Source organism: Sorex fumeus, unplaced genomic scaffold (genome assembly GCF_029834395.1).
Source record: "Sorex fumeus unplaced genomic scaffold, SorFum_2.1 ptg000015l, whole genome shotgun sequence".
Lineage (NCBI taxonomy): Eukaryota > Metazoa > Chordata > Mammalia > Eulipotyphla > Soricidae > Sorex > Sorex fumeus.
The window spans coordinates 27278627-27422805 of NW_026606072.1; the positions used below are offsets into that span (position 1 = coordinate 27278627).

Genomic DNA, 144179 nt, shown 5'->3' on the forward strand with positions numbered 1-144179 from the left:
ACTAAAGAGAGAGGATTTGGGGTAGCCCCAGTGATACTCAAGTACTCCTGTCTCTGTGCTCAAGAGTGACTCCTGGTGGTGCTCATGGGATCATATGTTGTGCTAGAGATAGAACAAGGGTCAGTCACATGGAATATTCATATATTAAGCCCTACATTATTGCTCAGTGCTGGAGCAGATATATATTTTTGAAGTGAAAAAAAGATGAGCCAGTAGGAGCCAGTGCAAAGACAGAATTAGGAAGTTTGCTGGGGATGGATCACCCAAGTGGCCAGGGACTGATTTTATACTACAAATGCAGAGATGAGCAGAGACAGAGACAGATCTCAAAGAGTGACCAATTGACTAGGTGTAGTTTTTTAAACAGAAAATATTTGCTGATACCAAATTAGCAAAAGGAAGAAAGCAAGACTGAGAAGAAGAAAGAGAGAAAGAAAGAAAAAGAAAGGGAAGAAAGAAAGAAAGAAAGGAAGGAAGGAAGGAAGGAAGGAGTAAGGAAGGAAGGAAGGAGAGAAAGAAAGAAAGAAAGAAAGAAAGAAAGAAAGAAAGAAAGAAAAAAGTAATGCAAATGTAAGGAAGAAAACAGGGATGGAATGAAGGAATGATGGAAAGTAGAAAAGAAGAAGGGAATAAATGAAGGAAGGAAGGAAGGAAGGAAGGAAGGGTGGAAGAAGGAAGGGTGGAAGGAGGGAAAGAAGGAAGGAAGGAAAAAAGGAAGGAAGGAAGGAAGGAAGGAAGGAAGGAAGGAAGGAAGGAAGGGAAGGAGGGAGAGAGGGAGGAAGGAAGAAGTTTTTGGCTGCTGGGGCTCGCTCCATTGGACCACCCCACTCCGCTCTGGGATGGCCTGAATAAAACAGGCTGGCATGGGGTCTAGGGACATGTCTATGGTCTATTGTTCAGTGCTCTCTTCTGAGAGATTCATTGTTGAGTTTCTGGATCACGGCCATTGATGAGATTATATGGCACCATAGGTGATTTTTGTGTATGACTGCCAAGCTGCTGAAAACGGGGGAAGTTGGGAAGAGGTCACCCATTCTCTGATTTCATTGAGCTTGGAGTTTTCAGTCAGAAGTTCCACATACGTGAGATTTTCTGCAGACCACTCATAGATGAGGCTAGTCCAAAATTGCCGATAGCGGCCATGATCAGGGCTTTCAAGTTTTGAAGTTTTTTGGCTACTGGGGCTAGCTCATTTGGGGCGGGGAAGGGATGGGCTCTAAATAGATTTTGAATCACGTTTTTTTTTTTATTTTCTTATCTTCTCTTTTTTTTTGAGAGTTCTCTTGATTGCATCTTTATATTTTGTAAATTTTATTTTACTGTATCTCTGTGAGATACACTTACAAGCTTTCTTGCTTGAGTTACAAACATACAATATTCAAACACCCACTCCTCCATCAGGAGACATTCCCCAACACCATTCTCCCCAGTATACCACCCCTTTCTGGCCCTCCCCCTGCCTTCATGGCAGACAACTTACCACATTGTATCTCTTTGAACTTATATCTTTGAGGCTAGAGCATTTCTAACAAAATATTCTCAACTAATGCCTCTTAATATGACTAAAACTGTGGCTTGTATACAGTGGGTACTTCATAAGCTCTTACTGTTTGCGGGGGCACGCCAAAATATTCAGAGGTGACTCCTGGCCCAATACTCAGTAATTATGCCTCAGTAATTAAGTTTATCCCCTAGGTCTCTGATTCACATGAGCTATTTTGAGGTCCTTGCCCATTATATGTTGTTGCCTGTATGCGTTATGCAGCTCATCTTGAAGCTCACTGTTTCTGTGCTCAGCGGGGCTCATTCTACTGTTGAGCGTGCACACTCTGTTTATATTTTCATCTACTGAATCCTTTTTAGTGACACTTTGTCACTTTCTTATTATTGCTTTCATTGCTTCCTGATTTTATTGGCTATCCATTGCACTGTTTCTTTCATGACTTCCTTTAAATTACTGACTTCCTGTTCCATCGTTTCTTTGAGTTCAATAAACATCCTCAACATTTCATCTCTGAAATCTTTATCGGAGAGATTGTATTTGTTGGTATTCTATATTGAGACTTCTGGGCTCTTTTCTTCATCCACTCTTCATGGTGGGAAATTGCGCCTTTTCTTCATGCTCCTTAGGTATTTTCGAGGTGGGACCGTCCGATTAACTCTCGATGTTCCCCTCTTGCTGTGAGAAAGGATTCTGGATGAGCTCTTCGATGGTGGTCACCTTCTCCTCCTTCTATAACACTAGCTTCGTCTTTGGTGCTACTCCTTTGTGACCTTTGTGAGTCCTCTACTGCCATTTCAGATATGCGTTCTTTAATGTAGACTTGTCAGTTTCTTGTTTGCTGTGATAAAAATAGGCTAGTGGACTATTGGTATAATGTGTTTGTGACAGCTAGACTGTCCTCCTCAAAATTAGGTAACTGAGATGGAAATTTGAGTCCAAAGTGTAGAGAAAGGGGAAAATTACAGCAGCCGCATGAGGTGCTGCTGCCTTGGAGGCCATGCCCACTGCCGCTGCTCTACTTTTGGGGGAATAAATCCCAATGGTGCCTGATCTGGAATAAAGTCCCACCACTGATGCAGTCCAAAATTTTGCTGGGGAACACCTCTGTCCTGAGTGCCTCTGCAGTTCCCTGTGCTGGATTTCTGGGCACAGTGCCCTGGAGTGCACACCCACCAACCACTTGCCTTCTATTTTAAATCTCAATAAATGTGGTGTGCTACATTTGATCTATCAGTTGTGTAAAGTATAAGAGGTTGGAAGAGATTCATTCATGGGTGATGATAATCTGAGCTTGTGGATAGTGGCTGTGAGAATAGAGGTGATTGAATTATAGACAATATAGCTAAAATGAGGATAGGAAACTTTCAAAATCTGATCTATTTATTTCAGTTTGGGGGCCACACTTGATTAGGTTCAGGCATTGCACCTTGCTCTGCACTCAGGAATCATTCCTGGAGAAGTCACTATAATAAAAAGTCAAAATAGTTTTAAAATTAATGTGGAGCAGGGAAACACACTGGTCATTTTAATTTAAGTCCCAGGTTCACGATATTGCTACTTGCCCAATAGCTACACATGTTCCTTAACAAGTGCTGTTTTTACTTAAGAGTGAAATAGAAAAAGATTTTTAAGTTTTATATGTACTGGTTTTAAATATTTGTTGCTGGAGCACTGTATTGTTTTACAGGCTACTGTGTTATTGATGTGCTGTTTTGTTTAGGTTTTCTGTGACTGCTATAACCAATTACATGTTAGATTAAACATCAGAAGAAAAAAATATGAACTCCCAAAAGCCAGAAATTTCATATACAGATCACTGGGAAAAAGATGTCAGCCCGAAAATGGGCCTTCTTTAGAAGGTCTTTAGCCTCTATTTTCTGTTAACTTCTGATAACTTCCAGGAGGCTAGTCTGGTATTTAATAAACTCACATCCTGGCCTCGAAGGTCACATGACCTTCTCCTCTATCTTCATCATCTACTTCCTCCACTGTGTCACAACAAGCGTTATTCCATTGACTCACCTGAAAATACACCAGATCTCTCCATTTCCAGCCATAGCATATATTCAACCAAGGTTTTCTAAACAAAGGAATATTTGCAGGGTTGATAGTTTCTTTGAATGACCATTATCCATTCTACACCATGATGTTGTTAGCATCTAAAATTACATGAATGGGACTAGATCTTTGTGTGTGTGAATACTTTGATTTTTTGTGTGTTGTATCCACACCTGATGGTGCTCAGAACTTTCTCTTGGTTTTGTATTCAGGATTCACCCCTGGCAGGGCTCAGGGGACATAAGCAGTGCCAGGAAGCCAAGGAAGCTTACTGTGTTGAAGACAAGCACCCTACCCTCTGTACTATGTGTACAACCTTAATCACTTAATCCCCGTTATTCATCGATTTATTCGAGCGGGTGCCAGTAACGTCTCCATTCATCCCGGTTGCGTGCTAGCGTAGCCCAATGGTATCTGTTCGTTTTAGGAACATGTAGAGCCTCAAACCGATCATTTAGGGTCTTGACGAAGAAGTCTGACCATCTTATAGGTGGGCGTCCACGTGATCTTTTGATGTGTACAACCACTATCAATATTTCTTTTAGTCAATTTATGAGACCTCCAGGGCTCTGTGCATTTATACTGTGTGGAACCCTCTCCAATGGGATAGACCCATACAACAGAATATCAGTCAGAGGAAGTAATGACATACTATAGCAGAGATGAACTTTGAAAGCATCGGGGTTTAAAATGGCTGCCAAAAAGGTCACATATCTTAAGATCCATATATGAGAAGGGCTTAGAGAAAGAAAATTCAGAAAGACAAAAGGGGAGTGTTGCCAGGAACCAGAGGAGAGAGAGAATTTAGAGGTCAGTGGGTAGTGAAGAGGCCGTTTTTGGAAATGATGGAACTGTTGTGGATAAAATAAGGGTCACTCTTACTGTCACTGTCCTTCTATTGTTCATTGATTTGCTCGAGCAGGCCCTGTAAATGTCTCCATAGTGACAATTGTTACTGTGCTTGGCATATCAAATAAGTCATGCGTAATGTGTCCGGCTTGGCCATGCCGGGAGATACTCTTGGTAGCGTGCCGGGCTCTCTGGGAGTAGTGGAGGAATCGAACTCAGGTTGCCCATGTTGGCCGCTTGCAAGGCAAATGCCCTTCCCACTGTGCTATAGCTCCAGCCCATGGATAAAATAATGGTAAAGGTAAAGGTAAAGGCCCTCCTGTTGATCGTCGATTTGCTCGAGCGGGCCCAGTAACATCTCCATTGGAGACTTTGTTGTTACTGTGTCTGGCATATCGAATACTCTCGGTAGCTTGCCGGGCTCAGAGAGGGGCGGAGGAATCGAACTCGGGCCGGCCATGTTGGCCACTTGTAAGGTGAACGCCCTACCAAAGGGCTGGAGCGATAGCACAGCGGGTAGGGCGTTCGCCTTACAAGCGGCCAACATGGCCGACCCGAGTTCGATTCCTCCGCCCCTCTCGGAGAGCCTGGCAAGCTACCGAGAGTATTCGATATGCCAGACACAGTAACAACAAAGTCTCCAATGGAGACGTTACTGGGCCCGCTCGAGCAAAATAATGGTAATAGTCGCAAAACTAGCAAGTAAAGCAAATGCCACTGAAAATTGTCTTAAATGATGGATCTCATAAAAATTTGCTTAAGCAGGTGTGTATTTTAAAAGGGTAAAATTTCTCTCTCCTTTACTCTTTGCCCAGAAGCACCTAGGGAAATTGGGAATAACTGTTGGGCTGTGTTAGATTTTTCTTCTTTGCAAACTCTAAATTATGTAAATGCAGTACACCTTACCTTTTTCACATTAGCAGTAGAAGGTCTTCAGACTCTCCCCTCTGGGCCTCTAATCCCTGTGGTGGCCAAGGTGGACTTACTCTTTACCTCTTAGGAAATACTTTCAACTCTTCACTTCAAAGTCTCTCCCACCAGCCCCCAAAAAGAAAAACCATTCACCATTCTCAATATTTAAAGCTTGATTTTTTTTCTTTTTTCTTTGCATGTCTAACACTTGGTGGTTGTTTTGTGGTCACAACACGTGATGCTGGGAGAGAACCAGGCTGCCCGTGTTTCATCTGTAGCTCCAGAACGAACTTCAGTTCTTTGAGTTCTCTCTGACCTTTTATATGACCTGTTATTTTTCACCTATTTTATTTTCCTTCTTTGGTGAATGGAATACAGTTTTTCATTAAAAAATATTTTAATGTATCCCATCAATTTTCCCATCATGCCCATCTGGTGTCCCAATCCCAGTCTGTCTCCGTTTCCTACCCTGTCATTCATCACCCCATATTTCTCCTAGCACCATCTCTTCCCACTATTGCCTTGCCAGCCTCAGGAAGAGCCGGTCCCAAATGCTCCGGGAGTTGTGACCTACTTTGCATATCCCAGTCAGAATTATCCCATGGCCCAGCCTCCAACGCAATTGACACCGTTGGTTTTGTGTGAGCTTCCGTTAACATCGATGTTTGGAGCAGGCTGCAGGCATCAGGCACTGCGGAAAACCCCCGAGAGGCCCATGAGTCTAATATATTTTGAGCTCCCAAGTCAGTAATGTCAGGATCCTGTAGTCTGAAAGACACATTGCCCACCTTGGGGAGTTTGCAAATCCAAAGAACTTAGTCATATACACCTCATTTTTGAACTGCGCTGGCCTAGTGCCCCGGTAATATGGCTCTGAGTATTGTTGGGAAGATGAATTGAAATCGTGCATGTAGGGTGGCTGAAACACTGGCCTGAGTACATGGCAATTTATCTTTACATGTTCCAGGAGCTGATATTTGGGCTCTTGCTACAACTGTTCTCTTTGCTTGTTCCCTATTTACAGTCACCCCTGATTAACTCTGAGGCCTGTTGACTGATCATCTGTAGGTTCTTTCCCCAGTATATATCTTAGCATTCCACAACCTGAACACTTATTGGAGATATGTCTCTAATATCTTTATTTAAAAACGGAGGCCATGAAACATAAAGACAGCCTATGTTAAATTATTTTTATTTCTCAACAGATTATCTTTTTATACTAATCCTCATTCTTCAATCTATTCCATTTTTTATATTAAACCAAACCCTCTAATTGTGCCATTTCTCCCATTCTTTTTTGGAGGAGACTGGTGATGGAAACATACTTGCCTGTACTCAGGGCTTCCTCCTGCCTCTGTGCTCAAGGATATCATCTAGTGAAATTCCTGGGACCACATAGGATTCCAGGGATGAATTTTGGGTCAGCCTCCTGCAGTGCCCTATCAAGTATACTATTTCTCTGCCCCATCCCCCCAACTCTTCATCAGACCTATAAAATTTCTCCTTTTAAGGCCTTCCAACCCTGAGCCAAGTTTCTCTTTCATAGATTCTTGTCTGTTTTCCCTTTTATCCCCCTTCTAACTTCTATTTCTTTCTCATGAATTCTTCAATCCTCGCCCCCTCCAAATGATGACCACAATGGAGAGCCACTCAACATTCAGAAATTTTGTTACTAATCTATTAACTTACATGGATCTATTTATTTTTCGAAAAATGTATCAGAATAAATGAAATGTGTATGGCATTTCAGGTGTTTGTCTAAGGCAACCATCTGGTACTTAAAGTGGCACCAACCAATCCAGCTACTTATAGCCGTAGAATCGAGAGATGTCCATATCTTTTTCTCTCTCGATAAAAAACTGCACATTCCCCAAAGAGATGCATTTGGCAGCATTCTCACGCTCCTGCTGAGCCTTCCTCCTCATAGCCTCACGCTCTGGTCTCTGCTCTTTTGTGATGGACTTTGACATGACAGGCTCGGGAACATTGGGTTTTCTCCATGGAATTGGTTGAAAATGGAAGTCTTGGAGTAGAAACTGACACTGCCGTTTGGGTGGAGCCTGGCTCTCAGTCCCAGACACAGGAAGAGGGCCCCGCTGAAGAGAAGTGCTAGCTGTTGTCTTGGAGGGAGCAGGTCTAGAAGTTGCAGGCTGAGAAATAGGCCGGCTAGTAGAGCTCAGCAAAGCTGGTTGAGATGGGTTGGTCAAAATAGCCTGAGGTGGTCTGGCAGGATGTGACAAAGATGCAGCCCCTGACCAGGATGAACTGGTGGCAGTTGTCCGAACTGAGTTGGTCGAGCCAGGCCTGGCAGGGTAAGGTGCAACAGGACGATGTGAAGCCAGAGGCTGTGGTTTTCGAGGAACAAGTCGAGCTTGCAGCTTCTCTATGATAAGAAAAGGCGAAGGGACCAATTTGACCTTCCCAGGAGGTGGCAGCTCAGAGAGGGATGGAGACCAGCATTCTGTAGCACTGCTGTTTGGTTTCTGAGCTTTGACCTGATATTTCTCAAGACCTTTTCCAACCCTTATAGCACCTGCCAGTGGTTTCACAGCTGAGGAGGGCTGGAAATCTTTGGACTTCTTTGAACTAATGTGCACACAGAAATAAAATTTGTCTGTTTCACGTGACTAACGTGTTGGAAGAATAGAGACCAAGAAAAAATTATAAAAAATATGTATCACAGAACTGAAAAAGAAGTATGTAGATATTAATGAAACCTAGGCTATTTGGCAAGCAGCATAGTACAGTAATTCATTGACAGCAGCCCCAAGAGTTAGCCCTGACCAACAGTGAATATCGTATCCCAAACACAACAAAGAAAACAGTACAATAAGTTTATTAAGAAATTGTGTCATGTATGCGATATGAAGATGAAATTCTGTTTTAGCAAAATCTACTAGCCAAAAAAGGCAATAGAAGGTGATATTTGAGTGTATAACTTACCAGTACATAAAACAGAAGATTTACCAGTAACTTACATAACAAGCAGAAAATATAATAAATGTTCACATTTAGTAGCGAGTATATGTTTTAAAGGAGTCTAAAGCAGAAATAAAAATAATAATTACAAGGAAATGACATTATTATTCACATTCATACCACTGAATTTTAGCCATCAAACAAAAGGTATTAAATAGAGCATACCAGTTCAGTAAATCACACAAGAAGTAGAAAAGACCATTTAAAAATGGTCACAAAATTTCAGATTTATTTTTAAAACCTAGATTACAAGTATTTTTATAAGCCAGAAAAATCTCATTCCCAATGTTTCAGAAATAATCACTGAAATCCAGTTGAAATACTTTTAATGTAGGAAAACTCAGACTCCACAAACCTGAAATCAATGTGCACTTAGACATCTGAGACTTTTCTATTTCTTGCTAGGATCTAAAAGCAGATGTCGATTGCTATCAAAATGCTGCAATGTTAGGAAGAAAATACTTTTTTTTCTTTTATGGTCACCTGTGGCATTACACAGGAGTTCCTCCTGGCACATGTACTCAGGAATTACAACTGGTGGTGTTCAGGGAACCATACGGGATGCTGAGTATCGAACCCCGGTCAGCCACGTGCAAGGCAAATGACATGTCCCCGTGCAAGGCAAATGACCTACCTATCGCTCCAGTCCAGAAAGAAACTCTTTATGAAGATTACACATTGGCTTAACCTGGACCCTACTTCCCACACAGAAGAATCAATTCTCCTGATTCAATTTAGTAGATATCACTTCTATATTTTAGCAGGCAGACCATACATGTACCTTACAAACTAAAATATGATAAAAACATTGAAGATGAAGTATCTTCCATCCCCCTAGGTAACCACTCTTAGTTATTTATAGGAACTATAATTTCTAAACCGTGTTTACACTCAAAATTGTCAAGTGCCAACTGTGTTCTAGAGAAAATAAGAAAAGAAACCACAACCATGGTTTTTGGATAGGCTGTTTTTTCCTCTAGTAGAATTAGGCACTTTCCTAGAGACATAGTATGTTTTCTAGTCCTAGAACTGATTACAGTCAACTGCTTTGACTTGCTCGCACCATATTTAACTATATTCTTTCTGTTTTGATTTGAACTATTTGGTTCTCTCCAACATTCTATCTCAAACTGTATCTCCTTCCTTGATAATTTCCCTCCATAATCTTTCTTTCCTATTTCATTATCCCTCATCTCATCTTCTACTTCTTGGCTTCTGTTGGTCAAAGCTTGTTGAAAATAACCCTAAACATCCTTACCTTTGAGGACTTTCCCCCCTACCACTCAGCACTCCACACCTTCCCCATAATCCAGTTTTTCTTATCATCGAGTTTGGGTAGAAAACTCAAAAGACACATGATAATGACTTTTGAATAGCACTAAATTTAAAATACTAAATTATAGATACAAGTGGAGAGACCGCTACAGATAAAACATCCTGGTATATATTAGGTTATCTGCCAAAACTGCGTTTTCTGTTTCTGTCAAAATATTCTTTCTGATTTACTTTATTTCATGTATATCATGTCAAAGTACTATTAAAAGCAAAAGAAAACACAGAGAGTGAACACTAATATATAAACATTTACTTGAGGTCGTAAATATCTATCAAATATAATCTAATAAATGAAGAAATACCCTTTATATTTGAGAGAAAGAAAGGTAGTGTCTAAAATCACACAGCAAATGTGAACGTCAAGCTAAAATAAGGCTTACCATATTCTAGTTGATTACTTTCCTCTATTTTTACAAGCTGCTTTTCCTTAAGTACTAAGTTTAGGCATAAGAAATCTCATAAAAAGCTTTGATAATTATTATTGCTTACCTGACATGATCAGAAAAGAGGAAATATCAAGGAAAGTTAAATGAGAAGAGGAGACGATGTGAGAGTATGTCTGAACACTGAAGCAGCTGTCCACAAGTGTCCAGTACCGATGACTGATCACTGGTGATGGGTCATTGGTCACTGGTCACTTGTGATGATCCAGACTTGTTTAGAAACAACTGCATGGCAACCCCAAGATTCTACCAGGTGCTGGTAGTTTTGGTGGGAGAATGATGTCATAAACAGGCTGTTTAAAAGTAGGGGCTAGCCAATAGGAACGTCAGATTCCCAAGAAGAAGACTTGATTGGATAGACTGAGATGTAGATTAAGCAGGCTAGAGAGATGGAATCTTTACAAGACAGTTATAACAGTTTCATTTTCCTTAGACTCTTAGGTTAGGGAAATACTCCTATATACTGATGAGCTTACATATGTCATTAAAAAATCAATAGGTACTAGGTAATAATTTGTATTGCCTCGTTAACCAATAACATTAAGATACTGTTAGTGTATTTTATGTAATGTTTAATAATATTAAGTGAGATGTTAATGATTTATGATATACATTATTACTTACTTTAGGGGTAGGAAATGATGGATTATTATGAGAAATCTTCCCCTAACAAAAAATCCTAAGTTTAGGGTATTCTATCAAACATGCACCCAGAAAAGAATAGTAGGCAAGGATAGAATAGATGACACAGTATCTGCCAGCTGTAAACTTGTGTCAAGCAAACATAGACTAATACTTTCTAGGGTCTTTTAGATTTAGGGGACAATATAGCCAAAGCTAGAATAAACAACTTTAACAATCTTTATTTATTTTGATTTTGGGTCCTAAACTAGTCATGCTCAGGGCTTTCTCCTGGCTCCACACTCAGGAATCACTCCTGGAGGAGCTGAGTAGACTGGGTGCAAGAGAGGTACCCTGCCCACTGAATTTTCTGTCCTGCGCAAACAACTTTAAATTTTACTCATGCCTACTGATGCTCTGTGAACTACACTTGCCTATGCTCTCCAGGTCCGTTCGACATGTTTATATGCTTCGAACTGTCCTTGATGTCACTGTCAACTCCAACATTGGCTCATCTGTTGGGATCTGCTGGGTTTGGGTGAGAAATATAGCATTTTACTGACCTGCCATGAGACTACTGATAGCTGCACAAGTGACCCTAAAGCTAGGTCAATCTGTGTGTTTGTCTACTTATGTGTTTGTCTCATTCTCTGTGAGTGACCGCTGCTGAATGGAGGTTCAAAGTGATAACTGAATTTGGCAGATGAGAAACAATTTACACATATTATAACCAATTATGGTAATCAACAAATTATACCATCTATTAGAAAATCCCAAGTAGTGTGGGATATTTGGGAACCTATAAAATGTATCAGGAAGAACACAAGAAATACTTTAAGTCAGTTGTAATTGAACATAGTGTCGTCATCTGGATCAAAGTGATAATCCAGTGGGAAACGCACTTGCCTTGCACATGGTCGATCTGGATTCAATCCCTGCAATCCCAATTCGTATGTTCCCTTGAACCCTTGAGAATTGTCTTCATACATGGCAAGCACCCTACACACTGTACCATCAATCCAGCCCAGGAAGTGTGTATTTGTGCATTTGTGTGTTATGTATGTGTGTTTTTGTGTGTGTGTAGAGAGAGAGGATTTGGGGTAGCGCCAGTGATACTCAAGTACTCCTGACTCTGTACTCAGGAGTGACTACTGGTGGTGCTCATTGGACCATATGTTGTGCTGGAGATAGAACCAGGTCAGTCACATGGAATATTAATATATTAAGCCCTACATTATTTCTCAGTGCTGGAGCAGAGATATATTTTAGAAATGAAAAGAAGATGAGCCAGTAGGAGTCAGTGGAAAGACAGAATCAGTAAATTTGCTGGGGAAGGATCACCCAAGTGGCCAGGGAAGGATTTCATACTACAACTGCAGAGATGAGCAGAGACTGAGACAGATCCTCAAATAGTAACCAATTGACTATGTGTAGATTTTTAAATAGAAAATATTTGCTGATCCCTAATTAGCAAAGGAAGGAAGAAAAGAAGACTGAGAAGAAGAAAAAAAAGATAAAGAGAGAAAGAAGGAGAAAGAGAAGGAAGAAAGAAAGGAATGAATCAGGAAGGAAGGAAGGAAGGAAGGAAGGAAAGAAGGGAAAAAAGGAGGAAAGAAGTCATTTTTGGCTGCTGGGCCTGGCTTCATTGGATCTCATCCACCCCCCCCCCCCCCCCGGGATACCCTGAATAAAACAGGCTGGCATGGGATCTAGGGGCATGTCGATTGTGTATTGTTCTGTGCTCTATTCTGAGAGATTTATTGTTGAGTCTCTGGATCAAGGCCATTGATGAGAATATATGGCTCCAGAGGTGGTTTGTGGGTGTGACTGCCAAGTTGCTGGAAACGGGGGAGTTTGGGAGAGGTCACCCATTCTCTGATTTCTTTGAGCCTTGATTTTTCAATCAGAAGTCTCACATACCTGAGTTTTTCTGCACATTCACACATAGATGAGGCTTCTCCGCACATGAGGATAGCGGCCATGATCATGGCTTTCAAGTTCTGGAGGTTGTTAGCTGCTGGGGCCAGCCTCATTGGGGCGGGGAAGGGATGGGACTCCAAATAGATTTTGAATCACATTTTTTAATTTTTTTATCTTTTTTTGAGAGTTCTCTTGATTGAATCTTTTTATTTTTTAAAATTTATTTCATGAATCACCGTGAGAGAGCTACAAGCTTTCATGTTTGAGTTACAAACATATAATGTTCAAAGACCCATCCCTCCACCAGTGCACATTTTGTAGGATAACACTGTTCTGTCCTTTCTGCAAAACCTCAGGAATAATTGATAGTTTCTTGATATTTTATTGGACTGAAGAAAAGAGAAAAACACCTTAGGAGATATTTTGCCCTTGGGCAGTGAGGAAGGGCTTTAGAATTACCTTTTAGGTGGGCCGTCAGGAAGGGCTTTCTTCTGTTGATTTGGCTACCTGACTGGCTAGAGTGTCAGCCCAGACCGCCAGGGATTTGGAGAGACAAGGTAGCTGGAGAGAGAGAGAGAGAGAGAGAGAGAGAGAGAGAGAGAGAGAGAGGCTGCAAGATGGACCATGGAGAGACTAGCAAGGAGAACATGTGCTTGAGAGAACCTAGGCCCTCCACAACATAAATTTCTTCTATGGGATAAACTTCCTGGTAATAAACTGCTAAAAAGATCAACCGGTCTGGCCCTGGTCTCTTCCTTTGTCTGCCCTTGGCCAACAGCCTTCCAGATCCAGGTCACACACAGTAGTTCTAGGGCACCTAACTTGGGCAGTGAGAAAGAGCCATCCAGAGAGTCAGGGAACACACAACCCTCACCGTGTCTCCCCAGAAACCTCCCCATTTCTCACCCTCCCACTGCCTTCATGGTAGAAAATTTCCCACATATTATCTCTTTGATCTTATATCTTTGATGCTAGAGCATTTCTAACAAAATATTATCAACTTAATTCCTACTAATATGCTTAAAACAATGGCTTGTATACAGTGGGTACTTCATAAGTTCTTACTATTTGCAGGGGCACCCAAAAATTCTCAGAGGTGACTCCTGGCTGGAAACTCAGTAATTATGCCTTGCAGTGCTTGTCGAAAAATATGGGATATCTTAGATTGAACCTGGATAGGCCCTCACCAAGCCAAATACCTCTCTGCTTTACTATTGCTCTGGCTGAGGTATTACTATATTGAAATATAGTAAATATATTTATTCAGCCTGGTCGAGCTCAGTTTGATGCCTCTGCACTCAGAGAGCCCGGCAAGCTACCGAGATTATCTCACCTGTACAGCAAAGCAAGGCAAGCTACCGTGCCGTATTCAATGGCTTTCAAGTTCAGGAGGTTTTGGCTGCTTGGACTAGCTCCATTGGGGAGGGGAGGGGATGGGACTCTAAATAGATTTTGAATCACTTTTTCTTTATTTTCTTATCTTTTCATTTCTTTTGAGAGTTCTCTTGATTGAAGCATTGTATTTTGTATTTTTTTTACTGTATTACTGTGAGATACAGTTACAAGCTTTCATGTTTGAGTTGCAAACATACAATGTTCAATCACCCATCTCTCCACCAGGCTTCATTCCCCACCACCAATCTTCCCAGTATACTGCCCCTTTCTGGTCCTCCCCCTGCCTTCATGGCAGACAACTTCCTACATACTCTTTGATGTTATATCTTTGATGCTAGAGCATTTCTAACAAAATATTATCAACTAATGCATCTTAATATGCTTAAAACTATTGCTCTGGCTGAGGTATTACTATATTTAAATTTAGTAAATATATTAACTCAGCCTGGATGAGCTGATTTCGATTACTCTGCCCCTCTCAGAGAGCCCGGCAAGCTACCGAGAGTATCTCGCCCACACAGCAAAGCAAGGCAAGCTACCGTGCCATATTCAATATGCCAAACACAGTAACAACAAGTTTCACAAGGGAGACCTTACTGGGCTCACTTGAGCAAATCGATGAACAATGGGAGGACAGTGCTAAAATGCTATTTGCAAGATGAAATTCCTAGTAGTTTATAGACTGCTGTGTGAGAACTGTGAATAGCAGAATATAGCACTATTTGATTCTCAATATTATAAGTCCACACTGATTCAACCTTGATCTTAAGTGGTCTTGCTCTATGCACTTTCATTTTTTGACCACCAACAGTTTTCTAATGATCACAGTCCTAAGCCACTGCCTTAGTGATGGACTCACATGATCCTTCTCTCCACATGGCACCTTTGGGGCTTTTAACATTCAGTTTTCAGCATGAGCCTTGCGGACCATGCTGAATTCTATTTCTGAACACCTGATAACTGAATATAGAAACTTCTGAGATATTCTTGACTTTGTTTTTCTCTTCATTGTTTTCCACACTCAGAATTGTTGCTTTGGTTTCTTAAAAAGATTTTTTAATTTAATTTTATTTTTAAAAGTTGTTCACAATATTTGGGTGCATTTAATATTCAAACACCAATACACCACCATTACAACTTCTCATCACTATATTTCAAATGTTTCCATCCCAAACCTAAAACCCTGCTCTAATGCATAGCCAAAATGATTAATTTTGCACTTCTTGTTATGAGTAATTTGCTAAAAATGATCCAAAAATTATTTCTCAGAGGAAATTATGTCCAGACGGTTGTATTTCACCCAGGAGCCATTAAGCACTTCTATAAGAGATTAGTAACATATTATTCAATTTTAGCCTTGTGTGCATATCTATCTATCTGTTGGTCTGTGTGTCTGTGTGTCTGTCTGTCTATCTATCTATCTATCTATCTATCTATCTATCTGTATTAATATATTTCCTTTAAGTTTGGTTCCCTTATATTCTATTTATTTTTATTTTTTTATTTTTTTAATGAATCACCATGAGGTTCAGTTACAGATTTGCAAACTGATTACATTTTGGTCATAAAATGATTGAGTACCCATCTCTCTACCAGTGCCCATTCTCCACCAACAATGTTCCCAGTATCCCTCCCGCTACTCCCACACAATCTCTCGCACCTGCCTCTGTGGCAAACACATTCCCTTTTACTCTCTCTCTCCTTTTGGGTGTTATGATTTGCAATGCATGTAGTTAGTGACCATCATGGTTGGTAGTCTATTTTCAGCCGGCATAACCATCCCAAGTGAACCCTCCAAGAATCATTTAAATAGTGATCCCTTCTCTATTCCATCTGCCTTTTCCCCCAGCATGTGAGACCAGCTTCCAAGCCTTGGAGCGATCGCTTGAACTTTATCTCTATTATCTTTGGGTGTTAGTCTCCCATTCTGTTACTTAATATTCCACAAATGAGTGCAGTCATTCTATGTCTGTCCCTCTCTCTCTCTGACTGATTTCACTTTGCATGATACTCTCCATATCGATCCACATATATGCAAATTTCAGAATTTCTCCTTTTTAACAGATGCATAGTATTCCATTGTGTAGATGTACCAAAGTTTTTTTTAACCTGTCATCTGTTCTCAGGCACTTGGATTTTTTTTCCAGATTCTTGCTATTGCACAGAGTTCTGCAATGAATGTACAAGTGCAAATGTCATTTCTACTGTAATTCATTGCATCTCTAGAATATATTCCCAGAAGTGGTATTGCAGGGTCAAATGGGAGCTCAATTTATAGTTTTTTTGAGAAATGTCCATATTGTTTTCCACAAAGGCTACACCAGTCAGCATTCCGACCAGCAGAGAAAGAGAGTGCCCTTTGACCCACATCCATGCCAACACTGGTTCCTTTTTTCCTGTAAGATATGTGCCAGTTTCTGTGGTGTGACATGATATCTTTTTTTTTTTTTCATCTGCATGTCCCTGATGATTTGTGACGAAGAGCATTTTTTATGTGCCTTTTGGGCCTTCAGATTTCTCCTCTGACAAAGTTTCTGTTCATTTCATTGCCCCACATTCTGATGGGATGGATGTTTTCTTACTGTAGAGTTTAACCACGGCCTTGTATAGCCTTATCAGATGGGTATTGGGTGAATATCCTTTCCCATTCTGTAAACTGTCTTTGTATTCTGCTCACTGAATCTTTTGAGATAAAGAGGCTACTTAGTTTAAGACAGTCCCATTAGAGTATCTCTGTTTCCACTTGCTTGTTCAGTGGCATGTCACCTTTGAAGAAAATTTTATTTTCAATGACTGGAGGATTTTGCTGACCTTCACTTCAATGTACCTTACGAATTCAGATCTGCTGCTGAGGTCTTTAATGCATTTTGGTCTGACTTCTGTGCATTGTCGTAGATAGTGGTCTGAGCCCGGTTTTTTTTTGTTTTGTTCTGTTTTTGTATGTCTCTATCCCGTTTTAATGGGTTCCAAGCCATGGAGCAGACCTAGGGGTCTTATCTCAACTATTCTTGGGTATTAGTCTCCCATTCTGTTCTTTTATATTCCCCAGATGAGTGCAGCCTTTCTATGTCTGTCCCTGTCTTTCTGGCTCATTTCACGTAGCATGATACTTAATATGTTGAACTACTTGTGTGTAAATTTCATGACTTCATCCTTTCTAACAGCTGCAGTGTATTACATTGAAGGATAGAGTATTCTTGGTGAAGCATTCGTTTCGATGAGTGTTTCACTATATCCTCCCATTGTCTTTGGGCTAGAACGGTTTCTTTTGATGAGTCTGCTGCAAACCTAAGGGATGCTCCTTTGTATGTGATTTCTTTCTTTGACTTTTCTGCTTGCAGTATTATGTCTCTATCTGTGGTATCCATCATTCTGAAAATGAAATGTCTTAGAGTCTCTTTATTAGGGTCTCTTTAAGCTGGTACCTTTCAAGGTCCTTGGATCCAGATGTCTGCATTCTCCAGATTTGGGAAATTCTCAGCAAAGATATTCTTAACCGTTGCTACTTCATTGGCATTGCCTACCCTTTCTTCTGGATTTTTGATTATTCGTATGTTGTTCCTCTAAAGTTCATCCCCTAGGTCTCTGATTCACATGAGCTATTTTGAGGTCCTTTCCCATTATATGCCTGTAAGCATTATGCAGCTCATCTTGAAGCTCACTGATTCTGTCTTCAGCAATGGTCATTCTACTGTTGAGTGCGCGCACTCTGTTTTTAATTTCATCCCCTGAATCCTTTATTAGTGACATATTCTTGTTGCTTTCTTATTTCTTCTTTCATTGCTTCCTGATTTTTTTGGCTGTCCACTCCACTGTTTCTTTCATGGCTTCCTTTAAATTACTGGCTGCCTGTTCCAATGTTTCTTTGAGTTCAATAAACATCCTCAACATTTCATCTCTGAATTTTTTATTGGAGAGTTTGTATTTGTTGGTATTTCCTACTGAGGCTTCTCAACTCTTTTTTCATCCACTCCTCGTGGTGGGGATTTTCGCCTTTTCTTCATGCTGTTTTGGTGTTTTTGAGCTGGGTCCCTCTGGTTCACTCATTGTTTTCCTCTTTCTGTGAGAAAGGATTCTGGATGAGCTCTTCGTTGGTAGTCACCTTTTTACCATTCTAGAATACTAGCTTTCTCTTTGGTGCTGCTCCTTTGTGACTTCTCTGAGTCCACTAGTGCAGTTTCAGATGTGTTCTTTAATATTAGACTTGTTCATTTTCTTGTGTTCACATTTATTTTGGTGAGATTGGAATAGGCTAGTGGAATATTGGCATAATGTGTTTTTTTACAGCCAGACTGTCCTTTGCAAAATTAGGTAATGAGATTGAGATGTGATTCCAAAGTGTAGAGAAAGGGGAAAATTAGAGCAGCCGCCTGAGGCCCTGCTGCCTTGGAGGCCATGCCCACTGCCGCTGCTCTGCTTTTGGGCGAGTAAGCCTAAATGCTGCCTGATAGGGGATAAAGTACCACTTCTGATGTAGTCCTAAACCTTGCAGTGGAACGCCTCTGTCCTGAGTGATTGGGGAAGGGGTGCATGGGCAATGGCCAATAGTGAGGAGTCTTGCAGTTTCCTGAGCTGGATTTCGGGGCACACTGCCCTGGAGTGCAAGCTGACCAAACACTTGCATTATATTTTAAACCCCATCAAATGTGGTGTGCTACTCTTGATCTATCAGTGGTGTAAATTATAAGAGGTCCAGGAATAGATTCATTCACGGGTGAGGCTTGTCTCAGCGTGTGGAGAGTGGCTGTGAGAATAGAAGTGGTTGAATTATGGATAATATGGCTAAAAATACGATAGGAGACTTTGAAAAATCTGATTTATTTATTTATTTATTTCAGTTTGGGGGCCACACCTGGCTATGCTCAGGGATTGCTCCTGGCTCTTCACTCAGGAATTATTCCTGGAGGAATCTCTATAATAAAAAGTCAAAATAGTTTGAAAATTAGTGTGGAGCAGGGAACCACACTGCTCATTTTAATTTAAGTCGAGTTTCAAGATATTGCTACTTCCCCAATAGATACACATATTTTCTTACCAAGTACTGTGTTTATTTAAGAGTGAAATAGAAAAAGATTTTTAAGTTTTATAAGTACTGGTTTCAAATATTTGTTCCTGGAGCACTGTCTTCTTTTACAGGCTATTGTGTTATTGATGTGCTCTTTTGTTTAGGTTATCTGAGATTGCTGGAACCAAGCAGCTGTTAGGTTAAACACCAGAAGAAAAACATTTGCACTCCTAGAAGCCAGAAATTTCATATAAAGATTACTGGGAAAAGTATGTCAGCCAGGACACATAGCTTCATTAGAAGGTCTTTACCCTGCATTTTCTATTAAATTCTGATGACATCAATTTGTCTGGTAGTTAATACACTCACGTCTTGGCCTCAAAGTTCACATGACCTTCTCCTCTATCTTCATCATCTACTTCCTCCATTGTGTCAGAATGAGTGTTATTCCATTGACTCACCTGATAATTCACCAGATATCTCCACTGCCAGCCATAGCATCTATTTAATCAAGGTTTACTAAACAAAGGAATATTTGCAGGGTTTATGGTTTCTTTGAATGGCCATTATCCATTCTACACCATGATTTTCTAAGCATATAAAACTACATGAATGGGACTGGATCTTGTGTGTGTGAATGTTTTGAATTTTTTGTGTGTTGTAGCCACACGTGATGTGCTTAGAGCTTCCTCTTGGTTCTGTGCTCAGAAGTCTCTCCTGGTAGGGCTCAGGGGAAATATGGAGTCCCAGGGAGCCAAGCAGGCCTACTGGGTTGAAGGAGAGCACCCTACCCTCTGTAATATGTGTACAACCTCTATCAATATTTCTTTTAGCCAATTTATGAGACCTCCAGGGCTCTGTGCATATATAAACTATGGAAACCCCTCCAATATGATGGATCCATACAATAGAGTATCAGTGAGAGGAAGTAAAGACATACTGTAGCAAAGATGAACTTTGAAAACATTCGGGTTTAAAAAAGATTGCCAAAAAGGTCACATATATTAGGATACATATATGTGAATGATTTAGAGAAAGAAAATTCAGGAAGACAAAAGAGGAGTGTTGCCAGGAACCAAATATAGAGATCAAGAAAGAAATCATGAAAAATATGTATCACAGAACTGAAAAATAAGTATGTTCATATTAATAAAATCTGAGCTATATGGCAAGCAGCATAGTATAGTAACTGATTGAGAGCAGACCCAAGAGTAAGCCCTGACCAACAGTGAATGTTGTCCCCAATCCAAACAAAGAAAACAGTACAATAAGTTTATTAAGAAATTGGGACATGTGTAGAATATGAAGATGAAATTCTATTTTAGCAAAAACTACTAGCCAAAAAATGCTATAGAAGGTGATTTTTGAGTGTATAGCTTACCTGTAGATAAAACAGATGATTTATCAGTAACTGACATAATAAGTAAAAATAATATAAATGTGATTGCTTTTGGTAGCCAGTATATTTTGTAACGGAGTATAAAGCAGAAATAAATATAATAATTATAAAGAAATGGCATTATTATTCTCATTTATACCTCTGAATATTAACCATCAAACAAACGGTTTTGAATAGAGCATACAACTTCAGTAAATCATACAAGAAGCAGAAAAGACCATTTGAAAAATGGTCACAAAAATTTCAAATTTATTTTTAAATCCTAGATGAGAAATATATTTATCAACCAGGAAAATGTTATTCCCAAAGTTTCAGAAACAATCACCAATATCCAATTGAAATATTTTTAATGTAGGAAAACTCAGACTCCAAAAAACTGAAATCAATGTGTACTTAGACATCTGAGACTTGACTTTTCTCTTTTTTTTCTTAGGATTTAAAAGCATATGTTGACTACTGTCAAATTGCTGTCATGTTCGGAAGAAACTACTTTTTTTTCCTTTTTTTGGTCACACCCAGAACTGCACAGGAGTTCCTCCTAGTTCATATACTCAGGAATTACTCCTGGTGGTGTTCAGGAAACCATATGGCATGCTGGGAATCGATCCCAGGTCGGCCACGTGCTTGGCAAATGATCTAAATGCATGCAAGGCAAACACCCCTCCTCTCTCTCGCTCCAGCCCAGAAAGAAACTATTTGTGAAGCTGACAAGTTCCCTTAACCTGGACCCTACTTACCACCCAAAGAATCAATTCTCCTGATTCAACTTAGAAGATATCACTTCTTTATTATAATAGGCAGACCATACATGTACCTTACAAACTAGAATGTAATAAAAACATTGAAGATGATGTATCTTCCATCGCCCTAGGTAACCAGTATTAGTTACTTATAGGAAGTATCATTTCTCAAACGTGTTTACATTCAAAACCGCCAAGTGCCAACTATGTTCTAGAGAAAATATGAAAAGAAAACACAACTATGGTTTTCGGATAGGTTGTTTTTCCTACTGTTACTCTTCTCGAGGCATAGTATGTTTTCTAGTCCTAGAATTGATTAAAGTCAACTGCTTTGACTGGCTCTCAGCATATTTAATTATATTCCTTCTGTTTTGATTTGAACTATTTGGTTCTCTCCAACATTCTAGCTCAAAGTGTTTCTACTTCCTTGATAATTTCCCTCCATAATCTTTCTTTCCTATTTTATTCTGCCTCACATCATCTTGTACTTCTTGGCTTCTTTTGGACAATGCTTGTTGAAAATGACCCTAAACTTTCTTACCTTTGAGGACTAGCCCCCAACCACTCAGCAAACTACACCTTCCCCACAATCCAGTTTTTTTTAAATCATCTAGTTTAGGTAGAAAACTCAAAATACACACGATAATGACTATTGAATAGCACTAAATTTAAAATACTAAATTATAAATGCAAGTGGAGAGACCGCTACAGATAAAGCATCCTGGTATAGATTAGGTTTTCTAACAAAACTGCATTTTCTGTTTCTATCAAAATATTGTCTCTGATTTACTTTTTTTCATGGATATCATGTCAAAATCACTATTAAAAGGAAAAGGAAACACACAGTGAACACAAATATATGAACATGTATTTGAGGTTGGGGTGGAGTGATAGCACAGCAGTAGGGCATTTGCCTTCCTTGCAGCCAACATGGCCGACCCGAGGTCGATTGCTGGGCCCCTCTCGGAGAGCCCGGCAAACTACCGAGAGTACCTTGCCAACATGGCAGAGCCTGGCAAGCTACCCATGATGTATTCGATATGCCAAAAACAGTAACAACAAAGTCTCCAATGGAGACATTACTGGGCCTGCTCGAGCAAATCAATGAACAATGGGAGGACAGTGACAGTGATAGTATTTGAGGTTGTAAGTATGTATCAATTATAAAGTAATCAATGAAGAAAAACACTTTGTGAGAGAAAGGAAGTCAATATCTAAAATCATACAACAAATGTGAATGTCAAGCTAAAATAAGGCTTACCATATTCAAGTTGAATATTTTAGTCTATTATTACATTCTGCTTTTCCTTAACTACTAAGATTAGGGATAAGAAATCTAATTAAAAGCTTTGAAAAATATTATTCCTTACCTGACATGATCAGAGAAGAGGAAATATCAAGGAAAGGTAAATGAGAAGAGGAAATGATATAAATGTACATCTGAACACTGAAGTGGGAGTCCACTAGTGTCCAGTACCGATGACTGATCACTGGTGATTGGTCATTGGTCACTGGTCACTCGCGATGATCCAAATTTGTTTAGAAACAACTGCATGGTAGCCCCGGGATTCTAATGGGTGCTGATATGTTTGGTGGGAGAATGATGTCATAAAGCAGGCATTTGAAAGGCTGAGGCTAGCCAATAGGGAGGTCAGATTCCCAAGACGAAGACCTGATTGGATAGACTGAGATGTAGACTTAAGCAGGCTAGAGAGATGGAATCTTACAAGATATTTATAACAGTATGACCTTCCTCAGACTCTTAGGTTAGGGAAATACTCCTATTATACTGATGAGCTTACATATTTCATTAATAAAACAAAAGTTACTAGGTAATAATTTGCATTGCCTAGTTAACCAATACTACTAGTGTATTTTGTGTAATGTTTAATAATATTAATTCACTTAATCACTTAACTTCCCATTAGTCGTCGATTTGCTCGAGTGGGTGCCAGTAACATCTCCATTTGTCCCTGTCGTGTGCTAGTGTAGCCCAATGGCATCTGTTCGCTCTGGGAACATGAAGAGCCTCAAATCGATCATTCATGCCGCTTGGCTGATTTTTGGTGTTATTAAAACAGTGTCATCAGCAAAGCGGAGGTGGTGTAGTTGCCGACTATGTATCTTCACTCCCATCCTTCCCATTCCAGTCGTCGCATGATGTTCTCGAGGATGGCACTGAAGAGTTTCGGTGAAATGGTATCACCCTGCCAAACCTCTCTCTTGACATCAATGATTACTTCTTTGTAGAATGGTGAGATCCTGGTAGCGAATCCGTAATACAGCTCATGGAGGATCTTGACGTATTGGGCTTGAATGCCCTGGTTGGCTAGGACTTCAATGACTGCTTCCATCTCAACAGAATCAAAGGCCTTCTTTAAATCAATGAACATTAGACAGAGCGGCATCTTGAACTCCCGAGAAACCTCAATAAGCTTGGTTATCGTGTGGATATGGTCGATGGTGCTGAATCCTTTGCGGAACCCAGCTTGCTTGCATGGTTGTCCTTCATCTAGTGTTCTGCCAATCTTATTTAGAATGACTCGAGTGAACAACTTGTAGATGACAGACAATAGGCAGATCGGGCGATAGTTGCCAATGTCATGGATGTCTCCCTTCTTGAACAGTAGTACAGTCCTGCTGGTTTTCTATTGGGACGGAACCTTGCATTCAGACAGGTCGTGTGGCAGCTTCGGCCGAGACTCACGCACAACTGAAGACCCACAGAACAAGATAAGCGGAACTCTCTGAGACCTTGGACTCCAGGCTCGGCAGACCCAGGGACAGAGATTCTCTGCTTGCTCCCACCAACCACAGGTGACAAAGGGATTCTAACCAGGAGCCCCACCCTACCCTGCCCTGTCTGCTTCCACCAACCACCCAGGGATTGGATTGTGCACAGAAGACCCACCCTACCCCTACCAGGACCAGATAAATACCCCACTGGCAGACACTACCGACACTACCTCCACTACCCAGCCACCACCACACTCCAGGACGCTTTCCGTACGCGCGTGGCCGCTTTGCGGCAGCGCGACACATCATAAGACACTAAATACCCATCTTCCGGAATTGTTGTACTATATTTGATAGGGTTGAAATATGGTAACACTTACGAGGGCGATTAGAGGTCGCCCCAAAAGCCTCTATCCCTCTCGGAAAGACTGGCAAGCTACCGAGAGTATTCCAATAATATTAATTGATATATTAATATTTTATAATATATATTGTTACTTACTTTAGGATTAGGAAAGGATGGATTATGATAAGAAATCTTCCCCTATCAAAAACCCCTAAGTTTAGGCTGATCCGCTAGAAAACATGCACACAAAAAAGAATAGTAGGCAAGGATAGAATAGATGACACAGTATCTGCCAGCTGTAAACTTGTGCCAGGCAAACATAGGCTAATACTTTGTAGGGTCTTTTAGATTTAGGGGACAATATAGCCAAATCTAGAATAAACAACTTTCACAATCTTTTATTTATTTATTTTGATTTTGGGTCCTCACCTAGCCATGCTCGGGGCTTGTTCCTGGCTCCAAACTCAGGGATCACTCCTGGAGGAACTCGGTAGACTAGATGCAAGAGAGGTACCTTGCCCGCTGAATTCTCTCTCCTGCGCAAACAACTTTAAATTTTACTCATGCCTACTGATTCTCTGAGAACTACACTAGCCTCTCTTCTCCAGGCCCCTGTGGCATGTTTATATACTTCCTAACGGTCCTTGATGTCCCTGTCAACTCCAACAACGGCTCACCTGTAGGAATCTGCTGCGTTTGGGGGAGAAATATTGCATTATATTGACCTGCCATGAGACACTGAATGCTGCACAGGTGACCCTAAAGCTAGTTCAATCTGCGTGTTTTTCTAGTTCTGTGTTTGTCTTATTCTCTGTGAGTGACCGCAACTGAATGGAGGTTCAAAGTGATAATTGGATTTGGCAGATGAGAAAAAATTTACACATTATAACCAATTATTGTGATCAAAAATTATACCATCTATTAGAAAATCCCAAGTAGTGTGGAATATTTTGGAACCTATAAAAAGTATCTTTCTTTGAACACTCTTGAACTTATTCGCCAACGTGGCTTGGCACATGCCTCAGGCAACCACAAGCGAACATCCGAACTGACAAAACAGTGCAGAGAAGCCATCAAGGATGACCTCAGAAACAGAAGAGCAGCAGTACTGGTAGATGCGGCAGAAGCTGGGGAAAGCATTCGTAATGCCCGCCTGTCCTTCACCAACTACAAAACCAAGATGACTGCCCTCCGACACCATGATGGATCTATCACATCTTCCAGAGGGCAATGGAGAAGATTATTCATGACTTCTACTCAGATCTCTTTAATAGCCACGTCCACTTGCCCACATGCCACATACCACATGATGGATATGTCGTTCCCAATGTTCTCCCTTCCGAAATCCAACATGCCATCTCATCGGTAAAGAAACAAAGAGCACCTGGCCCAGACAAGATCAGACCTGAACACCTGAAGAACTTACCATCAATACTCAATACATTGGCTCGGCTCTTCACACGCTACCTGTCTGAATGCAAGGTTCCATCCAAATGGAAAACCAGCAGGACTGTACTACTATACAAGAAGGGAGACATCCACGACATTGGCAACTATCACCCAATCTGCCTATTGTCTGTCGTCTACAAACTGTTCACTCGAGTCATCCTGAATAGGATTAGCAGAACACTAGATGAAGGACAACCATGTGAACAAGCCGGATTCTGAAAAGGATTCAGTACCATCGACCATATCCACACAATTACTAAGCTCATTGAGGTTTCTCGGGAGTTCAAGATGCCGCTCTGTCTAACGTTCATTGATTTAAAGAAGGCCTTTGATTCTGTTGAGATGGAAGCGGTCATGGAAGCCCTAGCCAATCAGGGCGTACAAACTCAATACATCAGGATCCTTTGTGAGCTCTATTGCGGATTCACTACCAAGATCTCACCATTCTACAAAGAAGTAATCATCCATATCAAGAGAGGGGTTCGGCAGGGTGATACCATTTCACCAAAACTCTTCAGTGCCACCCTCGAGAACATCATGCTACGACTGGAATGGGAAAGCATGGGAGTGAAGATAGATGGTCGGCAACTACACCACCTCCGCTTTGCTGATGACACTGTTTTAATAACACCAAACATCAGCCAAGCGGCACAAATGCTTGACCGTGAATGTGGAAAGGTCGGACTACAGCTGAATCTTACGAAGACAATGTTTATGAGAAACAGCCTTGTTCCTGATGCTCCATTCGCTCTCAATGGAATCACCATCTCCGAATGCAACAGTTATATATACCTAGGTCGAGAAATCAACATGATGAATGACCTGGCACCTGAGTTGCGCAGGAGGAGGAGAGCGGCTTGGAATGCCTTTAAGAGCATTGAAGAAATAACTAAAAGGACAAAGAACCTTCAGCTATGAGCACATCTCTTTGATCCCACTGTTCTTCCTGCATTAACATATGCCTCAGAGACCTGGGCCCTACGAAAACAGGATGAGAACGCTATTCGGGTCTCTCAAAGAGGATTCGAAAGAGCTATGCTTGGAATATCACAATTCACTCAAATGAGAGATAGAATCTGGTGTTCTGATCTTCGTCAATGCTCAAGAATCAGGGACGCTGTCTCATTTGCCAAGACATCAAAAATCAGATAGGCTGGACACGTAATGAGGTTTACAGACAACTGCTGGACTAGAGCCATTACTGATTGGATTCCGCAGGACATCAAAAGATCACGTGGACGCCCACCTACAAGATGGTCAGACTTCTTCGTCAAGACCCTGAATGATCGGTTTGAGGCTCTGCATGTTCCTAGAATGAACAGATACCATTGGGCTACGCTAACACGCAACCGGGATGAATGGAGACGTTACTGGCACCCGCTCGAGTAAATCGATGAATAAGTGATTAAGTGATTGAAAGATAAAAAGAATCAGGAAGAACTCAAGGAACACTCGATGTCAGTTGTAATTGAATATAGTGTGGTCATCTGGATCAAAGTAATAATCCAGTGGGAAACGCACTTGCCTTGCACATGGTTGACTTGAATTCAATCCCTGCCACCCAATACGTATGGTTCCTTGAACCCTTGAAGATTGTCTTCATACATGTCAAGCATTCTACTCACTATAGTATCAACACAGCCCAGGAAGAGTGTGTGTATGTGTGTGTTATGTATGTGTGTTTTTGTGTGTGAGTAGAGAGAGAGGATTTGGGGTAGCCCTAGTGATACTCAAGTACTCCTGTCTCTGTGCTCAGGAGTGACGCCTGGTGGTGCTCATGGGACCATATGTGGTGCTGGAGATAAAACCAGGGTCAGTCACATGGAATATTAATATATTAACCCCTACATTATTTCTCAGTGCTGGAGCAGTGGTGTTCATTCTACTGTTGAGCGTGCACACTCTGTTTTTAATTTCATCTCCTGAATCCTTTGTTAGTGACACCTGTTTGTTGCTTTCTTTTTTCTGCTTTCATTGCTTCCTGATTTTATTGGCTGTCCATTCCACTGTTTCTTTCATGGCTTCCTTTAATCTACTGGGTGCCTGTTTCATCGTTTCTTTGAGTTCAATAATCATCCTCAACATTTCATCTCAGAATTCTTTATTGAATAGATTGTATTTGTTGGTATTCCCTATTGAGGCTTCTGAGCTCTTTTCTTCAAGCCCTCCTTGTGGTGGGGATTTGTGCCTTTTCCTCATGCTGCTTTGGTATTTTGGTATTTTGGTATTTTTAACATTGATTCGTTCTGGGACACCATGTTCTCGGCCAAGTCCAGCTGCTCGGGGTTATACTGGTAGCCGAGGGTCCGGTCCCCGTAGCCGTCCTGCCAGGCCTCGGCCTCGTCCACTGTGAAGTAGGGCCTCTTGGCGTCCTCGTCGTACTTGGGGTGGGGGCCCCCCAGTTTGCGCTCGCCGCAGCCCCCACCGCCGCCCTCCTCGTCGTCCTCCTCCTCGTAGCTGCCGCCGCCAAGGGGGCCCGGCTTCTTCTCATCGTCTGAGTCCTTTGGGTACTGCAGCTTCTGGGCCATGGGCGGATGGTGCTGCGGGACCCCCGCCTTGCTGTAGTCATTGCCATACACGTGCTTCTTGGTGCTGTAGTCGCCCTTGAAGGTGTGACGCCAGCAGCGCAAGGCCACCACGATGCCGCCCACCACCAGTAGCACCAGCAGGATGCTATCACCTTGCACTACTACTCGACACTACTTCCACTACCCAGCCGTGGCCACACTTCAGGACGCTTTCTGGACCCGAGCGGCAGCTTTGCTGCCGTGCGACACATCATAAGACACTAAATACCCATCTTCCGGAATTGTCGTACCGTATTTGATAGGGCTCAAATATGGTAACACCTACAAGGGTGATTAGAGGTTGCCCCAAGAGACTCTATCCCTCTCGGAAAGACTGGCAAGCTACCGAGAGTATTCCGCCCGCACGGAAGAGCCTGACAAGCTATCTGTTGTGTATTCGATATGCCAAAACCAGTAACTACAACTGGTCTCATTCACCTGACCCTGAAGGCTTCACCGACATCGCAGCACTGAGAAGGATGAGAAAGGAGAGGCCGACAAAATCTCAAGGCCGACCTAGGCTGCCACAATGAAGGAAGACAAAAATGATCATCTGTACTTTCAATGCACGTACACTAGCATCAGATACATCCATCGAGGACCTGATGGTACAAGCACGAATGATCAAGTACGATATCATTGGTCTGACCGAGACAAGAAGGCACGAATCTCACCATGCCGTTTTCGACACTGGAGAAGAATTGTTCCTCGGAACATGCGATAAAAGAGGTGTTGGAGGCGTCGGTGTCCTTGTCAACACAAACTTGGCCAAGAGCATTGATTCATTCGAATGCCTAACAACCCGAATCGGACATTTACATTTGAATAGATGTGGCTCACTGCCTGCAGTTTCTATCTTCGTTGTCTACGCGCCAACATCTCATTATGATGAAAGAGAAATCGAGAAGTTCTACATGGAGCTAGAGAAGTTCTATAAAGAAGACCACACCTTCTACAAGATCATTGTGGGTGATTTTAATGCCAAGATAGGACCGAGAAGATCAGCTGAAGAACTTCACTTCCGGACCCATGGCCTAGAATGGAATGAACAGGGTGAGAGACTGTCTGAGTTCATCATGTCGACCAAGACCATTCATGGTAACTCACAGTTCCAGAAGGTAGAATCTAAACCATGGACATGGGAGTCTCCCGGTGGACGATTCCACAACGAAATAGACCACATCATATTCAATCGACGGTTTTGCCTGACCGATGTCGCTGTTGTTCCAAAATTTCGAACGGGATCGGACCACCGTCTCCTTCGTGCAAAATTCTACTTCACAGAGCGGGGAGAAAGGGCGGCAAAGTTCAAAAAGAGAACTCCCAGAACGATCACCAACTGGGAACTGTTTAGTACTATTGCGGCAACATGGGAAGATGTCATTGTTAACAACATTGACGAGGAATACGATCGACTGGTTCAGCACCTCCATGAATGTGCGAGGAACGCCAAGAGAGAGATAGCCACAAAAAATCGCCTATCTTCAAAAACTCTTGAGCTAATTCACCAGCGTGGTTTGGCACATGCCTCAGGCAACCGCAAGCTAATGTCTGAGCTCGCAAAGCAGTGCAGAGATGCAATCAATGAAGACCTCAAAGAGAGAAGAGCAGAAGTACTGGTAGATGCAGCAGAAGCCGGGAAAAGTATTCGTAACGCCTGCCTGTCCTTCGCCAACTACAAGACCAAGATGACTGCCCTCCGATGTCCTGATGGATCCATCACATCCTCCAGAAAGGCAATGGAGAAGATTATCCATGACTTCTACTCTAATCTCTTCGACAGCCATGTCCACTTGCCGACATACCAAATTCCACAGGATGGATATGTAATTCCCAACGTTCTCCCTTCCGAAATCTGACACACCATTTTGTCGGTAAAGAAACAAACAGCACCCGGCCCAGACAAGTTCAGACCTGAACACCTGAAAAGCCTGCCGTCAGTACTCATCAATACACTGGCTCGGCTCTTCACTCGCTACCTGTCTGAATGCAAGGTTCCGTCCCAGTGGAAAACCAGCAGGACTGTACTACTGTTCAAGAAGGGAGACATCCATGACATTGGCAACTATCGCCCGATCTGCCTATTGTCTGTCATCTACAAGTTGTTCACTCGCGTCATCCTAAATAGGATTGGCAGAACACTAGATGAAGGACAACCATGCGAGCAAGCCGGGTTCCGCAAAGGATTCAGCATCATCGACCATATCCACACGATAACCAAGCTCATTGAGGTTTCTCGGGAGTTCAAGATGCTGCTCTGTTTAACGTTCATTGATTTAAAGAAGGCCTTTGATTCTGTTGAGACGGAAGCGGTCATGGAAGCCCTAGCCAATCAGGGCATTCAAGCCCAATACATCAGGATCCTCCGTGAGCTGTATTGCGGATTCACTGCCAGGATCTCACCATTCTACAAAGAAGTGATCGTTGATGTCAATAGTGGGGTGCGGCAGGGTGATACCATTTCACCGAAACTCTTCAGTGCCACCCTCGAGAACATCATGCAACAACTGGAATGGGAAGGAATGGGAGTGAAGATAGATGGTCGGCAACTACACCACCTCCGCTTTGCTGATGACATTGTTTTAATAACACCAAACATCAGCCAAGTGGCACAAATGCTGGCCGACTTTGACTGTGAGTGTGGAATGGTAGGACTACAGCTGAATCTTACGAAGACAATGTTTATGAGAAACAGCCTCGTTCCTGATGCCCCATTCACTCTCAATGGAATGACCATCTCCGAATGCAACAGCTATGTGTACCTAGGTCGAGAGGTCAACATGACAAATGACCTGGCACTCGAGCTGCGCAGGAGGAAGAGAGTGGCTTGGAACGCCTTCAAGAACGTCGAAGAAATAGCTAAGAGGACGAAGAACCTCTGGCTCCGGGCACATCTCTTTGATTCCACTGTTCTTCCTGCATTAACATATACCTCAGAGACCTGGGCCCTATGCAAACAGGATGAGAACGCTATTCAAGTCTCTGAAAGAAGAATAGAAAGACCTCTGCTTGGAATATCACGTTTCACTGAAATGAGAGAAAGAATCCGGAGTTCCGACATCCGTCGACAATCAAGAATCAGGGACGCTGTCTCATTTGCCAAGGTGTCGAAAATCAGATGGGCTGGTCACGTAATGAGATTTAAAGACAACCGCTGGACTAGAGCTGTTACCGACTGGATTCCACGGGGTGTCAAAAGACCGCGTGGCCGCCCACCTACCAGATGGTCAGACTTCTTCGTGAAGATCATGAACGATCGGTTTGAGGCCCTTCATGTTCCCGGAGCGAACAGATGCCATTGGGCTACACTAGCACGCGACAGGGACAAATGGAGACGTTACTGGCTCCTGCTTGAGCAAATCGACGACTAACGGGAAGTTAAGTGATTAAGTGATTAACACTGATTCCTGACTCATTAAAGCTGGCGTGAAACTGAGAAGTGTGGCGTTCTGGGCGCACGGAGGTCACTTCAGGAAGGACGGATGGTCAGTTCCGGAACCCTGTTCATGCGTGGGCCAGCGGAGGGGAGGGGATGTGGCTGGCTTGAACGAGGCTCATTTTGGAGGAGAGCCGGAGTCCTGTTCTTTCTGTGACCGCCCAGAAACTCCTCGCCTCACTCTCTCAGAGGGGCCCTGGTGTTGCTTCCAGACCCCAGGCTGGTTTCCACAGCAAGTGCCTCCAGGGAGTGTTACCCGAGACCCGCCTCACACTGTCACCCTGACGTCCTTTGGCTTGTGGGGGACTTTCCCCAACCGTGAAACCCTCTGTCTCTCCTCCCATACATACATACTCGCACATTCCGGTTGATGCTGGGAGGGAAAACCCCAACATTTGCAAAAGATGCTTTTATAAATTATTTCCAATACCCTCAACTCTCTGGAAGAGCACAACCTTAAAGTTGTGTAGCAGACTTTTGTTCTCTTGAGTTTGTATTTTTTTAAATTTTTTTATTAGTGAAACACCATGAGGTACGGTTATAGACTTACAAATTTTTGTGCTTGGGTTTCAGTTATACAATGATCAAGTATCCATCCCTCCACCAGTGCCCATCCTCCACCACCACGGGTCCAAGCACCCCTCCCACCCCTATTCCCCCCACCCCACCCTGCCTCTTTGGCAGGGCATTATTCCCCCTTGTTCTCTCTCTCTCTTCTTTTGGGTCCTGTGTTTTGCAAGAGAGGCAATGAGTGGCAATCATGTTTGGTCTATAGTCTACTTTCAGCATGCTTCTCCCACCCTGGGAGGATCCTCACAACACCCTTTATTTGGTGCTCTCTTCTCTATCTGAGCCTCCTTTTCCCCTAGCACATGTGAGTTTTTAATCCTCTGCACTTCAAAAAGGGACTTTTAAAACACACTATCCAGCAGGCTTCCATCAGCCATGATGAAGAGCTCCATCTAAATTAGGTCTGAGAGTCGCGTCCTTTAAACACCATCAAGACGAGGTGATCATCAGCATTTGGGTTTAGGAGTGGGGGGCGCCATCATGGTTTTGCAAGTCTTTTCAACTTGTGGCACCCACAGTGGTAAACCTGATGGTAGTCCTTGGGGAAGGCAGCCATTGCCACCAATAGTTGGCTGCCTTTAAGTCAAGGAAAGGGGGTCCATTGCTCTGAGGACGCTTCTTTCTTCTGTTCTTCTCTTACAAATGCCCCGTGAAGGCACGAACCTTTCACTGTTGTTGTGTATGGAAACTGAATCCATGATGGCTGTCAGCCTGAGGTACCATAGCAGGCATGTAGCATGCACACCTGTGGGTAGCCACCTGAGCTCTAGGCCATCTGTGAGGCCCAGTGGTCCCCAGTCCCTTGCTTGTCAGAGGCCAAAGGGCCATAGTCTCTTACCCTCTGCATGGAAAACTTAGGAGTTTATTTTTGCTCTTTCTGAATTTGGTGCCATGTTTTTTGTTAGCAACTCCTGACTTGAACAAACATGAGATGAATTCAGTTTTTTGTTTGTTTGTTTGTTTTTTACTACTTCATGAACTATTGGTTGATTTACCCAAAGAATTGTCTGCCGTGGGTTTGATTCTAGGAACTGTCCCCAGCCAGAGCTATTTTGTAATGTCGCCTAACCTTCAGAAACCTGAGTATAGATTCTAAGTACGTCTGGCCTGAAGGTTTTTGAAGAAGGGAATTTAGACATTTAAGCAGCTTCATACAATAATCTGATTTAATTCAAGAGATAAAAATATTACAAGGTAAATTCTGATTTTTTTTGATGATGGAGATCAAATCTTAAATGTCAAATAGAGGAAAAAGTAGAGCCTCGATTATTAAAGTAGAATATTGGTTGTTTTGTTGTTGGTGGTGGTAGTTTTTTTCTAAGGATTGCTTTGATTTAGCACTTTTGTACCATACCCAGAACTGGGTATTAGCTGTAGCAGAAGTGGATTACAATTTTGTTGGAGTATATTTATTTTTAAATGTTTACTCTCTTTCAGCCATAAAAATTCCAAAAGTCATTCAAAGACCCTTCATAATTAAAAAAAAAGATACAGAAAAAAACTCTCAATATTCCCCTCTTGTTGTCAGAAAGGATTCTGGATGAGCTCTTCGAAGGTGGTCACCTTTTCCCCCTTTAGAATACTAGCTTCCTCTTTGGTGTTGCTCCTTTGTGACTTCTGTGAGTCCTCTAGTGCAGTTACAGATATGTGTTCTTTAATGTTAGACTTGTCCAGTTTCTTGTGTTCAATTTTTTTGGTGATATTGGAATAGGCTAGTGGACTATTAGCATAATGTATTTGTGACAGCCAGGCTGTCCTCCTCAAAATTAGGTCATGGAGATTGAGATGTGAGTCCAAAGTGTTGAGAAAGGGGAAAATTACAGCAGCCACATGCGGCACTGCTGCCTTGGAGCCCAAGCCCACCGCCTCTGCTCTACTTTTGGGGAAGTAAGCCTCAATGGCACCTGATCAAGAAAAAAGTCCCACTTCTGATGCAGTCCTAAAACTTGCTGGGGAACGCCTCTGTCTTGAGTGTCTTGGGGGTTGGCGGCATGGCCAACAGTGAGGAGTCTTGCAGTTCCCTGAGCTGGATCTCTGGGCACACTGCCCTGGAGTGCAAGCCCACCAAACACTTGCCTTCTATTATAAATCCCATCAAATGTGGTGTGCTACTCTTGATCTATTAGTGGTGTAAAGTATAAGAGGTCCAGGAATAGATTCATTCATGGGTGAGGCTTCTCTGAGCGTGTGGCGAGTGGCTTTGAGAATACAGGTGGTTGAGTTATGGACAATATGGCTAATAATTGGATAGGAAAATTTGAAAATCTGATTTATTTATTTATTTGTTTTAGTTTGTGGTCCACACCTGGTTATGCTCAGGGATTATTCCTGGCTCTGCACTCAGGAATCATTCCTGGAGGAGTCACTATAAGAAAAACTCAAAATAGTTTGAAAATTAATGTGGAGCAGGGAAAGACACTGGCCATTTTAATTTAAATCCTGGTTCAAGACGTTGCTACTTGCCCAATAGCTACACATGTTCCATTATCAAGTAGTTTATTTAAGAGTGAAATAGAAAAAGATTTTTAGGTTTTATTAGTACTGGTTTCAAATATTTGTTGCTGGAGCACTGTATTGTTTTTCAGTCTATTGTGTTATTGATGTGCTGTTTGTTTAAGTTTTCTGTGATTGCTGTAACCAATCACCTGTTAGCTTAAACATCAGAAAAAAAAATCCACTCTCCTGGAAGCCAGAAATTTCACATACAGATCATTGGGAAAAACATGTTAGTCAGGATATATGCCTTGTTTAGAAGGTCTTTACCCTGTATTTTCTGTTAAATTCTGATGACCTCAATTTGTCTGGTAGTTAAGAAACTCAAGTCTTGGCCTCGAAGTTCACATGAACTTCCCCTTCATCTTCATCATCTTCTTCCATTGTGTCAGAACAAGTGTTATTCCATTGACTCACATGATAATTCACCAGATCTGTTCATTGCCGGCCATAGCATCTATTCAATCAAGGTTTACTAAACAAAGGAATATTTGCAGGATTGATGGTTTCTTTGAATGGCCATTATCTATTCTACACCATGACTGGATCTGGGACTGGATCTTGAGTGTGTGTGAATGCTTTGATTTTTTTGTGTGTTGTTTCCACATGTGATGGTGCTCAGAGCTTCCTCTTGGCTCTGTGCTCAGAAGTCACTCCTGGCAGGGATCAGGGGACATATGGAGTGCCAGGGACCCAAGCAGTCCTACTGTGTTGAAGACAAGCACCCTATCCTCTGTACTATGTGTACAACCACTATTAATATTTCTTTTAGCCAATTTATGAGATCTGCAGGGATCTGTGCATTTAGAAAGTGTGGAAACCTCTCCAATATGATAGATCCATAAAACAGAATATTAGTCGAAAGAAGTAATGACATACTGTAGTGGTTATGAAATTTGAAAGCATCAGGGTTTTCAAAAGGCTTCCAAAAGTGTCACATATCTTAAGATCCATGTATGTGAAGGGTGTAGAGAATGAAAATTCATAAAGACAAAAGAAGAGTGTTGCCAGGAACTAAAGGAGACAGAAAATGGAGAGGTCAGTGGGTAGTGAAGAGGCTGTGTTTGGAAATGATGAAACTGTTATTGATAAAATAATGGTCACTATTACTGTCACTGTCCTTCAGTTGTTCATGGATTTGCTCGAACGGGCCCAGTAACGTCTCCGTTGTGACAATTGTTACTGTGTTTGGCATATCGAATTAGTCATGGGTGACGTGCCAGGCTTTGCCATGTGGGAGAGATACTATCAGTAGCTTGCTGGGCTCTCTGAGAGGGACGGAGGATTCGAACTCAGGTTGCCCATGTGGGCCGCTTTCAAGGCAAATACCCTACCCACTGTACTATAGCTCCAGCCCATGGATAAAATAATGGTAATAGTTGCAAAACTACCAAGTATAGCAAATGTCACTGAAATATGTCTTAAATGATGGATCCCATGAACAAAATTGCTTATGAATGTTTGTATTTTAAAAGGATACAAGTTCTCTCTCTTTTAGTCATTGCCTAGAAGCACCTAGGAAAATTGGAAATAACTGTTGGGCTGTGTCAGATTTTTCCTTCTTTTCAAACTCTAAATTATGTAAGTGCAGCACACCTTACTTTTTTACTGTAGAAATAGAAGCCCATAAGACTCTCCCCTCTGGCCCCTAATCTCTGTGCTGGCCAAGGTGTTCTTATTATTTTCCCCTTAAGAAATACTTAAAACACTTCACTTCAAAGTCTCTCACACTGCACCCCAAAAGAAAAACGAGTCACCAATCTCATTTTCTGCAGCTTGATTTTTGTTTCTTTTGTCTTTGCATGTTTAACACTTGGTTGTTGTTTTGTGGTCACACCACGTGATGCTGAAAGAACCAGGCTGTCTGCCCAAAATCCAGGAGGAGCTCCAGAACGAACTTCAGCTCTTTGAGCTCTCTCTGACCTTGTATGTGACCTGTAATTTTAAACCTATTTTATTTTCCTACTTTTGTTGTTTCTTTGGTGAATGGAATACAGTTTTTCACTAAAAAACATTTTAATGTAACCCACCATTTTCCCCATCATGCCCATCCGGTGTCCTGGTCCCAGTCCTTTCCCGTTTCCTTCCTTTTCATTCATCACCCCATATCTCTCCCAGCACCATCTCTTCCCAGCCTCAAGAAGAGCAGGTCCCAACGCTCTGAGAGTGACGACCTAGTGCGCATGTCCAAGTCCGGATTCTCCCACGGCCCAGCCTCCAACGCCAGTTATAGCATTGGTTTTAATGTGAGCTTCCATTAACATCGATGTTTGAAGCAAGATGCAGGCACCAGGCACTGCGGAAAACCCCCGCGACGCCCCCTGAAGCTAATATATTTTGAATTCCCAAGTGAGTAATGTCAGGATGCTGTGGTCTGAAAGACACATTGGCCACCTTGGGGAGTTTGCAAATCCAAAGCACTTAGTTAGATAGACCTCATTGTTGAACTGTGCTGGCCTACTGTCCCGGTAAAACAGTCTCTGAGTATTGTTGGGAAGATGAATGGAAATGGTGCATCTAGGGTGGCTGAACCATGGGAATGAGTACATGGCGATTGATCTTTACATGTTACAAGAACTGATATTCGGGCTTCTTGCTACAACTGTTCTCTTGCTTGGTCCCTATTTACAGAAACCCCTGAATAACTCTTAGGGCTGTTGACTGTTGATATATAGGTTCTTTCCCTAGTATATGTTTTAGCATTCCACAGCCTCATCACATATGGATAGACCACCCACACATTTGGAAATATCCTTCAAATCTCTTTATTTAATAAGGGAGGTCATGAAACATAAAGACAGCCTCTGTGAAAATATTATTACTTTTCATCAGGTTATCTTATTATACTAATTCTCCTTCTTCAGCCTATTCCATTTTTTTTATATTAAACCAAACATTCTAACTGTACCATTTCTCCCATTCTTTTTTAAAGGAGACTGGCGATGGAAACATACTTGCCTGTGCTCAGGGCTTACTCCTGGCTCTGTGCTCAAGGATAACATCTAGTGAAACTTCTGGGACCACATATGATTCCAGGGATGAATCTTGGGTCAGCCTCTTGCAGTGCCCTATCAGGTATAATATTTCTCTGCCCCACAACCATAACTCATCATCAGGACAATAAAATTTCTCCTCTAAAGAGCTTTACAACCCTGAGAAAGTTTCTCTTTCATAGTTTCTTGTCTGTTTCCCCTTTTATCCCCCCTCTAACTTCTATTTCTTTCTCATGAATCCTTGAATCCTCGCCCCCTCTAAATGATGACCACAATGGAAAGCCTCTCGACATTCAGAAGTTTTATTATTAATCTATTAACTTATATGCTACTATTTATTTTTTGAAAAATGTATCAGAATAAATGAAATGTGTATGGCATTACAAGTGTTTGTGTAAGGCAACCCTCTGGTACCTAAAGTGGCACCAACCATTCCAACTACTTATAGCCATAGAATCAAGAGATGTCAATATCTTTTTCTCTCTGGATAAAAAACTGCACATTCCTCAAAGAGGTGCATTTGGCAGCATTCTTACGCTCCTGCTTAGCCTTCCTCTTCATAGCCTCACGCTCTTGTCTCTGCTCTTTGTTGAGGAGCTTTGACATGAGTGGCTCGGGAACATTGGGCTTTCTCCATGGAATTGGTTGGAAAAGGAAGTCTTGGAGTAGAAACTGACTCTGCCATTTGTGTGGAGCCTGGCGCTCAGTCCCAGAGACAGGAAGAGGGCCCCTCTGGAGAGAAGTGCTAGCTGTTGTCTTGGAGAGAGCAGATCTAGAAGTTGCTGGCTGAGAAATAGGCCGGCTAGTAGAGCTCAGCAAAGCTGGTCGAGATGGGTTGGTCGAAATGGGCTAAGCTGGTCTGACAGGACGTGACAAAGATGCAGTCACTGGCCAGGATGAATTGGTGGCAGTTGGCCAAGTTGAGTTGGTACAGCAGGCTTGGCAGTGTAAGATCCAGCAGGACGATGTGAAGCCAGAGATGGTTGTTTCCAAGGAACATGTCGAGCTTGTGGCTAACCCATGGTAAGAAAAGGCAAAGGTACCAATTTGACCTTCCCAGGAGGTGGCAGCTCAGACTGGGAAGGAGCCTTTTTGCCTGTCTGCTTATTGTCATCAGGTTTCTTGGAGTTTTCTCTGGCTTTTTTTGTCTTCTCCTGCCCATTGCTCTTGGTCTTGGTGATCCTGCTGGACGCAGCTTTCTGAGGTTTGCTGTTGGGTTTGGCCATGGTCACAGGACACCTATCACTGGATGCAGAATTGCAAACAATCCCTGCTCCCCCTAGCAAGTGTTTTGGGTCTTTGGAATGGGTTTTGGCTTTGGCTTCTCCCTACAGAATCTCAGAGGCCTGGTGTTTTTTCTTCCGTATTGGGTGGGAGGTCCCCTTAGTGACATCTGAGTTTTCTTGGCGTTGATTCAGAGTGATGGTATCTCTGGTGTTCATTCCCTTCGGATCTATGCATTGATCTAGGTCTTCCAAGCAATAAAAGAACTGGGGAAGTCGTTTATTTTCCACCCATGTCATGATGTCCTCTCCAGAAAGGAGAGGACCTAATGATAGTAGGTCCTCTATCATTAGAAGAGTGCCTAATGATAGTAAACCACCTGGCTTCCTTTCTTGTAGGGAAGCGACAGGCCCTAACTAAGATTTGGAACCTGAGATGGTTTCCTTTCAACAAGACTGGCAGAAAGTGACGCACCGTGTGGTTGGTATCTAAGTTTTTCTCATAGCAAACTGCCATAGACATGGAAGAGACAGTGGTGTTTTGGTCAAGGATAGTCACAGTAATTTCTTCCGTGTAAGAATTTTTAGTACTTCCTGAAATATCCCACTCCAAAACACTTGGGTTGAAGTAGACAGTGTGGATAGCTGGCTCTAACCAGACACTCCAGGCAGCATTGTTGTACAAGATTGTTTGTGAAGATCGGCACTACCCATGAGTGTTTGGAAAGAGATGCCAGAATCTGAGGGCAGGAGCCAAGTAGATCTACAAATTGGAGTAGGTACGCTGGAGTAGTTGCATACACTTCCTGTTAGGAAAGCTGTATTGTTCAACACGGGAAGGGGAAGCTGCAGAGAATGTGCAGTTCCCAATATAGAAGGAGTTTGAATATTTTCTGTAAGGAACAAGAAGGTGATGGAAAAAATCTGTGATACTGATAACCTCTGACAACTTTTTTTTTCTATTTGGGTCACACCCAGCGATGCACAGGGGTAACCCCTGGCAAATGCACTCAGGTATTACACCTAGCAGTGCTCAGGGCACTATATGGGATGCTGGGAATGGGACCCGGGTTGGCCGCATGCAAGACAAACGCCCTACCTGCTGTGCTATCACTGCAGCCCCCTCTGACAACGTTTGAGAGGAGCAAAATTCACTTAAAGTTTCAGGTATAGAGAAGATTCTTATACCAACAGTCAAGTAAGTTAAAAAAGTCCAAACAACTTTGGGTGATTCAAAGGCTGGAACATTTTGCACTTGATGTATTTGGCACCACGCTCCCCAAGTGAACACAGAGCTATAGAAGACTCTGGTGATGTTGGTACATGGATTTGTTACTTAGAGCTAGTTTCTCCTCGTCCTAGCTCTGTCTGTAGCTTGCTCTCCTGTTTAACTTTACATTATTGCCTAGAATGGAAACATTTTACAACTAGGAAGTCCTAAGAGAATGACTAACATTTTATTGGAGAAGAAAGAAACCCGAGGCCCAGAATTGGCATAGAGACTTGTTCAAACTTTCCCGTTTATCTTTTTTTTTATTATTATTGATATTGGGGTGGAGTGGATTTGAACCAACATCTGGCAGTGATCATGGGCTATTTCTGGCTCTGTAATCTGAAGTAACCTCTTAAAGTGCTCAGGAGACTGGATGCAGTGACAGAGATCCAACGGGATTAGCTGCCTATAAGGCAAATGCCTTATCCCCTCCTGCACTATCTCGCTGTCCCTTATGTATTAACAGGTTACGGAACCTAAGCATGTGGACTTTCTTTCCAGGACTCTGCCTTGATCAATACAATGTCAGAAACTATGAGGATGATACGTTCCATTCATATAGGCATGTGGGGTCGTTACAACTATTAGTAGTGTAATCATCAGGTTTTACTTTTTCTTGTGTAGTTCCTATCTATTACCTACACCTCACATAGAAGTCAATCTGCTTGATGAATTAAAGGTTCACAACTGTATCCTGGTTTCTGATCCCCCTCAAAAATGAGTACTTTATTTTTTCTCAAGATGTGCTTTTGCAAGGAAAAGTGTTGTTTAAATTCTGACTCTCAAGTTGCTTTCCTGCAAAGGAGTTACTTACAACTCTAATTAAGAATAATGTGCACAGAGAAATAAAATTTTTCTTTTTCACGTGACTTACATGTGAGAAGAATAGAGACCAAGAAAAATCACGAAAAATAAGTATCACAGAACTGAAAAAGATGTATGTATGTATTAATGAAATCAGGGCTAGGTGGCAAGCAACATAGTACAGTAATTGATTGAGAGCAGCCCCAAGAGTAAGCCCTGACCAACAGTGAATGTTGTCCCCAAACACAACAAAGGAAAGAATACAAAAGTTTATTAAGAAATTGTGTCATGTATACAATATGAAGATGAAATTCTATTTTAGCAAAAACTACTAGCCTAATAAGGCAATAGAAGGTGATTTTTGAGTGTTCATAAAACAGAAGATTTACCAGTAACTGACATAACAAGCAGAAAATATAATAAATGTGATTGCATTTTGCAGCCAGTATATATTTTAAAGGAGTATAAAGCAGAAATAAATATAATAATAACAAGGAAATGACACTGTTTTTGGCTGGAGCGATAGCACAGTAGTAGGGCGTTTGCCTTGCAAGCAGCCAACAAGTCATTCCGAGTTCGATTCCTCCGCCCCTTTCGTTGAGCCTGGCAAGCTACCGAGAGTATCTCGCCTGCATGACAGAGCCTGGCATGCTCCCCGTGATGTGTTCGATATGCCAAACACAGTAACAAGTGTCATAATGCAGACGTTACTGGGACCACTAGAGCAAATCGATGAACAACGGGAGGATGGTGACCGTGATATTATTATTCTCATTCATATGCCTGAATATTAGCGATCAAACAACAGATATTAAATAGAGCATACCATTTCAGTATATCAGAAAAAAAGGAGAAAAGACAATTTAAAAAATGGTCACAAAATTTCAGATTTATTTTTAAAACCTAAATGACAAGTATCTTTATCAACCAGGAAATTGTCCTTCCCAATTTTCAGAAACAATCACCAAAATCCAAGTTAAATATTTTTAATGTTGGAAATATCACTCTCCACAAAACTGAAATCAGTGTATACTTAGACATCTGAGACTTGACTTGTCTATTTCTTCTTAGGATCTAAAAGCAGATGTCGACTGCTATCAAAATGCTGTCATGTTAGGAAGAAACTACTTTATTTTCTTTTTTAGTCACATCTGGCACTACACAGGAGTACCTCCTGGCTCATGCACTCAGGAATTACTCCTGGTGGTGTTCAGGGAACCATACGGGATGCTGAGAATTGAACACAGGTCGTCCACGTACATGGTAAATGGCCTACCCGTGTGCAAGGCAAACGCCATAAATATCGCTCCAGCCCAGAAAGAAACTCTTTGTGAAGATGACAAGTTGCCTTTACCTGGACCCTACTTATCACACAAAAGAATCAATTCTCCTGATTCAACTTAGAAGATATCACTTCTTTATTATAACAGGCAGACCGTACATGTACCTTACAAACTAGAATGTAATAAAAACATTGAAGATGATGTATCTTCCATCGCCCTAGGTAACCAGTATTAGTTACTTATAGGAAGTATCATTTCTAAAACGTGTTTACATACAAAACCGCCAAGTGCCAACTGTGTTGTAGAGACCATAAGAAAAGAAACCACAGCCATGGTTTTCGGATAGGTTGTTTTTCCTCTAGTAGAGTTAGGTACTCTACTAGAGACATAGTATGTTTTCTAGTCCTAGAATTGATTACAGTCAACTGCTTTGACTTGCTCTCAGCATATTTAAATATATTCTTTCTGTTTTGATTTGAACTATTTGGTTCTCTCCAACATTCTATCTCAAACTGTTTCTCCTTCCTTGATAATTTCTCTCCATAATCTTTCTTTTCTATTTTATTCTCCCTCATATCATCTTCTACTTCTTGGCTTCTGTTTGTCAAAGCTTTTTGAAAATAACCCTAAACTTACTTACCTTTGAGGACTTGCCCCCCTACCACTCAGCACTCCACACCTTTCCCACAATCCAGTTTTTCTTATCATCGAGTTTAGAAAAAAAACTCAAAAGATACATGATAATAACTTTTGAATAGCGATAAGTTTAAAATACTAAATTATAAATACAAGTGGGGAGACCGATACAGATAAAACATCCTGGTAGATATTAGGTTTTCTACCAAAACTTTATTTTCTGTTTCTGTCAAAATATTGTCTCTGATTTACTTTATTTCATGGATATCATGTCCAAATACTATTAAAAGGAAAAGGAAACACAAAGATTGAACACTCACATATAAACCTGTACTTGAGGTCATAAATATTCATGAAATATAATTTAATAAATGAAGAAATACCCTTTGTATTTGAGAGAAAGGTAGTCAGTGTCTAAAATCACACAGCAAATGTGAACATCAAGCTAAAATAAGGCTTACCATATTCTATTTCAATACTTTCCTCTATTATTACATGCTGATTTTCCTTAACTACTAAGTGTAGGTATGAGAAATCTCAGAAAAAGCTTTGAAAAATATTATTCCTTACCTGACTGATTAGAAAAGAGGAAATATCAAGGAAAGGTAAATGAGAAGAGGAGACGATATGAGAGTATGTCTGAACACTGAAGCAGGAGTCCACAAGTGTCCAGTACTGATGACTGATCATTGGTGATTTGTCATTGGTCATTGGTCACTCACGATGATCCAAATTTGTTTACAAACAACTGCTCGGTAATCCCAAGATTCTACTTGGTACTGGTAGGTTGGTGGGAGAATGATGTCATAAAGCAGGCAGTTGAAAAGCTGAGGCTAGCCAATAGGGAGGTCAGATTCCCAAGAAGACTAGATTGGATAGACTGAGATGTAGACTTAAGCAGGTTAGTGAGATGGAATCTTACAAGACAGTTATAACAGTTTCACTTTCCTTAGACTCTAAGTTTAGAGAAATACTCCTATTATACTGATGAGCTGACATATATCATTAATAAATCAACAGTTACTAGGTAATAATTTGTATGGCCTAGTTAACCAATAACATTAAGTTAGTACTAGTGTATTTTGTATAATGTTTAATAATATTAATTGATAAATTAAAGCTTTATAATATACTTTGTTACTTACTTTAGGGTTATGAAATGATGGATTATTATGAGAAATCTTCCCCTAACAAAAACCCCTAACTTTAGGCTGTTCTGCTAGCAAACATGCACCCAGAAAAGAATAGTAGGCAAGGATAGAATAGATGACACAGTATCTGCCAGCTGCAAACTTGTGCCAGGAAAACATAGACTAATACTTTGTAGGGTCTATTAGATTTAGGGGACAATATAGCCAAAACTAGAATAAACAACTTTCACAATCTTTTCTTTATTTAATTTGATTTTGGGTTCTTACCTAGCCATGCTCAGAGCTTACTCCTGGCTCCACACACAGGAATCACTCCTGGAGGATCTCAGTAGACTGGGTGCAAGAGAGATACCCTGCCCACGGAATTCTCTCTCCTGCGCAAACAACTTTATAGTTTACAGATGCCTACTGATTCTCTCCGAACTACACTAGCCTTTGCTCTCCAGGTCCCTGTGGCACGTTTATATACTTTCTAACTGTCCTTGATGTCTCTGTCAACTCCAACAATGGCTCACCTCTAGGGATCTGTTGGGGTTGGGGGAGCAATATTGCATTATATTAACCTGCCATGAAACCACTGAATGCTGCACAGGTGACCCTAAAGCTTGGCCAATCCACGTGTTTGTCTACTTCTGTGTTTGTCTCCTTCTTTGTGACTGACCACTGCTGACTGGAGGTTCAAAGTGGCAATTGGATTTTGCATATGAGAAACAATTTAGACAGATTGTAACCAATTATTGTGATCAACAAATTATATATCTATTAGAAAATTCTAAGTAGTGTGGGATAATTGAGGACCTCTAAAAAGAATCAGAAAAAACACAAGAAATACTTGAAGGCAGTTGTCATTTAAAATAGTGTCGTCATCTGGATCAAAGTGATAATTTTATTAGTGAACACCTGATAATTGAATACAGAAACCTCTGAGATATTCTAGATATTGTTTTCCTCTTCATAGTTTTACACAATCAGAATTGTTGCTTTTATCTCTTAAAAAGATTTTTAATTTAATTTTTATACATTTGTTCACAATGTTTGAGTTCATTTAATATTCAAACACAAATACACCACCATCACACCTTCTGACCACCATATTTTAAATGTTTCCATCCAAGACCTCAAACCCTGCCCTAATGCAGAGCCAAATGAATTACTTTTGTACTGATTGTTATGAATAATTCGCTAAAAATGATCCCAAAATTGTTTCTTAGAGGAAAGTATGCCAAGGCCATTGTATTTCCCCCAGGAGCCATTAAGCACTTCTATAACAGATTAGTCACATGTTGTTAAGGTTTAGTCTTGTGTGCGTATATGTCAGTCTGTCTGTCCATCTATCTTTCTGTATTTCCCTTAGATTGGTTTCCTTCTATTCTATTTTTTATTTTTTAGTGAATCACCATGAGGTTCAGTTACGGATTTGCAAACTTTCGTGATTACATTTCGGTCATAAAATGATCAAGTACACATCTCTCTACCAGTGCCCATTCTCCACCACCAATGTTTTCAGTATCCCTCCTGCCACCCCCACACAATCTCTCTCACCTGCCTCTATGGCAAACACATTCCCTTTTACTCTCTCTCTCCTTTTGGGTGTTATGGTTTGCAATGCATATAGCAAGTGGCCATCATGGTTGCTTTATAGTCTACTTTCAGGAGAAATCTAAGATCCTGAGTGAGCCCTCCAAGAATCATTTAAATAGTGGTCCCATCTTGGCAGGGTGCGGGCTCCATCACTAAATTAAGGACATCTTCAAAAACTGAGAAATAAACTAATATGCCAATTCATAGGTGGGTTAACCTTAGATTTTGGATGTGATTTTTTTAAAATGGTGGTACAGTAAATGCTAAAATTTAGGCATAAATGTACATTTTCCACGAGTAAATAATTGGCTCTGTATTTTTATTTTTTTTTGTTCTTTTAAACTATCCTTATCTTCTAGACATCATTAGTAGCATTATTCATTAAGCAAATGTTGCATTATAAACATGTTTATAACTTAGCCAAGACTTTAATTTTTTTATAACTGTCAAAGACATAAGAGTTGAAATTTCTTATCGGTCTTTTGATAAACTGCAGTATTGTTTAAATGTTTCTTGTCCCTTTGTTTATAGCTGAGATTTAAGAACTTGATTTAAAAGCAGTTTTGGAAGATTACTAGTCAGTATTTGGAGCTAGTAACTGCATGTTGCCAACAGGTCAGCTACATGACTGACTAAATGCGCGTTGTTCATTTTAACCAATTCACAGTCTGTACTTTTCTATAGTTATTTTCCCCCAATATTCATTCTTTCATAGTTCCTTGTTGTGTTCACATTTTTTTAAAAATTTTTTTTGTAGGAGTACTGCTATAGTTATTTTCCCCCAATATTCATTCTTTCATAGTTCCTTGTTGTGTTCACATTTTTTAAAAAAATTTTTTTTGTAGGAGTACTGCTATTTATTCAGCCACTGATTAGCTGATTGAATTGTGCATGAACTCCACCTTACTTTTTTTTTCTTTTTCCATTTTTTATAATTTTATTTATTGAATCACCGTGAGAGCAGTTACAAAGCTTTTGGGTCTAAGTCTCAGTCATACAATGAAACACCCGTACCTTCACCAGTGCCCATTCTCCACCACCAAAAATCCCAGTATACCCCCATCCCACACCCTCCCCCTGCCTGTGGGGCAGATGATTTATACATTACTCTCTCTCTACTTTGATCACATTCACTATTTCAACACCAGACCCACCATTATTTAAGATTTTACCCCAACACTCAGATCTGCTGAAAAGGCAACAATAGACAATTTGTGTTCTATTGCTGGTTATGAATAACATATGATGTTGTGTGGCTGCAGTAGGGCCATGTGGTTTTGAAGTTCTGAAATTTTAACACTTAAATCTGGAGGGATTTCTGCCAAAAGTCACTGGGTTTAGAGATCTGCTTCTGAGTCTCTGGGATCATGGCCGTTGAGCAGTTTGACGAGGAGCCAAAGAGGCCATTCGTGGGCGATGACTTGGGGTCTCATTGGGGTGGGGAAGACAGGCCCGGCTCCACCTCCACCCCCATCCCGTGAGACCCAACAAGTTTTGTCACTGCGGGCCCAAGCCTGACTGTCCAATGGCCTCTGGAGGATGACAGGCACCAACTCGCCAAGAGGGAGCAGGCGGAGGGACAGCACCCATTCCCCTCCAGGGTGGCCTGGTGACAGTAACCTACTGCGGGGTCCGGACACATTTCTGCCAAAAGCCGCTGGGTTTCAAGATTTGTTTCTGAGTCTCTGGGATCAAGGCCGTTGAGCAGCTTGATGAGGATCCAGAGAGGCCGTTCGTGGGCGATGACTTGGGGTCTCGTTAGGGTGGGGAGGACAGGCCCGGTTCCACCTCCCCCCCCCATCCCGTGAGACCCAACAAGTTTCGTCACTGTGGGCCCAAGTCTGACTGTCCAATGGCCTCTGGAGGATAACAGCCACCAAGTCGCCAAGAGGGAGCAGGCGGAGGGACAGCACCCCCCTGGGGTGGCCCGGCGACAGCAACCTACTGCGGGGTCCGGACACATTTCTGACAAAAGCCGCTGGGTTTCAAGATTTGTTTCTGAGTCTCTGGGATCAAGGCCGTTGAGCAGCTTGATGAGGAGCCAGAGAGGCTGTTTGTGGGCGATGACTTGGGGTCTCGTTAGGGTGGGGAGGACAGGCCCGGCTCCACCTCCACCCCCATCCCGTGAGACCCAACAAGTTTCGTCACTGCGGGCCCAAGCCTGACTGTCCAGTGGCCTCTGGAGGATGACAGCCACCAAGTCGCCAAGAGGGAGCAGGCGGAGGGACAACACCCTTTCCTCCCTGGGGTGGCCCGGCGACAGTAATGTACTGTGGAGTCCGGATGCATTTCTGCCAAACGCCACTGGGTTTTGAGATTTGTTTCTGAGTCTCTGGGATCATGGCCGTTAAGCAACTTGATCAGGAGTCAGAGAGGCCATTCGTGGGCGATGACTTGGGGTCTCGTTGGGGTGGGGAGGACAAGCCCGGCTCCACCCTCATCCCTTGAGGCCCTGTGTGTCTCGTCACTGGGGGCCCAAATGTGACTATCCAGTGGCCTCAGACGGATGGCGGCCACTGGGCCGCCAGGGGGAGTAGGCCAAGGCACGAAACCTATTCCCACCTGGGTTGACCCAGCACCAGTAGCCTACTGCAGAGACCAGACGCATTTCTACCTAAAGCCACTGGGTTCTGAGATTCGTTTCTGAGTCTCTGGGATCATGTCCATTAAGCAGTTCAATCAGGAACTAAAGAGGCCTTGCCTCCAATTATATAGCTGAGCCGGAGGTGGTTTGTGGGTGTGTTTCCCACATACCTAACTTTTGGCCGTTTACTTTCTTGGTAAACTTTGCCCCAAGTTTTTGGGGTCTGGCCAAAGGCACAGCAGCAATTTTTGGGGTATCTGGAAGTCTGAAGGCGCCTGAAGTGTTCACATTTTTGTATGTATGTATTAAGACTTAACCTCACTATATCTTAAAGACTAGACTACCCTGAATTATTCTAATCTTCCTCCGTTCATTTGAATAATTTATGAGAAACATTTTGAGATACACAATGCAATGCTCACAATATACTTTGTTACACATAATCATCTATTAAAATATATCATCCCAAGTGAATATGACAATGATGATTGGTGGATTTTTTCCCCGATGGTAGTGTGAACTTAAACTTAATAAGATGGTCAACAAGCTCTCCTATTAAACATACCAAAAATATTAAAAACCATGACAGCAAAGCTGATGAGAAGCTATGGTAAAAGAAGCACTGAACGTGAGTTTATGTTTCTTTTATCTTGTAGTGACAACAATGCTGTCATTATAGAGTCTATAAATTAAGCTTTCAACTTAGTTCTTCCAGATGGGTTTATTATGGACCAGTTTTTCTGGCAACTGCAACCATCAAGAACCAAGTCTCTACAAGCCTCCTGCGTGCCTAGGTCTGGGGCAACCCTGTGCATTCCTGTAATGCTTAGATGAGGCCAGAGCAAGGTTATAGAAACTTCAGAAAATTAAAAACAACCAAGAGTTATAAAATTTAATTTTACTCTTAAAAGACCTATTGTTTTATTTTATAGTTTATGAAAGTAGTGAACAAAACAATATACATGTTAATTCATATGTTTTAGTAACTTCATAAGACATACAGGTACATATTTTAGTATAAAAGACTCAAGATCATAACTCTATTCTCTTACCTGGTGACAAGTAATGTCAATGATAAAAACCTAAACTACCATCAGAACTGTCAAGGTGATAGCTAGAAATAGTTTATTTAACCTTGGCCAACATTAGTGAGTTACTTTGTGTTAGATTCAGAAGTAATACTAGGTTTAAAACATTGGACTAGAAGATTAGGAAAACCTGTATATCTTGTAAACGGTACTTGCATGTTAATAAAGGCTCAAAATATTGAAAGATTGGAACACTTCGTCTTTGATCTTTTTGGCCTGGAACACATCGTATTTGATCTTTTTGGCCTGTTTTTTGAAGATTTATGAAATCAGTATATCTTTTCATAGTTTTGTAATAGGAATTATTTGATTAAATTTAAGAAATGTTCTTAAAAAAATAGTAGTCCCTTCTCTATTCCATCTGTCAGTCTCCCAACTGTTACATTATATTCCACAAATAAGTGCAGTCATTCTATGTATGTCCCTCTCTCTCTGAATGATTTCTCTTAGCATGACACTCTCTATATTGTTGCACATATATGCAAATTTCATCATTTCATCTTTTCTAAAAGATGCATAGTATTCCATAGTACCAAAGTTGTTTTTAGCCAGTCATCTGTTCTTGGGCACTTGGATTTTTTTCCAGATTCTGGCTATTGCAGAGTTCTGCAATGAATGTACAAGTGCAGATGTCATTTCTACTGGAATTCTTTGCATCTCCAGGAAATATTCCCAGAAGTGGTATTGCGGGGTCAAATGGGAGCTCAATTTCTAGTTTTATTGAGAAACCTCCATATTGTTTTCCAAAAAGGCTGTGCCAGTGAGCATTCCCACCAACAGAGAAAGAGAGTGCCCTTTGACCCACATCCATGCCAGCACTGGTTGCTTTTGTACTTTCGGATATGTGTCAATTTCTGTGCTGTGACGTGGTATCTTTTTGTTTTCATCTGCATCTCCCTGATGATTTGTGATGAAGAGCATTTTTTCATGTGCCTTTTGGCCATTCAGATTTATCCTCTGAGAATGTTTCTGTTTTATTTCATTGCCCCATTTTCTGAAAGGATGGATGTTTTCTTACTGTAGAGTTCAACCAGTGCCTTGTATACCCTTGGTATTCAAACCTTATCAGATGGGTATTGGGTGAATATCCTTTACCATTCAGTAAACTGTCTTTGTATTCTGCTCACCGATTCTTTTGAGGCACAGAGGCTACTTAGTTTAAGATAGTCCCATTAGTGTATCTCTGTTTCCACTTGCTTATTCAGTGGCATGTCACCTTTGACGATAATTTCATTTTCAATAACGTGGAGGATTTTGCTGACCTTATCTTCAATGGACCTTATGGATTCAGATCTGATGCTGAGGTTCTTTAATCTATTTTGATCTGACTTTTTTTCCATGGTCTTAGGTAGAGGTCTGAGACTTTTTTTTGCATGTAGCTGTACAGTTTTTCCGGGTTCCTAGCCATAGAGCAGACCTCCTGGTAATTATCTTGCTATTCTTGGGTGTTTTGTCCCATTCTGTTATTTGATATTCCTCAGATGAGTGCAGTCTTTCTATGTATGTCCCTCATTTTCTGGCTCATTTCACCTAGCATGATACTGACTATGTGGAACTACTTGTATGTAAATTTCATGACTTCATCCTTCCTAACAGCTGCGATGTATTCCATTGAAGGATAGAGTATTCTTGTTGAAGCAATCCTTTCATTAATTTTTTCACTATAACCCCCCATTGTCTTTGGGTAGGATGGTTTCCTTTGATAATTCTGCTGCAAATCTAAGGGATGCTCTATTGTATGTGATTTCCTTCTTTGGCCTTTCTGCTTGCAGTATTATGTCTCTATCTGTGGCAACTGTCATTCTGAATATGATATCTTGGAGTCTCTTTATTAGGGTCTCTTTTAGCTGGTACCTTTCAATCTCCTTGGTTCTGGATGTCTGCATTCTCCAGCTTTGGGAAATTCTCAGCAATGATGTCCTTTACTTTTTCTACTCATTGGGGTGGCCTTCCTGTTCTTCTGAATCTTTGATGATCCTTATATTGTTCCTCTGAAGTTCATCCCCTAGGTATCTGATTCATTATGAGCTATTTTGCAGTCCTTTCCCATTATATGCTGTTGCCTGTATGCGTTATGCAAATCATCTTGAAGCTCACTGATTCTGTTTTCAGTGGTGGTCTTTATACTGTTGAGCATGCACACTCTTTTTAATTTCATCTCCTGAATTCTTTATTAATGACACATGTTTGTCGCTTTTTTTATTTCTGCTTCCATCGCTTCCTGATTTTATTGGCTGTCCATTCCACTGTTTCTTTCATGGCTTCCTTTAAATTACTGGCTGCCTGTTCCATCGTTTCTTTGAGTTCATCCTCAACATTTCATCTCTGAATTTTTTATTGGAGGGATTGCATTTGTTGGTATTCCCTATTGAGGCTTCTGAGCTTTTTTTCTTCATCCACATCTTGTGGTGGGAATTTGCGCCTTTTCTTCATGCTTTTTAGGTATTTTTGAGGTGGAACCCTCTGATTCACTCTACATGTTCTCCTTTTGCTGTGAGAAAGGATTCTGGATGAGCTCTTCAATGGTGGTAACCTTTTCCCCCTTTCTAGAATACTAGCTTCGTCTTTGGTACTCCTTTGTGATCTCTGTGAGTTCTCTAGTGCAGTTTCAGATATGCGTTCTTTAATGTAGACTTATACATTTTCTTGTGTTCACATTTACTTTGCTGAGATCAAAATAGGCTAGTGGACTATTGGCATAATGTGTTTGTGATAGCCAGGCTGTCCTCCTCAAAATTAGTAATGGAGATTAAAATTTGAGTCCAAAGTGTTGAGAAAGGGGAAAATTAGAGCAGCCGAATGAGGTGCCATGCCCACCGCCTCTGCTCTACTTTTGGGGGAGTAAACCCCAATGGTGCCTGATCTGGAATAAAGTCCCAATTCTGATGCAGTCCTAAAATTTGCCATGGAATGCCTCTGTCCTGAGTGCCTCGGGGGAAGGGGGCATGGCCAACAGTGATGATTATTGCAGTTATCTGAGCTGGATTTCTAGGCACACTACCCTGGAGTGCACGCCCACCAACCACTTGCCTTCTATTTTAAACCTGAACACATGTGGTGTGCTACCTTTGATCTCTCAGTGGTGTAAAGTATAAGAGGTTGGAAGAGATTCATTCATGGGTGAGGCTAGTCTGAGCGTGTGAAGAGTGGCTGTGAAAATAGAGGTGATTGACATATGAACAATATGGCTAAAAAGAGGATAGGAAACTTTCAAAATCTGATCTATTTATTTATTTATTTCAGTTTGGAGGCCACACTTGGGATTGCTCATGGCTCTGCACTCAGGAAACTTTCCTGGAGAAATCACTATAATAAAAAGTCAAAATAGTTTGAAAATTAATGTGGAACAGGGAAACAAAGTGGTCATTTTAATTTAAGTCTCAGGTTCACTATATTGCTACGTGCCCAATAGCAACATATGTTCCTTAACAAGTGCTCTCTTTATTTAAGAGTGAAATAGAAAAAGATTTTTAAGTTTTATATGTATTGTTTCAAATATTTTTTTGCTGGAGCACTATATTGTTTTATAGGCTACTGTGTTATTGATGTGCTGTTTTGTTTAGGTTTTCTGTGATTACTGTAACCAATTACCTATTAGCTTAAACATCAGAAGAGAAAATTATGCACTCCTACAAGCCAGAAATTTCATATACAGATCACTGGGAAAAAGATGTCATCCCAGATATATGCCTTGTTTAGAAGGTCTTTAGCCTGTATTTTCTGTTAACTTCTGATAACTTCCACAAGGCTTGTCTGTTAGTTAATACACTCATATCCTGGTCTCGAAGGTCACCTGAACTTCTCTTCTATCTTTATCATCTTTTTCCTCCATTGTGTCACAACAAGTGTTATTTCATTGACTCACCTGAAAATACAACAGATCTCTCCATTGCCAACCATAGCATCCATTCAATCAAGGTTTCCTGAAGAAAGGAATATTTGCAGGTTTAATGGTTTCTTTGAATGGCCATTATCTATTCTAAACCATGATTATGTTAAAATCTAAAATTACATTAATGGGACTAGATCTTTGTGTGTGTGAATGCTTTTTTTGGTGTGTGTGTTGTATCCACACCTCATGGTGCTCAGAGCTTTCTCTTGGTTTTGTGCGCAGGAGTCACTCCTGGCAGGGCTCAGGAGACATATGGAGTGCCAGGGAGCCAAGCAGGCCTACTGTGTTGAAGACAAGAACCCTACCCTCTGTACTATGTGTACAACCACTATCTATATTTCTTTTAGCCAATTTATGAGATGTCCAGGGCTCTGTGCATGTAGAAAGTGTGGAAACCTCTCTGATATGAGAGATCCATACAACAGAATATTAGTCAGAGGAAGTAATGACATACTGTTGCAGACATGAACTTTGAAAGCATAAGGGTTTAGCTGCCAAAAAGGTCACATATCTTAAGATCCATATATGTGAAGGGTTTAACTTAAAATTCGATCCCTGGGTGGTTGATGGAAGCAGACAGGGCAGGGTAGGGTGGGGCTCCTGATTAGAATAGTGAAGGGTTTAGAGAAAGAAAATTTATATAGATAAAAGAGGAGTGTTCCGAGGAACCAGAGGGTAGAGAGAATGGAGGGGCCAGTGGGTAGTCAAGAGGCTGGTTTTTTTTTTTTTGAGGCTGTTTTTCAAAATGATGGAACTGTTATGGATAAAACAAGGGTCACTCTTACTGTCAATGTCCTTCCATTGTTCATTGATTTGCTCGAGCGGGCCCAGTAACGTCTCCGTTGTGACAATTGTTACTGTGTTTGGCATATCGAAAACGTCATGCATAACGGGCCAAGCTTTGCCGTGCAGGGGAGATACATTCAGTAGCTTGCTGTTCTCTCCCCGAGACGTGGAGGAATCGGAAGCCAGGTTGCCCATGTTGGCCACTTGTAAGGCAAATGTCCTTTCCGCTGTGCTATAGCTCCAGCCCATGGGTAAAATAATGGTAATAGTTGCAAAACTAGCAAGTATAGCAAATACCACTGAAATTTATCTTAAATGATGGATCCCATAAAATAATTGCTTAAGCAGGTGTGTATTTTTAAAGGGTACAAGTTCTGTCTCCTTTACTCATTGCCTAGAAGCACCCAGGAAAATTGGGAATAACTGTTGGGCTGTGTCAGATATTTTCTTCTTTGCAAACTCTGTCACTGTCACTGTCCTCCCGTTGTTCATTGATTTGCTCAAGCAGGCCCAGTAACGACTCCATTGGAGACTTTGTTGATACTGTGTTTGGCATTGCAAATTCTAAATTATGTAAATGCAGTACACCTTACTTTTCTCACTGTAGAAATAGAAGCCCATCAGACTCTCCCCTCTGGGCCTCTAATCCCTGTGTTGGCCAAGGTGTCCTTACTCTTTTACCCTTGGGAAATACTTAAAACTCTTCACTTCAAAGTCTCTCCCACCACCCCCCAAAAGAAAAACCATTCACCACTCTCAATGTTTGCAGCTTGAGTTTTGTTTCCTTTTTCTTTTCATGCTTAACACTTGGTGGTTGATTTGTGGTCACACCACGTGATGCTGGGAGAACCAGGCTGTCTGCCCAACTTCCAGGAGTAGCTCCAGAATGAACTTCAGCTCTTTGGGTTCTCTCCGACCTTATATGTGACCTGTTATTTTTCACCTATTTTATTTTCCTACTTTGATGAATGGAATACAGTTTTTCATTAAAAAACATTTTAATGTAACCCAACATCTTTCCCATCATGCCCATCTGCTGTCGTGGTCCCAGTCCTTCCCCGTTTCCTTCCCTTTCATTCATCACCCCATATAACTCCTAGCACCATCTCTTCCCACCACCGCTCTCCCAGCCTCAAGAAGAGCCGGTTCCAAACTCTCTGGGAGTTATGACCTATCCAAGACTGGACTCTCACATGGCCAAGCCTCCAACGCCAATGATAACGTTGGTTTTTGTGTGAGTTTCCATTAACATCAATGTTTGGAGCAGGCTGCAGGCACCAGGTACTGCGGAAACCCCCAAGATTCTGAAGCTAATATATTTTCAGCTCCCAAGTCAGTAATGTGAGGATGCTGTGGTCTGAAAGACACATTGGCCACCTTGGGGTGTTTGCAAATCCAAAGAACTTAGTCATATACAACTCATTGTTGAACTGCGCTGGCCTAGTGCCCTGGTAATACAGGCTTTGATTATTGTTGGGAAGATGAATTGAAATGGTGCATCTAGGGTGGCTGAACTAATGGGCCTGAGTACATGGCGATTGATCTTTACATGTTCCAAGAGCTGCTTTTCAGATTTCTTGCTACAACTGTCCTCTTTGCTTGGTCCCTATTTACAGTCACCCCTGAATAACTCTGAGGGCAATTGACTGTTCCTCTGTAGGTTCTGTCCTCAGTATATGTCTTAGCATCCCAAAACCTGATCACTTATGGATAGACTACCCACACCTTTTGGAAATATGTCTCAAAACTATTTATTTAATAATGAAGGTCAAACATAAAGAAGTGAAACATAAAGGTGAAACATAAAGACAGCCTCTGTGAAACTAATTTTACTTTTCAACAGGTTATTTTATTATACTCATCCTTCTCCTTCAACCTATTCCATTAGTTTAAACCAAACCCTTTAACTGTGCCATTTCTCTCATTCTTTTTTTTGGAGGAGACTGGCGATAGAAACGTACTTGCCAGTACTCAGGGCTTACTCTTGGCTCTGTGCTGAAGGATAACATCTAGTGAAACTACTGGGATCACATAGGATTCCAGGGATGAATCTTGGGTCAGCCTCCTGCAATGCCCTATCAGGAATACTATTTCTCTGCACCACATCCCCAACTTTTCATCAGGCCCATAAAATTTCCTTTGCTTAAGGGCTTTTCAACCCTGAGCCAAGTTTTCTTTCATAGATTCTTGTCTGTTACCCCTCTTATCCCCCCTCTAACTTCTATTTCTTTCTCATGAATCCTTCAATCCTCACCTCCTCCAAATGATGACCACAATGGAAAGCCTCCCAACATTCAGAAATTTTATTACTAATCTATTAACTTATATGCATCTATTTATTTTTTGAAAAATGTACCAGAATAAATTAAATGTGTATAGAATTTCAAGTGTTTGTCTAAGGCAACCATCTGGTACTGAAAGTGGCACCAACCATTCCTGTATTTTCTGTTAAACTATGATGACATCAATTTGTCTGGTAGTTAATACACTCACGTCTTAGCTCGAAGGTCACATGACCTTCTCCTCTATCTTCATCATCTTCTTCCTCCATTGAGTCAGAACAAGTGTTATTCCATTGACTCACCTGATAATTCACCAGATCTCTCCATTGTCAGCCATATAATATATTCAATCAAGGTTTACTAAACAAAGGAATATTTGAGGGTTGATGGTTTCTTTGAATGGTCATTATCTATTCTACACTATGATTTTGTAAGCATATAAAAATAGATGAACGGGGCTGGATCTTGTGTGTGTGAATGCTTTCATTTTTTGTGTATGGTAGCCACACGTGATGGTGCTCAGAGCTTCCTCTTGGTACTGTACTCAGAAGTCACTCCTGGAAGGGCTCAGAGGACATATAGAGTTCCAGGGAGCCAAGCAGACCTACTGTGTTGAAGACAAGCACCCTACCCTCTGTACTATGTGTACAACCACTATCAATATTTCTTTCAGCCAATTTATGAGACCTCCAGGTCTCTGTACATTTAGAAAGTGTAGAAACCTCTCCAATATAATATATCCATACAACAGAATATCAGTCAGAGGAAGTAATGACATACTGTAGCACAGATGAATTTTGAAAGCATCAGGGTTAAAACATGTTGCCAAAAAGGTCACATATCTTAGGATCCATACATGTGAAGGGTTTAGAGAAAGAAAACTCATATAGACAAAAGAGGAGTGTTGCCAGAAACCAGAGGATAGAGAGAATGGAGAGATCAGTGGGTAGTAAAGAGGTTGCTCTTGGAAATGATGAAACTGTTATGGATAAAATAAGGGTCAGTCACTGCCTCTGTCCTCCCATTGTTCATCGATTTGCATGAGCGGGCCCAGTAACGTCTCCATTTTGACAATTGTAACTGTGTTTGTCATATTGAACACTTCACGGTTATGTGCAGGCTAAAACGTGCAGGGAAGATACCATCACTAGCTTGCCCGCTCTCTGTGAGGGGCAGAGTAATCAAACTCTGGTCGGCCATGTTGGTCGCTTGCAAGGCAAATGCCTTACCCTCTGTGCTATCGCTCCAGCCCATGGGTAAAATAATGGTAATAGTTGCAAAACTAGCAAGGATAGAAAATGTCACTGAAATTTGTCTTAGACGATGGATCCCATAAAAAATTGCTTATGCAGGTGTGTATTTTAAAAGGGTACAAGTTCTCTCTCCTTTACTCATTGCCTAGAAGCACCTAGGATAATTGGGAATAACTGTTTTGCTGTGACAGGTTTTTTTTCTTTTTTTCAAACTCTCAATTATGTAAAATTCAGGACACCTTACTTTTTTCACGTTAGAAGGCCATCAGAGACTTTGGGCCACTCATCCCTCTGCTGTCCAAGGCGTTCTTACTATTTTCCCCTTAGGAAATACTTACAACGCTTCACTACAATGTCTCTCCCACCGCCCCCCAAAAGAAAAATGAGTCACCACTCTCAATGTTCTGCAGCTTGATTTTTGTTTGTTTGTTTGTTTTTTGTCTTTGCACATTTAACACTTGGTCGCTGTTTTGTGGTCACACCACATGATGCTGGGAGAACCAGGCTGTGTGCCCAAGATCCAGCAGGAGCTCCAGAACGAACTTCAGCTCTTTAAGCTCTCTCGGACGTTGTATGTGACCTGTTATTTTTAACCTATTTTATTTTCCTACTTTGATGAATAAAATACAGTTTTTCATTAAAAAACATTTTAATGTAACCCACCAAATTTCCCATCATGCCCATCTGGTGTCCTGGTCCCAGTCCTTCCCCATTTCTTTCCCTTTCATTCATCACCCCATATCTCTCCTAGCACCATCTCTTCCCACCACTGCCTTCCCAGCCTCCAGAAGAACCGGTCCCAACCGCTCTGGGAGTGGTGACCTAGTGCGCATGTCCCAGTCCGGATTCTTCCACGGCCCAGCCTCCAAGGCCAGTTATAGCGTTGGTTTTTGTGTGAGCTTCCGTTAACATCGATGTTTGGAGCAGGCTGCAGACACCAGGCACCGCGGAAAACCCTCGAGAGATCCCCTGAAGCTAATATATTTTGAACTCCCAAGTCAGTAATGTCACGGTGCTGTGGTCTGAAAGACATATTGGCCACCTTAGGGAGTTTGCAAATCCAAAGCACTTAGTCATAGAGACCTCACTGTTGAACCACACTGGACTAGTGCCCCGGTAATACTGGCTCTGAGTATTGTTGGGAAGAAGAAGTGAAATGGTGCATCTAGGGTGCCTGAACCACGGGCCTGAGTACATGGCAATGGATCTTTACATGTTCCAAGAATTGATATTCGGGCTTCTTGCTACAACTCTTCTCTTTGCTTGGTCCCTATTTACAGTCAACCCTGAATAATTCTGAGGGCCGTTGACTGCTCATCTGTAGGTTCTTTCCCCAGTCTATGTGTTACCATCCCACAGGCTGATCATTTATGGATATACCACCCACACCTTTTGGAGATATGTCTCAAAACTCTTTACTTAACAACGGTGGTAATAAAACATAAAGACAGCCTCTGTGAAGCTATTTTTACTTTTCATCAAGTTATTTTATTATAGTAATCCTCCTTCAGCGTATTCTATTTTTTTATATTAAACCAAATCCCCTCACTGTGCCATTTTTCGATTCTTTTCTTTGGAGGAGACTGGCGATGGAGGCATAGTTGCCTGTTCTCAGAGATTACTCCTGGCTCTGTGCTCAAGGATAACATCTAGTGAAACTCGTTCTACCATATAGTATTCTGGGGATGAATCTTTGGTCAGCCTCCTGTAAATGCCCTAGCAGGTAGATTATTTCTCTGCCTGCCCCCCCCCCCCCTCAACTCTTAATCAGGCACATAAAATTTCTTGTCTTAAGGGCTTTACAACTCGGAGCCAAGTTTCTCTTCCTTAGATTCTTGTCTGTTCCCCCTTTGATCCCTCCTCTTAATTTCTATTTCTTTCTTATGAATCCTTCGCCCCTCACCCACTTCAAATAAGCATCACAGTGGAAAGCCTCTCAACATTCAGAAAATTTATTACAAATCTATTAACTTATATGCATCAATTTATTTTTTAAAAAAATATATCAGAATAAGTGCAATGTGTATGGCTTTTCAAGTGTTTGTCTATGGCAACCGTCTGGTACTTAAAGTGGCACCAACCATTCCAACTACTTATAGCCATAGAATCACGAGATGTCCATATCTTTTTCTATTTCGATAAAAATCTGCACTTTCCCCAAAGAGGTGCATTTGGCAGCATTCTCTCGCTCCGGCTGAGTCTTCCTCTACATAGTCTCACGTTCTGGTCTCTGTCATTTTGTGATGGGCTTTGACATGACTTGCTCGGGAACATTGGGCTTATTCCATGGAATTGTTTGGAAACGGAAGTCTTGGAGTCGAAACTGACTCTGCTGTTTGGGTGGAGCCTGGCGCTGGGTCCAAGAGACAGGAAGAGGGCCCCGCTGGAGAGAAGTGCTAGCTATTGTCTTGGAGAGAGCAGGTCTAGAAGTTGCAGGCTGAGAAATAGGCCGGTTAATAGAGCTCAGCAAGACTGGTCAAGATGGGTTGGTCGAAATGGGCTGATAGGACATGACGAAGATGCAGTCACTGGCCCGGATGAATTGGTGGCAGTTGGCTGAGCTGAGTTGGTTGAGCCAGGCCTGGCAGGGTAAGCTGCAGCAGGACGATGTGAACCAAGACACTGTTGTTTCCGAGGAACACGTCGAGCTTGTGGCTTCTCCATGGTAAGAAAAGGCAAAGGTACCAATTTGACTTATCCAGGAGGTGGCAGCTCAGACTGGGAAGGAGACGAGTGTTCTTCAGCACTACTGCTTTGTTTCTGAGCTTTTACCTGAGTTTTCACAAGCCCTTTACTATGCCATGTAGCACCTGGCTGTGGTTTGATGGCTGAGGAGGGCCGGATGTCTTTGGGCTTCTTTGAATTACCCAGGATCCGGGAGGAAGAGGATCCAGACTTTGGATCCCTTTTCTTCCCCTGTCCATCAAACACTTGCACAGATTTCAGCATGTGAATGCCTAGGACGCTGCGGGGCTATTTTTAGGGCCTCTTGGCCAGGCTCAGGTTGACTTAACTTGCGTTTTAGCCTGGCAATGGTGGGCTTCTCTTCTGCCTTAACCTTGTTCCCTGTTTGCTTATTGTCATCAGCTTTCTTGGGGTTTTCTCTGGCCTTTTTTGTCCTCTCCTGCCCATGTCTCTTGGTCTTGTTTATCCTGCTGAATGCAGCTTTCTGAGGTTTGCTGTTGAGTTTGGATATGGTCACAGGACACCTATCACTGGCTGCAGCATTACAAACAATCCCTGCTCCCCCTAGCAGCGTTCTGGTTCTTTGAATGAATTTCAGCCTTGGGTTCTCCCCTCAGAGGCTCAGAGGCCTGTGTTTTGTTCTTCCTTGTTGGGTGGGGGGTCCCCTTAGTGCCACCTAAGTTTTCTTGCCCCTGATTTAGAGTGATGGTATCTGTGGTGTTCATTCCCTGTGAATTATGCATTGAACTAGGTCTTGTAAGCAATCAAAGAGCTGAGGAAGTTGTTTATCTTCCACCCATGTCGTGATATCTGCAAAAATACCATCATATTCAGTGCCACCTAAGTGTTTCTGTGTCATCCAAACATTGAGCATTCTTTTCCTGAAGAGTTCTTTCAGTACCAGTCTGTTGTTATTGGCTGAGAGGATCCATGCAGGTCAGGAAATGGTGGATATCAGAGATTTCTAAAGGGCACAGTGGAGGATCTTGGTTTTCTATTGGGATCTGGTAGGTATCCAGAGACTTTGAAAGCCCAATGTTCATCTCATCCCAATTCTTAACTGTTTTTTCCTGAGTTGGACGTGGGGATAGATACTTCGTGCTGAATCTATTATGGGTACATCCGGGAGCTCTGGTGGTGGGTTACTCTCAAGTATTTGAATCCTGCTAATGCAAGATATAGGTAATTCTGAACTTGGTGTCAGACAAAAAGTTTGATCGGAAGGTTGCAATGCCAGGGAAGTCTCAATCCCCAGGGAATTCATCACTACAAAGGAACCATGGAAGATATCAATCCCCCTTAAACGAGATTCTCCCTCCACACAACTCGTGGTGCCACAATTGGGCACCTTTCGGCAATGGGCAAGGCTTTGTTACTGGCTCTTCTAAGGATCATGGCCAAGGCCCTGAGCTTGAAGATGGGAGGTAACTGCTGTATTTCTTACTTTTGGTCATGTGATACCGTTGTTTTCTTTGTATTTGAAAGAGTTTCTGTGTAAACCGTACTTAAAAATGAGAGAATTGGAACAGAAGAATAGTGCAGTTGGTAAAGCATTTGCCCTGCGCACAGCTGACCTTAGTTTGATCCTCAGCATCACATATGAGAGCCTAAGAACATTCTTAAGTGAACTCTGAGCACACAGCGAGGTGCAAGCCCTGAGCACTGCGGTCTGTGACCCACATTCTGCCTCCCCCAAACTGAAGCTTTTTTTCAAGCTAGAGATTTGTAAACTATTAAATACTATATAGATCTTAGAATAATATAATAAACTTCTTCACTTTCCTCAAAAAAAATAGAAGTTCATATCATGGTATAAAAGAAGGAATGAAGCACCACTTCCTCATGAATTGTGTGCTCAAGTAGAGATTCTAGGTTTGATAACTTTGGACAGGATCTCTGAGTATATTGTTTATTCAGAATCTTGTACATTAAAGTAAGGGAAAGTTATCATCACAATAAGAGTTCTTAAATGTCGTCAGAAATCACAAAAACAATAATTTAAGAAATGGAGCTTATTGTTACTGTGGTCATACTGGCGGACTGATCAACTATGAAAATGTGGCATTCCTTGTTATGCTACTGAAGGTTTATTCTAGGAAACCTAGGTGGTCTTTATACTAGCATACATTCTGATCTGCATGAGAAACTCTGAAGTCCAGTGTGTAAATAAGGTGCTCTAAAATGAGAGAGGGGAGTCTAAACTTAAACTGATTTTATTTAACTTCCAGGTTTCATACATTTAAAAATATCAGTGTATTGAACTTAACTGTCAACTGTCTATGGACAGTTTCTCACTTACAGATTGATCCAAAGTTTTGAATCCCAGAATTCTCTTCTCTCAGCTTTACTCACCTTGATAACATGACTCTGTGATGGGTGGAGCAGACCCAGAGTAGTAGAATCCAGAGGTCGAGGTTGGTGGTCGGTTCTTTGGGGGCTGGACCTCCTTTAGAACCGTAACCATTTCTGGGGATGCATTGCTGTAAGTTTGGAGGGCAGAGCCCCTAACTCCTTTGTAAATCTTAGAGACATTGGATTGCAGGCAGGAACCAGGTTCTCCAGAAAGGAGAGGTCCCGGAGTGCCCTGATGATAGTAGTACACCTGGCTTCCTTCCTGGTAGGGATGCAACAGGTTGTAACTCTGATTTGGAACCCCAGATGGCGTCCTTTCAACAAGACTGGCACAAAGTGATGGATACAGAGACACCATGTGGTTGGTATCTAAGGTTTTCTCATAGCGAGCTGCCATAGACATGGAATAGACAGTGGTGTCTTGGTGAAAGATAGTCACAGTAAAGTCTCCCATGTAAGACTTCTTTTCAGTACTTCCTGCAATATCCCACTCCAAAACACTTGGGTTGGAAGCAGACAAAGTGGATAGCTGGCTCTGGCCAGACACTCCAGACAGCAGTGTCGTGCAAGAATGTTGGTCAAGAATGGCACTATCCATGTGTGGTTGGAAAGAGATGCCAGAATCTGAGGGCAGGAGCCAGCAGATCTAACAACTGGAGTAGATACGCTGGAATAGTTGCAGACATTTCCTGTTAGGGAAGCTGCATTCTTCAACACAGGAAGGGGAAGGTGCAGAGCATGTGCAATTCCCAATAGAGATGGAGTTTGAATATTTTCTGTAAGGAACAAGAGCGTGATGAAAAAAAATCTGTGATACTGATAAGCTCGGACAACGTTTTCTTTTTTTTTCCTTTTTGTGTCACAACTAGCAATGCACAGGGGTTACTCCCAGTTCATGTACTCAGGTATTACTCCTGGGAGTGGTCAGGGGACCATATGGGATGCTGGGAATGAAACCTGGTTTGGCCGCGTGCAAGGCAAATGCCCTACCAGCTTGCTATCACTCCAGCCCCCTCCTACAACGTTTGAGAGGAGCAAAGTTCACTTAAAGTTTCAAGTATAGACAAGCTTTTAATACCAACAGACAAGTAAGTTACCAAAAGTCCAAACAACTCTGCTTGTTTGAAAGGCTGGAACATTTTGCCACTTTGTGTATTGGGCACCATGGTCCCAAAGTGAATACTGAGCTATGAAACACTCTGGTGATGTTGGTACATAGATTTGTTGCTTACAGCTACTTACTCCTTGTCTTAGCTCTACCTGTAGCTTGCTCTCCTGTTGAACTTTACGTTAATGCCTAGAACAGAAGCATTTTACAACTAGGAAGTCCTATGAGAATGACTAACATTTTATTGGAGAAGTAAGAAACCTGACGCCCAGAGATGGCCTAGAGACTTGCTCAAGCTTTCCCATTATTTTTATTGGTATTGGGGTAAGGGTGGAATTTTTACCAATACCTGGCAGTGATCTTGGGCTATTCCTGGCTCTGTACTCTGGAGTGACCCCTTGTAGTGCTCAGGAGACTGGATGCAGTGACAGAGATCCAACTGGATTGGCTGCCTACAAGGCAAATGCCTTATCCCCTCCTGGACTATCTTGCTGTCCCTTATGTATCACCAGGTTAAGGAACCTAAGCATGTGGACTTTCTTTTCAGGACTCTGGCTTGATCACTAGAATGTCAGAAACCAGGAGGAAGATATTTTCCATTCAGATAGGCATGTGGGGTCGTTACAACTATTACCCTTGTAATCTTCAGGTTTTGTATTTTGCTTGTGCAGTTCCTATCTATTACCTACGGCTAACATATTGCTCAATCTACCTTATAATTTGAAGGTTAGCAACTATACCCTGGTTTTTGATCAGCCCTCAAAAATGAGTACTTTAGTTTTTCTCAAGATGTGCTTTTGGCAGGAAGAGTGTTGTTTATATTCTGAGTCTCAAGTTGCTTTCCTGCAAAGGAGTTACTTACAATTCTAATTAAGAATAATGTGCACAAATAAGTAGAATTTGTCTATTTCACGTGATTTACATGGGAGAAGTATAGAGATCAAGAAAGAAATCATGAAAAATATGTATCAAAGAACTGAAAAATAAGCATGTTCATATTAATATAATCTGGGCTCTGTGGCAAGCAGCATAGTACAGTAATTGATTAAGAGCAGCCCCAAGAGTAAGCCCTGACCAACAGTGACTGTCGTCCCCAAACGCTACAAAGAAAACAATACAATAAGTTTATTAAGAAATTGTATCATGTATATGATATGAAGATGAAATTCTATTTTAACAGAAACTACTAGCCAAAAAAGGAAATAGAAGGTGATTTTTCCATGTATAGCTTACCAGTCCATAAAACAGAAGATTTACCAGTAACTTACATAACAAGCAGAAAATATAATAAATGTGATTGCATTTCGTAGCCAGTATAAGTTATAAAAGAGTATAAAGCAGAAATAAATAAAATAATTACAAGGAAATGACATTGTTATTCTCATTCATACCTCTGAATATTAGCCATCAAACAGCAGGTATTAAATAGAGCATACAATTTCAGTAAATCACACAAGAAGCAGAAAAGACCATTTGAAAAATGGTCAAAAAAATTTCAAATTTATTTTTAAAACCTAGATGACAAGTATCTTTATCAACCAGGAAAATGTCATTCAGAAAGTTTCAGAAACAATCACCAAAATCCAACTTAACTATATTTAATGTAGGAAAATTCAGATTCAAAAAAACTGAAATCAGTGTGTACTTAGACACCTGAAACTTGACTTTTGTCTTCTTTCTGAGGATTTAAAAGCAGATGTCGACTACTATCAAATTGCTGTCATGTTAGGAAGAAACTACTATTTTTGCTTTTTATGGTCACACCCGGCAATGCACAGGAGTTCCTCCTGGCTCATGGACTCAGGAATGCTCCTGGTGCTGGTCAGGAAACCATATGGGATGCTGAGAATCGAACCCGGGTCAGCCACGTGCAAGGCAAATGACCTGTACGCGTGCAAGGCAAATGCCTTACCTATCGCTCCAGCCCAGAAAAAAACTCTTTGTGAAGATGACAAGTTGCCTTAACCTGGACCCTACTTACCACACAAAAGAATCAATTCTCATGCTTTAACTTAGAAGATATCAATTCTTTATTTTAACAGGCAGACCATACATACACATACCTTACAAACTAAAATGTAATAAAAACATTGAAGATGATGTATATTTCATCCACCTAGATAACCAGAATTAGTTATTTATAGGAAGTATCATTTCTAAAATGATATCATTTCTAAAATGATATCTAAATATCTAATTTAGATATCTAAATAGATCGGTAACCAGATACGTAACCAGAATTATTTATAGGAGGTATCATTTCTAAAAAGATATAATTTCTAAAATGATATCTAAACATCTAATTTAGATATCTAAATAGATATCTATAAATTAGATATATAAATATCTAATTTCTAAAATGATACCATTTCTAAAATGATATCATTTCTAAAATGATTTCATTTCAAAAATGATATCATTTCCCTGATGTCTCCTTCAAATCCAACAATGGCTCACCTGTAGGGATCTGCTGGCATTGGGGTGCAATATATGTTTATATTGACCTGCCATGAGAGCATTGAATACTGCACAGTTGACCCTAAAGCTTGGCCAATCCATGTGTTTGTCTACTTCTGTGTTTGTCTCATTTTCTGTGAGTGACCGCGGCTGAATGGAGGTTCAAAGTGACAAATGGATTTGGCAGATGAGAAACAATTTAGACAGATTGTAACCAATTATTGTGATCAACAAATTATACCATCTATTAGAAAATCCCAGGTAGTGTGGGTAATTGGGGACCTCTAAAAAGAATCAGAAAGAACACAAGAAATACTTGAAGGCAGTTGTCATTTAAAACAGTGTCGTCATCTGGATCAAAGTGATAATCCAGTAGGAAACGCACTTGCCTTGCACATGGTCGACCTGGATTCAATCCCTGCCATCCCGATACTATGGTCCCTTGAACTGCCATCCCAATACTATGGTCTTCATACATGGCAAGCACCCTACTCACTGTACTACGAATCCGGATAGTCCAGGAAGTGTGTGTGTGTGTTTGTGTGTGTGATATGTATGTGTGTTTGTGTGCGTGTGGAGAGAGAAGTTTTTGTTCCAGCCCCAGTGATACTCAGGTACTCCTGTCTCTGTGCTCAGCAGTGACTCCTGGTGGTGCTCATGGGACCATATGTGGTGCTGGAGATAGAACTAGGGTGAGTCACAAGGAATAGTAGTATATTAATCCCTACATTATTCCTCAGTGCTGGAGAAGAAATATATTTTAGAAGTGAAAATAAGATGAGCCAGTAGGAGACACTGCAAAGACAGAGTCAGGAACTTTGCTGGGGAAGGATCACCCAAGTCTCCAGTGACAGATTTCATACTACAACTGCAGAGATGAGCAGAGACACATACAGTTCCTCAAGAGTAACAAATTGACTAGGTGTAGTTTTTTAAGTAGAAAATATTTGCTGATCCCGAATTAGCAAAAGGAAGAAAGAAAGGAAGACTGAGAAGAAGAATGAAAGAGAGAAAGAAAAAGAGAAGAAAGAAAGAGCAAGAGAGAGAGAAAGAAAGAAAGAAAGAAAGAAAGAATGAAAGAAAGAAGAAAATAAGGCATATGTAAGGAAGAAAACAGGGATTGAAGGAAGGAATGTTGGAAAGTAGAAAGGAAGAAGGGAATAAAGGAAGGAAGGAAGGAAGAAAGGAAGGAAGGAAGGAAGGAAGGAAGGAAAGAAGGAAGAAGTTTTCGGTTGCTGGGGCTGGCTCTATTGGACCACGCCACCCCCCTGTGTAATGCCCTGATAAAACAGGCTGTCATGGGGTCTAGGGGCATGTCTATGGTGTATTGTTCTGTGCTCTCTTCTGAGAGATTCATTGCTGAGTCTCTGGATAACGGCCATTGATGAGATTATATAGGGCCAGAGGTGTTTTGTGGGTGTGACTGCCAACCTGCTGAAAACAGGGAGAATTGGGGAGAGGTCACCCATTCTCTGACTTCATTGAGCCTGGAGTTTTCAGTCAGAAGTCCCACATACCTGAGTTTTTCTGCAGATCACTCATACATAAGGCGCATTCACAATTGCTGATAGCGGCCATTATCACGGCTTTCAAATTCTGGAGGTTTTTGGCTGCTGGGGCTAGCTCCATTGGGGCGGGGAAGGGATGGAACTCTAAATAGATTTTGAATCACTTTTTCTTTATTTTCTTATCTTTTCTTTTTTTTGAGAGTTCTCTTGATTGAATCTTTATATTTTGTAAATTTTATTTTACTGTGTCACCTTGAGATACACTTACAAGCTTTCATGTTTGAGTTACAAACACCAGGGCACATTCCCCACCACCAATCTCCCCAGTATACCGCCCCTTTCTGGCCCTCCCTATGACTTCATGGCAGACAACTTCCCACATACTGTCTATTTGATCTTATATCTTTGATGCTAGATCATTTCTAACAAAATAATATCAACTGATACCTCTTAATATGCTTAAAACTGTGGCTTGTATACAGTGGATACTTCATAAGTTCTTACTGTTTGCAGGGAAACGCCAACATTTTCAGAGGTGACTCCTGGCTCAATAGTCAGTAATTATGCCTGACAGTGCTTGTCGAAAAATATGGGAAGCCTTAAATGTAACCTGGATAGGTCCCTCACCAAGACAAATACCTATCTGCTTTACTATGGCTCTGGCTGAGGTATTACTGTATTTAAATTTAGTAAATATAATGACTCAGCCTGGCAGAGCTGAGTTTAATTTCGCTGCCCCTCTCAGAGAGCCCGCAAGCTACTGAGAGTATCTCGCCCCCACAGCACAGCAAGGCAAGCTACCATGCCCTTTTCAATATGACAAACACAGTAACAACAAGTCTCACAAGGGAGACCTTACTGGGCCCACTTGAGCAAATCTATGAACAATGGGAGGACAGTGCTACGGTGCTATGTGCAAGATAAAATTCCTAGTGATTTATAGACTGATGTGTGAGAACTCTGAATAGCAGAAAATTCCACTATTCGATACTCAATATTATAAGTCCGCACTGATTCAACCTTGATCTTAAGTGGTCTTGCTCTATTAACTTTCAGTTTTTGAGAATGAACTGTTTTCTAATGATCACAGTCCTAAGCCTCTGCCTTAGTGCTGGACTCACATGATCCTTCTCTCCACATGGCACCTTTGGGACTTTCAACATTCATTTTTCAGCATGAGCCTTGTGGACCATGCTGAATTCTATTAGTGAACTCCTGATAATTGAATACAGAAACTTCTGAGATATTCTTGATTTTGTTTTTCTCTTCATTGTTTTCCACACTCAGAATTGTTGTTTTGATCTCTTAAAAGATTTTTTAATTTAATTTTATTTTTAAAAGTTGTTCACAATATTTTAGTGCATTCAATATTTAAACACCAATAAACCACCATTACAACTTCTCACCACTTTTTTCAAATGTTTCCATCCCAAACCTAAAGCACTACCCTAATGCAGAGCAAAAGAATTACTTTTGTACTGCTTGTTATGAATAATTCTCTAAAAATGTTCCAAAAATTGTTTCTTAGAGGAAAGTATGTCAGACGGTTGTATTTCACCCAGGAGCCATTAAGCACTTCTATAAGAGGTTAGTAACATGTTTTTAAATGTTTAGCCCTGTGTGCATATCTATCCGTCTGTCTGTTTGTCTGTCTGTCTGTCCATCTATCCATCACTGTGACTGTCACTGTCCTCCCGTTGTTCAGTGATTTGCTCTAGCGGGCCCAGTAACATCTCCATCATGAGACCTGTTGTTACTGTGTTTGGCATATCGAATACATCATGGGTAGCTTGCCAGGCTCTGCCGTGCAGGCGAGATACTCTTGGTAGCTTGCCGGGCTCTCTGAGAGGGGTGGAGGAATCAAACTCGGGTCAGCCGTGTTGGCCGCCTGCAAGGCAAACACCGTACACACTGTGCTATAGCTCCATCTATCTATATTTCTGTATAAATATATTTCCCTTAAGATTGCTTTCTTTATATTTTATTTATTTAAGTATTTATATTTTATTTTTTAATGAATCACCATGAGGTTCAGGTACGCATTTGCAAACTTTCCTGATTTCGTTTCAGTCATAAAATGATCGAGTACCCATCACTCCACCAGTGCACATTCTCCACCACCAATGTTCCCAGTATCTCTCCTGCCACCCCCACACAATCTCTCTCACCTGCCTCTGTGACAAACACAATCCCTTTTACTCTCTCTCTCTCTCTCTCTCTCTCTCGCCTTTGGTTTGCAATGCATGTAGTAAGTGGCGATCATGCTTGGTCTATAGTCTACTTTCAGCAGGCGTCTACCATCTCGAGTGAGCCCTCCAGTAATCATGTAAATAGTGGTCCCTTCTCTATTCCATCTGCTTTTTCCCCCAGCATGTGAGACCGGCTTCCTAGCCTTGGAGCGATCCTATTGACCTTCATCTCTATTATCTTTGGGTGTTAGTGTCCCATTCTGTCACTTTATATTTTACAAATGAGTGCAGTAAGTCTATGTCTGTCCCTCTCTCTCTGACTGATTTCACTTAGCATGGTACTCTCCATATCGATCCACTTATATGCAAATTTCATCATTTCATCTTTTCTAACAGATGCATAGTATTCCATTGTGTAGTTGTACCAAAGTTTTCTTTTAACCAGTCATCTTTTCTCGGGCACTTGGATTTTTTCCCGGATTCTGGCTACTGAAAAGTGTTCTGCAATGCATGTACAAGTGCAGATGTCATTTCTACGGGAATTCCTTGCATCTCCAGGATATATTCCCAGAAGTGGTATTGCAGGGTCAAATGGGAGCTCAATTTCTAGTTTTTTTGAGAAACGTCCATATTGTTTTCCACAAAGGCTGCGCCAGTCAGCATTCCCACCAGCGGAAAAAGCGGGTGCCCTTCGACCCACATCCATGCCAATACTGGTTGCTTTTGTTCTTTTGGATATGTGCCAGTTTCTGTGGTGTAACATGGTATCTTTTTGTTTTCATCTGCATCTCCCTGATGATATTTGATGAAGAGCATTTTTTCATATGCCTTTTGGCCATTCAGATTTCTCCTCTGAGGAAGTTTCTGTTTATTTCATCGCCCCACTTTCTGATTGGATGGATGTTTTTTACTCTAGAGTTCAACCAGTGCCTTATATAGCCTTGATATTCACCCCTTATCCGATGAGTATTGGCTGAATATCCTTTCCCATTCTGTAAACTGTCTTTGTATTTGGCTCACTGATTCTTTTGAGGCACAGAGGCTTCTTGCTTTAAGATAGTCCCATTAGTGTATCTCTGTTTCCACTTGCTTGTTCAGTGCATGTCACCTTTAAAAATACATTTAGTTTCAATGTTATAGAGGTTTTTCTGACCTCTTTAATGTACCTTATGGATTCAGATCCGATAGTGAGGTTCTTTAATCTATTTTGATCTAAGTTTTGTGCATGGTCTTATGTAGAGGTCTGAGCCCATGTGTTTTTTTTTTCATGTAGCTGACCAGTTTTGCCGGGTTCCAAGCCATGGAGCAGACCTCCTGGTAATTATCTCGCTATTCTTGGGTGCTTTGTCCCATTCTGTTATTTCATATTCCCCAGATGAGTGCAGTCTTTCTACGTATGTCCCTCTCTTTCTGGCTCAATTCACCTAGCATGATAATGACTATGTTGAACTACTTGTATGTAAATTTCATGACTTCATCCTTTCTAACAGCGGCAGTGTATTCCATTGAAGTATAGAGTATTCTTGGTGAAGCAATCGTTTCATTGATTTTTCACTATAACCCCCCATTTTCTTTGGGCGAGGACGGTTTCCTTTGATAAATCTGCTGCAAATCTAAGCTATGTTCCTTTGTATGTGATTTCCTTCTTTGGCCCTTATGCTTGCAGTATTATGTCTCTATCTGTGGTATCCGCCATTCTGAATATGATATTTTGGAGTGGCTTTATTAGGGTCTCTTTTAGCTGGTACCTTTCAAGCTCCTTAGATCTGAATGTCTGCATTCTCCATCTTTGGGAAATTCTCAGCAATGATGTCCTTAACAGTTGCTACTTCATTGGGGTGGCCTCCCTATTATTCTCAATATTTGATGATTCTTACATTGTTCCTCTGAAGTTCATCCCCTAGGTCTTTGATTCACATGACCTATTTTGAGGTCCTTTCCCATTATATGTTGTTGCCTGTACGCATTATGAAGCTCATCTTGAAGCTCACTGATTCTGTTTTCAATGATCGTCATTCTACTTTTGAACATGCACACTCTGTTTTTAATTTCATCTCCTGAATTCTTTATTAATGACATACGTTTGTCACTTTCTTATTTCTGCTTTTATTGCTTGCTGATTTTATTGGCTGTACATTCCACTTTCTCTTTCATGGCTTCCTTTAAATTACTGGCTGCCTGTTCCATCGTTTCTTTGAGTTCAATAAACATCCTCAACATTTCATCTCTGAATTCTTAATTGGAGAGATTGTATTTGTTGGTATTCCCTATTGAGGCTTCTGAGTTGTTTTCTTCACCCACTCCTCGTGGTGGGAATTTTCGCCTTTTCTTCACGCTCTTTAGGTATTTTCGAGGTGGGACCCTCTGGTTCACTCTCGATATTCCCCTCTTGCTTTGAGAAAGGATTCTGGATGAGCTCTTCGATGGTGTTCACCTTTTCCCCCTTCTAGAATACTAGCTTCGTCTTTGGTTGTACTCCATTGTGACCTCTGTGAGTCCTCTATTGCAGTTTCAGATAACCGTTCTGTAATGTAGACTTTTTCATTTTCTTGTGTTCACATTTACTTTGTTGAGATCAAAATAGGCTAGTGGACTGTTGGCATAATGTGTTTTTGACAGCCAGGCTGTCCTCCTCAAAATTAGGTACTGGAGATTGAAATTTGAGTCCAAAGTGTAGAGAAAGTTGAAAATTAGAGCAGCCACATGAGGCACTGCTGCCTTGAAGGCCATGCCCACTGCCTCTGCTCTACTTTTGGGAGAGTAAGCCCCAGTGGTGTCTGATCTGGAATAAAGTCCCACTGCTGATGCAGTCCTTAAATTTGCCGGGGAACGTCTCTGTCCTGAGTGCCTCTGGGGGAGAGGGCATGGCCAAGGGTGAGGATTCTTGAAGTTCCCTGAGCTGTATTTCTGGGCACACTGCCCTGGAGTGCACGCCCGCCAACCAGTTGCCTTCTATTTTAAACCTCAATAAATGTGGTGTGCTTCATTTGATCTATCAGTGGTGTAAAGTTGGTTGGAAGAGGTTGGAAGAGATTCATTCATGGGTGAGGCTAGTCTGAGAGTGTGGAGAGTGGCTGTGAGAATAGAGGTGATTGAGTTATGGACAATATGACTAAAACGAGGATAGGGAACTTTCAAAATCTGATCTATTTATTTATTTCAGTTTGGGGGCCACACTTGGTTATGCTCAGGGATTGCTCATGGCTCTGCACTCAGGAATCCTTTCTGGAGAAGTCACTGTAGTAAAAAGTCAAAATAGTTTAAAAATTAATGTGGAGCAGGGAAACACACTGATCATTTTAAGTCCCAGGTTCACAATACTGTTACTTGCCCAATAGCTACACATGTTCCTTAACAAATGTTGTTTTTATTTAAGAGTGAAATAGAAAAAGATTTTTGAGTTTTATATGTACTGGTTTCAAATATTTTTTGCTGGAGCACTGTATTGTTTTACAGGCTACTGTGTTATTGGTGTGCTGTTTTGTTTAGGTTTCTGTGACTACTGTAACCAATTACCTGTTAGCTTAAACATCAAAAGAAAAAAAAATACGCACTCCTACAAGCCAGAAATTTCATATTCAGATCACTGGGAAAAAGATGTCAGCCCGGATATATGCCTTCTTTTGAAGGTCTTTAACCTGTATTTTCTCTTAACTTCTCATAACTTCCACGAGGCTTGTCTGGTAGTTAATACACTCACATGATGGCTTCGAGGGTCACATGACCGTCTCTTTTTTCTTCATCATCTACTTCCTCCATTGTGTCAGAACAGGTGTTATTCCATTGATACACCTGAAAATACACCAGGTCTCTCCATTGTCAGCCATAGCATCTATTCAATCAAGGTTACTAAACAAAGGAATATTTGCAGGGTTGATGGTTTCTTTGAATAGACATTATATATTACACAACATGATGTTGTTAGCATCTAAAATTAAATGAATGGGACTAGATTTTTTTGTGTGTAAATGCTTTGATTTTTTGTGTGTTGTATCCACACCTGATGGTGCTCAGTGCTTCCTCTTGGTTTTGTGCACAGGAGTTACTCCTGGCAGGGCTCAGGGGACATATGGAGTTCCAGGGAGCCAAGCAGGCCTACTGTGTTGAAGACAAGCACCCTGCCCTCTGTACTATGTTTACAACCACTATCGATATTTCTTTTAGCCAATTTATGAGATCTCCAGGGATCTGCGCATTTATACTGTGTGGAACACTCTCTAATATGATAGATCCATACAACATAATATCAGTCAGAGGAAGTAATGACATACTGTAGCAGAGATTAACTTTGAAAGCATCGGGGTTTAAAAACAGCTGCCAGAAAGGTCACATATCTTAAGATCCTTATGTGTGAAGGGTTTAGAGAAAGAAAATTTATATAGACAGAAGAGCAGTGTTGTTAGGAACCAGAGGACAGAGAGAAAGGAGAGGTCAGTGTGTAGTGAAGAGGCTGTTTTTGGAAATGATGGAACTGTTATGGATAAAATAATAATCACTCTTACTGTCACTGTCCTTCCGTTGTTCATAGATTTGCTCGAGCGGGCCCAGTAACGTCTCCAATGTGACAATTGTTACTCTGTTTATCATATCAAATACGTCATGGGGAATGTGCCAGGCTTTGCCCTGCGGGGGAGATACTCTCGGTAGCTTGCCGGGCTCTCCACGAGGGGTGGAGAAATCGAACTCGGGTTGCCCCTGTTGGCCGCTTGCAAGGCAAATGCCCTTTCCGCTGTGCTATAGCTCCAGCCCATGGACAAAATAATCATAATAGTTTCAAAACTAGCAAATATAACAAATGCCACTGATATTTGTCTTAAATGATGGATCCCATAAAAAAATTGCTTAAGCAGGTGTTAAAAGGTGTTAAAAGGGTACAAGTTCTCTCTCCTTTACTCATTGCCTAGAAGTACCTAGAAAAATTGGGAATAACTGTTGGGCTGTGTTAGATTTTTTTCTTCTTTGAAAACTCTAAATTTTTAAATGCAGTACACCTTCCCTTTTTCATGTTAGCAGTAGAAGGCCATCAGACTCTCCCCTCTGGGCCTCTAATCCCTGTGCCTGCCAAGGTGTTCTTACTCTTTTCCCCTTAGGAAATACTTACAACTCTTCACTTCAAATTCTCTCCCATCACCCCCCAAAAGAAAAACCATTCACCACTCTCAATGTTTGCAGCTTGATTTCTGTTTCTTTTGTCTTTGCACGTTTAACATTTGGTGGTTGTTTTGTGGTCCTACCATGTGATGCTGGGAGAACCAGGCTGTCTGCCCAAGATACAGCAGTAGCTACAGAAGGAACTTCAGCTCTTTGAGTTCTCTCTGATCATGTATGTGATGTGTTCTTTTTCACCTATTTTATTTTCCTACTTTGATGAATGAAATAGAGTTTTTCACTAAAAAACATTTTAATGTAACCCACCAACTTTCCCATCATGTCCATCTGGTGCCCTGGTCCCAGCAGTCCTTCTCTGTTTCCTTCCCTTTCATTCACCCCACATATCTCCTAGCACCATCTCTTTCCCTTTCATTCACCCCACATATCTCCTAGCACCTGGTCCCAGCAGTCCTTCTCTGTTTCCTTCCCTTTCATTCGCCCCACATATCTCCTAGCACCATCTCTTCCCATCACCACCTTTACAGCCTCAAGAAGAGCTGGTCCTAACCGCTCTGGGAGTGGTGACCTACTGTGCATATCCCAGTCTGGATTCTCCCATACCCAGCCTCCAAGACCATTGATATCGCTGTTTTTTAAAATTAATTAATTAATTTTTTAATAGTGAGACATCATGAGGTACAGTTGCAGACTTACACATTTTTGTGCTTGGGTTTCAATTATACAATGATCAAACACCCATCCCTCCACCAGTGCGCATTTCCCACAACCACGGGTCCCAGTATCCCTTCCACCCCCCAGCCCCCATCCCACCCTGCCTCTGTGACAGAGCATTTCCCTCTCCCTCCTTTTGAGTGCTGTGGTTTGCAAAAGAGGCATTGAGTGGCAATCATGTTTGGTTGATAGTCTACTTTCAGCATGCTTGTCCCATCCTGGGAGGATCCTCCCAACACCCTTTATTTGGTGTTCCCTTCTCTTTCTGAGCTCCCTTTTACCGTAATATGTGTGGTTGACCTCCAGGTCATTGAGTAAAATTCCTGGTACTAATCTCTGCCATTCTTGGGGGTTAATCATCAGGGAGATGCAGATCAAAAACCACAATGAGATATCACTTCACACCACAGAGAGTGGCCCATATCCACAAGAACAAAAGATACCGTTGGTTTTTGTGAGAGCTTCCATTAACATCAATGTTTGGAGCAGACTGCAGACACCAGGCACTGCTGAAAACCCCCGAGAGGCCCCCTGAAGCTAATATATTTTGAGCTCCCAAGTCAGTAATGTAGGATGCTGTGGTCTGAAAGACAGATTGGCCACCTTGGGGAGTTTGCAAATCCAAAGAACATAGCCATATTCACTTCATTGTTGAACAACGCTGGCCTAGTGCCCTGGTAATACTGGCTCTGAGTATTGTTGGGAAGATGAAGTGAACTGGTGCATCTAAGGTGGCTGAACCACAGGCCGGAGTACATGGCGACTGATCTTTACATGTTCTGAGAGCTGGTATTTGGGCTTCTTGCTACAACTGTTCTCTTTGCTTGGTCCTTATTTACAGTCACCCCTGAATAACTCTGAGAGCCGTGGACTGTTCATCTGTAGGTTTTGTTCCCAGTATATGTCTTAGAATCCCACAGCCTGATTGCTTATAGATAGACCACCCACACCTTTTGGAGATAGGGCTCAAATCTCTTTATTTAATAACAGAGGTCATGAAACGTAAAGACAACCTCTGTGAAATTATTTTTACTTTTCATCTGGTTATCTTACTATACCATTCCTCCTTCTTCAACCTATTCCATTTTTTATATATTAAACCAAACCCTCTAACTCTGCCATTTCTCCCATTCATTTTTTGAGGAGACTGGCGTTGGAAACATACTTGCCTATATTCAGGGCTTACTCCTGGCTCTGTGCTCAAGGAAAACATATAGTGAAACTCATGGGACCACATAGAATTCCAGGGATGAATCTTGGGTCAGCCTCCTGCAATGCCCTAATAAGGTATATTATTACTGTGCCACACCTCCCCCCAACTCTTCATCAATTCCATAAAATTTCTCCTTTTAAGGGCTTTACAACCCTGAACCAAGTTTCTCTTTCATAGATTCTTGTCTGTTTCCCCTTTTATCCCCCCTCTAACTTCTATTTCTTTCTCATGAATCCTTCAATACTCGCCCCCTCCAAATGATGATCACAACAGTAAGCCTCTCAACATTTAGAAATTTTATTACTTATCTATACTACCTCCACTACCCATCCGCCGCCACACTCCAGGATGCTTTCCGGACCTGCGTGGCAGCTCCGGCCAAGACTCACGCACGACTGAAGACCCACAGAGCAAGATAAGCAGAACTCTCTGAGACCTTGGACTCCAGGCTCGGCGGACCCAGGGACAGAGATTCTCTGCTTGCTCCCACCAACCACAGGTGACAAAGGGACTCTAATCAGGAGCCCCACCCTACCCTGCCCTGTCTGCTTCCACCAACCAACCAGGGATCAGATTGCACACAGAAGACCCACCCTACCCCTACCGGGACCAGATAAATACCCCACTGGCAGAACTCCACTATCGACACTACCTCCACTACCCAGCCGCCGCCACACTCCAGGACGATTTCTGGATCCGCGCGGCCGCAAAGCAGCTGCGCGACACATCATAAGACACTAAATACCTATCTTCTGGAATTGTTGCACCATATTTGAGAGGGTTCAAATATGGTAACACCTACAAGGGCGATTAGAGGTCGCCCCAAAAGCCTCTATCCCTCTCAGAAAGACTGGCAAGCTACCGAGAGTATTCCGCCCGCACGGAAGAACCTGGCAAGCTATCCGTTGTGTATTCGATATGCCAAAACCAGTAACTACAACTGGTCTCATTCACTTATCTATTAACTAATATGCATCTATTTATTTTTTGAAAAATGTATCAGAATAAATGAAATGTGTATGGCATTTCAAGTGTTTGTCTAAGGCAACCATCTGGTACTTAAAATGGCACCAACCATTCCAGCTACTTATAGCCGTAGGAACAAGAGATGTCCATATCTTTTTCTCTCTGGATAAAAAACTGCACTTTCCCCAAAGAGGTGCATTGGGCAGCATTCTCACGCTCCTGCTGAGCCTTCCTCTTCATAGCCTCACTCTCTGGTCTCTGCTCTTTTGTGATGAGCTTTGATATGACTGGCTCGGGAACATTGGGCTTTCTCCATGGAATTCGTTGGAAACGGAAGTCTTGGAGTAGAAAATGATTCTGCCGTTTGGGTGGAGCCTGGCACTTGGTCCCAGAGACAGGAAGAGGGCCCCACTGGAGAGAAGTGCTAGCTGTTGCCTTGTAGAGAGAAGGTCTAGAAGTTGCACGCTGACAAATAGGCCGGCTAGTAGAGCTCAGCAAAGCTGGTCAAGATGGGTTGGTTGAAATGGGCTGAGTAGGTCTGGTGGGACGTGACAAAGATGCAGTCCCTGGCCGGGATGAATTGGTGGTAGTTGGGTGAGCTGAGTTGGTTGAGCCAGGCCTGGTAGGGTAAGAAGCACCAGGACGATGTGAAGTCAGAGACTGTGGTTTCCTAGGAACACGTTGAGCTTGCGGCTTCTCCATGGTAAGAAAAGGCAAAGTTACCAATTTGTCCTTCCCAGGAGGTGGCAGCTCAGACTGGGAAGGAGCCGAGCGTTGTTCAGCACTGCTGCTTGGTTTCAGAGCTTTGACCTGAGTTTTCTCAAGATCATTTCTCAAGAACATTTTGCACTTGGTCTATTTGGCACCAAGCTACCAAAGTCTATAGAAGACTCTGGTGATGTTGGTACATGGATTTGTTGCTTAGAGCTAGTTTCTCCTCGTCCTAGCTCTACCTGTAGCTTGCTCTACTGTTGAACTTTACATTATTACCTAGAATGGAAGCATTTTAAAACTAGGAAGTCCTAAGGGAATGACTAACATTTTATTGGAGAAGAAAGAAACCCGAGGCCCAGAATTAGTATAGAGACTTGTGCAAGCTTTCCCTTTTTTTTTATTTTATTGGGATTGGGGTGGAGTGGATTTGGACGAATATCTGGCAGTGATCTTGGGCTATTCCTGTCTCTGTACTCTGAAGTAACCCTTTGTAGTGCTCAGGAGACTTGATGCAGTGACAGATATCCAACTGGTTTAGCTGCCTATAAGGTAAATGCCTTATCCCCTCCTGTACTATCTCGCCGTCCCTTATGTATTACCAGGTTACGGAACCTAAGCATTTGGACTTCCTTGCTAGGACTCTGCCTTGATCACTATGATGCCAGAAACTTGGAGGAAGATACTTTCCATTCATATAGGCATGTGGGGTCGTTACAACTATTAGCAGTGTAATATTCAGGTTTGTCTTTTTTTGTGCAGTTCCTATCTTTTACCTACAGCTCACATATAACTCAATCTACTTGATGAATTAAAGGTGGACAACTTTACCCTGGTTTCCAATCTCCACGCAAAAATGAGTAATTTAGTTTTTCTCAAGATGTGCTTTTTGAAGGAAGAGTATTGTTTAAATTCTGACTCTCAAGTTGCTTTCCTGCAAAGAACTTTCTTACAAATCTAAGTAAGAATAATGTGCACACAGAAATAAAATTTGTCTGTTTCATGTGACTTTCATGTGAGAAGAATAGAGACAAAAAATCATGAAAAATATGTATCACAAAACTGAAAAAGAAGCATGTAGTAATTAATGAAATATGGGCTATGTGGAAAGCAGCATAGTACAGTAATTGATTGAGAGCAGCCCCAAGAGTAAGCACTGACCAACAGCGAATGTCCTCCCCAAACACAACAAAGAAAACAGTACAAACGTTTATTAAGAAATTGTGTCATGTATACGAAGATGAAATTCTATTTTAGCAAGAACCACTAGCCAAAAAAGACAATAGAAGGCGATCTTTGAGTGTATAGCTTACCAGTCCATAAAACAGAAGATTTGCCAGTAACTGACATAACAAGCAGAAAATATAATAAATGTGATTGCATTTCGTAGCCACTATAGGTTTTAAAGGAGTATAAAGCAGTGATAAATATAATAATTACAAGGAAATGACATTATTATTCTCATTCTTACCTCTGAATATTAGCCATCAAAAAACAGGTATTAAATAGAGCATACAATTTCAGTAAATCACACAAGAAGCAGAAAAGACCATTTAAAAAATGGTCACAAAATTTCAGATTTATTTTTAAAACATAGATGACAAGTATCTTTATCAACCAGGAAAATATCATTCCCAAAGTTTCATAAACAATCACCAAATGCAACTTAACTATTTTTAATGTAGGAAAACTCAGATTCCACAAAACTGAAATCAATGTGTACTTAGACATCTGAGACTTGACTTGTCTATTTCTTCTTAGCATCTAAAAGCAGATGTCGACTGCTATCAAAATGCTGTAATGTTAGGAAGAAACTACTTTTTTTCTTTTTTGGTCACATCTGGCACTACAAAGGAGTTCCTCCTGGTTCATACACTCAGAAATTACTCCTGGTGTTGTTCAGGGAACCATACGGGATGCTGAGAATAGAACCTGGGTCGGCCATGTGTGAGTAAATGGCCTACACCCATGCAAGGAAAACGCCCTACCTATTGCTCCAGCCCAGAATGAAACTCTTTGTGAAGATGACAAGTTGCCATAACCTGGACCCTGCTTACTACACAAAATAATCAATTCTCCTGCTTCAACTTAGAAGATATCACTTCTTTATTATAACAGGCAGACCATACGTGATTTTACAAACTAGAATGTAATAAAAACATTAAAGATGAAGTATCTTCAATCCCCCTAGGTAATCACTTAATCACTTAATCCCCGTTATTCATCGATTTACTCGAGCAGGTGCCAGTAACGTCTCCATTCATCCTGGTTGCGTGCTAGCGTAGCCCAATGGTATCTGTTCGTTCTAGGAACATGCAGAGTCTCAAACCCATCATTCAGGGTCTTGACGAAGAAGTCTGACCATCTTGTAGGTGGGCCTCCACGTGATCTTTTGATGTCCCGTGGAATCCAATCAGTAATGGCTCTAGTCCAGTGGTTGTCTGTAAACCTCATTACGTGTCCAGCCCATCTGATTTTTGATGTCTTGGCAAATGAGACAGCGTCCCTGATTCTTGAGCATTGACGAAGATCAGAACTCTGAATTCTATCTCTTATTTGAGTGAATCGTGATATTCCAAGCATAGCTCTTTCGATTTCTTTGAGAGACCCGAATAGCGTTCTCATCCTGTTTTCATAGGGTCCAGGTCTCTGAGGCATATGTTAATGCAGGAAGAACAGTGTAATCAAAGAGATGTGCTCGTAGCTGGAGGTTCTTTTTCCTTTTAGTTATTTCTTCAACGCTCTTAAAGGCATTCCAAGCCGCTCACTTCCTCCTGTGCAACTCAGGTGCCAGGTCATTCATCATGTTGATTTCTCGACCTCGGTATATATAACTGTTGCATTCGGAGATGGTGGTTCCGTTGAGAGCGAATGGAGCATCAGGAACAAGGCTGTTTCTTCTTCGTAAGATTCAGCTGTAGTCCGACATTTCCACATTCACAGTCAAAGTCATTCAGCATTTGTGCCGCTTGGCTGATGTTTGGTGTTATTAGAACGATGTCATCAGCAAAGCGGAGGTGGTGTAGTTGCCGACCATCTATCTTCACTCCCATGCTTTCCCATTCCAGTCATAGCATGATGTTCTCGAGGGTGGCATTGAAGAGTTTTGGTGAAATGGTATCACCCTGCCGAACCCCTCTCTTGATATGGATGATTACTTCTTTGTAGAATGGTGAGATCTTGGTAGTGAATCCGCAATAGAGCTCACAAAGGATCCTGATGTATTGAGTTTGTACGCCCTGATTGGCTAGGGCTTCCATGACCGCTTCCATCTCAACAGAATCAAAGGCCTTCTTTAAATCAATGAACGTTAGACAGAGCGGCATCTTGAACTCCTGAGAAACCTCAATGAGCTTAGTAATCGTGTGGATATGGTCGATGGTACTGAATCCTTTTCGGAATCCGGCTTGTTCACATGGTTGTCCTTCATCTAGTGTTCTGCTAATCCAATTCAGGATGACTCGAGTGAACAGTTTGTAGATGACAGACAATAGGCAGATTGGGCGATAGTTGCCAATGTCATGGATGTCTCCCTTCTTGTATAGTAGTACAGTCCTGCTGGTTTTCCATTGGGATGGAACCTTGCATTCAGACAGGTAGCGTGTGAAGAGCCGAGCCAATGTATTGATGAGTACTGATGGTAAGTTCTTCAGGTGTTCAGGTCTGATCTTGTCTGGGCCAGGTGCTCTTTGTTTCTTTACTGACGAGATGGCATGTTGGATTTCGGAAGGGAGAACATTGGGAACGACATATCCATCATGTGGTATGTGGTATGTGGGCAAGTGGACGTGGCTATTAAGGAGATCTGAGTAGAAGTCATGAATAATCTTCTCCATTGCCCTTCTGGAAGATGTGATTGATCCATCATGATGTCGGAGGGCAGTCATCTTGGTTTTGTATTTGGTGAAGGACAGGCGGGCGTTACGAATGCTTTCCCCAGCTTCTGCCGCATCTACCAGTACTGCTGCTCTCCTGTTTTTGAGGTCATCCTTGATGGCTTCTCTGCACTGTTTTTTCAGTTCAGATGTTCGCTTGTGGTTGCCTGAGGCATGTGCCAAGCCACATTGGCGAATAAGTTCAAGAATGTTTGAAGAAAGGCGGTTTTTTGTGGTTATCTCTCTCTTGGCATTCCTCGCACAATCATGGAGGTGCTGAATCATTCGATTGTATTCCTCATCAATGTTGTCAATGACGGCATCTTCCCATGTTGCCGCAACAGAGCCAAAGAGCTCCCAGTTTGTGGTCGTTCTCGGAGTCCTCTTCTTAAACCTTGCATTCTTTTCTCCTCATTCTGTGAGGTAGAATTTTGCACAAAGAAGACGGTGGTCTAATCCCGTTTGGAATTTTGGGACAACAGCAACATCGGTTAGGCAAAACCGCCGATTTAATATGATGTGGTCTATTTCATTGTGGAACCGTCCATCGGGAGACTCCCATGTCCAACGTTTAGATTCAGCCTTTTGGAACTGTGAGTTACCATGGAAGGTTTTGGTTGACATGATGAACTCAGACAGTCTGTCACCCTGTTCGTTCCATTCCAGGCCATGGGTCCCGATGTGGAGTTCATCGACTGATCTTCTTGGTCCTATCTTGGCATTAAAATCACCGACAATGATCTTGTAGAAGGTGAGATCTTCTTTATAGAACTTCTCCAGCTCCATGTAGAACTTCTCAGTTTCTCTTTCACCATAACTGGATGTTGGTGCATAGACAACAAAGATAGAAACTGCTGGTAGTGAGCCACATCTATTCAAGTGTAATTGTCCAATTCGGGTTGTTAGGCATTGGAATGAATCAATGCTCATGGCTAAGTTTGTGTTGACAAGGATACTTACACCACCGACGCCTCTTTTATCACATGTTCCAAGGAACAGTTCTTCTCCAGTGTCGAGAAAGGCATGATGTGATTGATGTCTTCTCATTTCAGTCAGACCAATGATGTCATACTTGATCTTTCGCGCTTGTATCATAAGGTCTTAAATGGATGCAGCAGATGCCAGCGTACGGGCATTAAAAGTACAGACAATCATTTTTGTTTTTCTGCGTTTTGGCAGCCTATTTCTGCCTTGGTATTTTATCAGCCTCTCCTTCCATATCCTTCTCGACTCTGCGTATTCAGGGTTAGGGGAATGAGATCCATTTATTACTGGATTTGGCATATCAATTTGGTCTATTTGGCATAGACCACGGATAGCTTGCCAGGTTCTGTCGTGCGGGTGGGATATTTAAGGTACCCTGAAAACTTAGAGAAACGTAAATAAATAGTCGCGTGGCCGCGAATGCGGCCACGTGCTCCCAGGAGCTTGTTGTGATAATCTCTGGATCCTGGCCATTGTTGGGGTTACACGGCAGTTGGAAGGTGTAACTGTCTAGCTACTGACAGTTCCAGTCCCAAATCGTGCAGGCTTGGAGATCTCAGCCCCGGGTCCCACACACCTGGGTTCCTCTGCCAGTTCTGTTATGCCTGAGGCTTATCCAAGTGTGTGGAGAGTGGTCCCAGTAAGGCCTTGGCTGGGGCCTGGAGGTCTTCAGCTGTTGGGCCCTGGCGAGGATAGTCAGGCACAGGGTAGGAGACTCTGCCTTGTGCTCTCCCGGGAGCTTGTTGTGATAATCTCTGGATCCTGGCCCCTAGGTAATATATATTAGATATTTATAGGAAGTATCATTTCTAAAACGTGTTTACATTCAAAACTGCCAAGTGCCAACTGTGTTCTAGAGACAATAAGAAAAGAAACCACAACCATGTTTTTCAGATAGGTTGATTTTCCTCTAGTAGAGTTAGGTACTCTACTAGAGACACAGAATGTTTTCTAGTCCTAGAATTGACTAAAGTCAACTGTTTTGACTTGCTCTCAGCATATTTAACTATATTCTTTCTGTTTTGATTTGAACTATTCGGTTCTCTCCAACATTCTATCTCAAACTGTTCCTCCTTCTTTGATAATTTCTCTCCATAATCTTTCTTTTCTATTTTATTCTTCCTTATATCATCTTCTACTTCTTAGCTTCTGTTTGTCAAAGCTTGTTGAAAATAACCTTAAACTTTCTTACCTTTCAGGACTTGCCCCCCTACCACTCAATACTCCACAACTTCCCCACAATCCAGTTTTTCTTATCATCGAATTTAGAATAAAGCTCAAAAGACACATGATAATGACTATTGAATAGCGATAAGTTTAAAATACTAAATTATAAATACAAGTGGAGAGACCGCTACAGATAAAACATCCTGGTAGATAGTTAGGTTTTCTACCAAAACTACCTTTTCTGTTTCTGTCAAAGTATTTTCTCTGATTTGCTTTATTTCATGGATATCATGTCAAAATATTATTAAAAGGAGAAGGATACACAGAGAGTGAACACTCATATATAAACATGTACTTGAGGTCGTAAAAATTTCTCAAATATAATTTAATCAACGAAGAAATATCTTTGTATTTGAGAGAAAGGAACTCAATGTCTAAAATCACACAGCAAATGTGAACGTCAAACTAAAATAAGGCTTACCATATTCTAGTTGAATACTTTCCTCTATTATTACATGCTACTTTTCCTTAACTGCTAAGTTTAGGGATAAGAAATATAATGAATAGCTTTGAAAAATATTATTCCTTACCTGACATTATGAGAAATGAGCAAATATCAATGAAAGCCAAATGAGAAGAGGAGATGATATGAGAGTACGTCTGAACACTGAAGTGGAAGTCCACAAGTGTCCAGTACCGATGACTGATCACTGGTGATTGGTCATTGGTCACTCGCAATGATCCAAACTTGTTTACTAACAACTACACGGGAGCGCCAAGATTCTACCAGGTGCTGGTAGGTTTGGTGGGAGAATGATGTCATAAAGCAGGCAGTTGAAAGGTAGAGGCTAGCCAATAGGGAGGTCAGATTCCCAAGAAGAAGACTGGATTGGATAGACTGAGAGGTAGACTTAAGCAGGCTAGAGAGATGGAATCTTACAAGAGAGTTATAACAGTTTCACTTTCCTTAGACTCTAAGGTTAGGGAAATACTCCTATTCTACTGATGAGCTTACATATTTCATTAATAAATCAACGGTTCCTAGGTAATAATTTGTATTGCCTAGTTCACCAATAACATTAAGTTACTACTAGTGTATGTTGTGTAATGTTTAATATTATTAAGTGATATGTTAATGCTTTATGATATACATTATTACTTACTTTAGGGGTAGGAAATGATGGATTATTTTGAGAAATCTTCCCCTAACAAAAAACCCTAAGTTTAGGGTGTTCCGCTAGCAAACATGAATCCAGAAAAGAATAGTAGGCAAGAATAGAATAGATGACACACTATCTGCCAGCTGTAAACTTGTGTCAGGCAAACTTAGACTAATACTTTGTACAGTCTTTTAGATTTAGGGGACAATATAGCCAAAACTAGAATAAACAACTTTCGCAATCTTTTATTTATTTATTTTGATTTTATGTCCTAACCTTGGCATGCTCAGGGCTTAATCCTGGCTCCACACTAAGGAATCACTCCTGGAGGATCTCAGTAGACTGGTGCAAGAGAGGTACCCTGCCCACTGAATTCTCTCTCCTGCACAAACAACTTTAAATTTTACTCACGCCAACTGATTCTCTGTGAACCACACTAGCCTCTGCTCTCCAGGTCCCTGTGGCATGTTTATATACTTCCTAAATGTCCTTGATGTCTCTGTCAACTCCAACATTAGCTCACGTGTTGGGATCTGCTGGGGTTGGGGGAGCAATATTACATTATATTGACCTGCCATTAGACCATTGATGGCTGGACAGGTGACCCTAAAACTAGGTCATTCCGCTTCTTTTTCTGCTTCTCTGTTTGTCTCATTCTCTGTGAGTGACCGCTGCTGAACAGAGGTTCAAAGTGACAATTGGATATGCAGATGCGAAACAATTTACACATATTATATCCGATTATTTTGATCAACAAATTATATCATCTATTAGAAAATCCCAAGTACTGTGGGATATTTGGGAACCTATAAAAAGAATCAGGAAGAAAAGACGAAATACTTGAAGTCAGTTGTAATTTAACATAGTATCGTCATCAGGAACAAAGTGATAATCAGGTGGGAAACACACCTGCCTTGCACATGGTCGACCTGGATTCAATCCCTGCCATCCCAATACGTGTGGTCCCTTGAACCCTTGAGGATTGTTTTCATACATGGCAAGCACCCTAACACAATGTACTATCAATCCAGCCCAGGAAGTGTGTGTGTATGTGTGTGTTATGAATGTGTGTTTGTTTATGTGTATAGAGACAGAGGATTTGGGGTAACCCCAATGATAATAACCTGATAACCCTCAGGTAATCCTGTCTCTGTGCTCAGGAGTGACTTCTGGTGTTGCTCATGTGAACATATGTTGTGCTGGAGATAGAACCAGGGTCAGTCACATGGAATATTAATATATTAATCCCTACATTATTTCTCAGTGCTGGAGCAGAAATCACTTAATCACGTAACTTCCTGTTAGTCGTCGATTTGCTCGAGCGAGTGCCAGTAACGTCTCCAATTTGTCCCTGTCGCGTGCTAGTGTAGCCCAATGGCGTCAGTTCGCTCTAGGAACATGAAGAGCCTCAAACGATCTTTCATGATCTTGATGAAAAAATCTGACCATCTGATAGGTGGGCAGCCACATGGTCTTTTGACATCCCGTGGAATCCAGTCTGTAACAGCTCTAGTCCAGCAGTCATCTTTAAATCTCATTACGTGACCAGTCCATCTGATTTTTGACACTTTGGCAAACGAGACAGCATCCCTGATTCTTGATTGTCGACGGATGTCGGAACTCCGGATTCTTTCTCTCATTTGGGTGAAATGTGATATTCCAACCATAGCTCTTTCAATTCTTGCGGAGATCTGAGTAGCGTTCTCATCCTGTTTGCATAGGGCCGAGGTGTCTGAGGCATATGTTAATGCAGGAAGAACAATGAAATCAGATATATGCCTGGAGCCAGAGGTTCTTAGTCCTACTAGCTATTTCTTCGACGCTCTTGAAGGCGTTCCAAGCCGCTCTCGTCCTGCTGCGCAGCTCAGGTGCCAGGTCATTTGTCATGCTGTCTTCTCAACCTAGATACACATAGCTGTTGCATTCAGAGATGGTCGTTCCGTTGAGAGAGAATGGGACGTCAGGAACGAGGCTGTTTCTCATAAACATTGTCTTCGTAAGATTCAGCTGTAGTCCTACCTTTCCACACTCACAGTCAAAGTCTGCCAGCATTTGTGCCGCTTGACTGATGTTTGGTGTTATTAAAACAATGTCATCAGTAAAGCGGAGGTGGTGTAGTTGCCGACCATCTATCTTCACTCCCATTCCTTCCCATTCCAGTCGTCGCTTGATGTTCTCAAGGGTGGCACCGAAGAGAAGAGTTTCGGTGAAATGGTCTCACCCTGCCGAACCCCTCTCTTGATATGGATGATTACTTCTTTGTAGAATGGTGAGATCCTGGTAGTGAATCCGCAATACAGCTCACGGAGGATCTTGATGTATTGGGCTTGAATGCCCTGATTGGCTAGGGCTTCAATGACTGCTTCTATCTCAACAGAATCAAAGGCCTTCTTTAAATCAATGAACGTTAGAGAGAGCGGCATCCTAAACTCCTGAGAAACCTCAATGATCTTGGTTACTGTGTGGATATGTTCGATGGTGCTGAATCCTTTTCAGAACCCAGCTTGCTCGCATGGTTGTCCTTCATCTAGTGTTCTGCCAATCCTATTTAGGATGACTCGAGTGAACAACTTGTAGATGACAAACAATAGGCAGATCAGGTGATAGTTGCCAATGTCATGGATGTCTCCCTTCTTGAACAGTAGTACGGTCCTGCTGGTTTTCCATTGGGACGGAACCTTGTATTCAGACAGCTAGCATGTGAAGAGCTGAGCCAGTGTATTGATAAGTTCTGACGGCAGGTTCTCCAGGTGTTCAGGTCTGACCTTGTCTGGGCCATTTGCTGTTTGTTTCTTTACTGACGAAATGGCCTGTCAGATTTCAGAAGGGAGAACTTTGAGAATGACATATCCATCCTGTGGAAATTGGTATGTCGGCAAGTGGACATGGCTATCGAAGACATTGTAGTAGATCACTTAATCACTTAATCACTTAACTTCCCGTCAGTCGTCGATTTGCTCGAGCGGGCACCAGTAACGTCTCCATTTGTCCCTGTCGCGTGCTAGTCTAGCCCAATGGCATCTGTTCGCTCCAGGAACATGAAGGGCCTCAAACCGATCATTCATGATCTTGACGAAGAAGTCTGACCATCTGGTAGGTGGGCGGCCAAGTGGTCTTTTGACATCCCGTGGAATCCAGTCGGTAACAGCTCTAGTCCAGCGGTCGTCTTTAAATCTCATTACGTGACCAGCCCATCTGATTTTCGACACCTTGGCAAATGAGACAGCGTTCCTGATTCTTGATCGTTGACGGATGTCAGAACTCCGGATTCTTTCTCACATTTGAGTGAAACGTGATATTCCAAGCATAGCTCTTTCTATTCTTCTTTGGGAGACCTGAATAGCGTTCTCATTGTTGTAGAAATCATGGATAATCTTCTCCATTGCCGTTCTGGAGGATGTGATAGATCCATCAAGATGTCGGAGGGCAGTCATCTTAGTCATGTAGTTGGCGAAGGACAGGCGGGCATTACGAATACTTTTCCCGGCTTCTGCTGCATCTACCAGCACTTCTGTTCTTCTCTTTTTAGGTCTTCCTTGATCGCGTCTCTGCACTGTTTTGTGAGCTCAGACGTTAGTTTGCAGTTGCCTGAGGCATGCGCCAAACGACGCTGGCGAATTAGCTCAAGAGTTTTTGAAGACAGGCATTTTTCTCTCTCTTAGCATTCCTCGCACAATCATGGAGGTGCTGAACTAGTCGATTGTATTCCTCTTCAGTGTTGTCAACAATAGCATCTTCCCATGTTGCCGCAATAGTGCCAAAGAGCTCCCAGTTGGTGGTTGTTCTGGGAGTTCTCTTTTTAAACTTTGCAGCCCTTTCTCCCCGCTCTGTGAAGTAGAATTTTGCGCAAAGGAGATGGTGGTCCGTTCCTGTTCGATATTTTGGGACAACAGCGACATCGCTCAGGCAAAACACTACCTCTACTACCTCCACTACCCAGCCGCCGCCACACTCCAGGATACTTTACCCATCTTCCGGAATTGCCGTACCATATTTGATAGGGTTCAAATATGGTAACACCTACAAGGGAGATTAGAGGTCGCCCCAAAAGCCTCTATCCCTCTCGGAAAAACTGGCAAACTACCGAGACTATTCTGCCCGCACGGCAGAACCTGGCAAGTTATCTGTTGTGTATTTGATATGCCAAAACCAGTAATTACAATAGGTCTCATTCACCTGACCCTGAAGTCTTCACCAACATGGCAGCTCTGAGAAGGATGAGAAAGGAGAGGCCGATAAAATCTCAAGGTCGAACTAGGCTGCCACAACGAAGGAAGACAAAAATGATCATCTGTACTTTCAATGCACGTACGCTAGTATCAGATGCATCCATCGAGGACCTGATGGTACAAGCGTGAAAGATCAAGTACGACATCATTGTTCTGACTGAGACAAGAAGGCACAAATCTCACCATGCCGTTTTCAACACTGGAGAAGAATTGTTCCTCGGAACATGCGATAAAGGAGGTGTTGGAGGTGTCGGTGTCCTTGTCAACACAAACTTGGCCATGAGCATTGATTCATTCGAATGCCTAACAACTGGAATCGGACATTTACATTTGAATAGATGTGGCTCACTGCAGGCAGTTTCTATCTTCGTTGTCTACGCACCAACATCTCATTATGATGAAAGAGAAATCGAGAAGTTCTACATGGAGCTGGAGAAGTTCTATAAAGAAGACCGCACCTTCTACAAGATCATTGAGGGCGATTTTAATGCCAAGATAGGACCGAGAAGATCAGCAGAAGAACTTCACATCGGGACCCATGGTCTAGAATGGAACGAACAGGGTGAGAGACTGTCTGAGTTCATCATGTCGACCAAGACCATCCATGGTAACTCACAGTGCCAGAAGGCAGAATCTAAACGTTGGACATGGGAGTCTCCAAGTGGACAATTCCACAATGAAATAGATCACATCATATTCAATCAACGGAGCAGAAATATATTTTAGAAATGAAAAAAAGATGAGCCAGTAGGAGTCAGTGCAAAGACAGAATCAGGAAGTTTGCTGGGGAAGGATCATCCAAGTGGCCAGGGACTGATTTCATACTACAGCTGCAGAGATGAGCAGAGGGAGACAGATTCTCAACCAGTAGCCAATTGACTATCTGTAGTTTTTTAAATAGAAAATATTTGCAGATCCCTAATTCGTGAAAGGAACAAAGAAAGCAAGACTGAGAAGAAAGAGAGAAAGAAATAAGGATTAAGAGAAGAAAGAAAGGAAAGAACGAAAGAACGAAAGAACGAAAGAAAGAAAGAAAGAAAGGGAAGGAAGGAAGGAAGGAAGGAAGGAAGGAGAAAGAATGGAAGGAAGGAGAAAGAATGGAAGGAAGGAGAAAGAAAGGCATATGTAAGGAAGGAAAGAGGGATGGAGGGAAGGATGGAAAGTAAAAAAGGAGGAAAGAAAGAAAGAAAGAAAGAAAGGAAGGAAGAAAGAAAGGAAGGAAGAAAGTAATCAAGGAAGGATGGAAGGAAGGAAGGAAGGAAGGAAGAAAGGAAGGAAGGAAGGAAGAAAGGAAGGAAGGAAGGAAGGAAGGAGATGTTTTAGGCTGCTGGGGCTGGCTTCATTGGACCTCATCCACCACCCCCTCCCCCGGGATGACCTGAATAAAACAGGCTGGCATGGGATCTAAGGGCATGTCTGTGGTGTATTGTTCTGTGCTCTCTTCTGAGAGATTCATTGTTGAGTTTCCGGATCAAGGCCATTGATGAGATTATATGGCTCCAGAGGTGGTTTGTGTGTGTGACTGCTAAGGTGCTGGAAACCGGGGAGTTGGGGAGAGGTCAACCAGTTTCTGATTTCATTGAGCCTGGAGTTTTCAATAAGAAGTGCCACATACCTGAGATTTTCTGCAGATTCACGCATAGATGAGGCTTCTCCATACATGAGGATAGCAGCCATGATTATGCTTTTCAAGTTATGGAGGTTTTTGGCTGCTGGAGCTAGCTCTATTGGGGCGTGAAGGGATGGGACTCCAAATAGATTTTGACTCACATTTTCTTTATTTTCTTCTCTTTTTTGAGAGTTCTCTTAATTGAATCTTTATATTTTTTAAATTTTATTTTATGAATCACCGTGAGAAAGTTACAAGCTTTCATGTTTGAGTTACAAACATATAATGTTCAAAGACCCATCTCTCCACCAGTGCACATTCTGTAGGATAACACTGTTCTGTCCTTTCTGCAAAGCCTCAGGAATAGTTGATAGTTGAAAATTTCTTGATATTTTATTGAACTGAGGAAAAGAGAAAAACACCTTAGGAGGTATTTTGCCCTTGAGCTGTCAGGAGGGCTTTAGAATTACCTTTTAGGTGGGCCCTCAGGAAGGGCTTTCTTCTGTTGATTTGGCTACCTGTCTGGATGGAGTGTCACCCGAGATTGCCAGGGAGTTGTAGAGGCAAGGGAACTGGAGAGAGAGAGAGAGAGAGCAGGGCTGCAAGATGGACCATGGAGAGACTAGCAAGGAAAATATGTGCTTGAGAGAACCTAGGCCCTCCATAACATAAATTTCTTCTATGGGATAAACTTCCTGATAATAAAGTGCGAAAGATCAACTGGCCGGGCCCTGGTCTCTTCCTTTGTCTGCTCTTGGCCAACAGCCTTCCCGATCCAGGCCACACATAGTAGTTCTAGGGCTCCGTACGGGGGCTCTGAGATAGAGCCATCCAGAGAGCCCGCAAACACAAAACCCTCAGCGTGTCTCCCCAGAAACTCACCCCTTTCTGGCCCTTCCCTTGCCTTCTTGGCAGAAAATTTCCCACATACTATCTCTTTGATCTTATCTATTGGATGCTAGACCATTTCTAACAAAATACTATCAACTTAATTTCTCTTACTAAGCTTAAAACCATGGCTTAAATACTGTGGGTACTTCATAAGGTCTTACTATTTGCGGGGGCACCCCCAAATTCTAAGAGCGTACTCCTGGCTCGACACTCAGTAATTATGCTTGTCAGTGCTTGTAGAAAAGTATGGGATGCCTTAGATTGAACCTGGATAGGTCCCTGAGCAAGCCAAATACCTATCTGCTTTACTATGGCTCTGGCTGAAGTATTACTATATTTAAATACAGTAAATTTATTTACTCAGCCTGGCCAAGCTGAGTTCGATTCATCTGCCCCTCTCAGAGAGGCAGGCAAGCTACCGAGAGTATCTTGCCCGCACAACAAAGCAAGGAAAGCTATTGTGTCGTATTCAATATGCCAAACACAGTAACAACAAGTTTCACAAGGGAGATGTTACTGGGCCTGTTTGAGCAAATTTGAGGACAGTGCTACAGTGCTATGTGCAAAATGAAATTCCTAGAGGTTTATAGAATGAACTGTGAGAACTGTGAATAGCAGAAAATACCACTATTCGATACTCAATATTAAAAGTCCATACTGATCCAACCTTGATCTTAAGTGGTCTTGCTTTGTACACTTTCATTTTTTGACAACCAACTTCTTTCTCATGATCACAGTCCTAAACCTCTGGCTTAGTGCAGGACTCATATGATTCTTCTCTCCACATGGCACCTTTGGGGCTTTCAGCATTCATTTTTCAGAATGAGCCTTGTGGACCATGTGGAATTCTATTTCTGAACACGTGATAATTGAATACAGAAACATCTGAGATATTCTTGATTCTTTTTCCTCTTCATAGTTTTCCACACTCAGATTTGTTGCTTTGAAATCTTAAAAAGATTTTTTAATTTAATTTTTATACAGTTGTTCACAATATTTGAGTGCATTTAATATTCAAACACCAATACACTACCATTACACCTTCTCACCACCATATTTCAAATGTTTCTAACCCAAACCTGAAACCCTGCCCCAAAGCAGAGCCAAAATAATTAATTTTGTACTGCTTGTTATAGATAATTTGCTAAGTTGATCCAAAAATTGTTTCTTAGAGGAAAGTACGTCAAGACGGTTATATTACACCCAGGACTCATTAACACTTCTATAAGAGATTAGTAACATGTTGTCAAGGTTTAGCCTTGGGTGCATATTCATCTATCTGTCTGTCTGTCTGTCTCTCTGTCTGTCCATCTATCTATGTTTTTGTAAAAATATATTTCCCTTATGATTGGTTTCCTTCTATTCTACTTTATTTTATTATTATTTTATGTTTATTTTATTTTTCTATTTTATTATTTTTATTATTAATGTTTTATTATTTTGTTATTTTTTATTTTTTAATGAATCATCATGAGGTTCAGTTACAGATTTGCAAAATTTTATAATTATGGTTCCATCATAAAATTATCGAGTACCCATCTCTCCACCAGTGCCCATTCTCCACCAGCAATGTTCCCAGTATCCCTCCCACCATCCCCACAAAATCTCTCCCACCTGCCTCTGTGGCAAACACAATCCCTTTTACTCTCACTCCTTTGGGGTTTTATGGTTTGCAATGCATGTAGTAAATGGACATCATATTTGGTCTATATTCTAATTTCAACAGGCATCTACCATCCTGAGTGAGCCCTCCAAGAATCATGTAAATAGTGGTCCCTTCTCTATTCCATTTGCCTTTTCCCCTAATATGTGAGATCTGCTTCCAAGCCTTGGAGCGATCCACTTGAACTTTATCTCTATTATATTTGGGTGTGAGTCTCTCTCATTCTGTTACTTTATATTCAACAAATGAGTGCAGTCTTTCTATGTCTGTCCCTCTCTGACTGATTTCACCTTGCATGACACTGGAATAAAGTTCCACTTCTGATGCATTCCTAAAATTTTCCGGTGAACGCCTCTGTACTGAGTGCCTCTGGTGGGGGAGCATGGTGGAGGGTGGTATATGGCCAATGATGAGGAGTCTTGCAGTTCCCTGAGCTGGATTTCTGGGTACACTGCCCTGGAGTACATGCCTACCAACCACTTGCCTTCTATTTTAAGCCTCAACAAATGTGTTGTTTTACATTTTATCTATCAGTATTGTAAAGTATGAGAGATTGGAAGAGATTCATTCATGGGTGAAGCTTGTCTGAACGTGTGGATAGTGGCTGTGAGAATAGGGGTGGTTGAGTTATGGACAATATGGCTAAAAAGAGGATAGGAAATTTTCAATATCTGATCTATTTATTTTTTTATGTCAGTTCGGGGGCCACACCTGGATATGCTCAGGGATTGCTCCTGGCTCTGCACTCAGGAATAATTCCTGGAGAAGTCACTATAATAAAAAGTCAAAATAGTTTGAAAATTAATGCAGAACAGGTAACCACACTGGTCATTTTAATTGAAGTCCCAGGTTCAAGTTATTGCTACATGCCCAATAGCTGTACACATTCCATTATCAAGTACTGTGTTTATTTAAGAGTGAAATAGAAAACTATTTTTAAGTTTTATATGTACTTGTTTCAAATATTTGTTGCTGGAGCACTGTATTGTTTTGCAGTCTATTGTGTTATTGATGTGCTGTTTTGTTTAGGTCATCTGTGACTGCTGGATCCAATCACCTGTCAGAAGAAAAAATCCTTGCTCCTGGAAGCCAGAAATTTCATATACAGATCACTGAGAAAAAGATGTCACCCCTGATATATGCCTTCTTTAGAAGGTCTTTAGCCTGTATTTTCTGTTAACTTCTGAGAACTTCCACGAGGCTTGTCTGGTAGTTAATACACTCATATCCTGACTCACATGACCTTCTTCTCTATCTTCATCATCTACTTGCTCCATTGTGTCAGAACAATTGTTATTCCATTGACTCACCTTAAAATACAACAGATCACTCCATTGCCAGCCATAGCATCTATTCAATCAAGGTTTACTAAACAAAGGAGTATTTGCAGGGTTGATTGTTTCTTTGAATGGCCATTATTCTACACCATGATTTTGTAAGCATATAAAAATACATGAACGGGACTGGATCTTTTGTGTGTGTGAGAATGCTTTCATTTTTTGTGTATTATAGCCAAACCTGATGGTACTCAGAGCTTCCTCTTGGTTCTGTGCTCAGAAGTCACTCCTGGCAGGGTTCAGGGGACATATGGTGTGCCAGGGAGCCAAGCAGGCCTACTGTGTTGAAGACAAGCACCCTACCCTCTGTACTATGTGTACAACCACTATCAATATTTCTTTTAGCCAATTTATGAGACCTCTAGGGCTCTGTACATTTGGAAAGTGTGGAAACCTCTTCAATATGATAGATCCATACAATAGTATATCAGTCAGAGGAAGTAATGACATACTGTAGCATGGATGAACTTTGAAAGCATCAGGGTTAAAAAAATGTTGCCAAAAAGGGCACATATCTTAGGATCCATATATGTGAAGGGTTTAGAGAAAGAAAATTCATATAGACAAAAGACGAGTGTTGCCAGGAACCAGAGGATAGAGGGAATGGAGAGGTCAATGGTTAGTGAAGAGGCTGCTTTTGGGAATGATGAAACTGTTATGCATAAAATAATGGTCACTCTAACTGTCACTGTCCTTCCATTGTTTATTGATTTGCTCGAGCCAGCCCAGTAACGTCTCGATTGTAACAATTGTTACTGTGTTTAGCATATTGAATACGTCATGAGTAACGCGCTAGGCTTTGCTGTTCGGGGGAGATACTCTCTGTAGCTTGCTGGGCATTCCGCGAGGGGCTGAGGAACAGAATTCGGGTTGCTCACATTGGCTGCTTGCAGGCTAAATGCCCTTCCCGCTGTGCTATAGCTCCAGCCCATGGATAAAATACCGGTAATAGTTGCAAAATTAGCAAAAACAGCAAATGCCAGGGAAATTTGTCTTAAATGACGGATCCCATAAAAAATTACTTATGCAGGTGTGTATTTTAAAAGGGTACAAGTTGTCTCTCCTTTATTCATTGCCTAGAAGCACCTAGGAAAATTGGAAATAACTGTTGGGCTGTGTCAGATTTTTTCTTCTTTTCAAACTCTAAATTATGTAAATGTAATACACCTTACCTTTTTCACGTTAACAATAGAAGGCCATCAGACACTCCACTTTGGGCCTCTAATCCTTGTGCTGGCCAAGATGTTCTTACTCTTTTCCCCTTAGGAAATACTTAAAAAAACTTAACTTCAAAGTCTCTCCCACCACACCCCAAAAGAAAAACGAGCCACCACTCTCAATGTTCTGCAGCTTGATTTTTGTTTCTTTTGTCTTTGCATGTTTAACATTTGGTTGGTTTTTTTTTTGGTCACACCACGTGATGATGGGAGAATCAGGCTGTCTGCCCAAGATCCAGCAGGAGCTCCAGAACAAACTTCAGCTCATTGAGCGTTCTCTGACCTTGTATGTGACCTGTTCTTTTTAACCTATTTAATTTTCCCACTTTTGTTGTTCCTTTGATGAATGGTATACAGTTTTTCACTAAAAAACGTTTTAATGTAACCCACCAATTTTCCCATCATGTCCATCTGGTTTCCCGGTCCCAGTCCTTCCCTGATTCCTTCCCTTTCATTCATCACCCCATATCTCACCTAGCACCATCTTTTCCCACCACCGCCTTCCCAGCTTCAAGAAGAGCCGGTCCCAATCGCTCTGGGAGTGGTGACCTAGTGCGCATGCCCCAGACCAGATTTTCCCATGACCCTTCCTCCAACGCCATTGATACAGTTGGTTTTTGTGTGAGCTTCCATTAACATCGATGTTTGGAGCAGGCTGCAGGCACCAGGCACCGCGGAAAACCCCCGAGAGGCCCCCTGAAGCTAATATAGTTTGAGCTCCCATGTCAGTAATGTCAGGATGCTATGGTCTGAAAGACACATTGGGTAACTTCGGGAGTTTGCAAATCCAAAGCACTTAGTCATATAGACCTTATTGTTGAACCTGGTTGGCCTAGTGCCCCGGTAATACTGGCTCTGAGTATTGTTGGGAAGAAAAGTGAAATGGTGCATCTAGGGTGGCTGAACCACAGGCCTGAGTACATGACAATTGATCTTTACATGTTCCGAGAGCTGATATTTGGGCTTCTTGCTACAACTGTTCTCTTTGCTTGGTCCCTATTTACAGTCACCCCTGAATAATTCTGAGAGCTGTTGACTGTTATTCTGTAGGTTCTGTCCACAGTATATGTCTTAGCATCCTGCAGCCTGATCACTTATGGATAGACCACCCACACGTTTTGGAGATATGTCTCAAATCTCTTTATTTAATGACGGAGGTCATGAAACATAAAGACAGCCTCTGTGAAACTATTTTTCCTTTTCATCAGGTCACCTTGTTATACTAATTCTCCTTCTTCAGCCTATTCCATTTTTTTATATTAAACCAAACCCCCTTACAGTGCCATTTCGCCCATTCTTTTTTGTTTGTTTGTTTGTTTTTTAGATCACAACTGGTGATGCACAGAGGATACTCCTGGCTCTGTACTCAGGAATCCCCCCTGGCGGTGCTCAGGGGACCATATGGGATGCTGGGAATTGAAACTGTCTTGGCCACATGCAAGGTAAACGCACTACCCACTGTTCTGTTTCTCCAGCTACTCTCCCATTCTTTTTTGGATGAGACTGGCGATGGAGGCATACTTGCCTGTGCTCAGGGCTTACTCCTGGCTCTGCTCTCAAGGATAACATCTAGTGAAACTCATGGCACCACATAGGATTCCAGGGATGAATCTTGGGTCAGCCTCCTGCAAAGGCCCTAGCAGGAACACGATTTATCTGTCTACCCCCTCCTCCCCCTCACCCACAACTCTTCATCGGACCATAAAATTTCTCCTCTTAAGGGCTTTAAAACCCTGAGTCAATTTCTCTTTCATACTCTTGTCTGTTTATAGTTTTGTCTCCCCTCTAACTTCTATTTCTTTCTCATGAATCCTTCAATCCTTGCCCCCTCCAAATGACCACAATTGAAAGCCTCTCAACATTCAGAAATTTTATTACTAATCTATTAACTTATATGCATCTATTTATTTTTTGAAAAATGTATCAGAATAAATGAAATGTGTATGGCATTTCAGGTATTTGCTAAGGCAATTATCTGGTACTTAAAGTGGTACCAACCATTCCAGCTACTTATAGCCATAGAATCAAGAGATGTCCATATCTTTTTCTCTCTGGATAAAAAACTTCACTTTCCCCAAAGAGATGCATTTGGCAGGATTCTCTCGCTCCTGCTGAACCTTCCTCCTCATAGCCTCACGCTCTGGTCTCTGCTCTTTTGTGATGGGCTTTGACATGACTGGCTCGGGATCATTGGGCTTTCTCCATGGAATTGCTTGGAAACGGAAGTCTTGGGGTAGAAACTGACTCTGCCATTTGGGTGCAGCCTGGCGCTCAGTCCCAGAGACTGGAAGAGGGCCCCGCTGGAGAGAAGTGCTAGCTGTTGTCTTGGAGGGAGCAGGTCTAGAAGTTGCAGGCTGAGAAATATACAGGCTAGTAGAGCTCAGCAAAGCCTGTCGAGATTTGTTGGTAGAAATGGCCTGAGCTGGTCTGGCAGGAAGTGACAAAGATGCAGTCGCTGGCCGGGATGAATTGGTGGCAGTTTGCTGAGCTGAGTTGGTAGAGCCAGGCCTGGCAGGGTAAGCTGCAACAGGACGATGTGAATCCAGAGACTGCGGTTTCTGAGGAACAAATACAGCTTGCGGCTTCTTCATGGTAAGAAAAGGCAAAGGTACCAATTTGACCTTCCCAGGAGGTGGCAGCTCAGACTGGGAAGGAGCAGAGTGTTCTTCAGTACTGCTGCTTGTTTTCTGAGCTTTGATCTGAGTTTTCTCAGGACCTATTCCATCCCTTATAGCACCTGCCAATGGTTTCACAGCTGAGGAGGGCTGGACATCGTTGGGCTTCTTTGAACTACCCAGGACCCAGGAGGAAGAGGATCTAGGCTTTGGATCCAACTTCTTCCCCAGTGCATCAAACACTTGCACAGACTCCAGCATGTGCATGCCTAGGGAGCTGCGGGGATTTTTAAGGGCCTCTCGGCCAAGCTTGGGTTGACATAATTTGCATTTCATCCTGGCAATGGTGGACTTCTCTTCAGCCTTCACCTTGTTCCTTGTCTGCTCATTGTCATCAGCTTTATTGGGGTTTTCTCTGGCCTTGTCTCTATTGTCGTCTCCTGCCCATGGCTCTTGATCTTCCTGATCATGCTGGACGCAGCTCTCTGAAGTTTGCTGTTAGGTATGGCCATGGTCACAGGACACCTATCACTGGCTGCAGCATTACAAAGAATCCTGGCTCCCCCATCAAACATTTTGGGTTTTTGGAATGGAATTTGGCCTTTGGTTCTCCCTCCAGAGGCTCAGAGGCCTGGTTTTTGTTCTTCCGTGTTGGGTGGGAGGTCCCCTTAGTGCCACCTGAGTTTTCTTGCCCCTGATTTAAAGTGATGGTATCTGTGGTGTTCATTCCCTGCAGATCTATGCATTGATCTAGGTCTGGTAAGCAATCAAAGAGCTGGGGAAGTTGTTTATCTTCCACCCATGTCGTGATATCTCCAAAAATACCACCAGAATCATTCCCACCTTCAAGTGTCCCTGTGCCCTCCAAACATTGACCATTCTTTTCCTGACGTGTTCTGTCAGTACCAGGCTGTTGGTCTTGGCTGAGAGGATCCATGCAGGCCAGAAGTTGATAGATATCAGGGATTTCTAAAGGGCACAGTGGAGGATCTTGGTATTCTATTAGGATCTGGTAGGTATCCAGAGACTTTGAAAGCCCAATGTTCGTCTCATCCCCATTCTTATCTGTTTGTTCCTGAGTTTGAGCCAGGGGCAGTGCCAGGTTACTTTGTGCTGAATCTATTATGGGAACATCTGGGAGCTCTGGTGCTGTGTTACTCTCAAGTATTTAAATCCTGCTACTGCAAGACATTGGTAATTCTGAAGTTGATGTCAAACAAAAAGTCTGATCGGAAGGTTGCAATGCCAGGGAAGTCCCGATCCCCAGGAAATTCATCACTACGAAGGAAACACGGAAGAAATCAGTCCCCCTTAAACGAGATTCTCCCTCCATACAACTCGGGTGCCACAATTGGGCACCTTCCGGCAATGGGCAAGGCATTGTTACTGGCTCTTCTAAGGATCATGGACAATGCCCTGAGTTTGAAGATTGGAGGTAACTGCTGTATTTCTTACTGTTGGTCATGTGGTGCCATTGTTTTCTTCGTATTTGAAATAGTTTCTGTGTAAACCGTACTTAAAAATGAGAGACTTGGAACAGAGGAATAGCACAGTCGGTAAAGCACTTGCCCTGCACACAGCTGACCTTAGTTTGATACTCAGCATCACATATGTGTGCCTAAGCACCTTCGTAAGTGAGCCCTGAGCACACAGCGAGGTGCAAGTCCTGAGCACTGTGGTTTGTGACCCACAGTCTGCCTGCCCCAAAATAAAGCGTTTTTTTCAAGCTAGAGATTTGTAAAATATTAAATGCTATACAGAAATTAGCATAATATAATCAATTTCTTTCACGATCACGATCACGACCACCCTGTTGTTCGTCGATTGCCTCGAGCAGGTGCCAGTAACGTCTTCTTCGTCCTAGCCCTGAGATTTTTTTTTTTAAAGTGCCATATTCAAGGCTTTTTCAGGGTTAGGAGAATGAGACCCATCATTGTTACTGGTATTTGGCATATTGGGTATACCACGGGGAGTTTGCCAGACTCTGCCGTGTGGGCATGTTACATTTGGTAGCCTGCCAGTTTGACCGAAATAGAAATGAGATGATAAGATGTCGCGCGGCCGCGAATGTGGCCACGCGCTTCCGGGAGCTGAGTGTGATAATCTCTGGATCCTGGCCGTTGTTGGAGTTACACGGCAGTTAGTGGGTGTAACTGTCTAGTTACTAGCAGGTCCAGTCCCAAACTGTACAGGCTTGGAGATCTCAGCCCCGGGTCCCACACACCTGGGTTCCTCTGTCAGTTCTTTTATGCGTGAGGCTCATCCAAGTGTGTGGAGAGTGCTCCCAGCAAGGCCTTGGTTGGGCCTCGGTGGTCTTCAGCTGTTGGGCCCTGGTGGAGACAGTCAGGCATAGGGTAGGAGACTCTGTCTTGTTCTCTCCCAGGAGCTGAGTGTGATGATCTCTGGATCCTGGCCGTTGTTGGAGTTACACGGCAGTTGGTGGGTGTAACTGTCTAGTTACTGGCAGGTCCAGTCCCAAACTGTACAGGCTTGGAGATCTCAGCCCCGGGTCCCACACACCTGGGTTCCTCTGTCAGTTCTTTTATGCGTGAGGCTCATCCAAGTGTGTGGAGAGTGCTCCCAGCAAGGCCTTGGTTGGGCCTCGGTGGTCTTCAGCTGTTGGGCCCTGGTGGAGACAGTCAGGCATAGGGTAGGAGACTCTGTCTTGTTCTCTCCCAGGAGCTGAGTGTGATGATCTCTGGATCCTGGCCGTTGTTGGAGTTACACGGCAGTTGGTGGGTGTAACTGTCTAGTTACTGGCAGGTCCAGTCCCAAACTGTACAGGCTTGGAGATCTCAGCCCCGGGTCCCACACACCTGGGTTCCTCTGTCAGTTCTTTTATGCGTGAGGCTCATCCAAGTGTGTGGAGAGTGCTCCCAGCAAGGCCTTGGTTGGGCCTCGGTGGTCTTCAGCTGTTGGGTCCTGGTGGAGACAGTCAGGCATAGGGTAGGAGACTCTGTCTTGTTCTCTCCCAGGAGCTGAAATTTTACTAAATTTCATACTACCCATGAGTGATTGGAAAGAGATGCCAGAATCTGAGGGAAGGAGCCAAGTAGATCTAACAACAGGAGTAGATACGCTGGGAGAGTTGCAGACACTTCCTGTTAGGGAAGCTGTATTGTTCACCACGGGAAGGGGAAGCTGCAGAGAATGTGCAGTTCCCAATACAGATGGAGTTTGAATATTTTCTGTAAGGAACAAGAGGGTAAATTTTACTAAACAAAACCGGAAGTTCATATCATGGTATAAAAGAAGGAATGAAGCACTACTACCTTATGAATTGTGTGCTCAAGTAGGGATTCTAGGTTTGATAACTTTGGACAGGATCTCTGAGTATATTATGTATTCAGAATTTTGTACATTGAAGTAAGGGAAAATTAATGTGGTATCATCACAATAAGCCTTCTTAAATGTCTTCAGAAATCACAAAAACAATAATTTAAGAAATGGAGCTTATTGTTACTGTGGTCATACTGGTGGACTAATCAACTATGAAAATGTGGTATTCCTTATTATGTTACTGAAGTTTTCTTCTAAGGAAACCTTGGTGGTCTTTATACTATCATAAATTCCAATCTGCATGAGAAGGTCTGATGTCAAGTGTGAGAATAAGGTACTGTAAAATGAGTGAGGGGAGTCTAAACTTAAACTGAGTTTTTTAACTTCAGGTTTCATACATTTCAAAATCTCAGTGTATCGAACTAAAATGCCACCTGTCTATGGACAGTTTCTCACTTGCAGATTTGACCCCAGGTTTTTAAACCTAGAATTCCCTTCTCTCAGTTTTACTCACCTTGATAACACGATTCTGTGATGGGTGGAGCAGACACAGAGTAGTAAACTCCAGAGCTTGATGCTGTTGGTCTGTTCTTTGGGGGCTGGACCTCCTTTAGAACCATAAGCATTTCTGGGGATGCATTGCTGTAAGCTTGGAGGGCAGAGACCCTACCTCTTTTGTATGTCATAGAGTCAATGGATTGCAGGGAGGGACCAAGTTCTCCAGAAAGGAGAGGTCCTGGAGTGCCCTGATGATAGTAATACACCTGGCTTCCTTCCTGGTAGGAAAGCAACAGGCTGTAACTCTGATTTGGAACCTGAGATGGTGTCCTTTCAACAAGACTGGCAGAAAGTGATGGGTACAGAGACATCATGTGGTTGGTATCTAAGGTTTTCTCTTAACGAGCTGCCATAGATATGGAAGAGACAGTGGTATATTGGTCAAGGATAGTCACAGTAAAATCTCCCATGTAAGAGTTCTTTTCAGTACTTTCTGTAATATCCCACTCCAAATCACTTGGGTAGGAAGCAGACCAAGTGGATATCTGGCTCTGGCCAGACACTCCAGACAGCATTTTTCTTCAAGAATGTTGGTCAAAATCGGCACTACCCATGAGTGATTGGAAAGAGATGCCAGAATCTGAGGGAAGGAGCCAAGTAGATCTAACAACAGGAGTAGATACGCTGGGAGAGTTGCAGACACTTCCTGTTAGGGAAGCTGTATTGTTCACCACGGGAAGGGGAAGCTGCAGAGAATGTGCAGTTCCCAATACAGATGGAGTTTGAATATTTTCTGTAAGGAACAAGAGGGTAATGAAAAAATTCTGTGAGAATGATAATCAGTTTTTTTTTGTCACACACAGCGATGCACATGGGTTCCTCCTGGTTCATGCACTCAGGAACTCCTGGCAGTGGTCAGGGGACCATAGGGGATGATGTTAATGGAACCCGGGTTGGCAGCATGCAAGACAAACGCCCTACCCGCTGTGCTATCACTCCAGTCCCCTCCGACAACGTTTGAGAGGAGCAAAATTTACTTCAAGTTTCAAGTATAGACAAGCTTCTAAACCAACAGTCAAGTAAGTTACCAAAAGTCCAAACAACTTTGGGTGGTTGAAAGGCTGGAACATTTTGACACTTTGTGTATTGGTCACCACACTCCCAAAGTGAACACAGAGCTATAGAAGAGTCTGGTGAAATTGGCATATGAATTTGTTGCTTACAGCTAGTTATTCCTTGTCCTAGCTCTAACTGTAGCTTGCTCTCCTGTTGAACTTTACGTTATTGCCTAGAACGGAAGCATTTTACAACTAGAAAATCCTATGAGAATGACTAACCTTTTACTGGAGAAGAAAGAAACCCGAGGCCCAGAGATGGCCTAGAAACTTGTTCAAGCTTTCCCATTATTTTTATTGGGATTGGGGTGGGGTGGAATTTGGACCAATACTCGGCAGTGATCTTGGGCTAGTCCTGGCTCTGAAATTTGGAGTGACACCTTGTAGTACTCAGGAGACTGGATGCAGTGACAGAGATCCAACTGTATTGGCTGCCTACAAGTCAAATGCATTATCGTCTCCTGGACTATCTTGCTGTCCCTTATGTATTACCAGGTTACGGAACCTAAGCATGTGGACTTTCTGGTTAGTCCTCTGCCTTGGTCACTACAATGTCAGACACTAGGAGGAAGACACTTTCCATTCATATAGGAATGTGGGGTCGTTACAACTATTACCCTTGTAATCTTTAGGTTTTGTCTTTTGCTTGTGCAGTTCCTATCTATTATCTATGACTCACATATAACTCAATCTACTTGATGAATTGAAGGTTAGCAACTGTACCCAGATTTTTGATCCCCCCCCTCAAAAATGAGTAGTTTTTCTCAAGATGTGCTTTTGGAAGGAAGAGTGTTGTTTATATTCTGAGTCTCAAGTTGTTTTCCTGCAAAGGAGTTACAACTCTAATTTAGAATAATGTGTACACATAAATAGAATTTGTCTATTTCACATGATTTACATGGGAGAAATATAGAGATCAAGAATGAAATCATGAAAAATATGGATCACAGAACTAAAAAAGAATTATGTTTATATTAAAATCTGGGCTATGTGGAAAGCAGCATAGTACAGTAACTGATTGAGAGCAGTCCCAATAGTAAGCCCTGATCATCAGTGAATGTCGTCCCAAACACAACAAAGAAAACAGTACAATAAGTTTATTAAGAAATTGTGTCATGTATATGATATGAAGATGAAATTCTATGTTAACAGAAACTACTATCCAAAAAAGGCATTCGAAGGTAATTTTTGAGTGTTTAGTTTACCAGTCCATGAAACAGAAGATTTACAAGTAACTTACATAACAAGCAGAAAATATAATAAATGTGATTTCATTTGGTAGCCAGTATATGTTGTAAAGGAGTACAAAGCATAAATAAATAGAATGATTACAAGGAAATTACATTATTATTCAATGTCTCTGAATATTAACCATCAAACAGGAGGTATTAAATAGAGCATACAATTTCAGTAAATTACTCAAGAAGCAGAAAAGACCATTTAAAAAATGGTCACAAAAATTTCAAATTTATTTTTAAAACATAGATGACAAGTATCTTTATCAACCAGGAAAATATCATTCCCAAAGTTTCAGAAACAATCACCAAAATGCAACTTAACTATTTTTAATGTAGGAAAACTCAGATTCCACAAAACTGAAATCAATGCGTACTTAGACATCTGAGACTTGACTTGTGTATTTCTTATTAGGATCTAAAAGCAGATGTCGACTGCTATCAAAATGCTGCCATGCGAGGAAGGAACTATTTTTTTTTTCTTTTTTGGTCACACCCGGCACTGCACAGTAGTTCCTCCTGGCTCATGTACTCAGGAATTACTCCTGGTGGTGTTCAGGGAACCATACGGGATGCTGAGAATTGAACACAGGTCGTCCACGTACATGGTAAATGGCCTACCCGTGTGCAAGGCAAACGCCATAAATATCGCTCCAGCCCAGAAAGAAACTCTTTGTGAAGATGACAAGTTGCCTTTAAAGTAGAAGATATCACTTCTTTATTATAACAGGTAGACCGTACATGTACCTTACAAACTAGAATTTAATAAAAACATTAAAGATGATGTATCTTCAATACCCCTAGGTAACCAGTATTAGATATTTATAGGAAGTATCATTTCTAAAACGTGTTTACATACAAAACCGCCAAGTGCCAACTGTGTTGTAGAGACCATAAGAAAAGAAACCACAGCCATGGTTTTCGGATAGGCTGTTTTTCCTCTAGTAGAGTTAGGTACTCTACTAGAGACATAGTATGTATGAGCCTGGCAAGCTACCGAGAGTATCTCGCCTGCATGATAGAGCCTGGCATGCTCCCCGTGATGTGTTCGATATGCCAAACACAGTAACAAGTGTCATAATGCAGACGTTACTGGGCCCACTCGAGCAAATCGATGAACAACGGGAGGACGGTGACCGTGATATTATTATTCTCATTCATATGCCTGAATATTAGCGATCAAACAACAGATATTAAATAGAGCATACCATTTCAGTATATCAGAAAAAAAGGAGAAAAGACAATTTAAAAAATGGTCACAAAATTTCAGATTTATTTTTAAAACCTAAATGACAAGTATCTTTATCAACCAGGAAATTGTCCTTCCCAATTTTCAGAAACAATCACCAAAATCCAAGTTAAATATTTTTAATGTTGGAAAAATCACTCTCCACAAAACTGAAATCAGTGTATACTTAGACATCTGAGACTTGACTTGTCTATTTCTTCTTAGGATCTAAAAGCAGATGTCGACTGCTATCAAAATGCTGTCATGCGAGGAAGGAACTATTTTTTTTTCTTTTTTGGTCACACCCGGCACTGCACAGTAGTTCCTCCTGGCTCATGTACTCAGGAATTACTCCTGGTGGTGTTTAGGGAACCATACGGGATGCTGAGAATCGAAACCGGGTCGGCCACGTGCAAGGGAAATTACCTGTCCGCATGCAAGGCAAATGCCCTACCTATTGCTCCAGCCTAGAAAGAAACTCTTTGTGAAGATGACAAGTTGCCTTTAACCTGGACCCTACTTGCCACACAAAAGAATCAATTCTCCTGATTCAACTTAGATGATATCACTTTTTTATTTTAACAGGCAGACCATACATGTACCTTACAAACTAGAATGTAATAAAAACATTGAAGATGGTGTATCTTCCATCCCCTAGGTAACCAGTATTAGTTATTTATAGGAAGTATCATTTCTAAAACTTTTTTACATTCAAAACTGCCAAGTGCCAGCTATGTTCTAGAGACAATAAGAAAAGAAACCACAACCATGGTTTTCTATAGACTGTTTTTTTCTACTGGTACTTTACTCGAGACACAGTATGTTTTATAGTCCTAGAATTGATTAAAGTCAACTGTTTTGACTGGCTCTCAGCATATTTATCTATATTCTTTCTGTTTTGATTTGAACTATTTGGTTCTCTCCAACAATCTATCTCAAACTGTTTCTCCTTCCTTGATAACTTCCCTCCATAATCTTTCTTTTCTATTTTATTCTTCCTCATATTATCTTCTACTTCTTGGCTTCTGTTGGTCAACACTTGTAGAAAATCACCCTAAACTTCCTTTCCTTTGAGGACTTGCCTCCCTACCACTCAGCACTCCACAACTTCCCCACAATCCAGTTTTTCTTATCATCTAGTTTAGGTAGAAAGCTCAAAAGACACATGATAATGACTTTTGAATAGCACTAAATTTAAAATACTAAATTATAAATACAAGTGTAGAGACCGCTAAGATAAAATATCCTGGTAGATATTAGGTTTTCTACCAAAACTACATTTTCTGTTTCTGTCAATGTATTGTCTCTGATTTACTTTTTTTCATGGATGCCACATCAAAATCACTATTAAAAAGAAAAGGAAACACAGAGAGTGAAAACTCATATATAAACAAATATTTGCTGTTGTGAATATGTATCAAATATAATGTAATCAATGAAGGAAAACACTTTGTATGTGAGATAAAGGAAGTCAGTGTCTAAAATCACACAGCAAATGTGAATGTCAAGCTAAAATTAGGCTTACGATATTCAGGTTGAATACTTTTCTCTATTATTACATGCTGCTTTTCCTTAACTGATAAGTTTAGGGATAAGAAAACTCATGAAAAGCTTTGAAAAATATTATTCTTTACCTGACATGATCAGAAACGAGGAAATATCAATGGAAGATAAATGAGAAGAGGAGATGATATGAGTGTATGTCTGAACACTGAAGTGGGAGTCCACAAGTGTCCACTACAGATGACTGATCACTGGTGATTGGTCCTTGGTCAGTGGTCACTTGCGATGATCCAAACTTGTTTACAAACAACTGCATGGGAGCCCGAAGATTCTATCAGGTGCTGGTAGGTTTAGTGGGAGAATGATGTCATAAAGCAAGCAGTTGAAAGGTAGAGGCTAGCCAATAGGGAGGTCAGATTCCCAAGAAGAAGACTGGATTGGATAGCCTGAGAGGTAGACTTAAGCAGGCTAGAGAGATGGAATCTTACAAGACAGTTATAACAGTTTCACCTTCCTCAGACTCTTAGGTTAGGGAAATACTCCTATTCTACTGATGAGCTTACATATTTCATTAATAAATCAACAGTTACTAGGTAATAACTTATATTACCTAGTTAACCAACAACACTGTTACTACTAGTGTATTTTTTATAATGTTTAATATTATTAAGTAATATGTTAACGATTTATAATATACATTATTACTTAATGTAGGGTTCGGAAATGATGAATTATTATAAGCAATCTTCTCGTAACAAAAAAACCTGGGTTTAGTGTGTTTTGCTATCAAACATGCACCCAGAAAGAAGAGAAGGCAATGATAGAGTAGATGACACAGTATCTGCCACCTGTAATTTTGTGCTAGGAAAACATAGACTGAATACTATGTAGGGTCTTTTAGATTAAGGGGACAAGAATTAAGGGAACTAGAATAAGCAGCTTTCACAATCTTTTATTTATTTATTTTGATTTTGGGTCTTCACCTACTCATGTTCAGGGCTTGCTCCTGGCTCCACACTCAGGAATCACTCCTGGAGGAGCTCGGTAGACTGGGTGCAAGACAGTTACCCTGTCCAATTAATTCTCTCTCCTGCACAAACAACTTTATAGTTTACAGATGCTTACTGATTCTCTGTGAACTACACAAACCTTTGCTCTCGAGGCCCCTGTGGCATGTTTATATACTTCCTAACTGTCCTTGATGTCTCTGTCAGCTCCAACAATGGCTCATCTCTAGGGATCTGCTGGGGTTGGGGGAGCAATATTGCCTTATATTGACCTGCCATGTGACCACTAAATGCTGCACAGGTGACCCTAAACCTAGGGCAATCCGCGTGTTTGTCTGCTTCTGTGTTTGTCTCATTTTTCTGTGACTGACCGCTGCTGATTGGAGGTTCAAACTGACAATTGGATTTGGCAGATGAGAAACAATTTAGACATATTATAACCAATTTGTCATCTGTCATGTTGACTTCTCTACCTAGGTACACATAGCTGTTGCATTCGGAGATGGTCGTTTCATTGAGAGCGAATGGGGCATCAGGAACGAGGCTGTTTCTCATAAACATTGTCTTCGTAAGATTCAGCTGTAGTCCTACCTTTCCACACTCATGGTCAAAGTCGGCCAGTATTTGTGCCGCTTGGCTGATGTTTGGTGTTATTAAAACAATGTCATCAGCAAAGCGGAGGTGGTGTAGTTGCCGACCATCTATCTTCACTCCCATTCCTTCCCATTCCAGTTGTCGCATGATGTTCTCCAGGGTGGTACTGAAGAGTTTCGGTGAAATGGTATCACCCTGCCGAACCCCTCTTTTGACATCAATGATTACTTCTTTGTAGAATGGTGAGATCTTGGTAGTGAATCCGCAATATAGCTCATGGAGGATCTTGATGTATTATTGGGCTTGAATGCCCTGATTTGCTAGGGCTTCAATGACCGCTTCCGTTTAAACAGAATCAAAGGCCTTCTTTAAATCAATGAACGTTAAACAGAGCGGCATCTTGAACACCCAAGAAACCTCAATGAGCTTGGTTATCGTGTGGATATGGTCGATGGTGCTGAATCCTTTGTGGAACCAGGCTTGCTCGCATGGTTGTCCTTCATCTAGTGTTCTGCCTATCCTATTTAGGATGACGCGAGTGAACAACTTGTAGATGACAGACAATAGGCAGATCGGGCAATAGTTGCCAATGTCATGTATGTCTCCCTTCTTGAACAGTAGTTCTTGACAAATGACCTGGCACCCGAGCTGCGCAGGAGGAAGAGAGCAGCTTGGAATGCCTTCAAGAACGTCGAAGAAATAGCTAAGAGGACGAAGAACCTCCAGCTCCGGGCACATCTCTTTGATTTCACTGTTCTTCCTGCATTAACATATGCCTCAGAGACCTGGGCCCTACGTAAACAGGATGAGAATGCTATTTGGGTCTCCCAAAGAGGAATTGAAAGAGCTATGCTTGGAATATCACTTTTCACTCAAATGAGAGAGAGAATCCGGAGTTCCGACATCCGTCGGCAATCAAGAATCAGGGACGCTGTCTCGTTTGCCAAGGTGTCAAAAATCAGATGGGCTGGTCACGTAATGAGATTTAAAGACGACCGCTAGACTGGAGCTGTTACCGACTGGATTCCACGGGATGTCAAAAGACCGCGTGGCCGCCCACCTACCAGATGGTCAGACTTCTTCATCAGGATCATGAATGATCAGTTTGAGGCCCTTCTTGTTCCCAGAGCGAACAGATGCCATTGGGCTACACTAGCACGCGACAGGGCCAAATGGAGACGTTACTGGTGCCCGCTCGAGCAAATCGACGACTAACGGGAAGTTAAGTGATTAAGTGATAACCAATTATTGTGATCAACAAATTATACCTTCTGTTAGAAAATCCCAAGTATTTAGCGATAATTGGGGACTTCTAAAAAGAACCAGAAAGAACACAAGAAATACTTTAAGTCAGTTGTCATTTAAAATAATGTCGTCATCTTGATCAAAGTGATAAATTAGTGGGAAACGCACTTGCCTTGCACACGGTAGACCTGGATTTATTCCATTTCATCGCAATAAGTATGGTCCCTTGAACCCTCGAGGATTGTCTTCCTCATGGCAAGCACCCTACACATTGTACTATCAATCCAGCCCAGGAAGTGTGTGTGTGTGTGTGTATGTCTATGTGTGTGTTATGTATATGTGTTTGTGTGTGTGGAGAGAGAGAGGATTTGGGGTAGTCCCAGTGATACTCAGGTACTCCTGTTTCTGTGCTCAGGAGTGACTCCTGGTGGTGTTCATGGGGCCATATGAGATACAACCAGGGTCAGTCACATGCAATATTCATATATTAATCTAATCCCTTCATTATTGCTTAGTGCTGGAGCAGAAATATATTTTAGAAATGAAAAAAAGATGAGCAGTAGGAGTCAGTGCAAAGACTGAATCAGGAACTTTCCTGGGGAAGGGTCACCCAAGTACCAGGAATTGATCTTATTCTAAAACTGCAGAGATGAGTAGAGACAGAGACAGATCCTCAAAGACTAATCAATTGACTATGTGTAGTTTTTTAAATAGAATATATTTGCTGATCTCTAATTAGCAAAACGAAGAAAGAAAGGAAGACTGAGAAGAAAGAGAAAAACAGATAAATAAAGAAAAGAAAAGAAAAGAAAAAAAAGAAAGAAAGAAGAAAGAAAGAAAGAAAGAAAGAAAGAAAGAAAATTAAGGCATATGTAAGGAAGGAAACAGGGATGAAATGAAGGAAGGAATGATGGAAAGTAGAAAGGAAGAAGGGAATAAAAAAGAAAGGAAAAAGGAAGGAAGGAAAGAAGGAAGGAAGGAAGGAAGGAAGGAAGGAAGGAAGGAAGGAAGGAAGAAGTTTTCAGCTGTTGGGGCTGGTTACCGAAAGTATCTCGCCCTCACAGCAAAGCAAGGCAAGCTCTGTGCCATATTCAATATGCCAAACACGATAACAACATGTCTCACAAGGGAGATGTTACTGGGCCTGCTTGAGCAAATCGATGAACAATGGGAGGACAGTGCTACAATGCTATGTGCAAGATGAAAATCCTAGTAGTTTATAGACTTAAGTGTGATAACTCTGAATAGCAGAATATTCCACTATTTGATACTCAATATTATAAGTCCGCACTGATAAAAACTTGATCTTAAGTGGTCTTGCTCTATACACTTTCATTTTTTGAAAACCAACTGTTTTCTTATGAACACAGTCCTACGCCTCTACCTTAGTGCTGGACTCACATGATCCTTCTCTCCACATGGCACCTTTGGGGCTTTCAACATTCATTTTTCAGCATGAGCCCTGTGGACCATGCTGAATTTTATTAGTGAACACCTGATAATTGAATACAGAAACCTCTGAGATATTCTTGATTTTGTTTTCCTCTTCATAGTTTTCCACACCCAGAATTGTTTCTTTGACCTCTTAAAAAAGATTTTTAATTTGATTTAATTTTTATACAGTTGTTCACAATATTTGAGTGCATTTAATATTCAAACACCAATACTCCACCATCACACCTTCTCACCATCATATTTCAAATGTTTCCATCCCAAACCTAAAATCCTGCCCTAATGCAGAGCCAAAAGAATTACTTTTGTACTGCTTGTAATAAATAATTCGCTAAAAATGATCCCAAAATTGTTTCTTAGAGGAAAGTATGTCAAGGCCGTTGTATTTCACCCAGGAGCTATTAAGCACTTCTATAAGAGATTAGTAATATGTTCTCAAGGTTTAGCCTTGTGTGCATATCTGTCTGTCTGTCTGTCCATCTATCTTTCTGTATAAATATATTTCCCTTAAAATTGGTTTCCTTCTATTCTATTTTTTTTTATTTTTTAATGAATCACCATGAGGTTCAGTTACGGATTTGCAAATTTTCGTGACTATGTTTCAGTCATAAAATGATCGAGTACGCATCTCTCTACCAGTGCCCATTCTCCACGACCAATCTTCCCAGTATCCCTCCTGCCACCCCCACACAATCTCTCCCACCTGCCTCTGTGGCAAACAGATTCCCTTTTACTCTCTCTCTCTCTCTCTCTCTCTCTCTCTCTCTCTCTCTCTCTTTTGTGGTGTTGTGGTTTGCAATGCATATAGCAAGTGCCCATCATGGTTGCTCTATAGTCTACTTTCAGCAGGAATTGAACATCCTGAGTGAGTCCTCCAAGAATCATTTAAATAGTGGTCCCTTCTCCGCGGGGCGCGGGCGCGGGTGCAGTGGCTGCAGTGGCTGTGGGGGCTCCGGAGCTTACAAGAAACTCCTAAATTTCCTCTGGGAGTGAAGTAGAATTTCTTAAGAGCATAATAGATGGAGAAGACAAAACCTATGGTGGCTGTGAAGGCCCTGATGCTTTGTATGTCAAATCCATATCCTCTGATGACCATGAGTTTATTGTGAAAAGAGAACATGCCTTAACATCAGGAACAATAAAAGCCATGTTGAGTGGCCCAGGTCAGTTTTCTGAAAATGAAACCAATGAATTCAATTTTAGAGAGATCCCTTCACATGTGCTATCCAAAGTGTGCATGTGTTTCACCTACAAGGTTCGTTACACTAACAGCTCCACTGAGATTCCTGAATTCCCAATTACACCTGAAATTGCACTGGAACGTTTGATGGCTTCAAATTTCCTAGATTGTTAAATAAAATAAATTATAATAAACTGTTACCTTTTTTCAGTATTTAATACCCGTAGTTCAGTTAGTAACTTTTCGTATATAAAATGTTGCCTGTGTGCAATTGAACTTTTAATGTTCGTTGTCAAGCAGATTATCTTCTGTTCTTTCGCAGAGCACTCAGAGCTGACATTCGTTTGCTACATCAGTAAATTAAGGACATCTTCAAAAACTGAGAAATAAACTAATATGCAAATCGCAGGTGGTTTTGCCTTATATTTTGAATGTGATTTTTTAAATTAATGGTGGTACAGTAAATGCTAAAATTTAGGCATAAATGTACATGTTCTACAAGTAAATAATTGGCTCTGTATTTTTATGGGTTTTTTTGTTTTTTTAAACTATGCTGATCTTCTAGACATCATTAGTAGCATTATTCGTTCTGCAAATGTTGCATTATAAACATGTTTATAACTTAGCCAAGACTTCAATTTTTTATAACTGTCAAAGACATAAGAGTTGAAATTTTGTATCTGTCTTTTGATAAACTGCAGTATTGTTTAAATGTTTCTTGTCCTTTTGTTTATAGCTGCTATTTAAGAACTTGATTTATAAGCAGTTTTGGAAGATTACTAGTCAGTTTTTGGAGCTAGTAACTGCATGTAGCCAACAGGTCAGTTACATGACTGATTAAATGTGCGTTGTTCATTTTAACCAATTCACAGTCTGTACTTTACTATAGTTATTTTCCCCCAATATTCATTCTTCCATAGTTCCTTGTTGTGTTCACATTTTTGTTTGCACATATTAAGACTTAACCTCATTAGCGCTTAAAAACAAGACTACCCAGAATTATTCTAATCTTCCTCCTTCCATTTGAATTATTTATGAGAAACATTTTGAGATACATAATGCAATGCTTATAATACACTTTTTTTACACATAATCATGTATTAAAATATATCATCCCAAGTGAATATGATAATGATGATTGGTGGGTCTTTTACCCACAGGCAGTGTGAACTTAAACTTAATATGGAGGTCAATAAGCTCTCCTACTAAACATACCAAAAATATTAAAAACCATGACAGCATAGCTGATGAAAATCAATGGTAAAAGAAGCACTGAATGTGAGTTTATATTTCTTTTATCGTGTACTGACAACAATGCTGTTATTATAGAGTCTATAAATTAAGCTTTCAATTTAGTTCTTCCAGATGGGTTTATTATGGACCAGTTTCTCTGGGAACTGCAAGCATCACGAACCAAATCTCTACAAGCATCCTGCGTGCCTAGGTCTGAGGCAACCCTGTGCATTCCTGTAATGCTTAGAGGAGGCCAGAGCAAGGTTATAGAAACTTCAGAAAATTAAAAACAACCAAGAGTTATAAAATTAAATTTTATTCTTAAAAGACCTAATGTTGTACTTTCTAGTTTATGAAAGTAGTAAACTGTAGGATAGCACTCTTTTGTCCTTCCTCAGGTAGCTTAGGTTTGTCAGGTCACACCCATCTAAGAACACTGAACTTGTATTGTAAGCAATGTCCTTTCTGTGTGGACACAGGAAGATAGTTAATATTATGCTTTGTAACTTGGGAGTTGATTGACTCCAAATAATATTTACTCCTGGGCATCTGATTTCTTGACTCAGTTGCCCTTAGTTCCTAGCACCCCAAACGCAGGGTCCCGACGAGGGACTGAATGGACCCAGGGCAAGCAGTGAGCTACCCTGGCATCGAAATGGGCCAGGCCAAAGAGCCACGATACTCAACTATAAGTTGAGGGCATGATCATGGACAAATGCTGTCATGATCCAAAAGTAAGTAACGATGAGACTAGGACCCTGCTGGAGCTAGGAAGATTAACCTGGCCTGAGGACTGCGAAATGTATAGTGAGATGTTCTCAGGAAGAACCAAACTTAATTTATATCTCTTACTGTGCTCATACAGAATGACATTGCTAGAAATATTAGAAGTAGATTTATTACAACTATTTAAGTAGATTACTAACTGAAGGAAGAACACACCCTTGTTGGGATCCCACCCTTGGGTGGATCTCCTAGTAATCTGAAGTAATCTCTGTAGATGAGATTTTATCCTTGAGTTAATCTCCTGGAGGAGTGGTCTTACCTCTCTTTGTTGATTCGTCAGTATTCAACCCACCTTTATGTCACCGCCTTATGTGACTGCTATATAAACTAAGACGTAAGCTCGGAAAGGGGGTCAGAAGTGAGAGAGCTCGGGCTCCAAAGATCCAGAGTCAGAGCCAGAAGGAGAGAGCTTCCGAGACTGGGGCCCAGGAGAGAAGGAGGCAGAGAAAGACAGGAGTGAAGAGGATTGGAATAAACTACTATTGATATAGACTGGCCTGGCTCCCGTTTTTTCTTCCGTCTGCCCTTGGCTAACAGCCGTTCTGATCCAGGCCACACACAGTGGCTCAAGAGCACCGAACGCAGGTGGTGAAACAGTGCTGTCCAGTGAGCCCGTGAACATACAACCTTCGGAGTGATAAGATTTTACAGTAAACAATATACATGATAATTGCATATATTTTAGTAACTTCATATGACATACGGGCACACATTTTAGTATAAACGACTCAAGATCAGAACTCTATTCTGTTACCTGGTGACAAGTAATGTCAATTATAAAAACCTAAACTACCATCAGAACTGTCTCGGTGATAGCTAGAAATAGTTTATTTAACCTTGTCCAACTTTAGTGAGTTACTTTATGTAAGAGTCAGAAGTAATTGTAGGTTTAAAACGTTGGAATAGATGATTAGGAAAACCTGTATATCTTGCAAACGGTACTTGCATGTTAATAAAGGCTCAAATGATTGAAAGATTGGAACACTTTGTATTTGATGTTTTTGGCTCTTTTTTGAGGATTTATGAAATCAGGATAACTTTCCATAGTTATGTAATAGGAATTATTTGATTAAATTTAAGAAATGATCTGAAAAAATAATAGTGGTCCCTTCTCTATTCCACCTGTTAGTCTCCCAACTGTTACATTATATTCCACAAATAAGTGCAGTCATTCTATGTCTGTCCCGCTCTCTCTGAATGATTTCTCTTAGCATGAAACTCTCTATATTGATGCACGTATATGCAAATTTCATCATTTCATCTTTTCTAACAGATGCATAGTATTCCATAGTGTAGATGTACCAAAGTTGTTTTTAACCAGTCATCTGTTCTCGGGCACTTGGATTTTTTTTCCAGATTCTGGCTATTGCAAAGAGTTCTGCAATGAATGTACAAATGTCATTTCTACTGTAATTCTTTACATCTCCAGGATATATTGCCAGAAGTGGTATTGCGGGGTAAAATGGGAGCTTAATTTCTAGTTTTTTTGATAAGTCGTCCATATTGTTTTCCAAAAGGGCTGCGCCAGTCAGCATTCCACCAGCAGAGAAAGAGAGTGCCATTCGATCTGCATCCATGGCAACACTGTTTGCTTTTGTTCTTTTGGATATGTGCCAGTATCTGGGGTGTAACATAGTATCTTTTTGTTTTCATCTGCATCTTCCTGATGATTTGTGATGAAGAGCATTTATTCATGTGCCTTTTGGCCATTCAGATTTCTCCTCTGAGAAAGTTTCTGTTTATTTCATCGCCCCATTTTCTGATGGGATGGATGTTTTCAACCAGTTCAACCAGTGCCTTGTATAGCCTTGCTATTCACCCCTTATCAGATGGGAATTGGGTGAATATCCCATTCTGTAAACTGTCTTTGTATTCTGTTCACAGATTCTTTTGAGACACAGAGGCTTCCAAGTTTAAGAGAGTCCCATTTGTGTATCACTGTTTCCACTTGCTTGTTCAGTGGCATGTCACCTTTATGATACGTTTATTTTCAATAACGTGGAGGATTTTGCTGACCTTCTCTTCAGTGGACCTTATGAATTCAGAACTGATGCTGAGGATCTTTAATCCATTTTGATCTGTCATTTGTGCATTGTATTAGGTAGAGGTCTGAGCCCATTTTTTTTTTTTTGCATGTAGCTGTCCAGTTTTGCCAGGAGCAGACATCCTGGTAATTATCTCGCTATTATTGCATGTTTTGTCCCATTCTGTTATTTCATATTCCCCAGATGAGTGCAGTCTTTCTATGTATGTTCCTCTCTTTCTGGCTCATTTCACCTAGCATGATAATGACTATGTTGAACTACTTGTATGTAAATTTCACGACTTCGTCCTTTCTACAGCTGCAGTGTATTCCATTGAAGGATAGAGTATTCTTGGTGAAGCAATCGTTTCACTGATTTTTTCACTATAACCCCCATTGTCTTTGGGCTAGGACGGTTTCCTTTGAGAAATCTGCTGCAAATCTAAGGAATGCTCCTTTGTATGTGATTTCCTTCTTTGGCTTTCTGCTTGAAGTATTATGTCTCAATCTGTGGTGGTATCCATCATTCTGAATATGATATTTTGGAGTCTCTTTATTAGGGTCTCTTTTAGCTGGTATCTTTAAAGGTCCTTAGATCTGGATGTCTGCATTCTCCAGCTTTCGTAAATTCTCAGAAATGATGTCCTTAACAGTTGCTACTTCACTGGGGTGGCCTCCCCATTCTTCTTAATCTTTGATAATTCTTATGTTGTTCCTCTGAAGTTCATCCCCTCGGTCTCTGATTCACATGACCTATTTTGAGGTCCTTTCCCATTATATGTTGTTGCCTGTATGCATTATGCTGATATCTTGAAGCTCACTGATTCTGTTTTCAGTGATGGTCATTCTACTGTTGAGCGTGCACACTCTGTTTTTAATTTCATCTCCTGAATTCTTTACTAATGACACATGTTTATCACTTTCTTATTTCTGCCTTCATTGCTTCCTGATTTTATTGGCTGTCCATTCCACTGTTTCTTTCATGGCTTCCTTTAAATTACTGGCTGCTTGTTCCATCATTTCCTTGAGTTCAATAAACATCCTCAACATTTCATCTCTGAATTCTTTATTGGAGAGATTGTATTTGTTGGTATGCCCTATTGAGGCTCCTGAGCTCGTTTCTTCACCCACTCCTCATTGTGGGAATTTGAGCCTTTTCTTCATGCTCCTTAGGTATTTTCGAGGTGGGACCCTCCAGATCACTCTCGATATTCCCCTCTTGCTGTGATATAGGATTCTGGAAGTGCTATCCAATGGTGGTAACCTTTTCCCCCTTCTAGAATACTAGCTTCGTCTTTGGTGCTATTTCTTTGTGACCTCTTTGAGCCCTCTAGTGCAGTTTCAGATATGCGTTCTTTAATGTAGACTGGTTCATTTTCTTGTTTTCACATTTACTTTGCTGAGATCAAAATAGACTAGTGGACTATTGGCATAATGTGTTTGTGACAGCCAGGCTGTCCTCCTCAAAATTAGGTAATGGAGATTGAAACTTGAGTCCAAAGTGTAGAGAAAGGGGGGAATTAGCGCAGCCGCATGAGGCGCTGCTGCCTTGGAGGCCATGCCCACCGTTTCTGCTCTAATTTGGGGGGATTAAGCCCCAATGGTGCCTGATATGGGGAATAAAGTCCCACTTCTGATGCAGTCCTTAAATTTTCTGGGGAACGTCTCTGTCCTGTGTGCCTCTGGGGGAGGGGGCATCGCCAAGGGTGGGAATTCTTGCAGTTCCCTGAGCTGGATTTCTGGGCACACTGCCCTAGAGTGCACACCCACCAACCACTTGCCTTCTATTTTAAAACTCAATAAATGTGGTATGCTTCATTTGATCTATCAGTGGTGTAAAGTATAAGAGGTTGGAAGAGATTCATTCATGGGTGAGGCTAGTCTGAGAGTGTGGATAGTGGCTGTGAGAATAGGGGTGATTGAGTTATGGACAATATGGCTAAAAAGAGGATAGGGAACTTTCAAAATCTGATCTATTTATTTATTTATTTCAGTTTGGGGGCCACACTTCGTTATGCTCAGGGATAGCTCATGGCTCTGCACTCAAGAATTATTCCTGGAGAAGTCACTATAGTAAAAAGTCAAAATAATTTGAAAATTAATGTGGAACAGGGAAACACGCTGATCATTGCAATTTAAATCCCAGGTTCACGATACTGTTACTTGCTCAATAGCTACACATGTTCCTTAACAAATGCTGTTTTTATTTAAGAGTGAAATAGAAAAAAATTTTTCAGTTTTATATGTATTGGTTTCAAATATTTTCTGCTGGAGCACTGTATTGTTTTACAGGCTACTGTGTTATTGGTGTGCTGTTTTGTTTAGGTTTTCTGTGACTACTGTAACCAATTACCTGTTAGCTTAAACATCAAAAGAAAAAAATACTCACTCCTACAAGCCAGAAATTTCATATACAGATCACTGGGAAAAAGATGTCACCCCGGATATATGCCTTCTTTAGAGGGTCTTTAGCCTGTATTTTCTGTTAACTTCTGATAACTTTCATGAGGCTTGTCTGGTAGTTAATACACTCACATCCTGGGCTCGAAGGTCACATCACCTTCTTTTCTATCTTTATCATCTACTTCCTCCATTGTGTCACAACAAGTGTTATTTCATTGACTCACCTGAAAATACACCAGATCTCTCTATTGCCAGCCATAGCATCTATTCAATCAAGGTTTTCTAAACAAAGGAATATTTGCAGGTTTGATGGTTTCTTTGAATGGCCATTATCTATTCTACACCATGATGTTGTTAGCATCTAAAATTAAATGAATGGGACTAGATCTTTGTGCGTGTAAATGCTTTGATTTTTTGTGTCTTATATCCACACCTGATGGTGCTCAGAGCTTCCTCTTGGTTTTGTATTTTTGTATTCAGGAATCACCCCTGGCAGTGCTGAGGGGACATATGGAGTACTAGGGAGCCAAGCAGGCCTACTGTGTTGAAGACAAGCACCCTACCCTCTGTACTATGTGTACAACCACTATCTATATTTCTTTCAGCCAATTTATGAGACGTCCAGGGCTCTGTACATGTAGAAAGTGTGGAAATCTCTCCATACAACAGAATATCAGTCAGAAGAACTGAAACCCAAGCACAAAATTTGTAAGCCTATAACTGTACCTCATGGTTTTTCACTAATAAAAAAAGAAAAAATAAAAAAAATAAAAAAAAGAAGAAGTAATGACATAGTGTAGCAGAGATGAACTTTGAAAGAATCTGGATTTAAAAACGGCTGCCAAAAGTGGCACATATCTTAAAATGCATATATGGGATTGGTTTAGAGAAAGAAAATTCATGTAGACAAAAAAGGAGTGTTACCAGTAACCAGAGGAGAGAGAGAATGGAGAGGTCAGTGGGTAGTGAAGAGGCTGTTATTGGAAATAATGAAACTGGTATTTATAAAATAATGGTCACCCTCACTCTCACTGTCCTTCCGTTGTTAATTGATTTACTCAATTGGGGCCAGTAATGTCTCCATTGTGATAATTGTTACTGTGTTTGGCATATCGAATACGTCATAGGTAACGTGCCAGGCTTTGCCTTGTGGGGGGAGATACACTCAGCAGCTTGCTGGCTCTCCACAAGAGGCGGAGGATTCGAACTTGGGTTGCCCATGTGGGCCACTTTCAAGGCAACTGCCCTTCCCGCTGTACTATAGCTCCAGCCTACAGATAAAATGATGGTAATAGTTGCAAAACTAGCGAGTATAGCAAATGCCACTGAAATTTGTCTTAAATGATGGATCCCATAAAAAAATTACTTATGCAGGTGTGTATTTTAAAAGGGTACAAGTTCTCTCTCCTTTACTCATTGCCTATAAGAACCTAGGAAAAGTGGGAATAACTGTTGGGCTTTGTTAGATTTTTTTCTTTTTTTCAGACTCTAAATTATGTAAATGCAGTACACTTTACCATTTTCACTTTAGCAATAGAAGGCTATCAGACTCTCCCCTCTGGGCCTCTAATCCCTGGGCTGGCCAAGGTGTTCTTACTCTTTTCCCCTTAGGAAATACTTACCACTCTTCACTTCAAAGTCTCTCCCACTTCCCCCCAAAAGAAAAATCATTCACCACTCTCAATGTTTGCAGCTTGATTTTTGTTTATTTTGTCTTTGCATGTTTAACACTAGTGGGTGTTTTGTGGTCAAACCACATGATGCTGGGAGAACCAGGATGAATGTCAGCTCTTTGAGGTCTCTCTGACCTTGTATGTGACCTATTATTTCCTCACCTACTTTATTTTCCTACTTTTATGAATAGAATACAGTTTTTCATTAAAAAACATTTTAATGTAACCCAACTACTTTTCCATCATGCCCATCTGGTGTCCTGGTCTCAGTCCTTCTCCGTTTCCATTCTTTTCATTCATCACCCCATATCTCTCCTAGCACGATCTCTTCCCACCACCACCTTCCCAGCCTCAAGAAGAGGTGGTCCCAAATGCTCTGGGAGTCGTGACCTACTGCGCATATCCCAGTCAGGATTCTCCCATGGCCCAGCTTCCAAAGCCAGTTATAGCATTGGTTTTTGTGTTAGTTTCTGTTAACATCAATGTTTGGAGCAGGCTGCAGGCACCTGGCACCGCGGAAAACCCCTGAGAGGCCCCTGAAGCTAATATATTTTTAGCTCCCAAGTCAGTAATGTCAGGATGCTTTGGTCTGAAAGACATATTGGCCACCTTGGGGAGTTTGCAAATCCAAAGAACTTAGTCAGATAGACCTCATTGTTCAACCGCGCTGGCCTACTGTCCCGGTAATACTGGTTCTGAGTATTGTTTGGATGATGAAGAGATTGATGCACCTAGGGTGGCTGAACCATTGTCCTGAGTACATAGCGATTTACATGTTACATCTTTATATATTCCAAGAACTGATTTTTGGGATTCTTTCTACAACTGTTCTTTTTGCTTGGTCCCTATTTAGTCACCCCTGAATAACTCTGAGGGCCGTTGACTGTTCATCAGTAGGTTCTGTCCCCAGTATATGTGTTAGCATCCCACAGCCTGATCTTTTATGAATAGACCACCCACAAATTTTGGAGATATTTCTCAAATCTCTTTATTTAACAACAGAGGTCATGAAACATAAAGTCAGCCTCTGTTAAACTATTTTTACTTTTCAACAGGTTATCTTATTATACTAATCCTCCTTCTTCAACTATTCAATTTTTTTTATTAAACCAAACCCTCTAACTGTGCCATTTCTCCCATTTTTTGGGAGGAGACTGGTGATGAAACGTACTTGCCTGTACTCAGGGCTTACTCCTGGCTCTGTGCTCCAGGAAAACCTCTAGTTAAATTTGTGGGAGCACATAGGATTCCTGGGATGAATCTTGGGTCAGCCTCCTGCAATGCCCTATCAGGTATACTATTTCTCTGCCCCACCCCACCCCGCAACTCTTCATTAGTACCATAAAATTTCACCTCTTAAGGGCTTTACAACCCTGAACCAAGTTTCTTTCTCTAAGATTCTTGTCTGTTTCCCCTTTAGTCCCCCCTCTAACTTCTATTTCTTTCTCATGAATCCTTCAATCCTCGCCCCCTCCAAATGATGACCACAATGAAGAGCCTCTCAACATTCAGAAATTTTATTACTAATCTATTAACTTATATGCATCTATCTATTTTTTGAAAAATGTATCAGAATAAATGAAATGTGTATGTCATTTCAAGTGTTTGTCTAAGGCAACCATCTGGTACTTAAATTGGCACCAACCATTCCAGCTACTTATAGCCATAGTATCAAGAGATATGCATATCTTTTTCTCTCTAGATAAAAAACTGCACTTTCTCCAAAATGGTGCATTTGGCAGCATTCTCACGCTCCTGCTGAGCCTTCCTCTTCATAGCCTCACGTGCTGGTTTCTGCTCTTTTGTGTTGGGCTTCACATGACTGGCTTGGAAACATTGGGCTTTCTCCATGGAATTGTTTGGAAACGGAAGACTTGGAGTCGAAACTGACTCTGACGTTTGGGTGGAACCTGGCGCTCAGTCCCAGAGACAGGAAGAAGGCCCCACTGGAGAGAAGTGCTAGCTGTTGTCTTGGAGGGAGCTGGTCTAGAAATTACAGACTGAGAAATATGCAGGCTAGTAGAGATCAGCAAAGCTGGTCGAGATGGGTTGGTCGAAATGGGCTGAGATGGTGTGGCAGGATGTGACAAATATGCAGCCGCTGGCCAGGATGAATTGGTGGCAGTTGGCCGAGCTGAGTTCGTCGAGCCAGGCCTGGTAGAGTAAGCTGCAGCATGATGATATGAAGCCAGTGACTGTTATATCCAAGGAAAACGTTGAGCTTGTGGCTTTGCCCTGGTAAGAAAAGGCACAGGTACCAATTTGACCTTCCCAGGAGGTGACAACTCAGAGTGGGATGGAGACGAGCATTCTTTAGCATTGCTGCTTGGTTTCTGAGCTTTGACCTGAGTTTTCTCAAGACCTTTTCCATCCCTTATAGCACCTGCCAGTGGTTTCACAGCTGAGGAGGGCTGGACATCTGTGGGCTTCTTTGAACTACCCTGAACCCGAGAGGAAGAGGATCCAGGCTTTGGATGCTTCTTCTTCCCCAGTGCATCAAACTCTTGCACAGATTTCAGCCTGTGCATGCCCTGGCAGCTGTGGGGCTTTTAAAGGGCCCCTTTGCAAAGCTAATGTTGACTTACCTTGCGTTTCATCCTGGCAATGGTGGCCTTCTCTTCTGCCTTCACCTTGTTCCCTGTCTGCTTCTTGTCATCAGATTTCATGGAGTTTTCTCTGGCCCCTTTTGTCTTCTCCTGCCCATGGCTCTTGGTCTTGGTGATCCTGCTGGATGCAGCTTTCTGAGGTTTGCTGTTGGATATGGCCATGGTCACAGGACACCTATCACTGGTTCCAGCATTACAAAAAATCCTGTTTCCCTTAGCAAGTGTTCTGGTTCTTTGGAAAGAATTTTGGCCTTTGGTTCTCCATCCAGAGGATCGCAAGCCTGGTTCTTGTTTTTCCATGTTGGGTGGAGGCCCCATTAGTGCCACCTGAGTTTTCTTGGCCCTGATTCAGAGTTATGTTATCTGTGGTGTTCATTGCCTGTGAATATATGCATTGATCTAGGTCTTCCAAGCAATCAAGGACCAGAAGAAGTTGTTTATCTTCCACCCATGTCATGATGTCCTCTCCAGAGTGGTCCTGGAGTGACCTGATGATAGTAAACCACCTGGCTTCCTTCCTGGTAGGGACAGGACAGGCTATAACTCTGATTTGGAACCTCGGATGGTGTCCTTTCAACAAGACTGGCAGAAAGTGATGTGTACAGAGACACCATGTGGTTGGTATCTAAGGTTTCCTCATAGTGAGCTGCCATAGACATGGAAGAGACAGTGGTGTTTTGGTCAAGGATAGTCACAGTAAAGGCTCCCGTGTAAGAATTCTTTTCAGTACTTTCAGCAATATCCCACTCCAAAACACTTGGATTAGAAGCAGACAAAGTGGATAGCTGACTCTGGCCAGACACTCCAGGCAACATTCTTGTCTTAGAATGTTGGTCAAGATAGGCACTACCCATGAGTGGTTGGAAAGAGATGCCAGAATCTGAGGGAAGGAACCAAGCAGATCTACCAGCTGGAGCAGATATGCTGGAGTAGTTGCAGATACTTCCTTTTAGGGAAGCTGCATTGTTCACCACTGGAAGGGGTAGCTGCAGAGTATGTGCAGTTCCAAATACAGATGGAGTTTGAATATTTTCTGTAAGGAACAAGAGCCTGATGAAAAAAATCAGTGAGACTGATAACCTCCGACAACATTTTTTTTTCCTTTTGGGTCACACCCAGCGATGCACAGGGGTAACTGCTGGTTCATGCACTCAGAAATTTCTCCTGGAAGTGCTCAGGGGACCATATGGGATGCTGGGAATTGAATGTGGGTTGGCCGCCGGCAAGGCAAATGCTCTACCTGCTGTGCTATATCACTCTAGCCCCCTCTGACAACGTTTGAGAGGAGCAAAATTCACTTAAAGTTCCAGGTATACAGAAGATTCTAATACCAACAGTCAAGTAAGTTGCCAAAAGTCCAAACAACTTTAGGTGGTTGAAAGGCTGGAACATTTTGCGATTTGTGGTATTTGGCACCACGCTCCCAAAGTGAACACAGAGCAATAGAAGACCCTGGTGATGTTGGTACATGGATTTGTTGCTTAGAGCTAGTTTCTCCTCGTCCTAGCTCTACCTGTAGCTTGCTCTCCTGTTGAACTTCACATTATTGCCTAGAATGGAAGCATTTTAAAACTAGGAAGTCCTAAGAGAATGACAAACATTTTATTGGAGAAGAAAGAAATCTGAGGCCCAGAATTGGCATAGAGACTTGTTCAAGCTTTCCCGTTTATTTTTTATTTTTTTATTGGGATTGGGGTGGAGTGGATTTGGACCAATATCTGGCAGTGATCTTGGGCTATTCCTGGCTCTGTACTCTGAAGTTACCCCATGTAGTGCTCAGGAAACTGGATGCAGTGACAGAGATCCAACTGGAGTAGCTGCCAATAAGGCAAATGCCTTATCCCCTCCTGTACTATCTCACTGTCCCTTATGTATTACTAGGTTACGGAACCCAAGGATGATGACTTTCTTGCTAGGACTCTGCCTTGATCACTATAATGTCAGAAACTAGGAGGAAGATACTTTCCATTCATATAGGCATGTGGGGTCCTTACAACTATTAACAGTGTAATCTTCGGGTTTGTCTTTTCTTGTGCGGTTCCTATCTATTACCTACGACTCACATATAACTTAATCTACTGGATGAATTTAAGGTTCAAAACTGTACCTTGGTTTCTGATCCCCCCTCAAAAATGAGTACTTTAGTTTTTCTCAAGATGTGGTTTTGGAAGGAAGAGTGTTGTTTAAATTCTGACTCTCAAGTTGCCTTCCTGCAAAGGAGTTACTTACAAAACTAATTAAGAATAATGTGCACACAGAAATAAAATTTGTTTTTTTCACGTGGTTTACATGATAAATAAGAAAGATGGCGGCCGCATGGGAGCCTTGTGGACAGCAGGTATGAGCCGGGGGACTGGGGGCGACTAAAACCTCATGGGAAGTGGGGCGTTTCGGTCCGCCCTTCACGCCCTACCGAGGCCACCAGTTGCCCCCCACTAGCGGCTCTCCAGCATGGCCACGTCTCCAGTGCACAGAAACCAATTTCTTAACTATCTGACTTTCAGTAGAAATACTTCCAGGGTCAATAAGTAAAATAGCAGAAATCCAAAACCAACATTTAATTCTTGAACCCAGCTGTAGAAAGCAAATCACTTCACAATGCTTTTTCAGCATGTCTGATTTAGGGGGGGTAAACTCTAAATAATAGTGGTGAATCTTTTATTGAAACAATGAATCTAATCAAAGCAGATAGAGTGTTACTAGAATTCATCTGCCCCACAGGGACTAGGAGGGGTGGGGGGTGGGGTTTTATTGGGGTTCTTCATGGTAAAAAATAAGTTTTGGTAAAGGGAAATGTGTTTGATATTTGCATGACTGAGACCTAAACCTGAAAACTTTGTAACCTTTCCCACGGTGATTCAATAAATAAATAAATAAATTAAAAAAAAAGAATAATAGAGACCAAGAAAAAATCATGAACAATATGCATCACAGAATTAAAAAAGAAGTATGTATATATTAATGAAATCTGGGCTACGTGGCAAGCACAGTATAGTACAGTAACTGATTGAGAGCAGCCCCAAGAATAAGCCCTGACCAACAGTGAATGTTGTCCCCAAACACAACAAAAATAACAGTACAGTAAGTTTGTTAAGAAATTGTGTCATGTATATGATATGAAGATGAAATTCTATTTTAGCAAAAACTACCAGCCAAAAAAAAGCAATAGAAGATGATTTTTGAGTGTATTGCTTACCAGTCCATAAAACAGAAGACTTAAGAGTAACTGACATAACAAGCAGAAAATATAATAAATGTGATTGCATTTGATAGCCAGTATATTTATTAAAGGTGTATAAGGCAGAAATAAATATAATAATTACAAGGAAATGACATTATTATTCTCATTCATACCTCTGAATATTAGCCATCAAACAACAGGTATTAAATAGAGCATACCATTTCAGTAAATCACACAAGAAGCAGAAAAGACCATTTAAAAATGGTCCAAAATTTCAGATTTATTTTTAAAACCTAGTTGACAAGTATCTTTATCAACCAGGAAAATGTCATTCCCAAAGTTTCAGAAACAATCACCAAAATGTAAGTTAAATATTTTTTTTGTAGGAGTACTGCTATTCATTCAGCCACTGTAAGTTAAATATTTTTAATGTAGGAAAACTCAGACTCCACAACACTGAAATCAATGTGTACTTAGACTTCTGAGACTTGCCTTTTTATTTCTTCTTAGGATCTAAAAAAAGATGTTGACTGCTATCAAAATGCTGTCATGTTAGGAAGAAACTACATTTTTTTCTTTCTTGGTCACATCTCCACTACACAGGAGTTCCTCCTGGTTCATGCACTCAGGAATTACTCCTATTGGTGTTCAGGGAACCATACGGGATGCTGAGAATCGAACCCAGGTCGGCCACATGCCAGGTAAATGGCCTACTAGCGTGCAAGGCAGACGCCCTAAGTATTCCTCCAGCCCAGAAAGAAACTCTTTGTGAAGATGGCAAGTTCCCTTAACCTTGACTCTACATACCACACAAAAGAATCAATTCTCCTGATTCAACTTAGGAGATATCACTGCTTTATTTTAACAGGCAGAAAATACATGTACGTTACAAACTAGAATATAATAAAAACATTGAAGATGATATATCTTCCATCCCTCTAGGTAACCAGTATTAGTTATTTATAGGAAGTATCATTTCTAAAAGGTGTTTCCATTCAAAACCGCCAAGTGCCAACTGTGTTCTAGAGACAATAAGAAACCACAACCATGGTTTTCTATAGATAGTTTTTTCTACTGGGACTCGACTAGAGGCATAGTATGTTTTCTAGTCCTAGAATTGATTAAAGTCAACTGCTTTGACTTGCTCTCAGCATATTTAACTATATTCTTTCTGTTTTGACATGAACTATTTTGTTCTCTCCAACATTCCATCTCAAACAGTATCTCCTTCCTTGATAATTTCCCTCCATAATCTTTCTTTCCTATTTTATTCTCCCTCATATCATCTTCTACTTCTTGGCTTCTGTTGGTCAAAGCTTGTTGAAAATAACCCTAAACTTCCTTAACTTTGAGGACTTCCCCCCCTACCACTCAGTACTCCACATCTTACTCACAATCCAGTTTTTCTTATCATCGAGCTTAGAAAGAAAATTCAAAAGATACAGGATAATGACTTTTGAATAGCACTAAATTTAAAATACTAAATTATAAATACAGGTAGAGAGAGAGCTACAGATAAAACATCCTGGTATATATTAGGTTTTCTACCAAAACTGTATTTTCTTTTTCCATCAAAATATTGTCTCTGATTTACGTTTGTTTCATGGATATCTTGTCAAAATACTATTAAAAGGATAAAGAAACACAGAGAGTGAACTCTCATATATAAACATGTACTTGAGGTCATAAATATCTATCAAACATAATTTAATAAATGAAGAAATACTCTTTGTATTTGAGAGAAAGAAGTTATTGTCTAAAATCACACAGCAAATGTGAACGTCAAGCTAAAATAAGGCTTACCATGTTCTAGTTGAATGCTTTCCTGTATTTTTACATGCTGATTTTCATTAACTACTAAGTATAGGGATAAGAAATCTCATAAAAAGCTTTGTTAAATATTATTCCTTCCCTGACATGATCAGAAAAGAGGAAATATCAAGGAAAGGTAAAAGAGAAGTGGACACGATATGAGAGTACGTCTGAACACTGAAGCGGGAGTCCACAAGTGTCCTGATCAATCATTGGTCACTGGTCACTCGCGATGATCCAAACTTCTTTAGAAACAACTGCATGGGAGCCCCAAGATTCTACCAGGTGCTGGTAGGTTTGGTGGTAGAATGATGTCATAAAGCAGGCAGTTGAAAGGTAGAGGCCAGCCAATTGGGATGTCAGATTCCCAAGAAGAAGAATGGATTGGATAGATTGAGAAGTAGACTTAAGCAGGCTAGAGAGATGGAATCTTACAAGACAGTTATAACAGTTTCACTTTCCACAGACTCTTAGGTTAGGGAAGTGCTCCTATTATACTGATGAGCTTACATATTTCATTAATAAATCAAGAGTTATTAGGTAATAATTTATATTGCCTACTTAACCAATAACATTAAGTTACTACTAGTGTATTTTGTATAATATTTAATAATAAAAAATAAATTATATGTTAATGCATTATGATATACAATATTAATCACTTTAGGGGTAGGAATTGATGGATTATAATGAGAAATCTTCCTCTAGCAAAAACCCCTATGTTTAGGGTGTTCAGCTAGGAAATATGCACCCAGTAATGAATTGTAGGCAAAGATAGAATAGATGACACAGTATCTACCAGCTGTAAACTTGTGTCAGGCAAGCATAGACTAATACTTTGTAGGGTCTTTTAGATTTAGGGGACAATATAGCCAAATATAGAATAAACAAATTTCACAATCTTTTATTTGTTTATTTTGATTTTGGGTCCTCACCCAGCCATGCTCAGGGCTTGCTCCTGGCTCCACACTCAGGAATCACTCCTGGAGGAGCTCGGTAGACTGGGTGCAAGAGAGGTACCCTGCCCACCAATTCTCTCTCCTGCACAAACAACTTTACAGTTTACAGATGCCTACTGATTCTCTGTGAACTACACTAGCCTCTGCTCTCCAGGTCCCTGTGACATGTTTATATACTTCCTAACTGTCCTTGATGTCTCTGTCAACTCCAACATTGGCTCACCTGTTGGGATCTGCTGGGGTTGGGGGAGGTATATTGCATTATATTGACCTGCCATGAGACCACTGAATGCTGCACAGGTGACCCTAAATCTTGGCCAATCCGTGTGTTTGTCTACTTATGTGTTTGTCTCATTCTCTCTGTGTGACCGCTGCTGAATGGAGGTTCAAAGTGACAATTGGATTTGGCAGATGAGAAACTATTTACACATATTATAACCAATCATTTTGATCAACAAATTATACAATCTATTAGAAAATATCAAGTAGTATGGTATATTTGGGAACCTATAAAAAGAATCAGGAAGAATATAAGAATTACTTTAAGTCAGTTGTAATTGAACATAGTGTCGTCATCTGGATCAAGGTGATAATGCAGTGGGAAAAGCACTTGCCTTGCACATGGTCGACCTGGATTCAATCCTTGCCATCCCAATACGTATGTTTCCTTGAACCCTTGAGGATTGTCTTCATACATCGCAAGCACCCTACACACTGTACTATCAATCCAGCCCCGGAAGTGTGTGTGTGTATATGTGTGCTATGTAGGTGTATCTTTGTGTGTGACTTGAGAGAGAGGATTTGGAGTAACCCTAGTGATACTCAAGTAGTCCTGTCTCTGTGCTCAGGAGTGACTCCTGGTGGTGCTCATGGGATCATATGTTGTGCTGGAGATAGAATCAGGGTCAGTTACATGGAATATTAATGTGTTAACCCCTACATTATTGCTCAGTGCTGGAGCAGAAATATATTTTTGAAGTGAAAAAAATAGGAGCCAGTAGGAGCCAGTGCAAAGACAGAATCAGGAAGTTTGCTGGGGAAGGATCACCCAAGTGGCCAGGGACTGATTTCATACTACAACTGCAGAGATGAGCAGAGACAGAGACAGATCCTCAAAGAGTAACCAATTGACTAAGTGTAGTTTTTTAAACAGAAAATATTTGCTGATCCCTAATTAGCAAAAGGAATAAAGCAAGACTGAGAATAATAAAGAGAGAAAGAAAGAGAGAAAGAAAGAGAGAAAGAAAGAGAAAGCAAAGAGAAAGAAAGTCATATGGAAGGAAGGAAGGAAGGAAGGAAGGAAGGAAGGAAGGAAGGAAGGAAGGAAGGAAAGAAGTAAGGCAAATGTAAGGAAGAAAACAGGGAAGGAAGGAAGGAATGATGGAAAGTAGAAAGGAAGAAGGGAATAAATGAAGGAAAAAAGGAAGGAAGGAAGGAAGGAAGGAAGGAAGGAGGGAAGGAAGGAAGGGAGGAAGGAAGGGAGGAAGGAAGGAAGGAAGGAAGGAAGGAAGGAAGGAAGGAAGGAAGGAAGAAAAGAAGAAGTTTTCGGCTGTGGGTCTCGCTCCATTGGACCACCCCACCCCGCTCTGGGATGCCCTGAACAAAACAGGCTAGCATGGGGTCTAGAGGCATGTCTATGGTGTATTGTTCAGTGCTTTCTTCTGAGAGATTCATTGTTGAGTTTCCGGATCAGGACCATTGATGAGATTATATGGCATCAGAGGTGGTTTTTGCGTGTGACTGCCAAGCTGCTGAAAACGGGGGGAGTTGGGGAGAGGTCAACCATTCTCTGATTTCATTGAGCCTGGAGTTTTCAGTCAGAAGTCCCACATACCTGAGTTTTTCTGCAGATCACTCATAGATGAGGCTAGTCCACAATTGCCGATAGCGGCCATGATCAGGGCTTTCATGTTCTGGAGTTTTTTGGCTACTGGGATAGCTCCATTGGGGTGGGGAAGGGATGGGGCTCTAAATAGATTTTGAATCACTTTTTCTTTTTTCATATCTTCTCTTTTTTTGTGAGTTTTCTTGATTGAATCTTTATATTTTGTAAATTTTCTTTTACTGTATCACCGTGAGATACACTTACAAGCTTTCATGCTTGAGTTACAAACATACAATATTCAAACACCCATCCCTCCACCAGGGCACATTCCCCACCACCATTCTCCCCAGTATACCCCTTTCTGACCCTCCCCCTGCCTTCATGGCAGACAACTTCCCACATTCTATCTCTTTGAAGTTTTAACTTTGATGCTAGAGCATTTCGAACAAAATATTCTCAACTAATGCCTCTTAATATTATTAAAACTGTGGCTTGTATACAGTGAGTACTTCATAAGGTCTTACTGTTTGTGGGGGCACGCCAAAATTTTCAGAGGTGACTCCAGGCCCGATGCTCAGTAATTATTCCTCAGTAATTAAGTTCATCCCCTAGGTCTCTGATTCACATGAGCTATTTTGAGGTCCTTGCCCATTATATGTTGTTGCCTGTATGCGTTATGCAGCTCATCTTGAAGCTCACTGTTTCTGTCCTCAGCGAGGGTCATTCTACTGTTGAGCGTGCAAGTCTGTTTATATTTTCATCTACTGAATCCTTTATTAGTGAATTACTGGCTGCCATCGTTTCTTTGAGTTCAATGAACATCCTCAACATTTCATCTCTGAAATCTTTATTGGAGAGATTGTATTTGTTGGTATTCCATATTGAGGTTTCTGAGCTCTTTTCTTCATCCACTCCTCGTGGTGGGTATTTGTGCCTTTTTTTCACGCTCCTGAAGTATTTTTGAGGTGTGACCCTCCGGTACACTCTCGATATTCCCCTCTTGCTGTGAGAAAGGATTCTGAATGAGCTCTTCGATGGTGCTTCTATAACACTAGCTTCGTCTTTGGTGCTACTCCTTTTTGACCTTTATCAGTCCTCTACTACAGTTTCAGATATGAGTTCCTTAATGTAGACTGGTCAGTTTCGTGTTTGCTGTGATCAAAATAGGCTAGTGGACTATTGGTATAATATGTTTGTGACAGCTAGGCTGTCTTCCTCAAAATTAGGTAATTGAGATTGAAATTTGAGTCCAAAGTGTAGAGAAAGAGGAAAATTACAGCAACCGCATGAGGTGCTGCTGCGTTGGAGATGATGTCCACCACTGCTGCTCTACTTTTGGGGGAGTAAACCCCAATGGTGCCTGATTTGTAATAAAGTCCCGCTTCTGATGCAGTCCTAAAATTTGCTGGGGAACGCCTCTGTCCTGAGTGCCTCTGGGGGGGGGGGGGGAGGGGGAATGGCCAATGGTGAGGAGTCTTGCAGTTCCCTGTGCTGAGTATCTGGGCAGAGTGCCCTGGAGTGCACAACCACCAATCACTTGCCTTCTATTTTAAACCTCAATAAATGTGGTGTGCTACACTTGATATATCAGTTGTGTAAAGTATAAGAGGTTGGAAGAGATTCATTCTTGGGTGACGCTAGTCTGAGCTTGAGGATAGTGGCTATGAGAATAGAGGTGATTTAATTATGAACAATATGGCTAAAAAGAGGATAGGAAACTTTCAAAATCTGATATATTTATTTATTTATTTCAGTTTAGGGGCCACACTTGATTAGGCTCAGGGATTGCACCTTGCTTTGCACTCAGGAATCATTCCTGGAGAAGTCATTATAATAAAAAGTCAAAATAGTTTGAAAATTAATGTGGATCAGGGGAACACACTGGTCATTTTAATTTAAGTCCCAGGTTCACAATATTGCTATGTGCCCAATAGCTACACATGTTCCTTAACAAGTGCTATTTTTATTTAAGAGTTAAATAGAAAAATATTTTTAAGTTTTATATGTACTGGTTTCAAATATTTGTTGCTGGAGCACTGTATTGTTTTACAGGCTACTGTGCTATCGATGTGCTGTTTTGTTTAGGTTTTCTGTGACTGCTGTAACCAATTACGTGTTAGCTTAAACATCAAAAGAATAAATTATGCACTCCCACAAGCCAGAAATTTCATATACAGATCACTGGGAAAAAGATGTCAGCCCAGATATAGGCCTTCTTTAGAAGGTCTTTAGCTTCTATTTTTTATTAAATTCTGATAACTTCTAGGAGGCTTGTCTGGTAGTTAATACACTCAGATCCTGGCCCCGAAGGTCACATGACCTTCTCCTCTATCTTCATCATCTACTTCCTCCACTGTGTCACAAAAAGAGTTATTCCATTGACTCACCTGAAAATACACCAGATCTCTCCATTGCCAGCCATAGCATCTATTCAATCAAGGTTTTCTAAACATAGGAATATTTGCAGGTTTGATGGTTTCTTTGAATGGCCATTATCTATTATACACCATGATGTTGTTAGCATCTAAAATTACATGAATGTGACTAGATCTTTGTGTGTGTGAATGCTTTGATTTTTTGTGTCTTATATCCACACCTGATGGTACTCAGAGCTTCCTCTTGGTTTTGTATTCAGGAATCACCCCTGGCAGTGCTGAGGGGACATATGGAGTGCCAGGAAGCCAAGGAGGCCTACTGTGTTGAAGACAAGCACCCTACCCTCTGTACTATGTGTACAACAACTATCAATATTTCTTTTAGCCAATTTATGAGTCCTCCAGGTCTCTGTGAATTTATACCGTGTGGAACCCTCTCCAATTGGATAGATCGATACAACAGAATATCAGTCAGAGGAAGTAATGACGTACTGTAGCAGAGATGAACTTTGAAAGCATCAGGGTTTAAAAATGGCTGCCAAAAAGGTCACATATCTTAAGATCCATATATGAGAACGGTTTAGAGAAAGAAAATTCATGTCGACAAAATAGGAGTGTTGCCAGGAACCAGAGGAGAGAGAGAATATGGCGGTAAGTGTGTAGTGAAGAGGCTGTTTTTGGAAATGATGGAACTGTTATGGATAAAATAAGGGTCACTCTTACTGTCACTGTCTTTCCATTGTTCATTGATTTACTCGAACAGGCCCTGTCAACGTCTTCATAGTGACAATTGTTACTGTGTTTGGCATATCGAATAAGTCATGGGTAATGTTCCAGGCTTGGCCGTGAGGGGAGATACTCTCAGTAGCTTTCTGGGTTCTCTGGGAAGGGCAGAGGAATCAAACTCAGGGAGCCCATGTTGGCCGCTTGCAAGGCAAATGCCCTTCCCGCTCTGCTATCGCTCCAGCCCATGGATAAAATAATGGTAATAGTTGCAAAACTAGCAAGTAAAGCAAATACCACTGAAATTTGTTTTAAATGATAAATCTCATAAAAAAAATTGCTTAAGCAGGTGTGTATTTTAAAAGGGTACAAGTTCTCTTTCCTTTACTCTTTGCCTAGAAGCACCTAGGAAAATTGGGAATAATTGTTGGGCAGTGTTAGATTTTTTCTTCTTTGCAAACTCTAAATTATGTAAATGCAGTACACCTTACCTTTTTCACATTAGCAGTAGAAGGTCTTCAGACTCTCCCCTCAGGGCCTCTGATCCCTGGCCTGGCCAAGGTGTTCTTACTCTTTTCCCCTTAGGAAATACTTACAACTCTTCACTTCAAAGTCTCTCCCACTGCCCCCCAAAAGAAAAACCGTTCACCACTCTCAATATTTGCAGCTTGATTTTTGTTTTTTTTTCTTTGCATGTTTAACACTTGGTGGTTGTTTTTTGGTCACACCGCGTGATGCTGGGAGAACCAGGCTGCCCATGTTCCATCTGTAGCTCCAGAACGAACTTCAACTCTTTGAGCTCTCTGCGACCTTGTATGTGACCTGTTATTTTTTTCCCTTTATTTTATTTTATTTTTTTTAAAGTTGTAGATTTACAATTTTTTGTGCTTTGGTTTCAATTATACAATGATCAGATACCCATCCCTCCACCAGTGCCCATTTTCCACCACCATGGATAATATCCCTCCCATCCCCATCCCCCCATCCCCCCTGTCTCTGTGGCAGGACAATCCCCTGTGTTCTCTCTCTCCTTTTGGGTGTTGTGGTCTGCAAAAGAGGCATTGAGTGGCAAACATGTTCAGTCCATAGTCTACTTTCGACATGCATCTCCCCTCCTGGGAGGATCCTCCAAACATCCTTTATTTGGTGCTCCCTTCTCTATCTGAACTGCCCTTTCCTCTAGGATACCCGGCTGGCCTCTAAGTTATGGAGTAATCCTCCTGGTGCTGATCTCAGCTATTCTTGGGTATTAATCTCATACTTTGTTACTTTATATCCCCCAGATGAATGCAATCTTTCTATGTCTATCCCTCTCTTTCTGACTCATTTCGCTTAGCATGATACTTTCCATATTGTACCACTTGTATGTAAATTTCATGACTTCATCTTTTCTAACAGCTACATAGTACTCCATTGTGTAGATGTACCAAAGTTTCTTTAACCAGTCATCTGTTCTTGGGCATTCAGGTTTCTTCCAGTTTCTGGCTATTGTAAAGAGTGCTGCAATGAACAAACAAGTGCAGATGTCACTTCGACTATACATTTTTGTCTCTCTGGGATATATTCCCAGGGGTGGTATTGCTGGGTCAAATGGGAGCTCAATTTCTAATTTTTTGAGAATCGTCCATACTGTTTTCCAGAAGGGCTGAACCAGTCGACATTCCCACCAACAGTGAAGGAGTGTCCCTTTCTCGCCACATCCACGCCAGCATCGGTTGCTTTTGTTCTTTTGAATGTGGGCCAGTCTCTGAGGTGTGAGATGGTATCTCATTGTGGTTTTGATCTGCATCTCCCTGATGATTAATGATGTAGAGCATTTTCTCATGTGCTTTTTTGCCATTCGGATTTCTTCTTTGAGAAAGTTTCTGTTCATTTCATTGCCCCATTTTTGGATGGGGTTGGATGTTTTCTTCTTGTGGAGTTTAACCAGTATTTTGTATATCCTGGATATCAACCCCTTGTCAGATGTGTGTTCGGTGAATATCCTTTCCCATTCTGTAGACTGTCTTTGTATTTTGTGACCTGTTATTTTTCATCTATTTTATTTTCCTTCTTTGGTGACTGGAATACAGTTTTTCATTAAAAATATTTTAATGTAACCCATTAACTTTCCCATCATGCCCATCTGGTGTCTCAGTCCCAGTCCTTCCCCTTTTCCTCCTCTGTCATTCATCACCCCATATTTCTCCTACCACCATCTCTTCCCACTACTGCCTTCCCAGCCTCAGGAAGAGCCGGTCCCAAATGCTCTGGGGGTTGTGACCAAATGCGCATATCCCAGTTAGGATTATCCCATGGCCCAGCCTCCAACGCCATTGACACCATTGGTTTTTGTGTGAGCTTCTGTTAACATCGATGCTTGGAGCAGGCTGCAGGCACCAGGCACAGTGGAAAAAACCCGAGAGGCCCCTGAAGCTAATATATTTTGAGCTCCCAAGTCAGTAATATCAGGATGCTGTAGTCTGAAAGACACATTGGCCTCCTTGGGGAGTTTGCAAATCCAAAGAACTTAGTCAGATACACCTCATTTTTGAACTGCGCTGGCCTAGTGCCCCGGTAATAGTGGCTCTGAGTATTGTTGGGAAGACGAATTGAAATTGTGCATGTAGGTTGGCTGAACCACTGGCCTTAGTACATGGCAATTGATCTTTACATGTTACAATAGCTGATTTTCGGGCTTCTTACTACAACTGTTCTCTTTACTTGGTCCCTATTTATAGTCACCCCTGACTAACTCTGAGGGCCGTTGACTGTTCATCTGTAGGATCTTTCCCCAGTATATGTCTTGGCATTCCACAACCTGATCACTTATTGGAGATATGTCTCTAATATCTTTATTTAAAAACGGAGGCCATAAAACATTAGGACAGTATCTGTGAAACTATTTTTACTTCTCAACAGATTATCTTTTTATACTAATACTCATTCTTCAACCTATTCCATTTTTATATTAAACCAAACCCTTTAACTGTGCCATTTCTCCCATTCTTTTTTGGAGGATACTAGTGATAGAAACATACTTGCCTGTACTCAGGGCTTCCTCCTGGCTCTGTGCTCAAGGATAACATCTAGTGAAACTCCTGGGACCACATAGGATTCCAGGGATGAATCTTGGGTCAGCCTCTTGCAATGCCCTATCAAGTATACTATTTCTCTGCCGCACCCCTCCCCCCCAACTCTTCATCACTTAATCACTTAAATCACTTAACTTCCCGTTAATCGTCGATTTGCTCGAGCGGGCGCCAGTAACGTCTCCATTTGTCCCTGTCGCGTGCTAGTGTAGCCCAATGGCATCTGTTCGCTCTGGGAATATGAAGAGCCTCAAACCGATCGTTCATGATCTTGACGAAGAAGTCTGACCATCTGGTAGGTGGGCGGCCATGTGGTCTTTTGACATCCCGTGAAATCCAGTTGGTAACAGCTCTAGTCCAACGGTCGTCTTTAAATCTCATTACGTGTCCAGCCCATCTAATTTTTGATGTCATGGCAAATGAGACAGCGTCCCTGATTTTTAATCGTTGACGGATGTCAGAACTCCGGATTCTTTCTCTTATTAGAGTGAAACGTGATATTCCAAGCATAGCTCTTTCTCTTCTTCTTTGGGAGACCTGAATAGCGTTCTCATCTTGTTTGCGTAGGGCCCAGGTCTCTGAGGCATATGTTAATGCAGGAAGTACAGTGGAATCAAAGAGATGTGCCCGGAGCCGGAGGTTCTTCATCCTCTTAGCTATTTCTTTGACGTTCTTGAAGGTGTTCCAAGCCGCTCTCTTCCTCCTGCGCAGCTCGGGTGCCAGGTCATTTGTCATGTTGACTTCTCGACCTAGGTACACATAGCTGTTGCATTCGGAGATGGTTGTTCCGTTGAGAGTGAATGGGACATCAGGAATGAGGCTGTTTCTCATAAACATTGTCTTCGTAAGATTCAGCTGTAGTCCTATCTTTCCACACTCACGGTCAAAGTGGGCCAGCATTTGTGCCACTTGGCTGATGTTTGGTGTTATTAAAACAATGTCATCAGCAAAGCGGAGGTGTTGTAGTTGCCGACCATCTATCTTCACTCCCATTCCTTCCCATTCCAGTCGTCGCATGATGTTCTCGAGGTTGGCACTGAAGAGTTTTGGTGAAATGGTATCACCCTGCCGCACCCTCTCTTGATATCAACAATCACTTCTTTGTAGAATGGTGAGATTCTGGTAGTGAATCCGCAATACAGCTCACGGAGGATCCTGATGTATTGGGCTTGAATGCCCTGATTGGCTAGGGCTTCAATGACCACTTCCGTCTCAACAGAATCAAAGGCCTTCTTTAAATCAATGAACGTTAAACAGAGCGGCATCTTGAACTCCGGAGAAACCTCAATGAGCTTGGTTATCGTGTGGATATAGTCGATGGTGCTGAATCCTTTGCGGAACCCGGCTTGCTCGCATGGTTGTCCTTCATCTAGTGTTCTGCCAATCCAATTTAGGATGACTCGAGTGAACAATTTGTAGATGACAGACAATAGGCAGATCGGGGGATAGTTGCCAATGTCATGGATGTCTCCCTTCTTGAACAGTAGTACAGTCCTGCTGGTTTTCCACTGGGATGGAACCTTGCATTCAGACAGGTAGCGAGTGAAGAGCCCAGCCAGTGTATTGATGAGTATTGACGGCAGGTTCTTCAGGTGTTCAGGTCTGACCTTGTCTGGGCCAGGTGCTGTTTGTTTCCTTATCGACGAAATTCCGTGTCAGATTTTGGAAGGGAGAACGTTGGGATCGACATATCCATCCTGTGGAATTTGGTATGTCGGCAAGTGGACATGGCTATCGAAGAGATTTGAGTAGAAGTCATGGATAATCTTCTCCATTGCCATTCTGGAGGATGTGATGGATCCATCAGGACGTCGGAGGGCAGTCATCTTGGTCTTGTAGTTGGCGAAGGACAGGCGGGCCTTATGAATACTTTTCCCGGCTTCTGCCGCATCTACCAGTACTTCTGCTCTTCTCTCTTTGAGGTCTTCCTTGATCGTATATCTGCACTGCTTTGCGAGCTTGGACATTAGCTTGCGGTTGCCTGAGGCATGCGCCAAACCACACTGGCGAATTAGCTCAAGAGTTTTTGAAGATAGGCGATTTTTTGTGGCTATCTCTCTCTTGGCGTTCCTCGAACATTCATGGAGGTGCTGAACCAGTTGATCGTATTCCTCATCAATGTTGTCAACAATGTTGCCCCAATAGTACCAAAGAGTTCCCAGTTGGTGGTCGTTCTGGGAGTTCTCTTTTTGAACTTTGCAGCCCTTTCTCCCCACTCTGTGAAGTAGAATTTTGCACGAAGGAGACGGTGGTCCGATCTCGTTCGAAATTTTGGGACAACAGCGACATCGGTCAGGCAAAACCGTGGATTGAATATGATGTGGTCTATTTCGTTGTGGAATCGTCCACCGGGAGATTCCCATGTCCATCGTTTAGATTCTGCCTTCTAGAACTGTGAGTTACCATGGATGGTCTTGGTCGACATGATGAACTCAGACAGTCTCTCACCCTGTTCGTTCCATTCTAGGCCATGGGTCCCGATGTGAAGTTCTTCAGCTGATCTTCTCAGTCCTATCTTGGCATTAAAATCACCCACAATGATCTTGTAGAAGGTGTGGTCTTCTTTATAGAACTTCTCTAGCTCCATGTAGAACTTCTCGATTTCTCTTTCACATAATGAGATGTTGGTGCGTAGACAACGAAGATAGAAACTGCAGGCAGTGAGCCACATCTATTCAAATGTAAACATCCGATTCGGGTTGTTAGGCATTCGAATGAATCAATGCTCTTGGCCAAGTTTGTGTTGATAAGGACACGGACGCCTCCGACACCTCTTTTATCGCATGTTCCGAGGAACAATTCTTCTCCAGTGTCGAAAATGGCATGGTGAGATTCGTGCGTTCTTGTTTCGGTCAAACCAATGATGTCGAACTTGATCATTCACGCTTGTACCATCAGGTTCTCGTTGGATGCATCTGATGCTAGCGTACGTGCATTGAAAGTACAGACGATCATTTTTGTCTTCCTTCGTTGTGGCAGCCTAGTTTGGCCTTGAGATTTTGTCGGCCTCTCCTTTCTCATCCTTTTCAGTGCTGCCATGTCGGTGAAGCCTTCAGTGTCAGGTGAATGAGAGCAGTTGTAGTTACTGGTTTTGGCATATCGAATACACAATGGATAGCTTGCCAGGCTCTTCCGTGCAGGCGGAATACTCTCAGTAGTTTGTCAGTCTTTCTGAGAGGATAGAGGCTTTTGGGGCGACCTCTAATCACCCTTGTAGGTGTTACCATATTTGAACCCTATCAAATATGGTACGACAATTCTGGAAGATGGGTATTTAGTGTCCTATGATGTGTCATTCGGACGCTTTGCAGCTGCGCGGGTCCGGAAAGCATCCTGGAGTGTGGCGACGGCTGGGTAGTGGAGGCAGTGTCGATAGTGGAAGTCTGCCAGTGGGGTATTTATCTGGGTAGGGTGGGTCTTCTGTGCGCAATTCGATCCCTGGGTGGTTGTTTGAAGCAGACAGGGCAGGGTAGGGTGGGGCTCCTGATTAGAATCCCTTTGTCACCTGTGGTTGGTGGGAGCAAGCATAGAAGCTCTGTCCCTGGGTCCACCGAGCCTGGAGTCCAAGGTCTCAGAGAGTTCCGCTTATCTTGTTCTGTGGGTTTTCAGACTCATGCACGACAACTCTTCATCAGACCTAAATAATTTCTCCTCTTAAGGGCTTTACAACCCTGAGCCAAGTTTCTCTTTCATAGATTCTTGTCTGTTTCCCCTTTTATGCCCCCTCTAACTTATATTTCTTTCTCATGAATTCTTCAATCCTCGCCCCCTCCAAATGATGACCACAATGGAGACCCTCTTAACATTCAGAAATTTTATTACTAATCTATTAAATTTCTTGGATCTATTTATTTTTTGAAAAATGTATTAGAATAAATGAAATGTGTATGGCATTTCAGGTGTTTGTCAAAGGCAACCATCAGGTACTTAAAGTGGCACCAACCATTCCAGCTACTTATAGCCATAGAGGTCCTCCCGTTGTTCGTCGATTTGCTCGAGCGGGCCCAGTAATGTCTCCATCGGAGACTTTGTTGTTACTGTGTTTGGCATATCGAGTATGTCACAGGGAGCTTGCCAGGCTCTGCCGTGCGGGTGAGATACTCTCGGTAGTTTGCCGGGCTCTCCGAGAGGGGCGAAGGAATCGAACTCGGGTTGGCCATGTTGGCTGCGTGCAAGGCAAACACCCTACCACTGTGCTATCTCTCCAGCCATTGCAGAGCGGTAGGGCATTCGCCTTGCAAGCGGCCAACATGGCCAACCCGAGTTCGATTCCTCCGCCCCTCTCGGAGAGCCTGGCAAGCTACCGAGAGTATTCGATATGCCAAACACAGTAACAACAAAGTCTCCAATGGAGACGTTACTGGGGCCCGCTCAAGAAAATAGACGATCAATTGGAGGGCCTTTACCTTTACCTTTAGCTATAGCCATAGAGTCAAGAGATGTCTATATCTTTTTCTCTCTCGATAAAAAACTGCACATTCCCCAACGAGGTGCATTTGGCAGGATTCTCTCGCTCCTGCTGAGCCTTCCTCTTCATAGCCTCACGCTCTGGTCTCTGCTCTTTTGTGATGGACATTGACATGACTGGCTCGGGAACATTGGGCTTTCTCCATGGAATTGGTGGGAAAAGGAAGTCTTGGAGTAGAAACTGACTCTGACGTTTGGGTGGAGCCTGGCTCTCAGTCCCAGACACAGGAAGAGGGGAAGTGCTAGCTGTTGTCTTGGAGGGAGCAGGTCTAGATGTTGCAGGCTGAGAAATCGGCCAGCTAGTAGAGCTCAGCAAAGCTGGTAGAGAGGTCAAAAGAGCCTGAGCTGGTCTGGCAGGATGTGAGAAAGATGGAACCCCTGGCCAGGATGAACTGGTGACAGTTGGCAGAGCTGAGTTGGTCGAGCCAGGCCTGGCTGGGTAAGCTGCAGGAGGACGATATGAAGCCAGAGACTGTGGTTTCCGAGGAACACGTCGAGCTTGCGGCTTCTCCATGGCAAGAAAAGGCAAAGGTACCAATTTGACCTTCCCAGGAGGTGGCAGCTCAGATTGGGATGGAGACGAGCATTCTTTAGCACAGCTGCTTCGTTTCTGAGCTTTGACCTGAGTTTTCTCAAGACCTTTTCCATCCCATATAGCACCTGCCAATGGTTTCACAGCTGAGGATGGCTGGATATCTTTGGGTTTCTATGAACTACCCAGGACCCGGGAGGAAGAGGATCCAGGCTTTGGATCCCTCTTCTTCCCCAGTGCATCAAACTCTTGCTCAGACTCCAGCTTGTGCATGCCTTGGCAGCTCCACGGCCTTTTAATGGCCTCTAGGCAAAGCTCAGGTTGACTTAACTTGCGTTTCATCCCAGCAATGGTGGGCTTCTCTTCTCCTTCACCTTGTTCCCTGTCTGCTTATTGTCATCAGCTTTCTTGGAGTTTTCTTTGACCTTTTTTGTCTTCTCCTGCCCATGACTCTTGTTCTTGCTTATCCTGCTGGATGCAGCTTTCTGAGGTTTGATTTTAGGTTTTGCCATGGTCACAGGACACTTATCACTGGCTGCAGCATTAAAAACAATCCCTGCTCCCCCTACCAAGCATTCTGGGGCTTTGGAATGAATTTTTGCCTTGGTTCTCACTCCAGAGGCTTAGAGGCCTGGTTGTTGTTCTTCCGTGTTGGGAGGGAGTTCCCCTTTGTGCCACCTGAGTTTTCTTGGCCCTGATACAAACTGATGGCATCCATAGTGTTCATTCCTGTAGATCTATGCATTGACATAGGTCTTCTAAGCAATCAAAGAGCTGAGGAAGTTGTTTATCTTCCACCCATGTCATGATGTCCTCTTCAGAAAGGAAA

The 144179-nt window shown here is 41.7% G+C and overlaps 2 protein-coding genes across 2 annotated transcripts; one reads left to right on the plus strand and one right to left on the minus strand.

Annotated features, from left to right (window-relative positions):
• Positions 1-27886: 27886 nt before the first annotated feature.
• On the minus strand, positions 27887-91690 carry LOC130021308 (nectin-1-like). Its single transcript, XM_056112034.1, has 2 exons — positions 91629-91690; positions 27887-28364 (listed from the first exon to the last, which is right to left on the minus strand). Exons 1-2 carry the CDS (start codon positions 91688-91690, stop codon positions 27887-27889), a joined length of 540 nt encoding a protein of 179 aa, XP_055968009.1.
• Positions 91691-110248: 18558 nt separating this feature from the next.
• On the plus strand, positions 110249-113975 carry LOC130021423 (elongin-C-like; the record flags this gene model as incomplete). Its single annotated transcript, XM_056112196.1, has 2 exons — positions 110249-110258; positions 113521-113975. Coding segments are annotated over 2 exons (345 nt in total), but the record flags the coding sequence as incomplete, so codon positions are not given.
• Between the last annotated feature and the right edge of the window lie 30204 nt (positions 113976-144179).

Excerpts from the sequence above, each read along its gene's own strand:
- LOC130021308 (XM_056112034.1), bottom strand. The coding sequence starts at position 91,690 with ATGGCTGCTATCCTCATGTATGGAGAAGCCTCATCTATGCGTGAATCT. Across the intron at positions 28,365-91,628 it reads GAATCTGCAGAAAATCTCAG|CATCCTGCTGGTGCTACTGG; the intron begins GTATGTGGCACT and ends GCAAGGTGATAG.